Below are 144,179 nucleotides of genomic sequence, written 5' to 3' on the forward strand. Positions count from 1 at the left end.
CAGTTGAAAATATCTTCAACTCATCAAAAACTGAGATAGGCCATTATAGAGGAGTCTCACGCGACCCCACGAGTTCAAACGGATTGACCATATGTGTCCTGGATTTGAAGAAACAGTATGTCAAATTTTGACAATTTTTTGGGCTCAAGGCACTTGAGAGATCGCATCGGTATGGTATGACTCTCAACGTTCTGGCACTTTGGGATGCACGACAGGGGCATGCCTAATATAAACCTTCCCACTTGAATGCACTCACGATGTCGGTTTGTGCACTTCATGAACAAAATTTAACCATTGTGAGCATGAGGGTGCTCTCACACCAAACACATATTGTTGTTTATATTCATATTGTCGATTTTTGTTGTTTATATTCATATTGTTGATTACATATGCAAATATTCATTTAAATTTATAAAAGGGAAGCCACCAAATACAACGAATACACAATAATGAACTGAATACAAGGAGCTTACTAGGGTTAATTTAACATTTTAGAAATTTTATCAAATCATATTCCACAATTGCAATGTTTTATATCATATATTTGTGTTGTTTATATTCATATTGTTGATTACATATGCAAATATTCATTTAAATTTATAAAATGACAACCACAAAATACAACGAATACAAAATAATGAACTCAATACACATTTATTGGATCGAATATCGATATTTATATATATATATATAAATGCATGTCTTCCAAGTCAATACAAGTATTACAAAAATGTGGCATATGCCATGTCCAAATTGATATGCAATAAAAATGTAGAATATATCTACATGTATTGGTCATTCTATGACCAAACTAACACTATATGATCCTAAACTTGTGGTGGATCATCAAAATCAAGCCTCTTCGATGCAGTACGCGGCTCTGTAGATGGCTGCAAAACCACAATTCAAAAGCCAAGTTAGAATTCTTTTGTAGAAAATAGTTCACAATTAACAACATAACTATTCATTTAACTTTAATTCCTTTGCAATTGAAATGTAGATTGCCTCATTGGCTGATCTAGGAGCTAATATCTTTGCTCTCCTCTCCTTGTCACTCTTAGGAGTTTTCTTGAAGACATACTTAAATGGATCCACGTTATGGCTGTACCGCGAAAGGGGTCTATCGTAGATTAAATGTACAATTAATACAATGTACTAACATAAATATATCTAGAACACTTAAAAGCTATAATATAGAGAACAATGACGTACCTGTGCTTGAGATGCTTCTCCAATGGACTGAGGATGGCTCACCATTGATGTAGAAACTGTCGCTATTACCTATACAAAAAATGTTCAAAGATTAAATACAATTAATATAATGATAAGTATTTAAGGTTAAAAACAATTAATTTTACATATCAAACAAAAGTGTACCGGATCCTGAGATGCTTCTCCAGTGCAAGGAGGAGAGTTCGCCATTGATGAAATAGGTATGGATATTTCCTATATGAAAAAATTATAAGATTATAATATATCACAAGTTCACATGTACGCGTGCATATAATCATGAAATCAATAAAATAAAGTAGAGATACATACCTCTGCCCTCTCTTGATCCATGGGCGAATCAAGTGCATTCAACAAATCCACATAGCTCAATGGTCATTATACATGTAAAATAGACAAAAAACACTAATCAGTCTACAAACCCCAACTAATACTTGATTTCAACATTTTCAAACAATTGTACAACTAAAAATGTGTTCAATTACCTTCTTCCTATGTTTTGGCGTCTTCGAGGAATCTTTTTTCTTAGGACGAGCCCTAGATGCAGAGGGGTACCCTAAAAAAACAAAATTAACATGAGATATTTGTACAGATAATAAACTAAACATAATTTTAAAAATCTAAAATGAAATGACTTGCATATTCCATCAAAACAATACATAAAAAGGGTTGTACAAAATATGACACCGTATAGCCTTGTAGGCCAAAATCGATCGCTAAGAGCGTGATGTCATCAATCTGGGATATTTCATCCCCTGTCAACACCTACAAACTAGAAATTGGACCAAGCATTAAAGATAGCTAGTATATATTGTATTTTTTGGAATTCAAAGTGTATTATTCTATTTTAACATGTTACAAAATTTATACCTTAGGCATCGAAGTTGCAGCTATGGTAACTGGGGGAGGAGTATGGGATACCGCTGTTGCATCCTGAAATGCATATTATTTGTCTCAATTTAAATCAATGTATAAATAAAAATTCATTTATGTAATTACAAATTTAAAGTGACTGATAAATAAAATGTTATGAATTCAAATCAACACACCTGTGTCTGTGGCTCATGGGAAAACACCATGTCCATCAACTCATCTATCAACATGAAATCCTCAACCGTGTGGGCTCGACATCTACTCTCACAAATCGTGCATAGATGAGATGAGGATCCATCTGCACCATCTACATCATCTATCCCCGAGCAACTGACACACATATGTTGGATGGGCTCTCTATCGCCACCTAATGGTTCATCATCCAATACAATAGGGTTTGCTAATGATGTCCTATGCTAGATGATGGCACCAATCAATGTTGTGGAAGCCTGAAGAGTCTGTAGCTCCATTGACTCTTTCAGCTCTACTGGGACAACCTGATGCACCTTGAGTTTGGGTGCTAGGGGGCGATGAATCTCCATGGGTAATCACCTATGGGCTCCAGGTCTATCTTGGGCAGAGCCACCACCTCTACCATGGAACTCTCTCATGTCAAAATAGTTTGGGCGCACATTGAGCACAAACTCACAATATACTTTTCTCAAAAAATATAATGGCACCTCATAATTATTACAAGGTGGATCGTCAAAGACCATCCACCACCTTTGCCAAAAAAGATTCTTCATTTGCACATTGGTACACCAATGTATGGGAAATCTCTTTGCATTAAGAGGTAATGACTTACCAGTTTTGGGATCAACGAAAAGGGCACATATTTGTTGTTTAGTAATATTTTTGTTTTTTACTCCATCGTATGATATCCCCTCAACATAGAATTGATGATACCTATCCCTAAAGCTTCCCCATTTGGTAATTTGTGTGGAAATAGCTATGGCACCACTAGCTAATGTTTCTAGGCTAGTGGCGAGGGATTGATGATGCTCAAGTTTAGAAGTTTTCAATTTAACAATCAGTCTATTGATTTTAGATGTATTTTGTCCTAACTGATTAATTAATTGCTCCTTTGTTTCGGGTGTGCGGTCAAAAGGAGGAATTGGGGGTTGTTATTGTGTGTTTTTAGGAGGTACATTTGGGTTGTTCTTGTGGGTTTTCAGGAGGTGCATTTGGTTGTTCTTGTTCTAGATTAGAAGAATCTAGTTTTTGAAACAAAAAATTAAAAAACCTAATCCAAATTAATGAAATTAAATTCAAAATGTAAAACAAATTGAACAAACAGGAAAGAAAGAAAAAAATAAACAAAAACTAACCTTGATCCATAGCTTGGAGCACAAATCTAGCACCCCGTTCACGGTTTAGGAAAAGAAATGGGTAAAAAACGAAGTAAAAAATGCACTATTCATGAGTAAATGAGACCCAGTTTTTTTTTAAAAACTTTTTTTACCAGGCACCACGTATGCGGTTATATTTGGATTATTAGCACGTACAAACTCATTTTCCTAGGAGTAGTGCATACGCATTCATTTTCCTAAAAGTAGCACCTACACGCTATCTTCTCTAGGCTTGGGAAGAACAAACCTAAGCACATATGCGGGAATTTCAAATTTTAAAATTGCATACGCACTACTTGTTTTTCCATGTTTTTTTTGGGTGGTGTCCACTTTTCTGACCACCATCTTTGTCCACATACCCTTGTCAATGTGATTAAATTTTGTAAAATTTCACACACTATGTCAAGTGAATGTATTGCCATTTAGAAATGACAATATCTACCATCGTCTTTAACCATGCAGAGAATGCAGTGAGAAATGTAGTGAGAAGGGCTTTAATCAACATGCCTCTTTCTTGAAAGTTATGCTTGTAGAATTTGCAGAGAAATTGGTAAGTTTCATAATTATACAATCTTGTACGTCTTAAAAATGTTTCAAATGATCTATTTATAATTTGACAAAATAATTTGTATTAAGTGTTATTATTTTTTTCTTGTAGCACATTCATTCTGCATAGAAAGGTTGCTTATATGGGTCTTTATTTATATGCAGGCATTACTCTACGTAAGATTTTGTCTTAGGACATGAGGATGTCTGATGCATATGAAGTGGGATGTTGTATTTGTATATGGATGTAAATTGATGTAACTTTGTTATGATGATATACGTTGTCCATGAGAAAACTGGTTTAGTTATATTGATTATATACAATGTATCTGTACGAGTACATTGGTGTAGTTGTATTGATAATGATGAAAAATCATGTTTGCATAGTCGTTCATGGATGTCACATGCAAGTGTAATGGTAATTATGTGTATACAATAAATATAAATATTGATGATAATTATGTGTCTACAGTGTAATGCTTGTTTATCTTTATTTTTTCATCTACTGAAAAATGCTTCCATAATAAAATTATAGGGAATATTGAAAAACCGGGATAGGTTTTTGTAGGACCCCTCTCATGGCCTCGTAGGTTCAAACAGATCGTTCATAGGTACCATAGATTCCAAGTTAGGACTCGTCAAATTTTGACAATTTTTAGCACTTAGGGCGCTCAAGGGATGACATCGGTAGGGTATGACCCTGATTATTTGACTAAGTGGGGGGGGGGGGGGAATAGGAGCATGTATAGGGTAAGAATACCTAATTGAACATGTTGGAACTGACGATTCATGATCACGATGAGCAAAATGAGAAATTGGCCACACAACAACATTTGATTGAATGAGACTGATGATTTTTTCACCAACTAAAAAAATGGTGCCCTAATAAAACCGTAGGGAATATTGAGAGATAGGATTTTTTAGGGACCCCTCTCATGGCCCCATAGATTCAAATGGAATGTTCGCAGGTGCCACAGATTTTGAGTTAGGACCCGTCAAAGATTGACATTTTTTAGCACTTAGGGCCCTCAAGGGACGATGCTAGTAGGGTATGACCCCGAGTGTTCGACCGAGTGGGGTGGAAAAATAGGAGCATGTTGGCATTGTGTTGTCATTTGTTTCAACTGGTACAGGATGTTACTGGTATCACTAACATTGATGTCAATTAGTGAACAAGAAGCTGTCGATATGATGTTGCATACAACCGAGGTGAAGACAGAATACTACTTGGTACACCGGAGGAGAAGTAGGAGTATGAGATCAGAAATACACACCGGACATGCTAGGTATGCTACTAGGACAATGAAGGATGAATGAGAAGTTGAGATGATGTGTTTGTCATCTTGACAAACCAAATGAGAGTAGAATCAAGTTGATGAAGAAGAATGATGAAGAGTCTGCAGGAATATACATGGGATACCAGAATACTGAAGAGAGGTTGATGCAGAATAGTTGGAGTGTGATGACTTGGTGTCATCAATATGTCTCATTGACAAGAAGGAAAGCATGTTTCCCTCTGGCAGACACATTAACTAGAATCTGCATTGGTGAGAGTTGATATGTTATGTCAACCGGTGAAACATCAGAGAAGAGACAACGAAGATAAGGTTCTCACCTGATAAAGATGGAGCTCGTTGAATGTTGATGACATGATGTCATCAAGAGTGGTAACTGGTATGAAAGCCCACCGGTAATATTGACAAGGTGCAGATGCATAAGACTTCTACTTGATGAGAATGTGCGTGTACTAGATTGACATGTCTGAAGATCGGTTTGAGGGTTACACCGGCAGATCAAGAAAGGTCATGACAAGAAGGACAACTAGAAAGGTGTCATAAGCTAGTAGGGTTTTCTTACCGGTAAATGAAACCAATTATGTAGGTGTTCGATGACTAGGCATGAACTGATAGAATAGTGTGATGAACTGGATACCGACAGTGATGCCACATAAGGATGAAATAGCAAACCTGCATAAAGTGGCAGATGAAACATGCATAGGTCAGTGAAGTAAGGTTGGTGAGGTAGTTGTGATTGGTCCGACATTAATGGTGACTACAAAGATCAAGGTAGAGTTGTAGAGTTGTGTGGCTCGAGATCTGGCCTGAGATCTAGGACAAATTGGTTGTGTGGATCGAAGTAGATGAAGGAGACAGCTGGGCTATTTATGGTGATTGCCTGAGCAAAGCCGATAGAATGGTTGCACATTGCTGAAGAAAGGAGGCATGTTCTAGAAGGCACGTAAATGGTAGATATGTACAGATAGACATCTCTGAGTTGTGATCTAATCATATTTGATTGGATTCAGTGTGTCTCATGATCAATGGAGAAAACCCAAAGGCGCCAAGTTTGAATTGGTTTTTGGCAGGAAGTCTGGGTTATAAATACGTGAGCCTAAGAGATCGATTGGGCTATTGAAGTGAAGTAGATTATGTTGTTTCCAAGTGACTAAGTGTTACTACTGCAAGTGAGAGAAAAAGAGCCAAGCACTCAACAAATATTTGAGAAGAGAGTAAGAGTGAGGGAGAATCAGGTTGGAGTGTTCAACCGGTAGAAGAGAAAAGTAGGCAGGCACAAAACTGACTAAGTATAGTACTGGTGGAGAGCAACAGAGTGCTAAAGGAAGTGAGAACCGGCAAAGAGAAAGGTGAAATGGTAAGCAACAACAGTGAGGAGAGAGAGTAGTGAGTAACAAGAGAAGAACCAACATGATAGTGACTGAGTTGGTGAAGATTCAATCAAAGTGTGCAGAGAACTGGTAAGGCTGAGGAGATACCTTACTGGCAGCGAAGATTGTATTGAGTTGTTACAAGATTCACTTGTAACTAGATTACTACCTTGTGTTTGATGTTTTATATTGTGAACACTAAGTTGTAGCTCGGTGCAGCGGTTGTAGCTCCTTGGGTTGGTACCCTAAAGTCAAGGGTTGGTGCTCCTTTGGGTTGTAGCCCATAAATCAAGTAGGGGTTGGTTCTCCTTGGGTTGGTGCCCTAAACTTTGTAACTGTGTTTTATTGTGAGGCTATATTGGAGTAGTAGACTCCAACAACATTGCTCATCGAGGTTTTTCCCCTCTTGGGTTTTCCTTGTATATGCTGGTGTTATGTGATTTCCCCTTGTGAGTTTAATTACAATTAATTTAGTCTCCTCCATAACCGGTAAGTTTGCATTGAGTTAAATCTATCAATCGGTATGCTCACATAAGATTCCCAAAGGGAAAGAGTTTTGAGAACCACTGATTCACCCCCTCCCCCTCTTAGTGGTGCATTGTGTCTAACAGAGAATGCATAGGGTAAGAATGCCTAATTGGATATGTTGGAACCAACGGTTTGTGATCACGACAAGCAGAATGAGAAATTGGCCACACGACAACATTTGATTGAATGAGACTGACAATTTTTTCACCAACTGAAAAAATGCTGCCCTAATTAAACCATAGGGAATCTTGAAAAACTGAGATGAATCATTTCAACACATGAATCCCCCATTGACAATTTTTTACAACTTTTGAGTAATTTTGCCAATATGAGTAACCTATGACTAGACATAACAAATATTGGTCTAGATGACCTTATTACATAAAAAATTATTATATTTCACGTTATTTGCATTGAGAATCCATCAAAACACTTGTCTTCCAAATTTGACCTCATGGAGGCCTGATGAGCAAGGAGGTCATTAAATTTGGTGAAGTTACCAAAGGCAACCAAATTTAACACTTACAATTTAGATGAAATGAATTATATATAATCTGAAGATTATACAAACAACACTTACAATGAAATGAAATGAATTGTATTTCTTCATTAAATAACCATTATTAGCCATTGTTAATTATTTGATTGAAGATTAAAGTTTAAAATGATAACACCATGCACACATGAGAAACAATTTATATGATCAAATATCAACTTCTATATATATAAAAATGTCAAATGATTACAAGTGTATGTCCATACACAAATATGGCATAAACACCAACTCAAACAAAATGCATGTCTATATACGTGAATGTATGTCCATATACAAAATATACATGCCAAATAGACATGTAAGCATCCCAAAACTATCTATAACATCCTAAGCTACTAATGGATCATCAAAATCTATCTTCTTCGCCACACTGCTCGGCTCTGAAGGATCCTGCACAAGAAAAAATAAACCACAATTAAGATTAGTTATATTATATAACTCACATTCGAAAAATTAACATAAAAATGAACTATAATTGAACTATTATTGTTTACCTCATCTCCACATTTTCTCTTCAGCTTTGGAGGACTCTTGATGTATGTCTTCGGTAGAGGAGGTATGTTTTCAATAATTTCATACACAACCTACATATGTTCACAAACATGACATTGATACAAGTTAGCATATAATTGTCACTGATAATAACGAATTATATCTACTAAACACAAGATAAAATAAACACATGTACCTGATGCATCTCTTCTTCTTCTTCTTCTTCTTCATCATCTTCATCTTCAGGTATAGTGGGTGTAGTCAACAAGGATGTGAAGCCAAGAATTTTTTGTACATATACAAAACAAGTATGTGAAACTATCAATCTATGTGTAGACGTGTATAATCATTATAAGTTATTTAAACTATTCATTCAATCATATTTTAATTCAATTACCTTTCCCTTATCTCCAACTGCACTACCAGATCTGGAATTGCATAGCCCCGCACTCGCACTACTTGTGCCCTACAAGAGTAAAATAAGATATACATGCAATTTATTACATAATCTAATTAATGCCAATATAAATGATGAGCATGTACGTACAATAAAATACAATTGACTAAGTGCAATAATATATGTACTATAAAGATATCAAGGCCAAATGAAATGGTCGTCAAGGTCCCCTGTTGGATCTGTATCAACTCCTCTATCATCAACTGTTAAATAGACCATGTAAATAAACATTAGTACTTACTATTATCTAGATTATAAATATTCATTTAAAATATAGAATGAACTATGAAAATACAAATCTTACCACTATATCATCAACATATGATGAAGGTGCCCCCTCGCCTCTAGCATGTGAGTACTCTCCAGGGTATCCTCCAGTACCTATCATAACATCTAGTGCATTGTGCATCTCATGCACCTCATAATCTGTAGTGTGCACAGGAGTATCAACGAGATGTCCAACTAGACCCAAGCATAGTTTCCCACACATGACACAACTATGGGGCACACAAATGTGTGGAGCCGAGGAGGACGTGTCAGTGCTACCAAATGCACCGCTACCATCAAAAGAAGGTTGAGCTACTACCCCAGCCTGAGAAACCAAAAGGCTACTCAAAGAGTGAATAGCTAGTATGGTTTGTGATGCTGCCTCATAGATGATATCTGGATGTTGCACTAGAGGTGGGGGATCAACAAGAGGAGGGGGGGCATATGAGCCTTGGACTACTTTGACTTCCCCAGGTCTATCTTGGGGCATACCTAAACCCACACCCTGGAAAGGCTGGATGTCAAAGTAGTTCACATGTTTTCCTAAAACAAACTCAGCATACAACTTTTTGATGAAGTAGAAGGGGACATCAATATTGTTGTTGGGTGGTTTATCGAAAACCATCCACCAATGATCCCAAAAAAATTTCACAATATCATCATTTGTGCACCATTTAATAGAAAGTTTTGTTTTTTGGGGCTCTACGGGTTGACTAGTATGGGGATCCACAAATAATGTGGCGATATCATCTTTGGATATCTCAAGATCCTTGATCTACTTATAGGACAAACCATCCGCATATTTTCCCTCATAGAATCTCGCCACAAAAGAGCGGCATTTTGCTACTCAATGACAGTTTCTATACTCTTTATGATGGACGTGAGGGGATCAAAAATGGGTCTAGGCAAGGGATCCTACGATAGACATCTGCAATCCCCCTCAATTGGTTCAAATTTTGTGCAATTACATCTTGAATTAAGGGGGGGTTTGACAAAGGAGGGTTTTGCGCAAGAGGGTTTGGTTGTTGCGGTTGTGGTTGATCAATGTTTTCACTATTATCCCCCATTTTTAACCTAATTGAAAGTAAACAATTGAATTTAGTTAACAAATTTGAAACATTTTGTCTTTGATTTAAAAAAACCTAGTTTTCATGAAAAAAACATATTTTGAATGAAAAAACAAATAAACATTAAAAAAATGCAAAAATTTGAATGAAAATAATGAAAAACAATAAAAATCCTACCATTTATTGAAAAACAAAATCGGATATATGTAATGGTCACCAAAATTGGTGAGTGAAAAATGTGTGAATGAAAGATAACCCACGGGCTGTCATGGTCCTCTTTTATTGTCTCAGAGAAATCAAATATCTGATTTTAATAGTTAAATTATTTTAAAATAACAATATATTATATAATATATTATTATATTATATAATATAATAATATATTATATAATATAATAATATATTATATATAATATATGTAATGGTCACCAAAATGTAATGGTGGGTGAAAAATGTGTGAATGAAAGATCAAGAGGAAAGCTACCATTTTCCTCCAAGGAGAGATGAGAGTTTCACTATGGATTTCCCTTCAAACACTTTTAACGCATTACATTGGAAGAGGGGGAAGAAAATTCACTAGATTCAACCTCCAAAGAAGAAGATAGAATTTGAATGAAATGGGAATGATAAGTAAATCCCCTCTTCTATTTGAAATGGAAAAGAATTGATTGAATTATGTATAGAGACTAAGTGCAAAAAGTGACAAAAAACTGATTATAAATTGAGATTGGAGTATGGGATGAATTTGTGCACCTGGATCTAGCAGTAATATGTTAAGATGAAGTTGCTCTACGAATTCGAGGAAAAGTTGCTTGGACCGTGGCGGGAATGTACACGGTCCTCCGAAAAATCCATGAAATGAAAAGGGTTTTTCCACCTCTACAAATGGAATCCAAATCCAAAAGTATAGCTACGCACTTGCAACCTACACACAGAAAAGAGAAGAAAAGGGGTTGGGATTGGGGGTTTGCCTTCAGGTCAAAACCTAGTTTTGGAATTAACCAAGTAATGAAATAAAGTACTTGCAAGTAAGTAAATGAAAGACTAAAATGTAAATCACCTCAAGGGAGGTTGTGATAGCAATGTTGATAGAAATGCTTGTGTGGAATTGAATGTTGGAATCAATCTCCTCTTCAATGGTTGAATCCTTGAATGCAACACCTAGCCTTGAAGGGAGACTTGAGATGCTCAATGCTTGAAAGAGATGCTTGAATGCTTGAATGCTCTTGAACGCTTGATTGCAAATTTTCACCTTATTGAACTTATGCAAATGAGAGGGAAAATGCAACTTAAATACATGTCAGTTAGGGTTAATGAAACTGATTTTCGTCATAGGCTAACATCAGGGAAGTTTTCCCACTCACTGCATAACCTAAAATGCAAGCTCAGGAAAGGGTCCCACCCCAAAATAGGGCATGGACAAGGGTGCCACACCCCTATACTAGGAGGATAGGGGTGCCATGTCCCTGTCCTAGGAGGGACAGTGGAACCACGCTGTTGTCCTGCCCCTTTCTTTAGGGCAGAGTGCAGACAGGGTGGTGTGGAGGGCAAGGGAGAAGTAGATTTTGAGGGCCATTATTTTTTCCCTCAAGTTCAAATGTAAATTAAAAATGTGCTCTATAGTGATGATTGAGAATTGAATGGTAATGTGGCCAAAAATTACTAAGGTCACAATTTTATGACACTACATTTAGCCTCCACTTTAGTGGGAGTATGAGCATACACCAATACTATCAGTAAAGTACAAGGAAACAAGACTGAAAGACTTTTACCACGTCAAGGAGGCAAGATGCACCAAGCCCCCAATGGACTTAGGATCTTATGACTTCGATTGACAAAGTAAAAGGGAAGATCGAGAAGGGGAAAATCATGACTGCAAGTAGCAAAGTTCCCCTCACTATGAGTCATGAAAGCAAAGATACCAAAGATTACAAAGCAACAAAGTTCACTAAGTAATTCTAAGTATCAAGTGTATGCCCCCATGTTAAAGAGATCATGTGCGCCTTATCGGGAGTGATTTCTTTAAGGTAGGATACACCCAAGAGAGAGAGAAGAGAGGGAGCACATTATTGCAATGATTTAGCCCCCAATCGAGGAATAAACCCAAGGATAATGATGAGAAAATATGAGGTAGTTTCTCTTTCCTTAGGGTCAGTATGTTGTATGATAACTCATGTATATGATGTATGTATATGTGCATATAATAATCGTCATTCCCCAAAGAAGGACACTGCCTTAGAAGAAAGGGAAGAGAGGATGTCTTTTGAGTCAACATGAAAGAGACCAAGAAAATATTTCAATGCTTTGCATCATCCCCAATTAGACATTAAGGGGATAATAGAAGAATAGGGACACACATAGAAGAATAGCCACAAAAGAGCAAGAGAGGAGAGAGAGAGAGAAGATCTACAGTGCTAATATTGCTAATCTAGCATGACATCCACCTCCCGATCTTGCTGATCACTATTTTGGGAAGGTGAGCAACACACTAGAGGAGCGACATCGAGTACAACAGATGGAGCTATCACAAGATCCAAACAAGGACTATGCTCATGTTCTAAGTCACTTTGTTTGATTCTAGAAGCTAGGATTAGAGTTTGTGAAAATTCAATTGATAAATTATTGTCCACATCAATATATTCATACTCACTATCAGAAGCATTAGGAGTTGTATTGCCATCATAAATAACATTTTCACCCATTTCTTCATCAAATTTTAGAGAAAGAGAAGAAAGAACACAAATAGGAGTAAAACCATCACATGTTTTGTGCAACTTATAATTTGGAGATGTAGGTTGAACACCTTTCTTAGGAGAAAAGGGAATCATGTTAACTGTTGGAGCTTGAGGAGATTGAGTATTTTGAGGGATAGCTTCATGAAATTGAACATGACGTCTTCGTCGGCATTCTCTCGCACAACTATTCTGTCGAGTCTTAGTGGAAGCCTGAGAAGGAGGAGGAACACTTGAAAAAGTAGGAATGTTTCTCTCCTTGATAGTTGAAGGTTTAGGTTGAGGTCTTTTAGGTTGAGCAAGAGGAGAAGCAAGCCTCTTCTCTTGCTAAGAGGAAGGAGGTGGAACTGCACTATACAAAAGAGGAATATTAGGTTTAGGAAGGAGACCAGGTACATCATGAGGAGGAGGTATAGGTCTAACCTTAGGAAGAATATTGTTGTTCTTCTTAGGAGAAGGTATAGTCACATCCATAGGGATAGGTTGATGATCTTCCTTAGGAGGGAGATTAGTTCTATCCATGAGGGGAAGAACCTCATCTTTAAGAATAATAGGAATTCCATGTGTTGGGGATCTAGGTTGACTTAAGGATAAGATCATATCTTTCTTCCATTTTTTATAAGACTGAAAAAGAGCATCGCTCCTTGATGGAAGAGATTGAAATTGTTTAGGCCAAAAGAAATCAATAGGAACATCGGGGCTTCTTTCGGATGGATGAAATAAGCTATGGTTCATGGTTATGATTTCTCCATTGTGAGGAAATTTTAGACACTTGTGGATTGGAGAAGCAATAGCCTTCATGGAAGATAGCCAAGGAAAGCCCAACTTCACACATAATTGCTCAGAAGAGGGTATGATAACAAAGTCAACATCCATGGATTTAGTATGAACTTCAACATGAAGGGTGATAGAGCCAATGGTAGGAAAAGACAATCCATAAAATAACATTACAACCACATTATAAGCATCATATATTGGTTTATACAATCATAAAGTGAAAAGATACTCCTCAGTGATGACATTAACCATGCAAGAGGGATCAATAAGGGAACCATGGAAAGGGATATCCTTAACCTTTGCAAGTATGTATAAAGGGCCATTCGGTGCTCTAATGATCTCACTAGGGTCAAATGTAATACAAGGATCCTTAGGCATGTCTTGTTTTTCTACCATATTTACCAAGTTCGGAGCCATAGAGGTGAATTCCTCAAAAGAGAAAGAATTAGGCACAATCTCAATAACGTTAGAGGTATGAGAAGGCAAGGGATCAGTGAAAATATTACAATTTTGATTAGGAGGAGCTACTGATTTATTCCCTTTATCATTCACACCTACCACAAATATAGTATTGTTATCAATTAAATCTTGAATCTTATTTTTCAATGCAAAACATTTCTCAGTATCATGACCAGGCTGACGATGAAATTGAAAAAATGAATTGTTAGCAAAATAAGGGGATGCAAGTTTAGAAGGATCAACTGCTTTTATAGGAGGAAGTTTGATAACATTCTTTTGCAACAACTAAGACATAATACTATGTAAAGATTCATTCAAATAAGTAAATTGTCTTTCTCTTTGGAAAAATTTAGAAATAGAAGGCCCACTTGTTGTAGCATTCACATTGTTGTTGTTGATTGTATTATTGAACTTGATGAAGCTTTTTGTTGGTTTGAACTTTGCAAATGGTTGTTGAACACTCTCCCCCTTATCACTCGAAGCCATAGGAGTGGATTGCTCCATTTGACTCACAATCAGTTGATAATTGTGGAGTGTTGCGCACAACTGCGGAAAGGAAGTAAACTCAGACAAAAGAAGATTTTCCCTAATATCTTTTTGCAAATTAGAAATGAAAATTCTTTGAACATCATTATCAGGTACATGACAAGAAATTTGAGAACACAAATGCTTATATATACCAATGAAATCGATCACTTTTTCTTTAATACCTTATTTACAATGCATTAAATCAGTCAAAGTGATTTTAGGACCAATTTTGTTTTGATATTATTGGATGAAAGCATTTGCCAGTTGTTGAACGGAAGTGATAGAATAAGAAGGCAAAGAGCAATACCATTGTAAAGCCTTATCTCTTAGTGTTCTTGTAAATAATTTTGCAAGCAATCTTTGATCATAAGCAAAATCAGTACACAAGGTTTGAAATGTTTTTACATATGTAAGAGGATCACCTTTTCCATTATAGAGTTCTAATTGAGGGACCTCAACATGTTTAGGTGGCACGACTTTAACAATATCAAGAGAAAGCGGGCTTGCAACATCAAAGGTGGGCACATTAAACTTAGATTGACTCATAGAAGCAATTTGTTGTTGTAAGGAAGACACAATTTGAGCAAGATTGTTAATTGTCACTTTGGTAGAAGAATTCATGTTAGACATTGTTGATTGAGAAGGTGGTGTGATGCTATTGAAGGAAGGCATGGATTAAGAATAAGGTGGTGGGATATTATGATAAGTAGGCATAGGTGATGACTGGGTAGGAAAAGGGACACTTAAAGGAGGAACAAAGTTGTTGAAGGAATTTCCCCCTTGTGTCACTTTGATTGGTTGAGGAATAATAGGAATACTTACGGAAGACATAGGTAAAGATAGAGGATTAAATGAAGAGGAGGGATTATCCCAATTACCAATGGTTGTAGGAATGACATTTTGAGTTGATGTAGTCATGATGTTGGAGGTAAAAGGAGGAATACTAGTCATAAGAGTAGTCAAAGGAATTGAAGGATAGACTTGTGTTGAAGGTTGTGAATAACCTAGGGTTTCGGTACAACTCTTGATAGGCATGACATCAGAATCAACAATATGTGCAATGCTACATAATATATCAATTCCATTCTTATCACTTTGAATAATGAACTTGAGGCCTTCAATTAATGGAAGAGCTTCACTATTAGGGTATTCTTGGGACATCCATTGTTTAAAGTTATCAAATTGATTGTCCAATGTGGAAAGTTGATCTATACAAACCCTAGTTAAAGCTTCTTCTTCATCATGGGATTCATCAATGGGGTGAATAGGCACATGATTAGGATGGGAAGAATTAGCATGATCCTCATTAAAGAAGTCATCCAAATTAGGCTCCATCTCCTCAGTAATTAAACCTTGGGAGCCCTTAATTCTAATGCTTCATCTAATGGGGATAGTATAGGTAGGACTAATAGTGGTGAAACTCATGCACTAGAGGGAAAATTTGAATTTTGAATTTTGGAACAAAGCTTACAAAATTGATTAATGCAAAATGTAAGAAAATACTAATTAAACAATTTAAACTTTGTTGGAAGAAGAGGATGACAAAATTTTTGAAAATGAAAGGAAATTGGAATTTTAAAATTAGGGCCAAGGGAATACACTTAATTTTAAAATCATAATTTTTAAAATCAGGGCAGACTATAATTAACCTCTTAATTTAAAAATTTTTCTTGAAATTTGAAATGTTGAATTTTGGAGGTATTTTTGATTCTAGAGGGATCAAAAATCGACAAAATCAGCCAATCTTCTAGATGTAGGCTATTAAATACAATCATAACAGTCTCCCGAAATTTCAGGAAAAAAGCCAAGGACCATGGCGGGAATGCACATGGTCCAACCAACTTTTTTCAAAAAATTTTAGGGATGAAAATTATGATGATTTCAAAGCCAACCCCCCAAAATTGGTGAATTTTACGATGTCTAGATGGGTGAAATTAAGGTTCAAATGTAAAAATAGGACCCTATTAGGGTTTTGAAGAAAAAGAGGAATTGAATAGCAAATTTGAAAAATGTCAAACCTAATGGATAGGGACACCTTGGAAAATGTTTAGAGATCTAAATTGGAATGAAATTGATTGAAATTTGTACAAAATCCAATTAAATTTGAAAATTAGGGTTTTATGACCTAACCACTTAATTTTGAAATTTGAATTTTGGGGAAAATGAGGGAAATCAAAAATTTGAATTGTAGAAATGAAAAAAAGTCTAAGAACTATCAAAAATCTGAAAATTAAATAGAAATCCAATTTTTGCACAAGTTCAAGATGATTTTTTAAAATTAGGGTTTTAACAAGTAACCGCTTAATTTTGTAAATTTGATTTGCAAATTGAACAAGACAATGAAGAAATTGAATTTGACAAACAAAACAATTTTCAGATCTAAGATAACCACAAGCAATTTTTACAAATCACAAGCTCAATTTTAATTTTAAAAACTAGGGTTTTTAATGATTTAACCACTAAGTTTGCAGAAATTTGAAACTTGCAAATGAAAAACATGCAAGACGTCGGGTTCACCAAAATGTAATGGTGGGTGAAAAATGTGTGAATGAAAGATCAAGAGGAAAGCTACCCATTCCCTCCAAGGAGAGATGAGAGTTTCACTACGGATTTCCCTTCAAACACTTTTCATGCATTGCATTGGAAGAGGGCGAAGAAAATTCACTAGATTCAACCTCCAAATAAGAAGATAGAATTTTGAATGAAATGGGAATGATAAGTTAATCCCCTTTTCTATTTGAAATGGAAAAGAATTGATTGAATTATGTATAGAGACTAAGTGCAAAAATTGACAAAGAACTGATTATAACTTGAGATCCGAGTATGGGATGAAGTTGTGCACCTGGATCTGACAGTAATATGTCGAGACGAAGTCGCCCTGCGAATTTCAAGAAAATTTGCCCGAATCGGGGCGGGAATATACACGGTCCTCCGAAAAATCTACGAAACGAAAAGGGTTTTTTTGTCTCTTCAAATGGAGTTCAAATCTAAAAGTACAACTGTGCACTTGCAACCTACACACATAAAAGAGAGGAAAGGGGGTTGGGATTGGGGGTTTGCCTTTAGCTCAAACCCCAATTTTGGAATTAACCAAGTAATGAAAGAAAGTACTTGCAAGTAAATGTAAATGAAAGACTGAAATGTAAATCACCTCAAGGGAGGTTGTGATAGCAATGTTGATAGAAACGCTTGTGTGGAATTGAATGTTGGAATCAATCTCCTCTTCAATGGTTGAGTCCTTAACTTGAATGCAATACCTAGCCTTGAAGGGAGACTTGAGATGTTTAATGCTTGAAAGGGATGCTTGAATGCTTGAATGCTCTTGAATTCTTGATTGCAAATTTTCACCTTATTGAACTTATGCAAATGAGACTTAAATACATGTCAATTAGGGTTAATGAAACTTATTTTCGTCACTAGCCAACATCGAGGAAGTTTTCCCGCTCATTGCACAACCTACAATGCAAGCTCAGGAAAGGGTCCTACCCCAAAATAGGGTAGGGACAAGGGCACCACGCCCTTTTCCTAGGAGGAAAGGGGCGCCACACCCCTTTTTTGCCTCTTTCTCTAGGGCATAGTGTAGACAGGGTGGTGCGGAGGGTAAGGGAGAAGCAGATTTTGAGGGTTGAGCAGTCTCTAGTCTTCGATCAAGTTAGGGGATTCGATTTCGCATGCACAAGGACCCTAATGCGGTCAAAAATTGCTAGGGTCACAATTTTATGACACTAAAATATAATATTATATAATATATAATATAATATAATAATATTATATTATATATTATATAATACATAATATATAATATAATACAATAATATATTATATAATACGTATCATAATGTAATATTATATTATATAATATATAATATTGTATAATAATATATTATATATTACATATTATATAATATATAATATATTATATAGTTTATTTTTTAATTTAAAATTACCTATAAAAATCAGATATCCAATTTTCCCAGGTGTTTACCATGACAAGGTGTACTAACACCTAGGTCAAGCAAAAAGTCAACACAAATTTTCGCATTTTTAGGTGAGTGGAAAAGGCTATTTTTTCACATCGCCACTTTTTGACCCCCCATGATCCTGCACTAACCCTGACCATACTTCTTACAATTTAAACACTGACCAGGAACTGAATTATTATTCTGATTTTCTTTATTTCTGCATTGACTTTCTCTATGACCAAATTTATTGCAAACAAAGAATCTACCATTAAATTTATGTGCATTGAGTTGCCTTACCGATGATTTATGGTTCTAGTTGATAGGTGTATTCTCCTTCTGACTGGTTGCATTAACTTCATTTGCAGTACCAGAGCTTTCTCCATGCTCAAATCCAAGACCTCTAGTGTCTCCCTTGTGCCTTTGATCCTTCAATAGCTCATCAAGATTTGCAGAACTGGCCTTAAAATTGTCTTTGTATTCATTAGTAGTATCCAAATCTCCCCTTAGGATTGTTAATAATATTTCTAACTCTTTCTCATTATTCTAGGATTGCACCAATTTAGTTCTCAACATATCATTCTCATGTGCCAACCTAATGCATTCTTCAGATCTGTCTTACAAAGATTTGCCAAGATTTTCTTCATTCTTCTTCCGGTCTTCAATCTCCTTAGACATCCTCATAGTTAAGGCTTGCATTTCATTCTTCATGACACCATTCTCTTGACTCAGCTTCCGACATTGTTCTTTAAGGGCATTCTTCTCTTCATCATCCTGATTTTGTAAAAGTTCCTTCCTTCTAGTTTGAACAGATGACAACCACTCCTGTAGGATAAGAATGAATTCCTTTGCAGAGTTCAATTCATCTTGTAACTTCAAGTTCTTCATCCTTTCAGCATCATAGTCTTCAAGTGCTACTTCAAGTTGTTTCTTTATACTCATCTCCATGGATTTCGGATCCAAGATCTTCCTTAAGTTGTTAAACATATTCCAAGGCACCAGGCTCTGATACTAGTTGTTGGAATCCAAGAACACTGAGAGGGGGGGTTGAATCAGTGTTCTACCAGTTGGATCAATTTTAACCTTATTAACAAATTACTTCAGTAATCAGTAACCACAAAAGAATATAACAACAAGTAGAAATGATGCAACCACAAGAACATACACCATAACATAGGAGTTTATACGTGAAAAACCTCAAAGAGGAAAAACCACGATGGGATTAGTGACCCACAATATCTATCCACTGGCCAAATGAATAAATATTACAATAGGGGCTTGCACATGTAGGAAGGCACACTTCTCATCACAAAAGGAGCCTCACTGACTACATACACCAAAATGGAGTTACAAATAAAATTCTGAACTCAGAGAATGCATCTACTATGTTGGATGAGTTCTGGTTCAAGCACTATTTGTACTGGTTTTCACTGTGTCCTCCCTTACCAGTAACTTACTTCGCTTCCCAAACCTCTAAACCAATAACCAAGTCTAACTATAGAATATTACATTCGCATTCAGTCGATCAACATCGCTCGCTTAAAATCACATCACTATATATTCCATACATGTTCAAAATAACCTAACCAGACTAACTTAAATACCCTTCCCAATCATAAACATAAATTCCTTATATCGGCTTACAATGATATTACAAGTTATTTACATGTCGGCCTAGACAAAAATAAATGCATTAAACTTCATGACCAATGTCGATGATCGCTGCCGTGTAAACCTGTCGGATCAATCTCCTATGTTGGCCTCTATACCAGTTCCTAGTTTGTTGGTTTCCCTTGTCTGTCGGTTGTCGGTTCCTTTGTATTCCAGATGACTTAAATGTTGGTTGCTAAACAATGAATACCGGTGAGTACCGGTTAAGTGTCCAACCCCAAATGGTGTGTGTTGCCATCAATGGCAACACTACTAAACCGGATGAGTGTCAATTGCCAACATGTACAACTATTGAGAGTGAAGGAATAGAGAAGGAGGGTACATATAGAGGACTGAGATTCATAAAAAGAAGAAAGAAAGGAAGAGGGTAAAAAAAATGGAAGGAAAAGAAGGAAGAAGCAACATATATTGCAACTCTAGAACTTCAAATATTTTTTTGGTGGTCTCACTGCTTGTGAGTTCCTCCCACTTGTTTCCCTGTTGGGTTGTTATGTGATGGTTCGAGCCTCTCTTGGTTTAATCTTTTTAGAACTATCCAATTTCAATTCTTGATCTATAGGTAATTAATGAAGATAAAGTTTTGTTCAATTTTTTTTTTAAATGTACAAGATATTCCTACAAGTTGCAAACACTCATGTCTCAAACCAATTTCTTTTTTGCTAAATAGAGTGTCCTTATTTTAATACAATTTGAGACACTAGATGTATTTTGAGATTGTCAACAAAGGAATTTTAATAAAGCAATAGAAGAAAAATTTATCAATGAAAAGATGTCCATATGGAAGAATGAAACTCAAGAAAAGAGTCATTGACAATCACCCAACTGCCAAACTTAAGCTGAGAAGTATTCTTTCTAATATTTCTCTTAATTTGAAGATGTTAGCTAGCATTTAGATTTGGTTGTTAAACAAATTCATAATTTGGGTGCTTCTTTGGATGCTATTACTTTCACTCATATTCCTAGAGAATGGAACGAAGTTGCAGATTGTTTGGCCAAATGGGCCTCTAATCATGTGCAAAATTGGAACATTGAGGATAGGGGTCAATTACCTCTGGATTTCTTTCAAAAGTTGGACCACTTAGTGGAGATTGATAGGGTTGTGTAAAGCCCTTGCTTTGTATTTCTTCTGGTTTGAATAAATTTTTACCCCTCTTTTAGTATATATTTTATAGTTTAATATTTCAAAAATGTTACTCAAATTACTTGTACTATATTTTTAAAATATTTAAATTTCTCATAATAGCCTAACAATTATTGAATGGAGATTATATATATGAGGGACAATGTCATCGAAAGGGCATTGAATCTTCGAAGAAATTCATAATATGGAGAGCACAAGACTTGTTGTTTTTTGCAAATTTTAAAAAATAATAAACATTCTAACTATATCTTTTAGTCTCCATCTATTGTTTAAGTATTGTTAGATTATGATAATGTTGTTAAAAATTCTTGATGATAAGCGAGTATGAATCTAAATTTATTCATTTGCCTTCAAATTAATATTATGAATTTTTTTTGTCAAGATCTCAATGCTATTTTCCATTCCATATTATTATTTACTAAAACCTAAACAAACAAAAACATTTTGTCTAATTTTTAATTTTTTATAATTTTTAAATTTTGATAAAAGCACTGTCTAATTATTGGAATTTTGACATAACAAATATATTCACCCACAAGATTAAAATCAAATGGAAAGAAAATATTTGGATTGCTTAGCTAAAGACTATTTCCTTCCTCACTGAACAGAAAACAGACATCAGTAAACAGCTGCACACAACATTATATGATTTTCCTTGTTAATATTTATTACAGTGCGTGCATATTATTGGCAAGTCAAATTATCATTCTCCTTGGCAAAATAAACATTCTTAATGTCAGTCAGTCTGTAAGAAAGACTCCAATGGTGGGTTGGTGGAGAATACTTTTTATATTGAAATGGACTATCAATGGAATCAGATTTGGTTTCTTTTCTTGTGTAATCAACTTTAAGTCAACATAAAAATGTATATATCATACAGCCAACTAAACTAAGGGCCCATAAAATTTATTTATGATACAAGAAACACAGAATCTGATTCTATGTACAAATAGTTAATAAAAGAAAGATTGTCAATGGTGGAAGTGAGTAAAGGAGGACTGAATTGACTTCTAATGATAGACAAAGACATTGCTGAATGAGTCATCCATCTCATCCTCATTCATTCTAATGGTTCTCTTCACATGCAAATTAATACTTGGTGAATGTAAGATATAAAAATAATGAGCAAAAATTGATCAACATTTGAATTTAGCTTTTAAATAGTCAATGATTATTTCCACAACTTCATGGAAATGATCTTGGATATGCAAACTATCTAATCTAGATGGATAGCATTTATGTTAAGGTGGATGTATATAGAAATTCAATAAATACAAGTTTCTAATGATTTTATTAGAGTATATGTATAAGAATAAAGTAGGAGCTTAATGATAGAGTTCAACTTTATACAAGATTGTGTCATTTTATAACATATACATGTATTAAGACATTCTCTAAAAATAACCAAAAAAATATAAAAAATGACATAAATATACAAACTTCGCAATTATAATATCTTTTCAATTAAAAAATTAAATATTTAATATAATAAAATTTTAAATTTGCATCATTGATATAATTGAAAATAAACAACATGCACATATCCTTTTTTGCTCATAATTTCAAATGTTTCATAAATAATGTCACAATATTTTACACATTATAAAGATCACAATCAAAACTTTATTTCATCTCCTCACAATATACTATCCACTACAAAATATAATACATGGACATTATTATTATCTAGTTGGCTAGTAAACAAAACAACAATATTTACATAGACCTAGGAAGTAGATGTCAATGAATCTTCATTGTTCCCTACACCAGACACATTTATACCTCTTGTATTGTCAAGAAAAGGTGAGGAGATGTCTATTGGTAATTGAGGGGTTATAGGGGTACCAAGAAACACACCTCTGATCGTATTTAATCTATCAACTATATCGGTCATATTAGGTCGCTCTTGAGGTGACTCCCTTGTGCAAAAGAGACCAATTTGTATAAGCTGAGTAAGGCATTCTGTCACAATTGATGTCTCTAATTCATAAGCATCTAGAAGAAAACAATTATCCACCACATCGAAGATTCTATCTGGAAAATGCATTTCTATCCATTTTTGTAGATTGATTCCTTCAGTGAACATATCATCTGTTGGTCTCTTCCTTGTCAACAACTCTAGAATTAAAATTCCATAGCTGTATACATCTCCTTTTGTAGTAAGCTTTCCACCTATTCCATATTCTATAAAAACACATAAACAAGGATCAAAGACTCTTAAATCATTTGAAGCATTTGATGGTTTATAAGATAAAGAAAACGAGCAAAATGCATAATGAAATAATGAGAAATCTATACCTGGTGCAATGTAGCCAATAGATCCTTTAAGTGCATCTATAGAAGTCAAAGAATCCATAGAATTGCCAAAAATAATATTGGAAAGGCCAAAATCTGCTATATATGAAGTCATGTCATCTCCTAACAAAACATTATTGGGCTTGAGGTCACAGTGAATCACTTGAACAAAGCAATAATGGTGAAGATATGTCATTCCTTCTGCTATCTCTATCGCTATCCTTATTCGATCACTCAAATTTAATCTGCATCTACCATCTTCCGGGTGATACAACCATCTGTCTAAACTTCCATTTGACATGAATGGAAGAATCAAAGCTTTAAAATCAAGTTTGGAGCATGCTGAAATGATTCTAATTACATTGCGGTGTCGAACTGTCTTTAAAACATTGCATTCTCTACTGAAGCTTTGATGAACATGTTCATCTTGTAACTTGAGAACTTTAACAGCAATATTTGTACCATTCTTTAGAATCCCTTATAAACTGAACCAAAACTACCAATTCCTAAAATATTTTCATCACTAAACCCACCAGTTGCATCTACAAGTTCTTCATATGAAATTTTTGGAGGCCATACTTTGAGGGCAGAAGTATTGGAACGTCTATATGATCTATAGGAAAATGCAACCAATAGAAGAGACATGATCAAAATTGCAATGCCTACTACGATAGGAATAATCACCTTTTTGGAGACCGATGCTTGTTTGTGATTGGAATGAGAGCATGGTGGCAAGTTTATCCATCCACCACAGAGGCCAAGATTTCCCATAATTTCTGAGGCATCGAGTGTTGCAAAAGCTCCTTCCTTCGGGACCTCACCCGTTAGCCTGTTTGAAGAGAGATTGAGATGCCGTAGCATTTTCATCTTTTTTGAAAGTCGTTGGTATCATACCTGACAAATTATTGTGAGAAAGATCCATGTATTGCAGATTTGGCAAATCTACCAGAGATGTGGGGATTGGCCCCTCAAATGCATTCCAAGAAAGATTTAGATATTCTAAGCCCTTGCAGCTTGCCAGTGCACTAGGAATGGCACCTGAAAAATTGTTTTGAGAAACATCTATAGCTAAAACCATAACCATTTTGCTCATCTCCAAAATAGAACCTTGCAAGAAGTTGTTGGAAATATTCAAATAAGCCTGGAGATTTTGAAGACCTGCAACTTCAGGAGGTATATTTCCTGTTAGTTTGTTGTGGGCAAAATCCACCATCTCCAATGTCTGACATCTCCCTAAACTGGCAGGCATTTCCCCTGTCAGGTGATTGTGATGAAGGTCAAGCATTCTTAATTGCGGAAGGTTGTCAAGACCATCTGGAATTTTCCCTGAAAGCATGTTCTCACTAAGTGACAACAATCCAAGCCTTTTTGATTGGCCAAAACTTTCTGGAATTCTTCCCTGTAAATTGTTTGCCTCCAGATATAATCTTTCCAGATTTGAAAGTTTACCCAGTGCAGATGGAATTGTCCCATTGATTCTGTTTTCCTCCAAGCTTAACAACGACAAATTTGTGAGATTACCAATCTCATCTGGTATGTTTCCCCCAATTTTATTTGATGCCAAACCTAAATATGAGAGTGAATTTGGAAGGCGACCAACTGAAGTAGGCAAGATGCCAATGAGATAATTTAGTTACAAATCAAGTAGTTCCAAGCTCGAGCAATTAGTTAACACTGTTAAAATGGGCAAATAACTGCTTCGACTCACAAATTGATTTTCCCACAAGCTAAACCGTCTCAGCCCTTTCATTTTACCAAATTCCAGAGGCACTGTGCCGCTGAGTTGGTTGAGCTCCAAATCCAGCACTTCCAGCTGAGTCCAATTCCCCACTGAGCGGGGTATTTCTCCAGTAAGTTGATTTTGCCACAAAAGCACTTGTTGCAACTCTGACAGCCTTCCAAACTCCAATGGAATTGGGCCGTTTAAGTTGTTACCACAGAGCTCCAAAGTTTGGAGACGAGTGCAATTTGAAAGGGCAATGGGGATCGAACCTATCAAGTTGTTGATGCCAAGATTAAGCCAGTTTAGCTGACTAAGCATACCCAACTGAGCAGGAATATCACCTTCGAGTTTATTCACGGACAAATCAAGGATCTTTAGAAAGGACACGTTTCCTAAGAAAGGTGGGATAATACCTGTCAATTTGTTTCCTGTTAATCCTATGGCTTCTAAATTTGAAAGAAGACTAAATTCAGGTGGAATGCTTCCACTTAATTGGTTACCAGACAACCGAAGCCTTTTCAAGCGAAATAGCCTTCCAAGCTGATATGGAATATGGCCCTGGAAGCTATTATTTTGGAGATCGAGTACTCTAAGGAAGGAAAGATTTCCCAGAAAGGGAGAGATGGGGCCAAATAATCCCATAGAAGTGAGATTCAAGGAAACGACACGCTGTCGACGAGAAGAGCAGGTAATGGCAGTCCAATTACAGAAGGTATGATTGGGAGACCAATGGAGGAAGAAAAATTATATGGATCGACAGAGATAGCAGCCTTAAAAGCCATGAGAGCTTCTTCATCAGAATGATAAGAAGACTCTGCCATATGAGGAGGCAGCACAGAGAGACAGAAAAATAATAGCAGAAGAGGAAGAAGTGGCATCATCATCTTCATTCTTAGCTTGCCCATGTAAACACCCCCCAAAAATGAAATAGATTAAAGATTAAATAACATTATGGCACTGAACAGCAAACAAACATCAGCAAACAGCTGCACACAACACTATCTCTGTAAGACTCCATTGGTGGGTTGGTGAAGAATACTTTTTATATTGAAATGGGTTGGTGGAGAATACTTTTTTATATAGAAATGGATTGGTGGAGAATCCACTGGAAATGTAGTTATTCTTGGTAGCCTATAGGACCATCTATGCTTGTGCAAAATGATTACTGCAGCGAATTAGTGCACTTCACTCGCAGTCAACCGTAGAGATACGCTTGTAGTGCGTGTTGGATTATTATATTATTTTTTAATCGTTGGTGTGTTCATCATGGTTCATGCACCGTTGAGTGATCAAAGATTAGTGATCATGAAAAAGATGAGGGACCACTGGGATAGGAAATACTTCAATAATGGGTCAACTAGATTTGGTAGTAAGGCTCAAAGGATGAAAGATGGATAATAAATTGATGGATATGACAATAGCTAAAGATCAAGAGAAGATGATGGAAAGAATCTAGAGGTATGATAACCAATTCTATGCTTATCCTATGCTTATGAATAAGGGGGACTTCATCCTAATTTCCCGAAGTGTTGTTCAAGGATGAGTCATTATGATATTGAAAGATAGATCAATAAGAGTCTAGTATATAAGCAAATAGTATTAACATCTATTGGTAAAGGCTCAAATGATAGACAAGGTAAAGTCCAAGATAGATGTCATGGGATCATAGGAAACGGTCATTATGGAGAGGCAAGGATAAAAGCATGAAAAAGTGTGATAAGAAGAAAACACAAGGAATGAATTAAATCTCATTATCTATGTTATAGTTAATATTGATAGTAGCATGCTATAGTAGTGAACAAATAATGGATCAACATTCTTCTAAAGTAGATAGTGGGATATGTCTCAAACACATGAAAAAATGCATAATGAATAAATGGATTGGAATAAATGATTATGAAAAAGGAAACATAGGTAAAAAGGTAGAAAGTATAAGAATACAAATAAAATACAACAAAGGTGTTCCTTTCAAAAAATTCATTGTCAAGGGTTCTAGATCAGTAAATTTTGAAGAAATTTTAAATTTTTAATACTTCACAATGATCATAGATTTTTATTGGCTCAATGTTTTTGATATTAAAAAGAAGCAAAACAAGAGTGTTGACCCTTTAGACAAAACAACTCAAAGGCAACTTCAACAAACTATTGACATGCATTAACAACCTAATAACAATAGTCTAGATAGTCTTTAATATCAAAAAACAGTTTAGAGTGATAATACCAACAATAAGGAGATTTATATACAAATTAGATGGTTAGTGTGTATGGAAGTTGCAAAAAGTGTTTGGTGGGTTGGTTCCCATGAGAAAGAAGATGAGGAAAAAAAATATTTTTGGTGGAGGAGGTCGGGCTATGGTGAGTTTAATCCCACAAAGAGAATAAGAGTTGAGAGAGATGAGAAGAGGAAGAGAGTTGTGAGGAGTAGCAATGTAGGAGGTGACAAATGTCATCTCCAAGGACAAGAGTCGATGTATGTTATGACAAGTGGAAGAGAGACCACATGTCAATTTGGGAGTGAAACATCCATATATATGATTCTTTTCTAATTTTATTAAATAAGGAATGTGCACATTGTTTGGATTGAGTTGGTTATGAAGATAAGGTTAGTTAGTAACCAAAGTTAGTCAATAGGTTAGGTTTAGAAGATGGGTTAAAGGAGAGTTAGAGTTTGGAGGACATGGCTCATGAGTTAGAGCACATGGGTCATGGTTAAATGATTTTTCCAAGCCCTAACAAGTTTAGAAGAGTTTGAGCTTTTGAGCATACTCATAACCCCAATGCCATAGAATAAAGGGGCATGGGATCTCAAAGAACCACAATACCCCAATAGGTGAGGGTGTCTAACATGGCATCAAGACATTATTGCTTCCTGTGATTGATGAAAAGTTTGTGATTGTATAATCAATCATAACTTCGACAAATATTAAGGAGTTTAGAGTACTAGACAAATCATAAATCCAATGCGATAAATGGAAAGAAGTTAGATATTATTGGTGAACCTCGACACCCAAAAGATAAGTAGATCATCAAATTTTTGAGACAACAGCTACCCGATAATGAACAAGAATAAATATATTGATCAATGATTAGAACCTAATAAACTTAAAACTTCTTTAGAATGGAACTTTTGATGAAGTTTAAAATCTCAATGGTCAAATGATAAATATACAAGCTGCATGCAAAGCCTGAACCCTTACAATAATGAACCAAAAATTTAACGAAGTTGAAAAAATGGAACCCAATTAAATCTCGAAACCTTGATAAGGGTATTTTACAACCCCCAAAAGAGTAAAGAAATCTTCAAAGTGCATGGTGTTGATATGAAACCCAACACCGGATAAACTATCAAGCTTTTGGTAAAGCTACTATGCTAATAGTAATGACTAAGACGAAAAGCGAGTAAGGGTTCCTTGTGAGCTTAAAAGTTCTGATAAAAGGAAAAAGATCTGAAATATTACGAATAAAAAATGAAAGAATATGTATTGACTCATATAGCTGGGGACGATTCAACTTCCTATTGACGGTTGTACTTTCCCTACGTGAAAGATCTAAGGAAGAAAATCGGTTTGTTCATTGTTCACCTTTGGGAAGAAGAAAAGGCTGAACCAAGAAGAGAAGTCGTGAATGAGAAAGGATGGCCTTTGGCCATGATAGAAGGCTGATATGTGATGTAAATTTTGAATATGAATGTAATTTTTTAAGAAAACATAAAGAAAAAATTGAAATATTTTAATTTTGTTTTTTTGGTGTTTATGGTTGGTTGGTTGGTTTCTGTTGCGTGTATGTGGGTTGCAAGGTTGGGAAGTCTGATAAGATACCTATCTAGGTTCTATTTAGGTTGCTTTCAACATAACTGATGTCATATGGGTGCATGGTTGGTGCAAGCAGAATATCCAGTTTGAAATGAAAGAAAATTGAAAGTAACTAAAAGCATCTAATCATAAGTAATTTTAGATTGAATACGTCACTTTTTATAAAATTATCCTTACAGAGACCTGCATTTTGTCATTAGAGGAAACTTGTATGATTATTTTATTATGCTACTTGAAAAGATAGAAAACATTGAGATTGGTAGATGGACTCAACCTACAAAAATATGAAAAGATACATCAAAAGAAAATGTTGGTGCAACAAAATAATAAAAGGACGAGTAACTAGAACATTAAGATAAATGCATTCTCAAATCTTAACAAATACATGAAAATATATATGAATCTAATGTTTAGAGAAATGATGTGGAGGGAAAAAAAAGTAGTAAATGATGATACTATATTACATAGTTCGATCAACATACAAGAATTAAGAAAAAAGATATATAATCAAATTTGTTTTCCTACCTTTGTGATTTTCTATCGTACCCAAAGTTTGGGAATTTACCATAATACTTTTTTCTATATATGTATTTTGATACCAATTTGACTTCTTTTTTAATTTGGTTCTCAACCAATCATTATTAAATATAAGTTGGAAGATGAATCAAGTTATAGAATAGTTTAAGAAAAAAATTGATTTTAGAGAAATTTAATGTCAAGTATTTATAGTTTTCTTTAGATTTCATATAATGTAGGATTTTCTTACAATCTTACAAATATTGCATATTTTCTCACTAACCATACAAGTTCACAAGTCTATGAAATATTATCTTGAAAACCTCCTCTCCAACATAAGTTTCCCAAAGCTTCTAAACTGTTCTTTAGCTCTTGTGTCTCCCTATAACTCCATAAATCTAGTGTAAATGTTGGAATCATAGAGTTATGATGCATACACGCATATCTTGCAAAGTTTACTTTATCCTCCTACTTATTTTCCTCAAAATGATTTACATTTTGTACATTTATGGACTTTGTATGCATATTAGAAAACTTGTACATCTATTTCCATGCTCTAGTTTCTTAAAAAAAATGGAAAGCTTCAAAGAACTTCACTTTGTGGGGTTTGATTCCTATTGTACATAATGCTAGCCTAGAATACTCTTATGCTCTAAAATCCCATAAATGCTAAACTAAAATATCACATAATATTTACATATTTGTGCATATATAACCAAAATTGATATATGCAATGCTTTTTCCATATTATTTAATGCTACAAATCTATATATATTTGTGGAACTTGGACCACCATTTTCCAATCTTGCAAACTTGATGTCAACCTCTATGAAAGACAATTGGTGCAAGAAACATATGCATATATACTCACTCCTATTTAAAACTATATTATATGAGGCCATTTCCCCCTCATTTACATCTATCCACACTTGAAAAGCACTCTTTGTAGTAGAAAAATAGATTCTTTACCCTATGCAAACGGTTATTATAGATTTGCATCATATGTATGAAATAATGGCTTCATCATAACAAATATATTCATGCTCATATCGACTAGGGAGCTACAAGTTTCATATTCAAAGATTGATTACCTGGGTGTTTAACTTATTGTTATGCACATTAAAATGTTATTTTACTCCCTATGTTCCTAATCAATGAAAATGCACCCTTTTTCAAATTTTCGTGAATTAACACTATGGTATAAAATATTTCATTGGATGTGACAAATGTAAATAATTGTCATTACCTTTGAGAAAAATTAAAGATTTTCAAAATCACAATATTATTAGGGTTTATGATTTCTTTACCTACACCCTTCTTTGTATATAGTTTTGTTTTAAAATTTAATTTTCTTGTATTCTTTTCACGATTCTTGATGAACCCCATTTTATGATCTTTTATTTAAAATGTTTTAAGTTGTTTTGGGACTTTATCTTATATTTTGAAGACATGACCCTTGTGTTAATACCCCTTTTAAAGTCATAATGTTGAAGAACTTTTATGTTCCTATTCCTTTGTGATACTATTATGAATGTCATATGAATGCAATATAAATATGTTTTTATCTATGTAAAGTGGAAAATTGAACCTTAGTGACTCACCACCTAGGAGAGAGAAAGGAACCCACTAGGATGATTTTCACTTGGGAGAACTTTACATTCAAAAGAGGGGCTTAAATCCACTAGATCTAAATCCAAGGGAAACAAGGATGTGAATTCCAAGTGGATTGCAAGGGTTGAAGTGTGATTTACCCTCTTTTGTAAATGAGAAAGTTGACTTGTTGACTATGTGGAAAAGAGAGAGAAACTGAATGAAATGAGGAGCTACCAGTTTAAGATCGCGTTGTAACTTCGGATCTAAGCTAATTAGACTGATACGGATCTGCCTTGCAAATTTGGAGAAAATTCGTCGGGACCATGGCGGGAATGTACATGGTCCTCCACAAAATCCGAGAAATGAGAAGGGTTCTTCTGTCTCTGCAAATGAATTCCAAATTTGCAATTATAGTTGTGCACCTGCAACCTACACACATAAAAGAGAGGAAAAGAGGTTGTGGATAGGGGTTTGTCTCAGTCAAACCTCGGTTGAGGAATCAACCTTGAAACAAAGTAATTGTAAATTCTTGAATGTAAACAATAGAAATGTATACCTTGTAGATCTGCAACTTGTTGATGATGATTGCTTTGCTTCTTGAATGTAATCACAAGTGTTGCATGAAATGGCATGTAATATGATAAAACCCTAACACATACACATGCTTGCAAATGAATGTTGAAATATTGCTCCAATTGATGAATGAAGAAGACTTAAATGCTTGAATGCTTGATAGAGTATATATTCGCCTATGCTTGCTTATTATCCCTTCACTTGAAATTTGCCTCCCATTATTGCTTATGAAAATGAGAAAACCAACTCCCTTTTATACATGCCTCTTGAAGATTAATTCATCTCATAAAAGGCTGACATCGGGGAGATTTAGGATCCCGAAGTGTAGATGGGGCCGGGGGGACCTATCTTGGGGTCACCCTAAGAGGGTGGGACAGGGGTGCCATGCCCCTGTCCAAGGGGGACAGGGGCACCATGCCCCTATCCTGTCCCATCTTGGGGCCCGGACAGGGTCCTAAGGCTATCTCGGGGCTCAAACATGAAGGGGGCAAGGGGTGAAAATGCCAAAAGAGGTCTTGGATAGGAAGGAGAATGTCATCACCAAGGTGAGGACCTCAAATGTGGTTAAAATTGCTGGCGGTGCAATTTTATGACACTACATTTAACCCCCACTTTAGCGGGAGTATGGCTTACGCCACTACTGTCGGTAAAGTAGAAGAAATGGAGAGATGAAGATGAGAGATGCAGAGAAATACCACAAGGAGTATAAGACGTCACTAATCTTGAGGAAAAAAATCCCGCAATCCTAGGATCTTAACTCACTCAAACATATGCAAGAGCACACAAAATAAAAAGGAACAAGATGCACAAAACAAAACAAAAAGCGCAAAAGACACACGACAAGAACGAGACACAAGATGACAAACCAACTAGCCGAAGAGACCTCGATACTCAAATATCACAACAACTAATCAAGATACAAAGACCAATGCCACCACATAAACACAAGTGATCACATAAAAGAGAAATGATGACATCATCCATGAACCATAAATAGTAAAACTATGGGTTCATGAGAGGAAGAAGAGAGAGAACATGAATACACCGTTTTGTGATCCATGAGAAGAAAATTGAAAAAGAGAAAAACCATGGACATCTCGCCCCTAAAACTAGGTGATCCATGGAGAGAAGGACATGGAAATATAGCCCTCAGAGCCTATCTGGGTTATCCATGCAAGGGAGGAGAATGGGAACACCGTTAGTTCCACCCAACCTCAAGCACGTGTGTGTGCAAGTGAGGTTTGAAGCGCCTCATAGGAGTCTATGCCCGAGTATGCTACAACCTATATAAATCTATAGTACATGTGTCAAGAAAGGCGTGATATCTCTCTCTAAGATTTTGTGCTCTGGTTCCGAGAATAATCACCCTGCAAAAAGTGGCGTCATCTCACTCTAAAAGGCTGTGATTTAGTTTTGAGAATGACCCACTTTACAAGAGAAAAGTGATGACATCTTTCTCTAAGAGGCTTCCCTCTAGTTCCAAGAATATCCCACTATACAATAAAAGTGATGACACCTTTCTCTAAGAGGTTGCCCTCTGGTTCTAAGAATGTCCCACTGTACAATGCATAAGAGAAGTATATTACAAAGGAGTAGTGTGGGTGCCCCCCCTTAAGATGTCAACATAGACTAATGTTGATATCTTAAGGAAAATAAGAACAAGGATACCAAACTTCATCACAAAGAACATATCCGTTATGCAACAATGCCATAAATCCAAGCAAGAGAGTGAATACTCTTCAAGAAAGGATAAGATAGTTGAAAAGAGATATCTTGTTGTAAGTGTAAAGGTGATCCTTGGAGAAGAAGAAATCTTTGTTCAAAAGACATCTACCTCCAAGAGGAGTTATCTTAGACAAATATAAAATCTTCTAGAATGAAGCACAGAAGAGAACAAGAATGAAAATCCTTCCTCCAATTGCTAGGTGAAAGGGATTCTTGATGAAGGAATATGACTCACGTTTATCCCCAAGAGGGATGGGTGAATTTATCATAGATTTACATTACCAAGTGTGAAAGAGGTTGTAATCAAAGATTTACACCTCTTGTATAAGAGAGAACCCTTGAGAAAACAACCAACTATTTCACACAAGGAATGACATCAAGTAATGAAGCTCACACCATCCACACAATAGGGAAAAATGGATCCTTAGAGAAAGAGAGAGGGAGAGAGATCATTGCCCCCCAAGTGTAGGACAATGAGAATAATTACACAACTTCTAGAGAGATATTACTCATAAAAGACGCATCATTTCGAGCAAGGAATGCATCCTAACCAAGGAATAGACATGCACTCACATGAAGAATAATTCCATTCAAGAAAGGACATCAAGTTATGAATAACACAATAGAAGAGCTAATTTTCAAAGAGAGAAAGAAGAAGGTTCACAAAGGTTCTCTAAATAGAGATTATTCATAATAGACGTACCGTTTCAAGCAAAGAGAAGATCTCACTCACACAATAGACATGTTCTCACATGAATGAAAACTCCTATACAAGAAAGGACATCAAATTTATGAATAATGAAATATAAGAGGTAATTGTCAAAGAGAGAGAAAGAAGAAGAAGGTTCACAAAGGTTCTCTAAATAGAGATTATTCATAATAGACGTACCATTTCAAGCAAGGAGAAGATCCCACTCATTGAACAAACATGTGCTTGCATGAAGGAATACTCCATGCAAGAAAGGACATAAAGTTTATGAATAATGTACTCCATGAAGAAAACAGTGAAACCTTAGAAAGAGGAAAAGGAATATTCTTACCCCCAAGCATAGAGGCAAAAATAAATAGACTATTATGTTTCTCAGTAAGTATGATTGTACTTGAAATTGTACCACCATGAATGACAAGGAGCCCCCAATAAGTAGGCTAACTATGTCACATAGTGAGGAGCAACATAATTTAAATGATCATGATGAATATGCCATTCATTGTCAGTTGTTATTGTTAACATGCCTGAATCAATGTAATATTGTATTTGTGTTTTCAAAGCTTGACACTCATTAGTAGAATGGCCATGGGTTTGATGATATTTACAAAAATAAGAATTTTGAGAATGTTGTTTATGTTTTCTTCTTCATTTAGGACAAAGAGGAGATATTAATTTGAAATTTAGAAAAGTGGTCAACAAATTTTCTTGTTGTAACTCAAAATTAGAATGAGAAGGTGTGGATTTACAAGGCAATGGAGAAGAAGATGTTGACAAAGGAAATTGTGATTTCTCATGACTTTGTTGCTCACATTCAAGCATTAGTCCATTGCATCCATGTGTATGTCCAAAGAAGGTTCACTCTTAGGGGGAATTGGATTGAAGTTTAAAGTGGCCCAATCAATTTCAAGATTTGTGTTAAGAGAAAAATTTGGAATGTAAAATTCAGGCATCTTAGACTTTCTAGAAAAGGTAGGAGTGAAATATAAGGACCCCCATTCATCCTCTAAGAGTCCTTTAGGAAACTCTTTGGTAGGAAATGGTGTATTTGAGTGAATTGAAGAGAGGATTGTATGAATTAAGAAAGCATATGATACTTCACTTATGTTCTCATCAACTACCTCATTAGTATATGTGTGAGGCACAACATGATAATCAAGAAGAATTTTTGGTTTCGTAGGAACATGAATGGAGTTGATTTGATTTTTGGTAGGCTTTTGATTTCTGGGAGAGAGAGCATTATTATCAGAAATAATATCATCCTCTTGTTCTAAGGTATCTTTATGTTAAGACACTCATTAGAAAAAGGACTATCATATGTAATTAATGCTTCATCTTTAGAGGGAAGATCATGAAAAGAAGGTATGGTATCACTAGGATAAGTAGCCATAATATCATCCTCTTGCACCAAATAATCCTTATGAGGGAGATACCTTTTAGGAGAAGAAGGAACACAATTCTCCAAAGATTCATCTATAGAAGGGAGATATTTTAAAGAAGTGTCCATATTCTCTTTTTGCACCATTGGGCCCTCATTAATGAGATTAATGTTGGGAGAGGGGAAATCATAGCTATGAATGAAAGGGAGAACTAAATTATCATCATATACATGAAAGGGAACATCACGAACATCTTTAATGTAACTTGAAATTGAATTAGCAAAATGAGATAAGAACTCCATATTCATTGATGATCAAACAAGAATAATGTTCACCCCATACATGCATAGAAAATTTAATAAAGGAGGGAAAATGGAATTTGAACTGCAAATTTGAAATTTGAATTTGAATTTGAATTTGTGTTCGACCTTAGAGGGTGTTAAAATTGATAAAGTATGCCAATTTTCTGGATTTAAGCAGAAAAACACAATCAATTTCGTCTCCTAAAATTTCAAGAAAAAAAGCCAAGGACCATGGCGAAAGTGCACACGATCTGACCAACTTTTTTCAAAATTTTCAAGGATGATAGGTATTATGATATTATTGCAGAATCCAAAAAACAACTGATTTGGAGATGTCTAGATCGGTCAAATTCATAGTCAAAGGTCGAAAATAAAAAGATCTTAAAAATTAGGGTTTTTATGCAATTAACCTCTAAAATTTGCAAATACATCAAACTTGGAAATGAAAATTTGAAATCCAAATTGCAATTAATAAGATCTAATAATGAGAAATCATAATTAATGTGTAATATGTCGGGTTCACCAAAATGTAAAGTGGAAAATTGAACCCTAGTGACTCCCCACCTAGGAGAGAGAAAGGACTAGGAACATAAAGGTTCACCAAAATTTAATTTGCTTGTATTCTTTTCATGATTATTGATGAACCCCATTTTATGATCTTTTATTTAAAATGTTTTAAGTTGTTTTGGGACTTTATCTTATATTTTGAAAACATGACCCTTGTGTTAATACCCCTTTTAAAGTCATAATGTTGAAGAACCTTTACGTTCCTAGTCCTTTGTGATACTATTATGGATGTCATATGAATGCAATATAAATATGTTTTTATCTATGTAAAGTGGAAAATTGAACCCTAATGACTCACCACCTAGGAGAGAGAAAGGAAGCCACTAGGATGATTTTCACTTGGGAGAAATTTACATTCAAAAGAGGGGCTTGAATCCACTAGATCCAAATCCAAGGGAAACAAGGATGTGAATTCCAAGTGGATTACAATGGTTGAAGTGTGATTTACCCTCACTTGTAAAATGAGAAAGTTGAGTACTTGTTGACTATGTGGAAAAGAGAGAGAAACTGATTGAAATGAGGAGCTACCAGTTCGAAATCACACTGTAACTTTGGATCTAAGCTAATTAGTCTGATACAGATCTGCCCTGCAAATTTGGAGAAAAGTCGTCGGGATCGTGGCGGGAATGTACATGGTCCTCCACAAAATCTGTGAAACGAAAAGGGTTCTTCTGTCTCTGCAAATGAAGCCCAAACCTACAATTATAGTTGCGCACCTGCAACCTACACATAGAAGAGAGAGGAAAAGGGGTTGTGGATAGGGGTTTTCCTTAGTCAAACCCCAGTTGAGAAATCAACCTTGAAAGAAAGTAATTGCAAATGCTTGAATGTAAACAATAGAAATATATACCTTGTAGATCTGCAACTTGTTGATGATGATTGCTTTGCTTCTTGAATGTAATCACAAGTGTTGCATGAAATGGCATGTAACATGACAAAACCCTAACACATACACATGCTTGCAACTGAATGTTGAAATATTTCTCCAATGGATGAATGAAGAATACTTGAATGCTTGAATGCTTGATAGAGTATATCTTCGCCTATGCTTGCTTATTATCCCTTCGCTTGAAATTTGCCTCCCATTCTTGCTTATGCAAATGAGAAAACCAACTTCCTTTTATACATGCCTCTTGAAGATTAATTCATCTCATAAAAGGCCAACATCGGGGAGATTTAGGATCCCAAAGTGCAGATGGGGTTGGAGGGACATCTTGGGGCCACCCTAAGAGGGTGGGACAGGGGCGCCACACCCCTATCCTACCCTATCTTGGGGCTCGGACAAGGTCTTGAGGCTATCTCAGGGCTCAAGCATGAAGGGGACAAGGGGTGAAAATGCAGAAAGAGGTCTTGGCTAGGAAGGAGGATGTCATTGCCAAGGTGAGGACCTCAAATGTGGTTAAAATTGTAGGAGGTGCAATTTTATGACACTACAATATATAAATGGTATTAAATGTTGTATTTTAAGTAATCGTGAATATGTTAGGGTCTTTGTATGTTAACCTCGGTGGATGCAATGTTGGAATCCAAGAACATTGAGAGGGGGGATGAATTAGTGTTCTACTGAAATGATCAATTTTAACCTTATTAAAACATGCATACACCAACCAATATACCAATATATATATAGAATTGAAAGAAGTAAAGCAACCAATAAGCCAATCACATAAATGGATACCATAACACACAAAATTATACGTGGAAAACCTCAAAGAGGAAAAACCATGGTGGGATTTGTGACCCACAATATCAATTCACTGGCCATCTGAAGAGATATTACAAAACATAGGGGCTTGCACTTGCAAGAAGGCTTACAGCCTAGAGCACACTGCTCAATCACAAAAGGAGCCTCACTAGCTACAAATAAATCCATACTACAATTCGAAGAAATGATTGAACTACAAAGATAGCATCTTTTATGCCTGAATACAGTTCTAGTTAAGCTCTGTCTATTCCAGGCTGAAACCCTAAACCCTTTACCGGAATACCCCTTACATAAATATCTTCACATACATGATCTCTCTGATATATTTCACATCTCCTATCCATCCATACCATATTCCAAAATGATCTAACCAACTAACCTATATACCCTTTACAATTTATCATGCCTTATGTCGTCTTACAAAGATAATTACAATGTCAATATACATGTCAGCTAGATAACATAAATACATGAATATCAAAAACAATTGCCAATGTCGGATCCAAAAGATGTCAGCCTCCAATACTGATAAATTTATTCTAAACCATGTCAGCCTGCATTGCTGATGACCAAAGAATTTGTTCCTCCCTGTCGGTGTTGGTGCTAGTGTCGTTGAAGTGTCTGTGAAGTGCCTGCCGGTACACAACTAACCCAAAATATGAAGCTGGAAAGAATTGCCATGTTTCCATCAATGACAACATAGTGAAACCAACCAATTGAGTGTCAATTGCCAAAGATATCCCCCTTTGGCATTGATGGCAACACTCATGTGAAAAATGATCATGGTTTCATCTCTCAGTTTCATCCTGAACTTGCTCCCCTTGAGTTGAATATTCATCTATGATAAACAAATACTCCATATCTCCATATCTCCCCCTAATTTTTTGCATCTATATCACTCCCCCTTTGACATCAATGCCATCAAAATTTTTAAAAAGAATACCAAAAATCCAAAACTGGGATGAAGAATGAAAGATACTGTACAATTAATATCCCAAAAATATCTTACTAGAGCTTAATATATTTGAAAACTTCCGGATAGGCCTTCTCCAAAAGCTCTAGATAAGTATCCCAACTAGATTTGAAAGTGTCGGAAATAGATACAAGTCCATTTAGCATATGTGCAAATGACTCTTTCTCATTTAACTCTGTCATTGTGGGCTTACCAACCATATCTATACACTCCTTCTTATGTACACTAAGTGAATCCAACCGGGGACTCACCTAACCTCTAAGATTTCTGGCTCTTCTTATGATTTTGTCTTTTTCTTTCTCAAGAGCAGAAAATTGGTTATACCTACAATTTTCTCCTGAGTTTCCTTAATCCTCTTATCCAAATTAATTGTAAGAAATTTGTGTTACAACATACTCTGTAAATATTTGTACACTGCTTTAAATAATTATCTATCAATTTCAACTCATCATTAATTTCCTTCCTTTCAAACTCAATCATTTGATCAATTGTACCTCTCTTTTCCTGTGTGAACCTCTCTAGTGCTTGCTGGTTTGAAATCTATTGCAAGTTCTAGAAATCCTTTGAAATGTGTTCATTGATTATCTTAAGCTTGTTGGATGGGCTCGTTTCATTGCCAAACTTGTACTCCAGAACTAGTCTATGCAAAACAGTGATAGACTGATCTATAATACCCTTATCCATAGATCCCCCCTTCATCATTTTTTGTGCAACCATCATCATGAGTTCAGTAGAACTCATCTCGGTTATACTTTTCTTTTCAACCTGTGAGGTGTTAATTGACAACAATGATGGACTCACTATCGATTCCCTATTGGATTCCTCCTTCTTCTCCTCTCATGATTTAACCTTTATAGCTTCCTCACTTGCATCGGTAGCTTCGCCACTTGGTGCAGTCTCAGTAACTGTTAGTTCCTCCCTAGGAACTGTAACCTTATCTTGTACATCTGTATCTGAAGGAATGTTGTGGGTATGTGCACAAAAATGGTGGTCATAAAAGTGGACACCACCCTAAAAACATGAAAAAACAAGCAGCACGTACGCAGTTATTAAATTTGAAATCATCCCATACATGCTTAGGTTTGTTGTTCCCGGGCCTAAAAAAATGTAGCACGTATGCTCTACTTTTAGGAAAGTGAGTGCGTACGTGCTCATAATCCCAAAAGAAACGCGTACGTGGTACCTATCAAAAAAAGTTTTTTAAGAAAAACTAGGTCTTATTTTCTCGTGACCATGACATTTTTTCCCCCATTTCCTCCACGAAACCGCGAATGGGGTGCCTCATTTCTCCTCCAGACATTTTGAATTTAATTTTGTTAATTTTGATTAGGTTTTTTTATTTTTTGTTTCAAAAACTAGATTCTAATAATCCACAACAAGAACAACAAAATGCACCTCCTGAAAACTCACAAGATACACCCCCAGTTACTCCTTTTGACTACACACGTAAAACACAGGAGCAATTGATTAATCAGTTATGGAAAAAAATGTCTAAAACAAATAGACTGATTAATAAATTGAAAACATTTGAACTTGAGCATCATAAATCCCTCACCACTAGCCTAGAAACATTAGCTAGTGGTGCCACAGTCATTTCCACACAAATTACAAAATGGGGAAACTTTAGGGATAGGTGTCGCCAATACTATGCTGATGGGTTATCAAACGAAGGAGTGAAAAACAAAAATATTAGTAAACAACAAATATGTGCCCAATTTGTTGATCCTAAAACTAGTGAGTCGTTGCCTCTTAATGCAAAGAGGTTTCCCATACATTGGTGTACCAATGTGCAGATGAAGAATCTTTTTTGACAGAGGTGGTGGATGGTCTTTGATGATGCACCTTGTAATAATTATGAGGTGCCATTGTATTTTTTGAGAAAATTATATTGTGATTTTGTCCTCAATGTGCAACCAAACTATTTTGACATGAGAGAGTTTCATGGTAGAGGTGGCGACTCTGCCCAAGATAGACCTGGAGCCCGTGGGCGAGTAGCCCCGGAGAGTCGTCGCCCCCTAGCACCCAAACCCAAGGTGCATCAGGTTGTCCCAGTAGAGATGAAAGATTTGATGGAGCTACAGACTCTTTAGGCAACCACAACATTTATTGGTGCCATCATCTAGCATGGGACGTCGTTAGCACACCCTATTGTACTGGATGATGAGCCATTAGTTTCTCCAGGTAGTGACAAAGAGCCCATTCAACATATGTGTGTTAGTTTCTCAGGGATATGCTCGGGGATAGATGACGCGGCCATTGCAGATGGATCCACATCTCATTCATGCATAATTTGCGGGAGTAGATGTCAAGCCCGCACGGCTAAGGATTTGGTGCTAACAGAGGATTTGATAGACATGGTGTTTTCCCATCAGCAATAGACACAAGTGTGTTGATTTGAATTCATAGCATTTAATTTATCAGTCACTTTAAATTTTTAATTACATAAATGAATTTTCATTTATACATTGATTTAAATTGAGACAAATAATATGCATTTCAGGATGCAGCAGCAATGTCCCATACTCCTCCCACGGTTACTACAGCTGCAACTTCAATGCCTGAGATATAAATTTTGTAACATGTTAAAATAGAATAGTACACTTTGAATACAAAAAAATAAAATATATACTAACTATATTTAATGCTTGGTCCAATTTTTGGTTTGTAGGTGTTGACAGGGGACCAAATGTTCCAGATTGATGACATCATGCTCTCAGCGATCAATTTTGGCCTACAAGGCTATACAGTATCATATTTTGTACAACCTTTTTTATGTATTGTTTTGATGGAATATGGAAGTCATTTCATTTTAGATTTTTTCAATTATGTTTAATATATTATCTGTACTGATATCTCATGTTAATTTTATTTTTTTAGGGTACCCCCTCCGTGTCTAGGCCTCATCCTAAGAAAAAGAATTCCTTGAAGATGCCAAAACATGGGAAGAAGGTAATTGAACACATTTTTAGTTGTACAATTGTTTGAAAATTTTGAAATCAAGTCTTAGTTGGGGTTTGTAGATTAATTAGTGTTTTTTGTCTATTTTACATGTACAGTGACCATTGAGCTATGTGGATTTGTTGAATGCACCTGATTCACTCGTGGATCAAGAGAGGGTGAAGATATGTATCTCTACTTTATTTTCTTGATTTCACGATTATATGCACGTGTAAATGTAAACTTGTGATAAATTATAATCTTATAATTTTTTCATACAAAAGATATCCATAGCTACTTCATCAATGGCGAGATCTCCTCCGTGCATTGGAGAAGCATCTCAGGATCCGGTACACTTTTGTTTGATATATTACATTAATTGTTTTTAACCTACAATACTTATCTTTATATTAATTGTATTTAATCTTTGATCATTTTTTGTATAGGTAATAGCGACAGTTTCTCCATTGATGGTGAGTCATCCTCAGTCCATTGGAGAAGCATCTCAAGCATCGGTACGTCATTGTTCTCTATATTATATCTTTTAAGTGTATTTGATGTATTTATGTTAGTACATTGTATTAATTGTGCATTTAATCTATAATAGACCCCTTCACGGTTTGGCCATAACATTGATCCTTTTAAGTTTGTCTTCAAGAAAACTCCTAAGAGTGACAAGGAGAGGAGAGCGAAGACATTAGCTCCAAGATCAGCCGATGAGGTAATCTACATTACAATTGCAAAGGAATTATAGTTAAAAGCATAGTTATGTTGTTAATTGTGAACTATTTTCTACAAAAGAATTCTAACTTGGCTTTTGAATTGTGGTTTTGCAGCCATCTACAGAGTCATGTACTGCATTGAAAACGTTCAATTTTGATGATCCACCACAAGTTTAGGATCATATAGTGTTAGTTGTGGTCATAGAATGACCAATACATGTAGATATATTTTACATTTTTATTGTATATCGATTTGGACATGGCATATGCCACATTTTTGTAATACTTGTATTGACTTGGTAGACATGCCTTTTTTGATATATATAAATGTTGATATTAGATCCAATAAATATGTACTGAGTTCATTATTGTGTATTCATTGTACTTTGTGGTTGTCCTTTTATAAAGTTAATTGATCATTTGCCTATGTAATCAAAAAATATGAATATAAACAACAAAAATCTATGATATAAAACATTGCAATCATGGAATATGATTTGATAAAATTTCTAAAATGTCCAATTAACCCTACAAAACTCCTTGTATTCAATTCATTATTGTGTATTCATTGTATTTGGTGGCTACCCTTTTATAAATTTAAATGAATATTTGCCTATATAATCAACAATATGAATATAAACAACAAAAATTGACAATATGAATATAAACAACAACATGCATGTGGTGCGGGAGCACCCTCACGCTCACAAAGGTCAAATTTGGGTTCTCGTCTGAACAAACCAACATCACGAGTGCATCTAGGTGGGTAGGTTTATGCTAGGAATGATCCTCTTATGCATCCCAAAGCGTCGGAACGTCAAGAGTCATACCCTACCAGCGCGATCTCTCAAGTGCCCTGAGTCCAAAAAATTGTCAAACTTTGACGGACTGTTTCTTCCAATCCAGGACACATATGATCAATCCATTTGAACCTATTGTGTCATGTGAGGCTCCTATACAATATTTTATCTTGATTTTTTATGGCTCGGAGCCATTTTCAATTGGTAGCATTTTTTGCCTGTTGCAAAAATCGTCAGTTGCATGCAATGCAAACTTGCAAGATAGGCTAGAATTGATTCTGTTCATCGTGTGCACAAACCGACATCATGAGTGCATCTAGGTGGAAATTTTTATGATAGGCATTCTCCACTTGTGCATCCCAAAGCGCTGGAACGTTGAGAGTTATACCCCACCGGCGCGATCTCTCAAGTGCCCTGAGTCCAAAAAATTGTCAAACTTTGACAAACTATTTCTTCCAATCTAGGACACATATGATCAATTAGTTTGAACTTGTGGGCTCATGTGAGGCTCCTCTACAATGGTCTATCTCATTTTTTTATGACCCAGAGCCATTTTCAATTGGTAGCATTTTTTCGCCTGTTGCGAAAATCGTTAGTTGCATGCAATGCAAAGTTGCAAGATAGGCTAGAATTGATTCGATTCGTCATGTGCACAAACTAACATCATGAGCGTGTTTGGGTGGGCATTTTTATGATAGGTATGATCCTCTCATGCATCCCAAAGTGCCAGAACATCGAGAGTCATACCCTACCAGTGCCCTTGAGTCCAAAAAATTATCAAACTGTGACAGAATGTTTCTTCCAATCCAGGACACATATGATCAATCCGTTTGAACCTGTGGGGTCGTGTGAGGCTCCTCTACAATATGCTATCTATGTTTTTGATGACTTAGAGCTATTTTCAATTAGTAGCATTTTTTGCCTGCTGCAAAAACCATCAATTACATGCAATGCAAAGTTGCAAGATAGGATAGAATTGATTTAGTTCTTCGTGTGCACAAACCGACTTCACAAGCATGTCTAGGTGGGTAGGTTTACGCTAGGCATTCTCCTCTCATGCATCCCAAATCACCGAGTCATACCCTACCAGCGCGATCTCTCAAGTGCCCTGAGTCCAAAAAATTGTCAAACTTTGATGAATTGTTTCTTCCAATCTAGGACACATATGATAGATCCATTTAAATCTATGGGGTCGCATGAGGCTCCTCTACAATTTACTATCTCGATTTTTTACGACTCGGAGCCATTTTCAATTTCTAGCATTTTTTTGCTTGTTGCAAAAACTGTCAGTTGCATGCAATGCAAAGTTGTGAGATAGGCTAGAATTGATTCGGTTCGTCATGTGCACAAACCGACTTCACGAGAGCATCTAGGTGGGCAGTTTTACACTAGGCATTCTCCTCTCGTGCATCCCAAAGCATTAGAACATTAAGAGTCATACCCTACCGATGTGATCTCTCAAGTGCCCTGAGTCCAAAAAATTGTAAAACTTTGACGAACTATTTCTTCCAATCAAAGACACATATGATCAAAGCATTTGAACCTGGGGGGTTGTGTTAGACTCCTCTACAATGACCTATCTTGGTTTTTTATGACTCAGAGCCATTTTCAATTGGTAGCATTTTTTCGCCTACAACAAAAACTGTTAGTTGCATGCAATGCAAAGTTGCAAGATAGGTTAGAATTGATTCGGTTCATCATGTGCACAAACCGATGTCATGAGTGCATCTGGGTGGGAATTTTAATGCTAGGCATGCTCCTCTCATGCATCCCAAAGTGCCAAAACGTTAAGAGTCATACCCTAGTGGTGCAATGTACAAGTTGCTTGACAACTTTTTGACAATTTTTTTGACAATAATGACAATTTTTGCTTAAATTGTATCTAGACTCAATCTATGACTCCTATGACCCGATAATGACCCAAATAATTCTCCATGATTATACAAGAATCAAGAATACTCATGATTGACCTTATCACATCACCTAAACTCAAAACATAGTCACAAAACATAGACACAAAAAATAGTCACAAAACGTTGTCACATATTATTCAAAAATTTGCCTCTAAATATGGTCAAATCAACTCTTGACTATTTGAATATACAAAAAAATGTCTTACAAATCATCTCATGGGCTTTTATACAAAATTTGGCATTACAATATGTGTGATTCAGCTCATCGCCATTTTAATATACAAAATTTGGCATCTAAATATGTACAAATTAGCTCATTGCCATTTAAATATACAAAATTATGCCCCTAAACATGTAAAAATCAGCTCATGGGCATTTATATATACTAAAAACAAATATAGAACAATTCATCAATGATATATACAAAATTCTCAAAATCATTCTACTCTGAACAGTAGAATCAATCAAGTGAGCCTTCGGGATTAGCTCTAACTCGTATTGTGTCAAGTATTGCCTCATGATCAGATTCATGAACTTTCCATAAAATCTTGTTATAAGGTCTACCACGATACTTCATCAAATGAATATTTGTTGCAACAATAAGGTTAGAGAAATGAAGAATATGTCTATGTGTTTCAAATTCCTCGAACAACCAAACATTAGAATTCTTGATAGGGTATCTCCTAAGCCATGTTCCTGTCATGACAACAAACCCTATTGGGTACTTAATACCCTCTCCATCAATGATTGTGGTTGTCAATTTTCTTTTAGGCTCAACACAGCGACACAAATAGTAATTTGTTCCTTCTTCATTGTTCGCTTCTACAACAACTGCATACACATGACCTGCATTTTATAAATTGATAATTAATACCAAAAATAAAGTGTGATGTACAAAAAAATGAACCAAAAAGAATACTTGCAAAAAAATTAACTCAAAAAATCACCCAAATCCACTAGGTCAAATACATGGTCAAAATCTACTGATGTCTCCATCTGGCTCAATTGTAGTGCTTTGGAAATTTGATATGTATCAATGGGAACCAAAGGTCTACAAGACCATTTGTCAACCCACTCTTGTGATTCACATTCTTCCCACAAACAATACATGCATGAAGAGAAAAAACATACCATCTGTCTTGTATAAATTACTAGTGAACTTGCATTTGAACTCATAAATGAGTGCATGTCACTCGATCCTGCAACTATACAACAATCTAGATAGTTTTCAATGTTAGATTCATTGATCAACCAAAAATATCTATGAACCATTGACGAACCTGGATTACCTGGACCCATCATAGACTTACACCATCACACAATTTTTTTTGCATGTATCAACTCAACACCACCTTCATACTTCAGTTCTTCTCTAGCTAGGGCTCTTTTTACACATGCTCCTACACCATTGTGCTCTCCCTTGCCATGTCCAGCCTTAGTGAAATTCCAAAAATGTTGTACACCACTTGTCATATGTATCCTTGTCAACCAATAAAACATCCTTGCATTCTTGAATTGTGTGGTGCAAGTATCTAACCATATTAAGTGTCGATTGTATTGTAAGTCTCTTTCCTTTAAATTATCATAGAAAACTTTAAAGAATCCTTGTACAAACTTTGATGAATGAGTAGGATCATCACTTATGTAGAAGTGATACTCTCTTAGAACCTTTCTATCCTCCTCTATGCTATCATCAACATGCATGAATGTTATGTGTACAAAAATAGAAATGTGTGTAGAATGATAATACATAGATTGCACTTGATTTTGAGGTTGTAGTGTAAAATTTACAAAAAATCAATGATAGAGACAATGGTGCCAAGAGGAAATGTGTCCTTACATAACTTGAATTGTTCATCTAACCATCGAGCTCTCTGTGTATGCATTATGTACTCATAAACTATTTTCTCTTGAAATATTTTCATAAATTCAACTACACATATATCATTTTTCACTAGCTTACATCTCTTCAAATCTTTTCCATCTTTAACTCCATATGTGACTGTCTTGTATTTTCCAAAAGAAACTGGTTTCCTACCAATTTCATGTGTGCTCTCCAAATGTATACATCTTGGTAAATGTTGCAAACCACCACATATAGCACAAAAACCTTCCAAGCAAGGCATCTTATAATAAATGCAACTATCATGTCTATTACATAGCACACTTGAAATAAATTCTCTTACCGACTTAGGAGGTGCTTGTATAGTGCATTCCTGCAAAACATCGTTAGTGTGCAAAGTAGAACAAATATGACAAAAAATATCATAGTGCATGGAAAATTCAATATGCATCCTACAACAACACGTGGTGCATACATGATTAATCTTAATATAAAAAGGTTTTGCCATTTCAAAAAATCTTTAAGAAATTCTTATTTGAGGAAACTTTTGAAGGAATCTTTCATAAAATTTTGTTTGAGTCACATACAAATAGTGTTTTTCATATGGCTCATGATTTTTATACATGATTAGCCTTCTAACAACATCTATTTGGTTAGGCAAAACTCTTGTGTTGTCATGCCAAAAATTTTCAATTAATGTTCTTAGTGCATCAACAACAACCTTGTATTTGCGTGGTAGTCTACCCGAGAATGCCCAAAGAGAATAATTGTTAGGTTCCTCTATTTTTTCTCTCCTCTGTAATTATTTACTTAATATTGTTCTACTAACATTTAATGACTTACTAGTTTTTCTTATCAAACAATCTTTTTTATTTTCTTGCTCATTATGGTTGATGTAATGACACATCAAGTAGCACTAGAATCTTTAGTACATGATTTTGAACCAATAGCTTGATATGTATCAAATAGATTTCTCACAATAGTTCTTTCACTGTTACTTTCAGATGATCTTAGGCCTAGAATTTTCATTGTCTCTCTAAAATTCAAATTTTTAATGATTTGAACAATTAATTGACATCTTGCAGTTTGATTTAAGTTTTCAAAATAGTTTTGCCATATTCTTTTAACCATTATCCTACAAGTTCATTCATTCATTTTATAGAGCATTGGCTTCAATATATTCTCATCAATGTCAATTAGATACTTTGGTTTCCTATGAATGATTATAGGGGGTGTTAACATCGGTGCCTTGTGTACATTCAATTCATCAAAAAGAGAAGGTGTATGTTCATCATTTAATTGATTATTCAATGTGGTACCTTCTTCAATTGCATTAGGTTCATACGGTAAATAAAATGTCTCTTCTTCAATTGCATTAGGTGCATTACGTTCATTTGGTAAATCGAATTGAGATGTTGAGGATGACATACCTTCTTCTTCGATTGTTCTTATATCATGTAATTTCTTCATACATTACCTTTGTCTTTCCTTTTCAACCTCTCGTTGTTCCATCATTCCTTACTTTTTCTTTCCCATGGTTGATATCGGTTGTCCTATATAGAATCATATTACATATATATGTAAACAAAAGTTCATAAATAAACAAATAACCATAAATATGCATCTTATCATTATTTTTTTGAATCAAAACTATTAAAAAATCATAATAATATTAACAAAACTAATAAGAACAACAATTCAATAATTTGCAACAAACTGAAAGATTTTGGTAGCAAAATTGACAAGTTGGAGCACAATGTCAAGTAGCTTGCTAATCAAAATTTCCAAATCCTTAAATCTTCGGTGGACAACATGAACATCTTTATCAATAGGTACGAGAATAATGCAGAGAAGGATGGTGATAAAGAGCAGGTGAACAAGAAGGGTCATGAAAGGAGGACCAGAGCCAACACAAAGAATAAGGTCGACATCGAAGCTCGTGAGCTAGAGGATATGAAGACCTCAGTGAACAACATGAAACAAATGGTTGTTCACGCTGAGGAGATCTTGAATAGTAATTTAGTTCCAATTGCTTTCCTTGGTTCTATCTCTTTGTTGTCTTTTGCTTTCCTTTTGTTGTCTGTTCCAAGTTTTATGTAATGATGTTTTAAGTTGTGCCCTTCTGGTGGGTTCATTTTGACTTTTTGAAGTGATTAGACACTTTTTAAAGCTTTTCTATTCTCCTAGCTTGTAAAAGGTTTGAGTACCTTTCAAATAGCTATTTTTACTTAATCAAAACAATTCAATAGTTGAAATCATGCAAAAACAAAAAATTCACTTACTTGTATGTATAAAATAGTGATAGAAGTGCAGACACAGTTGCAATGGGGCCTTCAACGACCTCAAAAACTTCTTTTGAGGTCATTGAGGCTCTTGGGAAAATAAAAATATGTCCAAGTACCCCGTACAAACTATATTAATAACCGTGCGCGCGCTGTTAGTCCCTAAAATGTTGGCAAGGCCAGCAGTATTTTTTTCACCTTGTACTAATAATTAGCGCATATGCACTCATACGCCTTAAAAATATTATGGAAGGGCAACGAGCTAATAGGCTCAGTACCCTGTATGCACTTACAAGTAATAAGTAGTGTGTACATGCTCCTATGCCTTAAAAATGTTATGGCAGGGCAATGAACTAATATACTCAGTACCCCATACGCACTAATTGTAATAAAGAAAATGTGAAGGAAAAGGGAGGGAGGGAGAGAAGGAGAGAGAGGGAGAGGGAGAGGGAGAGGGGAGAAAGAAGGAGGGTGGGGAGGGAGGGAGGGAAAGAATAAGGTAGAGGGAGGGAGAGAGAGAGGGAAAGAAGAAGGTAGAGGGAGGGAGGGAGGTAGAGGGAGGGAGGGAGGGAGAGAGAGAGAGAGAGAGAGAAAAGAGGGAGGGAGGGAGGGAGGGAGGGGTATGGAGGAAGGGAGAAGGGGAGAGAGGGAGAGAGAAGTAGAGGGAGGGAGAGAGAGAGAGAGAGAGAGAGAGAGAGAGAGAGAGAGAGAGAGAGAGAGAGAGAGAGAGAGAGAGAGAGAGGAGAGGGGGAAGGGAGGGATGGAGGGGGGAGGGAGAGAATAAGGGGTATGGAGGAAGAGAGAAGGGGAGAGAGGGAGGTAGAGAGAGAGAGAGGGATGGGGTATGGAGGAAGGGAGAATGGGAGAAAATTAAGTCTCTACTTTTCACTTAATTATCTCTCTCTCTCCCCCATTCTTTATCTCTGAAGTATTTCCCTCTCATCCTCTATATCTCTATCTCACTCTCCCCTTCTCCCAGGTATATATCTCTCTCATTCTCTCCCTCTCCTCCCCCTCCCTCTCTCCCTTTCTCATTACCTCTCTTTCTCACTCTCTCCCTCTCTCCCTCTCTTCACACCTCTCTCTTTAGTCTCTTTTACTCTCCTTCCATCCCTTCCTCCCTCTCACTCAAACTCTCTCTATCTCTCACCCTCTCTTTCTCTCTCTCTCACCTTCCCTCCCTCCACCTCTTAGGTCTCTCTTTCTCTCCCAATCCCTCTATCCACCTCTCTCTCTCTCTAAGTCCCCTTCTCTCTCTCTCTCTCTCTCTCTCTCTCTCTCTCTCTCTCTCTCTCTCTCTCTCTCTCTCTCTCTCTCTCTCTCTCTCTCTCTCTCTCTCTCTCTCTCTCTCTCAGTCTCTATGTATCTATCTCACTCTCCTCCTCTCTTAGGTGTATCTCTCTCCCATTCCCTCCCTCTCCTTCCCCTCTCTCCCTCTCTAGGGTTTTATGGTATTCTTAGGGGTCATATGGTATCCTAGGGATCCACGCATGTGTCCTATGGGGTCATAGGACACCATATGACACATAAGAGGTCATATGGAGTCCTAAGGGATCATAGGACACCATATGACCCCTTAGCACACCATACGACCCATAATGACACCAAATGGTTTCCTAAGGGGTCATAGAACACTATATGACCTCTTAGGACACTATATGAAGTCCTAAGGGGTCGAAGGAGACCATATGACCCCTTAGGACACATATGACCCCTTATGACACCATATGGTGTCCTAAGGGGTCATAAGGTGTCCTAGGGGTCATAGGACACCATAAGACACATAACGACACCATATGGTGTCCTAAGGGGTCATAGGACACCATATGACTCTTAGAACACAATATGACCCCTAACAACATCTAAGGGGTTATAGGGTGTCCTAAGGGGTCATATGACACTATATGATCCCTTAGCACACCATAGGACCTATAACAACACCAAATAGTGTCGTAAGGGGTCATAGAACACCATATGACCTTTAGGACACCATATGGTGTTGTTATGGGTCATATGGTGTCTTGAGGGGTCATATGGCATCCTATGACCCCTTAGGATAGCATACAATGTTGTTATGGGCCGTATGGTATCTTAAGGGGTCATATGGTGTCCTAAGGGGTCATAGGACACTATATGACCTCTTAGGAAATGATATGACCTCTAATGACACCTAAGGGGTCATATGGTGTCCTAAGGGGTCGTAGAACACCATACAACCCATAACGACACCATATGACCCATAACAACACCATATGGAGTCCTAAGGGGTCATATGGTGTCCTAAGGGATCATAGAACATCATATGAGACCTTAGGACACCATATGACCCATAACGACACCTAAGGGGTCATATTTTGTCCTAAGGGGTCATAAGACACCATATGACCCCTTAGTACACCATACAACCCATAAATATTATCCAACCAATACATCCACATGATCCAAAGAAACCAATACATTCATCTTCTTCAAACGTTCTACTTTATATCTTATCTTCTTTATAAAAAAAAGAAAACCAACCACCTTGTCAATCTTCTTATCACCTCATCTATATGCAAACAAAAAGAAGATATATTGGAGGAGCCTCCCTATAACAATTTATAAATTATGTCATAGCTAATAAAATGATATATTATTTAAAGTTATGAATAGAACATCATACAATAGAACATTGGTAGTTTAGTTTTGATATAGCTAAGTTAGACCATTGTCAGCATAAGAGAGACTCCAGGCAAACAAACAATGAGGCTTTGCTAAAAATAAAGTGTAAGAGCTTGACCTAACCCTAAGAGTAATGCCATTCTAAAATATATGATGCTCTTAAATTTGCAAGGCTATAGGACTGATCTCGATTGTGACTATAGGAGTTACACACTTGATTTATTTCATTGGTATGTACCCTTCCAGGCCTTTTGACAAGTGATGATCATCATATACTACCATTGCCATGATTACAACAAAATTCAATTTCTTTAGATGACAGGCATTGTGTAACAGCATGGGAACTCTCGCATACCCACCACTATCATTCTTTGTGACATCATCTGTGTTACTCTCCCTCTTTCTCTTCCTAGTAGTTGTTTCCTTCTGAAAAACATATTAGGTAGTCTGACTCATTATTTTTCTTTGTTGAAACTATTTTCCACATCTACTCTACTCATTAAAAACACATTTGAGAAGCATATTTTTGTAGGTTTCCTTGTTTGTCACGGTAATGCACCCATGGTTCAATTTCAGACCCTTCTTCCTCCTATTCAATATACACACACAAATCCATCAGTCAATTTTCTTAGGAGAGCATACATGATAAAAATCAAAGAGGAAGTTGCAGACAAGAAATAAATTCACTTACTTCTATAGAAGTGCAGACATAGTTGCAGTGGGGTTTGGAGGGAGGGATGGAGAGAAGAAGAGAGAGAGGGATGGGGTATGGAGAGAGAGAGAGAGAGAGGGAGACAACACATATATGTGTGTGTATATATACTTAATATATTATATATTATTATATACATATATAAAAATATTAAATATTATATATTTATATATAATATATTAAAATTATATATTATATTTATATACATATTATATATGTTAGACACAATGCACCACTGAGAGGGGGGTGAATCAGTGGTTCTGAAACTTTTTACCTTTAACTATCCTTGTGAAAGTATACTAATTAATAGGTCTAGTTGAATGCAGACTTACCAGTTAGTGAGGAGACTAAACACAAATGCATTCACACAAAAGGACATCACATAACACTAATATATACGAGGAAAACCCAAGATGGGAAAAACCTCGGTGAGCAATGTTTCTAGAGTCTATTGCTCCAATCCAGCCTCACAATGAAATCTATTATAATGTTTAGGGCACCAACCCAAGGAGCTACAACCCTTGACTTGTTTATGGGATATAACCCAAATGAGCTACAACCCCTGATTTAGGGCACCAGCTCAAGGAGCAACCAGCCCTGATTTAGGGCACCAACCCTTAACTTGTTTATGGGCTACAACCCAAAGGAGCTACAACCCCTGCACCGAGCTACAACTCAGTGATCACAATAAACATTCAAATACACAAGTAATATCCTGGTTACAAAAGAGTTTTGGAACCTCTGAACACAACATCCTTCTGTTGGTGAGACACCTTCCCTGCTACACAGGTTCACTCTTCTGCTGCTCTCATCTGCTGCTACATATCTGGTAAAATCTACCAGTTCACCTTTACTCTTCTTTTACTCTCTTGGATCTCCTCCTCACTGCTCTATTCTTTAGTCCTCTCAACTATCTTCCTACCGCTACAAGCTCCTACCGGTTTTATCCTCAGATACACTCTAGCTGCTATACCAATTGCTCAAACCATACCGATTAACCCTCTGTTAAACCCTATCATTGGTTTAACCTTCACTCACTCATTCACTATTCTCTTCTTCTATTTTCACTCTGATTGATCTAACTCTCTCATGCAACACACAATCACTTCGCAACAGCCCTATCTTCTTCTATTCAGTAACACTCTTCAATGATTTTGGCTTCCTTACTTATAACCAAGTTTTCCTGCCAAAAGCCAATTCAAAAACATGGGTGGTTAGGTTTTCCTCATCAACCTTGAGGTAAACCAAATCCAATTAGATCTTATCTGATTTGATCACTTAGACAGCTATCTGCACATCACCGCCATTTTCGTGCCTTCAAATACATGTTTTCCAAATATAGAAAACACGACCCTATATCTTGACCTGCATTTGTCAAAATGCCATTAATATCTCTACTATTTCCTTCTCGAGGTCTTCTCATAATCTGATTTCCTTGCTTCGATCCAAGCACCAACAACTCCCTAATTTTTCTCTGTCGTTCGTTCTTTCTCAAGCCACACTCCTCTAATTCAATCCACAAATCATGGGATCCACATTAAATGCACACTTGTAGAAACACCTATCCCTACATGGCACTTCATCGACCTCTACCAGCTTGCCACATCATCTCTACGTGGCATCCACATAGACCAACTGCTAGCTTGGATCTTCATGTCGGTCCAGATAGGATCACCGACCAAACACTTTACCGGTTCTTCTTATCTGCCAATTTACTAACCCTGCTGGTATCTTACACTGTACCGATTATTCTTCATGTCTTCTCTTTTGTTGAACTACCGGTGGAACTTCTCAACTAGTCACCAAACATGTCTACCAATAGCATGCTCATTCTCATCACATAGATTCACTTCCTTACCAGTTCTCATGCTTATCAGTAGCCATCCCGATGACAACATGTCATCATCCTTTAGTGGTTTCCAACTAAGGCATTTGCATGTCAGTTTCATTCACTATTTTTAGCTGCACCACTTTTCCTCCTTCTTCATCATCTTGAATAACACCTCTGCCAATTTGTCAGGGTGATAAAGTCACCAAACTTCATCTGTTCTGGCATCCCAACATGCCTTTTCTATTGGTCCAGTGCATAACCTTGATTTCATGCACTAGATTCATTCCTTTGATTCACCAGTAGATTAGGTGTGAGCCTTCAAACACTTGCCTTTGCCTCATCTACCTTATGTCATGGAATTGTGATGCACATTATGCATAATAGGAGATAAGCTCCACATACTGGTGGAGTGACACCTTGTTATCAGTATCCTGCAATGAACTCATGTGACTTCCCTATTTGTGTAGCACATCTTCAAACATGTACATGTGATCCAGTGTGGGTACATTCACTGTCAGTCATCCCTTCATATGGTTTCTATATCTTCATCCAGTGGGAGTCTTGCTATTTTGTAAACTCACAACATGCCAGTGACCTATTCATTCTTCTCCTCTAGTGTTGATGTGATTAAGGTAATATTCTTCCTCTTCATCACAAACAACAACTCAAGCACCTTGCCCATTGTCAACACTTCACTTGCCAGTTGACATACTCACCTTACTAGTGATATACAATTTTGGTACCGGTAACCTTACCATTTCATTCACACAAGTCAGACACTAACTTGTGTACTGGTGACACCAGTCGTCATTACTTTGAATGACATTCTCTTCTTTACCTTACCGGTGTTATGCAACACAAGGTGATATCAAAGATATCTCATTGTGTACTAATTCATGATAGTGTTGCACATACATCTCTCATACCGGTTGACATCAATGACAACCCAATGCCAACAATCTCTCCCTTTGGCATTGATGTCAACTCATGTAGTATGCGACATACTACATAATGTCTCTCCCCATTTGTATCATCCAATGGATTCTCACTCATGTAGTATGTAGTATACTACAAAATCTTTCTCCCCCTTTGACAACAATGGCAAAGGGAAGTGTCAGGATATCATTCCTCCTTGTATATACCGGTCACTAACAAAATTCTTTCTCCCCTTTTATCTTCATTGGATGCATCTCCTCCTTTGATACCACTTGTTACAATTTCTCAAGTCACAACACTTGAGATGGAGGACTCAACCATCAACTGACACCAATTGAGTATGCAAATTTGATAACATTTGTTAAAACACTCAACTATAGAAGAATGTGTCAGTGAATACTACTCACCTACCAGCCAACCTGCATCACCCCCATTTGATCCCAAATTTCTTTAGAATCAAATGTGATTGTACTATGAATACAACCAACCAAATGATAGGCAAATACCCATAACCATGAAATTATCCTGGGTATACCTACTACAATTTCCATCACCTGCAGTTTGGGCAATCAATATCCTTACAAGTTCAAGCATGCCGACTCTGGATTATGAGCACTTGAATTCCCTCTGAGTCATACATCTCAGGTTCTCATTTCTGGTCAGGTCTAATACCATGATTCTAGTCACCTCCATATACTGGTTTAGTTGTGCGTATGTGATCATCTGATGATCTTTATCTCCATCATATCCACCACAGCCTATGAGATGATCCTGCATCCACATAATGCCATACAATGACATCACCATGCCATAAATTAAACCGGTTTGCCCAAAAATATGCATGCCTACATGATCAACCTCTGGGCCAACATATGTCATTCAGGTCTTTTCCAATACCACCTGAGACATAAACCCCACATTCCATGCTACTGGGGCTAATGCAATGATCTCCAACCTCATTGTCTTACATAATCTACAAGTACCTATTAGCATTCATGCAGGTAAAATCTTGCACATACTAGTTCCTTGTATCGGTCCACTATCACTACTAGAGCACCTTCATGTGACTCCTGACATTTTGTGTCACCTTGTATCTGATTCCAATTGTTAATCTCCATCCATTGAAACATATAGTAGTGATCCAACTTTCATTTCTAGTTTTGTAGTCAAGGCAACCTCTACACGCTTTTGTTGGCATTATGTGAACTGGTATGAGGACATCATGACATTGTGTGTTGTCATTTATGTCAATATGATGAAGAGAAGAGAATCGGTATAACACTGTGAACCGGCATTTGTGCCAAAGTGAAGCGGTGTGTTTGTTCAAGGTGAACCGACATATGGTTATGGGAACTGGCACATGGAAGCTTCGTATGACTACCAGTTAGTAGTCTCAACTTCAGGGTTTCCGGTTTAAGTGCTTCAAGCCTGTGTGGCTCAACCGGTGACTTTGTGTGATGAATTAGCATTGTAACAAAGAATGGATCGTGTTGCCACACCAACCTTGTGCGCGTGAAGGATCTTGCATGAAGGAGATTGTTCCCATCTACCTCGGGAATGTGTGAATCTTGTAAATGGTGATAACGCGTGATGGGTTATCAGCCACCATGAAATCGGTGGAAAACAAATGATGGAGAACGTCTTGAGATTGGATCAAGACTATTGCATTTAATACAATGTGCTCAATGGTCAAGATGGAACCGTTTGAATTCCTTAACCTAACAAGTTTAGGGTTTTGGGTTTATGCTACCGACCTATTTGTTTTCCTATAAGGTTGATGTTGTGTTTCTTTCTAAGGTTGTTGGCAAAATTTTTGTGTGTATCCAAGAGAAGAGAGACATGATTCTTGTCAGACCAGAGGAGAGAAGTGATACCTGTAGAGTGTAAGTGCAGAAGTTGAAGAGGAGCTAAAGTGGATTTGCATTGGCATTGAGTGTTGCTACCAAATCATTGTAATACCTGTTGATCTCTAACCACCTCAATAGTTGGAAAATCCCTTAACAGGGTAGCTTTAACCGGCTTGCTATAAATCCTTTAACAGGGTGACTCAAAACCATTGAGTTCTTGAAATCCTCTAACAAGGTAACCTTTAACAGGGTTTAACCCTTAACCAGGTATTCTAGCTATCCCTTAACCGGGTGATCCCTAACAGGATCGATTCCTAACAGAACCTATTGTATCAGTCTTTAACCGAACAAGGCTCCTGACAGAGTGGACTTCTAAAGAGTTCAATAACAAGCTTGTGGGTATTCATCCCCACCGTGGTTATTCCCAATTGGGTTTCCACATGAAAAATATGTGTGTCATATGTGATGTCTTCTTCATGTGATGCTATGTTGTTTTCTGTTAAGCGGTCAATCATGTTGATCTAGTTGTTATACGTATATCTTTGATGGTAGTGTAGCGTCGTAAATTGTATGCACTTGCTAGGGTGGTACAATTTCACACCTAGTTTAGCACCCACCTTGGCGCATTTTGCATTTTGCTTTCCATTTCCCCTTTAGCACTTAATTAATCAAATTAATTAGGTCTAAGGTTCTATTTCATCATCTTCCACATCATAAAGTTGGGCTCTTTCGTTGAAGTGTGCCCCTTTCCATTTTATTCCTCCAATACATCATTTAATCTAAAACCCTAATTAGGTCCTATTTTGAACTTTAAGGCCTGATTTCGAGGGTCAAAACATCTCGAAATCACTTGTAACTTCGGGATTCTCTCTAAAATCATCATATCTAACAGCCCTGAAAATTTGGTGAAAAGTTGTCGGGACCATGGCACCCGGAGTGCACATGGTCCTGGACATTTCTCCTGAAATTTTAGGAGTGTGATCCAATCATAAAATAAATCTTAACCCCAAGAAATTGGCGAGAGATTCAATCTCTAGGTCGGCTAAAAGTTGAAATTTAGACCTAGGGTTTCATATATAAGAGCTCTCTTTCTTCATTTGAAAGGACCAGGATTTTTGGTTTCAAGGACCTTCTATGCAGTGAAAGAGCAGATCTTTGAAGACTTCAACAACATTCAACATCCATCCATCAAGCATTCATCCATTTAGGGCTTTGAAGGCATCGAAGAGCAATAAGGGATCACCGACTGAAGATTGGCTTGTACCCCTCCCTTGGGGTTGGGTATGATTTCATGTTGTTTTCATGTCTTTGCATAAGCCTCATTATATCATTTGTATTCATGCTTTAGATCACTTTGCATCTTGATTTGGAGCATTTACATTATCATTTACAAGCAATTAGGGTTTACTTTCTAGGTTGCTCTAGTTTGCTTACTTGCATTTTAGGATCTTGCACACACACAAGGTCTGCACACACATTACTTTTACAATACAAATTGGCTATTCGTGGAGGTGGAAATCACCAAAGCGGGGGTTTGACTAAGGCAAAACCCTATATAGCCGCCCACCATACGTTTTCAGATATAAGTGCAGATTTCAGGATTCGGACGACGCTGCAAGTTACAGATCTGATGGAAGCAGACTGAGATAGAATTTCACACCAAGTTGCAGAGCAAAAGACCAGGACAGGGGTGCTAGGCACCCTAGTCCCTCTGTCAGACAGAAGTTTCAACATTTTCGACCGCTTTTCAGGTTGCAAAATAGCAATTTCCGGAGCAGTTTCAGGGGCAGAATCAGAACAGTGGCACCCGCGCCCCCATCCCGAACATTTTCACTCAGATTTTAACACTGGGTATGCATTTACATTCTTGTCTTGTCCTTGTGTTTACAGCTTTCCATTGTTTAAGTTCAATTCTGTAATCTCGTTATTGGTTCATACTTGCACTTTGGGGTTAGGGATTGAACTTGCATCATGTTATCTTTCAATTACAACAAAAGAATAGAAATCCTAATAGGTAGCCCGTGGCTCTCTCTTCCACAAAAGGAAGTAGCCAATTGTGTCATACCTCTAGGCTCTTTCGTATTCCACAAATGTGTGATTGAAAGTGAGATTAGGGCATGTTTGCTTAGTTTCACTTTTTCTCCTACACATTTTGGTGAACCTAATGTGAACTCCAATCTTCTCTAATTCTGATTTATGTTTTCAAATTTGAGTGTTTATGCTATTTCAAATTCAAATTTGTATTTACAAGTCTTAATTTCTTGTAAGATTCAAAAATTTAGAGGAAATTTTTGCTAAAACACTAAAGTTGAACTTGTGGATAGCTTAATTGGGATCAATAATTTCAAATCTGATTTAGGAACTCATTTGAATCATAAACTTCATTTTCTAAATCTACATTCTAAGTGCTTGCATTGGTTAAAATTAAACATTTCCTTTTATTTTGCATGTGTTATCATTTGAAAGAGGAAGATTGTTATCATGATGCATTCATTTCATAGATGTGATAGTGGGTTAGCTTCCCTTGTTTCAATTTTTCCTCCTCCTAAAGAAATTCCCCCCATCTATAACAATGTTTTAGTGCCTAAAAGAGTTGTCACCAATCCCTTTGAGACTCTCCCATGATCTAAGGATGAAGACTTTAAGAGTGATCTTGACAATTCTCCTAAAATGTGCCCTTCCTATTTAGCTATCCTAAAGGAAGAGAATGATATCATAAACACCTTTCTTAATGTTACTTCACCTTCCCTATAGGATGCCTCTCTAAGTGAAAAGGTATTGATGGACATTGACTTATTTTCTCCTAAAGTTGGTCCTTCCAATGGGGGCATGTTAGTGCAACAAGAGGTTATGAACACTTCTTTCAAAGATCTCCTTCCTAAGCATGAATCTTTGGAGAAATATGTTCATGTTCCTCCTAAAAAACACTCCCTTCATGAGGATCCTTTTGTGCAAGAAGATGACATTATCCCTACATTTCCTAGTGATGGCATTTCCTTTTCCAACAAAATTCCCACTAGAGATGATGAATTAATGATAAATTCTTACCCTTCTCCTAAAGTTTGTCTTACCCATAAGCATCCCTTAGAGAAAGAAGATGAAATAATAAGCAATTTCCTTAATTCTCTCTCCCCTAAAGATCATATTGAACATATTTTGAGGAAAGAGGATGAGTTTAACACATCTATTGATGCTCTCCCTCCTAAGGATGAGGAATTAATAAACAATGTTATCTCCTCTCCCGAAATTGACAATACTTCAAACATTCCTTTCAACAACCTCACTATTTGGGATGAACAATTAGAAGAAGGTGTAGATTATTCTCTATCCCATGAGAGAACCCTAGCCAAGGGGGATGAAATCAAGATTGAAAACTCCCTTGATAGTTTCTCACCTTCCTTGAATCTCAATTATTCTCCCTTTAAAAATAAAGCATCTCCCTCTCCTCAACTTGGTTCTACTCATAAGGATACCCTAGTTCAAAGCAAGATGGTTAACATCTCTTTCAAATATCTCCCTCTCAAAAGTGACACTTTAGAGAGTAATGTTGATCCTTCTCCTAGAGAGTTTATTCCCCATGTAGATCCTTTCATGATAGAGGATGATATGACCTTTCCTAGTATTACTTTTCCTACTAGAACATCAATGCCTACCCCTTGTCTCTCTCCTAAAATTGATTTAACCCGTGATAAGATTTTAGTGCAAGAGAAGACTATCAATAATTCTTCCAACACTTTTGTTCATTCCTCTAAACCATCCTCAATCAATTTGATACATGTGAATGAAACACCTAACAAACCTCTCTTCACTGTCCAAGGTGCTTGTCCTTCTCAAAATTCTCAACCTTTAAATAAGCCTATCTTAGTGGTTCATGGTGGTTATGCTAATGATTCTTTTTTCACTCCTAAGAAACCTATTATTACTGTGCAAGGAGGTTATTCTTCTAAGAGCCCTTATGAGTATGCTAAGCAGTTAACTAGAGAGAGTTATCATGCGGTTGCCCATACTTATCATACTAGAAACAATAGGCAACCTAATCCTCCTCCAGTTAGCCCAACTTCACTTCCTCCTTCTCAACCAATACTTCTGCAAGCTCCACATATTTCACAAGTTCTCAGTAAGGACTATGATCTCATAGAACAACTTAAAGCTACCCCTGCTAAGATATCCCTTTGGGATTTGATCCAAACTTCTTCCGCTCATCATGGAATGTTACAAGATGCCTTGAAAGATTTGAATGTTCCTCCACCTAATACATCTAGTAATATAGTGTCTTTGGTTAACTCCGTGATGAATCCTAAAGCTCAAATTGTGTTTACTCAAGATGAATTGCCTACTAGTGAAATTCAACATCAATATGATCCCTTGATGATTGTGGTTATCATAAATGACACTGCTATAAGACGAACACTAGTAGATAATGGCTCTGGCCTTAATGTATGTAGCATTAATCTATTGCATAAGATGAATGTGGATACATCCCTTATTGAGCCTGACTCTCGTCCCATTCGAGGCTTTGATAATGTGGCTAAGTCTTCATTAGGTATTATCACCTTACCCATCATAGTGGGACCTGTTACTTTGCCTACTCCTATCCATGTTATGTCGGGAAATCTAACATACAACTTGTTATTAGGGAGACCTTGGATTCACAGTATGCAAGTTGTCCCCTCTACATTGCATAGACAAGTTAAATTTATTTATAACAATAAGACATATACCTTGATAGGTGATACTAATTTTCAAGCTTGTTTGCAAACATCTACTTCCAAAGGGAGTTCTTCTAAGCCTTCCTCTTCTAGTGATGACTTGTTAAACAAGATACCTATGGATGAATCATCACCCTCTGATAATCAAAATTCTTTGGATGAGTCTGAAGTTCCTGAAGAAGATTCTTCTCAACTTGAATCTACACATGAAAAGGATTTTGATCTTGAGAAGGTTCTTGCAGAAGACGATTGGGGATCTCTTGATTTCAATCCCACCTTTGTAGGTGAGTATAGGGTTCCTCCTAGAGCGCTTAAAGTTAAAGAGAAGGAAGAAACTAAAGAAAAGCCCACTTTGTCTAAGCAATTCAGTAACAACTTTGTGGCTACCTCTAATTCAAATAACTCTTTAACATCTTCCTCTAATACAAATGGCACTGAGACCTATGGGGCATCACCATCTCTCTCTGATTTAGCATCCCTTTATGGTCGTGGTTTTCACATTTTGGCTAAGAGTGGCTATAGTGGAAATGGTTGTGGCACAAATGAACAAGGAATTAAAGTTCCTTTAGAACATAACATGCATGAATATTCATTTGGACTTGGATATAATCTTTCTAAGCCCACCAAAGCATCTAATAGACCATCTCTCAATGTGAATGCTATATTTAGCAGTGATGATGATCTCACTTCAACTAAATCATCTTCTACTTCTATCAACTCTCATTCCCCTCATAAGGAAATCTTGGCGATGAACAAATCCCTTTATGACTCCCCTCAAATTTCTAAATCCACTTATGAATCTTTATCTCCTATTCATCATAAAGTCCTTTCCTCTAGGGATAAGGCTCTAATAAATTACACTCATCCCTCTTCTAAGATTTCTTGTGACTTTTCTTCTTCAATTTTTATCGTTTTATACATGTTTTTGATCTCACTTATAGTTGAGCATTTAGCATGTCATATTCAAATACCTCATTCAGTCTATCATGTCTTTAAATAACATTAATGGCTATTATGTTGCTCATCATTATGTGACATTGGTAGCTCATTTACTGGGGGCTCATTGTCATTCATGATGGTACAATTTCAAGTGCAATCATATTTTTGAAGCAACAAAATAGCCTAATTTTCTATGTTATCTCTTGTTCCTATAGGGACAAGAGTGATTTCATACGTCTCTTCTTTTTATGGTTAAAATTTCCCTTTGGGGTAATAGTGTGAAAATATTGATCATCTTTTCTTTAGCATCCTCTTTTCCTAGATATGGGAGAAGATGTGTATTCTCTTTCTTATCCTACCCACTTCTTGTGAGGAGAATTTTACATACACTAATGTCTTGCTTGCATAAACTCATGTGAGTATGTAGTACATTTTTCTTATGTCTAAATCTCTCCCTAGAAGATTGTGTAAGTCCTTCTCATTGTCCTTATCCTTGGGAGGCATTGATCTTTCCTTATTTTTATCTAAGGATCCACTTTTTCCTATTTCGTGGATGGTGTGAACTTTATTACTTGATGTTATTCCTTGTATGCATTTGTTGTTGTTTGTTCAAGGATTCTCTCTTACAAGAGGTGTAAGTCCTTGACTACAACCTCTTTTGCACTTGGTAAAATACATCCATAATGAATTCACTCTCCCAATGGGGTTAAAAAGAGCGTCATCCTTCATTAAGAATCACTTTCACCTCGCAAAAGAAGGAAGTATTGCATTCTTATTCTCTTCTTTGTCTTATTCTAGAAGATGTTATATTTGTCTAAGACAATTCCTCTAGGGGATAGGTGTCTTTTGTACAAAGATCTCTTCTTCTCTAAGGATCTCCTTTACACATACTACAAGATATCCCTTTTCAACTATCTTATCCTTGCTTAAAGAGTGCAAAACTCTCTTGCTTGGATCTATGACATTGTTGCATTTTTGGGGTATCTTCTTCTGTGATGAAGGTAGGTATCCTTGTTCTACTTTGCTTATGACATAAACATTACACTTTTTGAGCAATGGGTCATTCTCAGAACCAGAGCACAGACTCTTAGAGTGAGATGTCTCCATTTTTCTTTTATGCAAGGTGATTATTCTCAGAACCAGAGCATAGACTCTTAGAGCGAGATGTCACGCTTCTATACTATACATATACAGGTTGTAGCATACTCAGGCATAGACTCCTATGAGGTTCTTTTAACCTCCCTTACACACACATGCACGAGGTTGAGTGGAACTAGCGGCATAAGGCTAGACTTTCTCACTCTCCTCCCTTACATGGATCACCTAGACAGACTCTAGGGGCTAGTTTTCCATGTCCTCTTTCCCATGGATCACCTAGACAAGATCTAGGGGCAAGAAGTCCATGTTTTCTCTCTCACTATTCTTCTCATGGATCACCAACGTGTGTATTCATGCTTTTTTTCCTTTCTTTTCTTCTCTTTGCATTTTGTTTCCATTTACATCCTTCATCTTGTGTTAGAGAACTCTCGAATCCTCACACTCTTTGTTGTGTTGGAATTGAGATTTAGTCCTCTTTCTTACCAAATGATTCTCCATTAGTTTTTGATCTCATATCAAATCTTCTTGTGAGCATTTGTCATCAATATTCTTTAACAATTCGAAGTGGTAAACATGATACCCTGTTTCAACTCACTAAAATTAGCAAGCCGAAACAGGGGGGGCATATATCTACCCTCGAATTTTCATCACCTTCCTTAGTAAGCATTAGGTGATTTTGTGATCTAATGTGTGTTTTGTAGGGTGCGGTTCCTAATTGTGTACTGTAGATACCGCTGGTTGCTTCGTTCGACAGACTTATGGATATATCCTTTTTCAAATAATGTTTACTTTTTTGTACTTTAGCTTGCTTATGCACATAGTGTTCATATGACCGCTAAAGTGGGGGCTAAATGTAGCGTCATAAATTGTATGCACTTGCTAGTGTGGTACAATTTCACACCTAGTTTAGCACCCGCCTTGGCGCATTTTGCATTTTGCATTTCATTTCCCCTTTAGCACTTAATTAATCAAATTAATTAGGTCTAAGGTTCTATTTCATCATCTTCCACATCATAAAGTTGAGCTCTTTCGTTGAAGTGTGCCCCTTTCCATTTTATTCCTCCAATACATCATTTAATCTAAAACCCTAATTAGGTCCTATTTTGAACTTTAAGGCCTGATTTTGGGGGTCAAAACATCTCGAAATCACTTGTAACTTTGGGATTCTCTCTAAAATCATCATATCCAACAGCCCTGAAAATTTGGTGAAAAGTTCTCGGGACCATGGCGCCCGGAGTGCACATGGTCTCGGACATTTTTCCTGAAATTTTAGGAGCGCGATACAATCATAAAATAAATCTTAACCCCAAGAAATTGGCGGGAGATTCAATCTCTAGGTCGGCTAAAAGTTGAAATTAAGACCTAGGGTTTCATATATAAGAGCTCTCTTTCTTCATTTGAAAGGACCAGGATTTTTGGTTTCAAGGACCTTCTATGCAGCGAAAGAGTAGATCTTTGAAGACTTCAACAACATTCAACATCCATCCATCAAGCATTCATCCATTTAGGGCTTTGAAGGCATTGAAGAGCAATAAGGGATCACCGACTGAAGATTGGCTTGTACCCCTCCCTTGGGGTTGGGTATGATTTCATGTTGTTTTCATGTCTTTGCATAAGCCTCATTATATCATTCGTATTCATGCTTTAGATCACTTTGCATCTTGATTTGGAGCATTTACATTATCATTTACAAGCAATTAGGGTTTACTTTCTAGGTTGCTCTAGTTTGCTTACTTGCATTTTAGGATCTTGCACACACACAAGGTCTGCACACACATTACTTTTACAATACAACTTGGCTATTCGTGGAGGTGGAAATCACCAAAGCGGGGGTTTGACTAAGGCAAAACCCTATATAGCCGCCCACCATACCTTTTCAGATATAAGTGCAGATTTCAGGATTCGGATGACACCGCAAGTTATAGATCCGATGGAAGTAGACCGAGACAGAATTTCACACCAAGTTGCAGAGCAAAAGACTAGGACAGGGGCACTGGGTGCCCTGGTCCCTCTGTCAGACAGCAGTTTCAGCATTTCCGACAGCTTTTTAGGTTGCAAAACAGCAGTTTCCGTAGCAGTTTCAGGGGCAGAATCAGGACAGTGGTGCCCGAGCCCCCATCTCGAACATTTTCACTCAGATTTTAACATCGGGTATGCATTTACATTCTTGTCTTGTCCTTGTGTTTACAGCTTTCCATTGTTTAAGTTCAATTCTGTAATCTCGTTATTGGTTCATACTTGCACTTTGGGGTTAGGGATTGAACTTGCATCATTTTATCTTTCAATTACAACAAAGAAATCCTAATAGGTAGGCCATGGCTCTCTCTTCCACAAAAAGAAGTAGCCAATTGTGTCATACCTCTAGGCTCTTTCGTATTCCACAAATGTGTGATTGAAAGTGAGATTAGGCCATGTTTGCTTAGTTTCACTTTTTCTCCTACACAGGTAGATTACCTGTTCATGCACTAAGGTGAAATGGAAATGAAGTGTTAGATTGTATGAGAAGATAAGTGTCAACTGGTTTATGCTTGTCTCAATTATCCTGGATTTTTCTGGTTGTACTCTGTTTAAAGACCGGTGCTATTGTTTGTCTATCAATGCACAGTGTCTGCTGACAAACCAATTTAAGATTGTGTTTTTATCTGTATTGATTCACACCCCCCCCCCCCCTCTCAGTACTGGTTGGGTACTATCCGTTCATCATTGTGTTATCAATTGGTATCAAAGCATCCTCCTGGCCCTCTATGTTATAATCTTAACCACTTGAGGTAAAGATCCTAGTCTAATGATGAAGAGGGAAGGTCCAAAGTTTAATAGAGAAAATTTTCAGTATATGGAAAGACATAATGAAGATATACATTAGAAGCATGGATGCTCAACATTGGAGCTATGTTGAGAATGCCTATGTTGCTCCTACTGGTACTCCCACCGATGACCAAAAGAGAGAGATGCAGGAGAATGGGCAAGTCATGGAAGCCCTAATTAGTAGTTTATCTGACATTGAGTTTATTGATGTCCAAGATAATGTAAATCCCAAAGAGGTATGGGATACTCTTGAAAATATCTATGGTGGTGATGAGCATGTAAAACAAGATAAGGAAGAAAGCCTTAGAGGGAAGTTTGAAGACATGTGAATGGTTGAAGGTGAGACCATTCAATAGTATGGAATAAGAATCAAAACCGTTGTTGGAAATATCAAGGGTGCATGTGGTAAAATGGAAGATTCCACTGTGGTAAGCAAAGTCCTGAGATCCTTGTTACTGGTCTATGCAATAAGGGTTGCTACTATTAAGGAGTTGAGATCAATAGACAAGACTAAGGTATCCCTAGACTCCATCATTGCAAAGTTGACAGCCTATGAGCTAAATAGTTTTGATGGCAGTGTTCAAAAGACTAAATCAGCTTTTAAAGCTTCTGTTGTACCATACAGAAAAGGAAAAGAAGCTAGCACTAGTGGTGAACCAAGATAGAGCAGAGAAATGGATGATGAGGAGATTCTGATGGCATTTGAAGCTCTTCTTGCTAGGAAACTTCCTAAGGGAACCGGAAAATATAGAGGTAAGCTCCCTTTGAAATGCTTTTTTTGTAACCGGATAGGACATATTGCTGTAAATTGTCCTAATAGCGACAACAAGGACAAACCGGAAAGGTTCAAGAAATTCAAAGGAGGAAACCGAAGAAATTGTTTTGTGGCAGTTGATGAAGGTGTCATAGATGAAGAATCAAAAGATGAAGAAAATGAAGATATTGTGTTTGTCGCTGTCAAGGAAGATGTGTTAGACAAGAAGGTTCTTGTCTCCTAGTTTGATAATTCCAATGAGTAGATTATTGACATTGGTTGTTCTCACCATATGACTGGTGACTGGAGCAAGTTTCTATCCTTGGAAGAGTATGATGGTGGTGTGGTTCACTTTAGTAATGATGCACCATACATGGTCAAAGGAAGAGGGTCCATGTCTCTAAAAGTGCTGACAATGTGTATTGGGTTGATGGTCTTAGACACAACCTTCTGAGTGTTGCACAGCTGAATGACAGTGGTCTCACTCTAGAATTCAAGAATGGAGTGTGCAGAATCAAAGGAAAGAATGGTGAATTGGTGGCCACCAGCATGTAGACCAAAGGTAACCTATTTTAGTTGAATGCAAATATAAGTACATGTCTTATGGCTAAATTTGATGATAGCTGGATATGGCATAGGAGACTCTATCATGTAAACTTTGATAACATTGTGAAGGCTAGTAAGATCAAGGCAGTTAGAGGGTTGTCAGTGCTAAGCAAATTGGATAATACCTTGTATAGAGAGTGTCAATTGGGGAAAATGTCTTCCTCAACCTTTAAAGGTAAACCTTTCACTGCTGACAATTTGCTTGATCTTGTGCATACTGATTTGTGTGGTCCCATGAAAACTAGGACTATGTAGGGTGATGGGTACTTCATGATTCTCACTGATGACTGGTCAAGAATGATGTGGGTCACATTCTTGAAAGATAAGTCTGAAGCTTTTATAAAGTTCAAAGCTTTCAGAGCATTAGTAGAGAAGGAAAGTGATAAAAGAATCAAGTGCCTGAGAACTGATCAAGGAGGGGAATTCACTTTCGGTGAATTCAACAAGTACTGTGAAGAACATGGCATCAAGAGACAACTGTCTACCCCTTGGACTCCACAGCAGAATGGCCTAGTAGAGAGGAATAACTGGACTATGGTTGAAGCAGCTAGAGATATGTTGATTCAAGGAAAGCTAGCCCACACCTTTTGGAGAGAAGTAGTGAGCACTGCAATCTACACAATGAACCATGTACTCATCAAGAAAGGTAAGGATAAAACTCCTTATGAGTATTGGACCGGTAAGACACCTCTGTTTAGCTACTTTAGAGTGATTGGTAACAAATATTACATCAAGAGGAGCAAACACCAGAGCAAATTTGATGCGAAATGTGATGAGGAAATATTCTCAGGATATTCCACCAAGAGCAAAGCTCTCAAGTGTTTCAATAATAGGACTCAAAGAATTATGGAAAGCATCAATGTAAGAGTTGATGAAACCTCTGAGAAAACTGAGGAAACCAGCAATGAGCAAGCGGTAAATGAACTGGTTGTAACCTTCTAGGAACCAGTTGTCAGTCAACCGAGTACCAGTAATAGAGTTCCTACACTGGTAGATGTAGATGCTGATACTGATGGAGATGAGGATGAAGAAGAAAAGCAAGAGGAATCTATCAAGACCATTCCTTGGTATGTCAAGCTGAATCATGATCCTAAGTAGATCATATGAGATAAGGATGCAGGAATCTTTACAAGAAAGGTTAGAGAAAACTCATGTATGATCTCTGAATTTGAGCCTAAATCATTCAAAGAGGCACATAAAGATGAAGACTGGATCAAGGCAATGGAAGAGGAACTTGACCAGATAGAGAAAAATGGTACATGGTCTTTGGTACCCAGACTGGAGCGTAAAAATGTCATTGGTACCAAATGGGTTTTCAGAAATAAGTTGAATGAGGATGGCACAGTGATTAGGAACAAAGCTAGACTGGTGTGCAAAGGATATGCCCAAGAAGAAGGAGAAGACTATGGAGAAACCTTTTCTCCTATAGCCAGATTGGAAGGAGTTTGTATGCTTCTTGCATATGCAGCTTTTAAAGTTTTCAAAGTATATCAAATGATGTAAAATCTACATTCCTAAATGGCGTACTTGAAGAGGAGGTGTACATAGAGCAACCAGATGGGTTTTGCCCTATCTGAAGATAGTGACATGGTGTGTAGGCTACATAAAGCCCTATATGGTCTAAAGAAGACACTTAGAGCATGGTATGAACACCTGCATTCCCGTCTTGTGAAGATTGGATTTGAGAGAACAAGTGAAGATAGCAATATCTACTTGAAGTCTAAAGGAGATCAGATCCTGATCTGTGAGGTATTTATTGATGACATTATCTTTGGTGGAGATGACAAGATGAGTCATGAGTTTGCAGATGAGATGAAGAAAGAGTTTGAGATGTCACTTATAGGGAAGATTAAGTTCTTCATTGGAATGCAGATCCAGTAGATGAAAGATGGAATCTTTATCACTTAGTCCAAGTATGTCAAAGAGGTGTTGAAGACCTTTGGCATGGAAGATAGCAAACTAGTTGGTACACCGATGGTGACTAGTTGCAAACTATCCAAATAGGATGACTCAGCATTGGTTGATGAGAAGGAATATCGATCAATGATTGGTAAGTTGCATTATGTAGTGCATAGCAGGCTAGATATTGCACATGCAGTTGGCATTACTAAAAGGCTCCAGAAAAGCCCAAGAGAATCCCACTTGGTTGCAGTCAAGCGGATTCTTAGGTATCTGAAGGGAACTATTGATTATGGATTGTGGTATCCATATAGCAAGGATTTCAACTTGAAAGTATACACGGATGCTGATTGGGCAGGTAATGTAGATGATCGGAAAAGCACAACCAGTGGTGCACTCTTTCTCGGTGGTAGACTAGTCTCATGGATGAGTAAGAAGCAGAGTTGTATCTCTCAGTCTACAATGGAAGCAGAGTATGTTGCAGCTTTCATGAATTGCACTCAGACAATTTGGATGAAGCATGTATTAAATGGCTTCAAAGTTCTTGTATTTGAACCAATAAGTATATTTTATGACAATACTAGTGCAATTAACATCTCCAAGAATCCGGTTTTACATTCTAGAACCAAGCACTTTGAGCTTAAGTATCATTTCTTGAGGGAAAAGGTTCAGAACAAAGAGATTGCACTGGAACATGTTTCCAGTAAGGAGCAGTTAGCAGACATATTCACCAAACCTCTCCAAAAGGCTACATTTATGTACTTAAGAGGTGAATTAGGGGTGTTGCCCCTTCAGGAGGTAAACTAAAAGCATATGCTCCACATCATTTCGGTATTGCATAGTCAAAATTTGTTTGGATTGATGTGTTGAAGGATGCTAATCCTCAGGGGGAGCAGCATAATGGAACAGGGAAGCTTGTGCCTCTACTTTTGCATTGTTGTCAAAGGGTGAGAAGATGTGAAGCGAAGAAGATATCTGCAGAAATTAGGGGAGAAGATGTGAAGCAGAGAGATATCTTTGTATATTGCCATCAATGCCAAAGGGGGAGATTGTTGGCATTATGTGAACCGGTATGAAGACATAATAACATTGTGTGTTGTCATTTATGTCAACATGATGAAGAGAAGAGAACCGGCATTTGTGCCAAAGTGAAGCGGTGTGTTTGTTCAAGGTGAACTAGCATATGGTTATGTGAACCAGCACATGAAAGCTTTGTATGACTACCGGTTGGTAGTCTCATCTTCAGGGTTTCCAGTTTAAGTGCTTCAAGCCTGTGTGGCTCAACTGGTGACTTTGTGTGATGAATTAGCATTGTAACGAAGAACGGATCATGTTTCCATGTCAGCCTTGTGCACGTGAAGGATCTTGCATGAAGGAGATTGTTCCCATCTACCTCGAGAATGTGCTAAGCCTGTAAATAGTGATAACACGTGATGGGTTAGCTGCCATGAAATCGGTGGAAAATGAATGATGGAGAACATCTTGAGATTGGATCAAGACTATTGCATTTAATGCAATGTGCTCAATGGTCAGGATGGAACCGTTTGAATTCCTTAACCTACCAAGTTTAGGGTTTAGGGTTTACACTACTGACCTATCTATTTTCCTATAAGGTCGATGTTGTGTTTCTTTTTGTGGTTGTTGGCAAAAGTTGTGTGTGTGTATCCAAGAGAAGAGATACATGATTCTTGCCAAAACAGAGGAGAGAAGTGATACCTACAAAGTGTAAGTGCAGAAGGTGAAGAGGAGCTAAAGTGGATCTGCATTGGCATTGAGTGCTATTACCAGATCAATGTAATACCTGTTGATCTCTAACCACCTCAACAATTCAAAAATCCCTTAACAGGGTAGCTTTAACTGGCTTGCTATAAATCCTTTAACAGGGTGACTCAAAGCCATCGAGTTCTTGAAATCCTCTAACAAGGTAACCTTTGTTGGCATTATGTGAACCGACATGAAGATGTAATGACATTGTATGATTGTCATTGATGTCAATATGTGACATAATGTGAATCGGTACATGTGATAGGCGAGTGATAGGTGATAAGAGAGAACCCACATATGTATGAACCGGTTTATATGCCAAACTGAAGTAGCATATTTTGTTCAAGATGAACCCACATGTAGTTATGGGAACCAGCACATGGAAGCATTGTGTGACTACCGGTTGGTAGGTAGTTTCCACTTCAGGATTTTCGGTTGGAGTACCTCAAGCGTGTGTCACTCAATCAGTGTTCTTTGTGTGATGAGTTAGCAGTATAATGGAGAACAGATCATGTTGCCATGTAAGCTCTGTGCGCGTGAAGGATCTTGCATGAGGAAGACTATTCCTATCTACCTCAGGAACGTGCAAAGTTTGTCAAACGGTGATAACATATGATGGGTTATCAGCCACCATGAAATCGGTGGATAATGGATATGGAGAGTGTCTTGAGATCGATTCAAGATTGTTGCATTTAATGCAGTATGATTCAACGGTTAGGATTGAACCACTTGAATTGCTTAACCTAACAGGTTTAGGGTTTAGCTTTTTTTGCTACCGACCTATCTGTTTCCTATAAGGTCGATGTTGTGTTTCCTTCTAAAGTTGTTGGCAAAAGTTGTGAGTGTGTATCCAAGGGAAGTGATACGTGATACTTTCCAGACCAAAGGAGAGAAGAGATACCTGCAAAGTGAATGAGCAGAAGGAGAAGAGGAGCCAAAATGGACCTGCATTAGCATTGAGTGCTGTTACCAAATCATTGTAATTCCTATTGATCTTTAACCACTTCAATAGTTGTGAAATCCCTTAATAGGGTAGCCCTAACTGGGATTGATGCAAAATCCGTTAACAAGGTAGTCTTAACCAGCTTGATTCAAATCCCTTAACAGGGTAACTCGAGGTTAATGAGTTCTGAGAAGCTATAGAGCTCTGGAGATCCTTTAGCTATTGAGTTCTTGAAATCCTCTAACAAGGTAACCCTAACCAAGTTTAACCCTTAACCGGGTATTATAGCCATCCTTTAACTGGGTGATCCCTAACAGGATTGGTTCCTAGCAGAACCTATTGTAATGTCTTTAATCGGACAAGGCTCCTAATAGAGCGGACTTCAAAAGAGTTCAAAAGCAACTTGTGGGTAATCATCCCCACCGTGGCTTTTCCCAGTTGGGTTTCCACATGAAAAATATGTGTGTCATGTGTAATTCTTTTATCTTGTGGTACTTTGTTATTACCTTTTGAGCATATGATGGTTCTATGTTTTATGCCCGTCTATAAAACATATTGAACTTACTATTATGAAGTTCTTATGTTAATTTACCTGTTCATGCATGAGAGTGTAATGGTACTATAGTATTGAGCTAAGAGGAAATCTTAGTGAGTGACCGGTTTATGATTTTTTGAGCTATTCTGGGCGTTACCGGTTGCACTTTGTTTTAACCAGTATCCCTATTTCCCAATCACTTGGAGTATTTGTTGTCAAACCAGTTTTGGACTGTATTTGTGCTTGTACCGATTCACCCCCCCCACTCAGTACCGGTTTGATACTAGTGGTTCATCATTGAGTTATCAATTGGTATCAGAGCACTCCAGGTCCTCTATGGTGTAAGCTTAACCACTTGAGGTAAAGATCCTAGTCAAATGGTGAAGAGGGAAGGTCCAAAGTTTAACAAGGAAAATTTCAGTATATGGAAAGATAGGATGAAGATATTCATCATAAGAATGGGTGTTCAACACTGGAGTTATGTTGAGAATGTATATGTTGTCCCTACTGGTACTCTCACTGATGACCAAAAGAGAGAAATACATGAAAATGGGGAAGTCATGGAAGCCCTCATCAATAGTCTATCTGACATTGAGTTTATTGGTGTTCAGGACAAGGCAAATCCCAAAGAGGTATGGGATGCTCTTGAAAATATCTATGGTGGTGATGAACATGTAAAATAGGCTAAGGAAGAAAGCCTGAGAGGGAAGTTTGAAGATATGCAGATGGTTGAAGGAGAGACCATACAGCAGTATGGAATAAGAATCAAAATGGTTGTTGGAGAAATCAATAGTGCAAGTGGTAAAATAGAAGATTCCACTATGGTAAGAAAAGTCCTGAGATCCCTGTTGCTGGTCTATGCAATAAGGGTTGCTACTATTCAGGAGTTGAGATCAATAGACAAGTCTAAAGTATCCTTGGACTCCATCATAGCCAAGTTAACAGCATATGAGCTAGATAGTTTTGATGGCAGTGTTCAAAAGACTGAATCAGCATTTAAAGCCTCTGCTATACCATCCATAAAAGGAAAAGAGGCTAGCACTAGTGGGGAACCTAGACAGAGTAGAGAAATCAATGATGAGGAGATTCTGATGGCATTTGAAGCTCTCCTTGCTAGGAAGCTTCCTAAAGGAACCGATGAATACAAAGGTAAGCTACCTTTGAAATGTTTTTCTTGTAACTGGATAGGACATATTGCTATAAATTGTCCTAATGGTGATAAAAAGGACAAAATAGAAAGGTTCAGGAAATTCAAAGGAGGAAACCGGAGAAATTATTTTGTGGCAATTGATGAAGGTGTCACAGATGAGGAATCAGAAGATGAAGAGAATGAAGACTTTGTGTTTGTTGTTGTAAAGGAAGATGTGGCAGACAAGAAGGCTCTTATCTCCTGGTTTGATAATTCAAATGAGTGGATCATTGACAGTGGCTATTCTCACCATATGACTGGTGACCGAAGCAAGTTTCTATCCTTGGAGGAGTATGATGGTGGTGTGGTTCGCTTTGGCAATGATGCACCATCCATGGTCAAAGGCAGAGGGTCCATCTCTCTGATTGGAAAGAGCAGTGCTGACAATGTGTATTGGGTTGATGGTCTCAGACACAATCTTCTAAGTGTTGCCCAGCTAAATGATAGTGGCCTCACTCTGGAATTCAAGAATGGAGTTTGCAGAATCAAAGGAAAAGATGGTAAATTGGTGGCCACCGACATGCAGACCAAAGGTAACCTATTTCATCTGAATGCTAATATAAGTACATGTCTTATCGCTAAGCTTGGTGATAGTTGGATATGGCATAGGAGACTCTATCATGTAAACTTTGATAACATTGTGAAGGCTAGTAAGATCAAGGCAGTTAGAGAGTTGTCAGTGCTAAGCAAACCGGATAATACCTTGTGTAGAGAGTGTCAATTGGGGAAAATGTCTTCCTCGACCTTTAAAGGTAAATCTTTCACTACTGACAACTTTCTTGATCTTGTGCATACTGATTTATGTGGTCCTATGAAAACTAGAAGTGTGCAGGCTGATAGGTACTTCATGATTCTCACTAATGACTCCTCAAGAATGATGTGGGTCACATTCTTGAAAGACCAATCTGAAGCTTTTGGTAAATTCAAATCTTTCAGAGCATTAGTGGAAAAGGAAAGCAGTAAAAGGATCAGGTGTCTCAAAATTGATCAAGGAGGGCAATTCACTTCTAGTGAATTCAACAAGTATTGTGAAGAATTTGGCATCAAGAGACAGTTGTTTGCCCCCCGAAATCCATAGCAGAATGGCCTAGCAAAAAGGAGAACCGAACTATGGTTGAAGCAGCTAGAACCATGTTGATTTAGGGAAAGGTAGCTCACACCTTTTGGAGAGAAGCAGTGAGCACTGCAGTCTACACAATGAACTGGGTACTCATCAAGAAAGGTAAGGATAAAACTCCTTATGAGTACTAGACTGGTAAGACACCTATGGTTAGCTACTTTAGAGTGTTTGGTAGCAAATGCTACATCAAGATGTGAACACCAGAGAAAATTTGATGCAAAAGGTGATGAGGAAATATTTCTAGGATATTCCACCAAGAGTAAAGCTTTCAAGTGTTACAACAATAGGACTCAGAGAATTATGGAAAGTATCAATTTAAGAGTTGATGAATCCTCTGAGAAAACTGAGGAAACCGATAGTGAGCAAGCTGTAAATGAATTGGTTGCAACCTTCTGGGAATCGGTTGTTAGTCAACCAAGTACCAGTAATAGTGTTCCTAAACCGGTGAATGCTGATATTGATGAAGATGAGGATGAAGAGGAAAAGCAAGAAGAACCTGTTAAGACCATTCCTCGGTATGTCAAGCTGAATCATGATCCCAAGAAAATCATAGGAGATAAGGATGTAGGAATCCTTGCAAGAAGAAAGATTAGAAAAAACTCATGTATGATCTCTGAATTTGAGCCTAAATCATTCAAAGAGGCTCATAAAGATGAAGACTGGATCAAGGCAATGGAATAGGAACTTGATCAGATAGAGAAAAATGGTACATGGTCCTTGGTACCCAGACCAGAGCATAAAAATGTCATTGGCACCAAATGGGTGTTCAGAAACAAGTTGAATGAGGATGGCACAATGATTTGGAATAAAACTAGATTGGTGTGCAAAAGATATGCTCAAGAAGAAGGAGAAGACTATGGAGAAACCTTTGCTCCTATAGCTAGATTGGAAGGAGTTTGTATGCTTCTTGCATATGCACATTTTAAAAGTTCAAAGTATATCAAATGGATGTAAAATCTGCATTCATAAATGGTGTACTTGATGAGGAGGTATATATAGAGCAACTAGATGGGTTTTCCCTATCTGAAGACAGTGATATGGTGTGCAGGCTATGTAAAGCCTTATATGGTTTAAAGCAAACACCTAGGGCATGGTATGATTGCTTACATTCCCATCTTGTGAAGATTGGATTTGAGAGAACAAGTGAAGATAGCAATATCTACTTGAAGTCTGAAGGAGATCAGATCCTGATCTGTGAGGTTTTTGTTGATGACATTATCTTTGAAGGAGATGACAAGATGAGTCATGAGTTTGCTGACGAGATGAAGAAAGAGTTTGAGATGTCACTCATAAGGGAGATTAAGTTCTTCATTGGACTGCAGATCCAGCAGATGAAAGATGGAATCTTTATCACGCAGTCCAAATATGTCAAAGAGGTGTTGAAGACTTTTGGCATGGAAGATAGCAAACCGGTTGGTACACCGATGGTGACCGGTTGCAAATTAATAAAAGAGGATGATTCCACACTGGTTGATGAGAAGGAATACCGATCAATGATTGGTAAGTTGCATTATGTAGTGCATAGTAGATTAGATATTGCACATGCAGTCTGCATTATTGAAAGGTTCCAGAAAAGTCCCAGAGAATCCCACTTGAATGCAGTCAAGCGGATTCTTAGGTATCTGAAGGGAATAGTTGATTATGCATTGTGGTACCCATACAATAATGATTTCAATCTGAAAGAGTTTACAAATGCTGATTGGGCAGGTAATGTGGATGACCAGAAAAGCAAAACTACAGGTGCATTCTTTCTCGGTGGTAGACTGGTCTTATGGATGAGTAAAAAGCAAAGTTGTATCTCTCATTCTACAGTGGAAGTGGAGTATGTTGCAGCTTTCATGAACTGCACTTAGACAATTTGGATGAAGCATGTACTAAAAGGCTTCAAGATCCTTGTATCTAAATCGGTAAGCATATTGTGTGATAATGCAAGTGCTATCAATATTTCAAAGAATCTGGTTTTACATTCTAGAACCAAGCATTTTGAGCTTGCGTATCATTTCTTGAGGGAAAAGGTTCAGAATAAAGAGATTGCACTGGAACATGTTTCCAGTAAGGAGCAGTTTAGTAGACATATTCACCAAGCCTCTCCCAAAGACTACATTAGTGAACTTAAGAGGTGAATTAGGGGTATTGCCCCTTCAGGAGGTGAACTAAAAGTAATTGTTCCACATCAATCAGGTATTGCAAAGTCAATTTTTTGTTGATTGATGTGTTGAAGGATGCTACTCCTCAGGGGGAGCAGCATAATGGAACAAAGATACTTGTGCCTCCACTTTGGCATTGTTGTCAAAGGGGGAGAAGATGTGAAGCGGAAAAGATAATTGCAACAAATGGGGGAGAAGATGTGAAGCGGAGAAGATATCTTCGTAGATTGCCATCAATGCTAAAGGGGGAGATTGATGGCATTATGTAAACCGGCATGAAGACATAATGACATTGTATGATTGTCATTCATGTCAATATGTGACATAATGTGAACCGACACATGTGATAGGCAAGTGATAGGTGAGAAGAGAGAACCAACATATGTATGAACCGGTTTATATTCCAAAGTGAAGTGACATATTTTGTTCAAGATGAACTGGCATGTAGTTATAGGAACCGACACATGGAAGCATTGTGTGACTACCGATTGGTAGGTAGTTTCCATTTTAGGATTTCTGGTTGGAGTACCTCAAGCCTGTGTGACTCAATCGATGATCTTTGTGTGATGAGTTAGCAGTATAATGGAGAACAGATCATGTTGCCACATAAGCTCTGTGCGTGTGAAGGATCTTGCATGAGGAAGACTATTCCTATCTACCTCAGGAATGTGCAAAGTTTGTCAAACGGTGATAATGCATGATGGGTTATCAGCCACCATGAAATCGGTGGATAATGGATGATGGAGAATGTCTTGAGATTGATTCAAGATTGTTGCATTTAATGCAGTATGATTCAACGGTCAAGATTGAACCACTTGAATTGCTTAACCTAACAGGTTTAGGGTTTAGTTTTTTTTGCTACCGACCTGTTTCTTTCCTATATGGTCGATGTTCTATTTCTTTCTAAAGTTGTGAGTGTGTATCCAAGGGAAGTGATACGCGATACTTGCCAAACCAAAGGAGAGAAGAGATACCTGCAAAGTGAATGAGCAGAAGGAGAAGAGGAGCCAAAATGGAATTGCATTAGCATTGAGTGTTGTTACCAGATCATTGTAATTACTGTTGATCTTTACCCACTTCAACAGTTGTGAAATCCCTTAATAGGGTAGCCTTAACTAGGCTTGATGCAAAATCCCTTAACAGGGTAGTCTTAACCAGCTTGATTCAAATCCCTTAATAGGGTAACTCGAGGTTAATGAGTTCTGAGAAGCTATAGAGCTCTGGAGATCCTTTAGCTATTGAGTTCATGAAATCCTCTAACAAGGTAACCCTAACTGGGTTTAACCCTTAACCAGGTATTATAGCCATCCCTTAACCGCATGATCCCTAATAGGATCAGTTCCTAGTAGAACCTATTGTAATGTCTTTAACCGAACAAGGCTCCTAACAAAGCGGACTTCAAAAGAGTTCAAAAGCAACTTGTGGGTAATCATCCCCACCATGGCTTTTCCCAGTTGGGTTTCCACGTGAAAAATATGTGTGTCATGTGTAATGCTTTTATCTTGTGGTGCTTTGTTATTACCTGTTGAGCATATGATGGTTCTATGTTTTATGCCTATCTATAAAACATATTGAACTTACTGTTATGAAGTTCTGATGTTAGTTTACCTATTCATGCATGACAGTGTAATGGTACTATAGTAGTGAGCTAAGAGGAAAGCTTAGTGAGTGACCGGTTTATGATTGTTTGAGCTGTTCTGGGCGTTACCGGTTGCACTTTGTTTTAACTGGTATCCATGTTTGCCAGTCATTTGGATTATTTGTTGCCAAACCAGTTTTGGACTGTATTTGTGCTTGTACTGATTCACCGCCCCCTCTCAGTATCGGTTTGGTACTAGTGGTTCATCATTGAGTTATCAATTGGTATCAAATCACTCCAGGTCCTCTATGGTGTAAGCTTAACTGCTTGAGGTAAAGATCCTAGTCAAATGATGAAGAGGGAAGGTCCAAAGTTTAATAGGGAAAATTTTGGTATATGGAAAGATAGGATGAAGATATTCATCAGAAGCATAGGTGTTCAACACTGGAGTTATGTTGAGAATGTATATGTTCTCCCTACCGGTACTCTCACCGATGACCAAAAGAGAGAAATACAAGAAAATGGGGAAGTCATGGAAGCCCTCATCAGTAGTCTATCTGACATTGAGTTTATTGATGTTCAGGACAAGGCAAATCCCAAAGAGGTATGGGATGCTCTTGAAAATATCTATGGTGGTATGAACATGTAAAACAGGCTAAGGAAGAAAGCGTGAGAGGGAAGTTTGAAGATATGTGCATGGTTGAAGGAGAGACCATACAGCAGTATGGAATAAGAATCAAAATAGTTTTTGGACAAATCAAGAGTGCAGGTGGTAAAATAGAAGATTCCACTGTGGTAAGTAAAGTCCTGAGATCCCTATTGCTGGTCTATGCAATAAGGGTTGTTGCTATTCAAAAGCTGAGATCAATAGACAAGTCTAAAGTATCCTTGGACTCCATCATAGCCAAGTTAACAGCCTATGAGCTAAATAGTTTTGATGGCAATGTTCAAAAGACTGAATCAGCATTTAAAGCCTCTGCTATACCATCCAGAAAAGGAAAGGAGGCTAGCACTAGTGGGGAACATAGTCATAGCAGAGAAATGAATGATGAGGAGATTTTGATGGCATTTGAAGCTCTCCTTGCCAAGAAGCTTCCTAAAGGAACCAGTAAATACAAAGGTAAGCTACCTTTGAAATGTTTTTCTTGTAACCGGATAGGACATATTGCTATAAACTATCCTAATGGTGATAACAAGGACAAACCAAAAAGGTTCAGGGAATTCAAAGGAGGAAATCGGAGAAACTATTTTGTGGTAGTTGATGAAGGTGTCACAGATGAGGAATCAGAAGATGAAGAGAATGAAGATATTGTGTTTGTTGCTATAAAGGAAGATGTGGTAGACAAGAAGCCTCTTGTCTCCCGGTTTGATAATTCAAATGAGTGGATCATTGACAGTGGTTGTTCTCACCATATGACTGGTGAGCGAAGCAAGTTTCTATCCTTGGAGGAGTATGATGGTGGTGTGGTTCGCTTTGGCAATGATGCACCATGCATGGTCAAAGGTAGAGGGTCCATCTCTTTGAATGGAAAGAGCAATGCTAACAATGTGTACTGGGTTGATGGTCTTAGACACAATCTTCTAAGTGTTGCCCAGCTAAATGACTATGGCCTCACTCTGGAATTCAAGAATGGAGTTTGCAGAATCAAAGGAAAAGATGGTAAATTGGTGGCCACTAACATGCAGACCAAAGGTAACCTATTTCATCTGAATGATAATATAAGTACATGTCTTATGGCTAAGCTTGATGATAGTTGGATATGGCATAGGAGACTCTATCATGTAAACTTTGATAACATTGTGAAGGCTAGTAAGATCAAGGCAATTAGAGGGTTGTCAGTGCTAAGAAAACTGGATAATACCTTGTGTAGAGAGTGTCAATTGGGGAAAATGTCTTCCTCAACCTTTAAAGGTAAATCTTTCACTACTAACAACTTGCTTGATCTTGTGCATACTAATTTATGTGGTCCTATGAAAACTAGAAGTGTGCAGGGTGATAGGTACTTCATGATTCTCACTGATGACTGCTCAAGAATGATTTGGGTCACATTCTTGAAAGACAAATCAGAAGCTTTCAGGAAATTCAAAGCTTTCAGAGCATTAGTGGAGAAGGAAAGTAGTAAAAGGATCAAGTGTCTCAGAACTGATCAAGGAGGGGAATTCACTTTCGGTGAATTCAACAAGTATTGTGAAAAATTTGGCATCAAGAGACAGTTGTCTGCCCCCCAGACTCCAAAGCAGAATGGCCTAGCAGAAAAGAATAACCAAACTGTGGTTCAAGCAGCTAGAACCATGTTGATTCAGGGAAAGGTAGCTCACACCTTTTGGAGAGAAGCAGTGAGCACTGCAGTCTACAAAATGAACCGGGTACTTATCAAGAAAGGTAAGGATAAAACTCCTTATGAGTACTGGATCGGTAAGACACCTGTGGTTAGCTACTTTAGAGCGTTTGGTAGCAAATTCTACATCAAGAGGTGTGAACACCAGAGCAAATTTGATGCAAAATGTGATGAGGGAATATTCCTAGGATATTCTACCAAGAGTAAAGCTTTCAAGTGTTACAACAATAGGACTCAGAGAATTATGGAAAGTATCAATTTAAGAATTGATGAATCCTCTGAGAAAAATGAGGAAACTGGTAGTGAGAAAGCTATAAATGAACCGGTTGCAACCTTCTGGGAACTAGTTGTTAGTCAACCAAGTACCAATAATAGTGTTCCTGAACCGGTGAATGTTGATACTGATGAAGATGAGAATGAAGAGGAAAAGTAAGAAGAACCAGTTAATACCTTTCCTCGGTATGTCAAGCTAAATCATGATCCCAAGCAGATCATAGGAGATAAGGATGCATGAATCCTTACAAGAAGAAAGATTAGAGAAAACTCATCTATGATCTCTGAATTTGAGCCTAAATCATTCAAAGAGGCTCATAAAGATGAAGACTAGATCAAGGCAATGGAAGAGGAACTTGACGAGATAGAGAAAAATGGTACATGGTCCTTGGTACCCAAACTAGAGCAAAAAAATGTCATTGGCACCGAATGGGTGTTCAGAAACAAGTTGAATGAGGATGGCACAGTGATTAGGAATATAGCCAGATTGGTGTGCAAAGGATATGCTCAAGAAGAAGGAGAAGACTATGGTGAAACCTTTGCTCCTGTAGCCAGATTGGAAGAAGTTTGTATGCTTCTTGCATATGTAGCTTTTAAAAGGTTCAAAGTATATCAAACGGATGTAAAATCTGCATTCTTAAATGATGTACTTGATGAGGAGGTATATATAGAGCAACCAGATGGGTTTTCCCTATCTGAAGACAATGATATGGTGTGCAGGCTACATAAAGCCTTATATGGTCTAAAGAAAACACCTAGGGCATGGTATGAGCGCCTACATTCCCATCTTGTGAAGATTGGATTTGAGAGAACAAGTGAAGATAGCAATATCTACTTGAAGTCTGAAGGAGATCAGATCCTGATCTGTGAGGTTTTTGTTGATGACATTATCTTTGGAGGAGATGACAAGATGAGTCATGAGTTTGCTGATGAGATGATGAAAGAGTTTGAGATGTCACTCATAGGGGAGATTAAGTTCTTCATTGGACTGTAGATCTAGCAGATGAAAGATGGAATCTTTATCACTCAGTCCAAATATGTGAAAGAGGTGTTGAAGACTTTTGGCATGGAAGATAGCAAACTGGTTGGTACACTGATGGTGACCAGTTGCAAATTGACAAAAGAGGATTATTCCGCACTGGTTGATGAGAAGGAATACCAATCAATGAATGGTAAGTTGCGTAATGTAGTGCATAGCAGACCGGATATTGCACATGCAGTTGGCATTACTGCAAGGTTCCAGAAAAGTCCTAGAGAATCCCACTTGATTGCAGTCAAGCGGATTCTTAGGTATTTGAAGGGAATAGTTGACTATGCATTATGGTACCCATACAGCAATGATTTCAATCTGAAAGTGTTTACAGATGCTGATTGGGCAGGTAATGTGGATGACTGGAAAAGCACAACCGGAGGTGCATTCTTTCTCGGTGGTAGACTAGTCTCATGGATGAGTAAAAAGCAGATTTGTATCTCTCAGTCTATAGCGGAAGCAGAGTATGTTGTAGCTTTCATGAACTGCACTCAGACAATTTGGATGAAGCATGTACTGTAAGGCTTCAAGATCCCTGTATCTAAAATGGTAAGCATATTGTGTGATAATACAAGTGCTATCAATATTTCAAAGAATCTCGTTTTACATTCTAGAACCAAGCATTTTGAGCTTAAGTATCATTTCTTGATGGAAAAGGTTTAGAATAAAGAGATTGCACTAGAACATGTTTCTAGTAAGGAGCAGTTAGCAAACATATTCACCAAGCCTCTCCCAAAGACTACATTTGTGCACTTAAGAGGTAAATTAGGGGTATTGCCCCTTTAGGAGGTGAATTAAAAGTAATTGTTCCACATTAGTCAGGTATTGCAAAGTCAAATTTTTGTTGATTGATGTGTTGAAGGATTCTACTCCTTAGGGGGAGCAGCATAATGGAATAGAGATTCTTGTGCCTCCACTTTGGCATTGTTGTCAAAGGGGGAGAAGATGTGAAGTAGAAAAGATATCTGCAGCAAATGGGGGAGAAGATGTGAAGTGGAGAAGATATCTTTGTATATTGCCATCAATACCAAAGGGGGAGATTGTTGGCATTATGTGAACCGACATGAAGACATAATGACATTATATGATTGTTATTGATATCAATATGTGACATAATGTGAATGGCACATGTGATAGGCGAGTGATAGGTGAGAAGAGAGGATCGGCATATGTATGAACCAGTTTATATGCCAAAGTGAAGCAGCATATTTTGTTCAAGATGAAGCGGCATGTAGTTATGGGAACCGACACATGGAAGCATTGTGTGACTACCGATTGGTAGGTAGTTTCCACTTCAGGATTTCCAATTGGACTACCTGAAGCTTGTGTGACTCAATCGGTGATCTTTGTGTAATGAGTTAGTAGTATAATGGAGAATAGATCATGTTGCCACGTAAGCTCTGTGCGTGTGAAGGATCTTGCATGAGGAAGACTATTTCTATCTACCTTAGGAATGTGCGAAGTTTGTCAAACAGTGATAATGCGTGATGGGTTATCAGCCACCGTGAAATCAATGGATAATGGATGATGGAGAATGTCTTGAGATCGATTCAAGATTGTTGCATTTAATGCAGTATGATTCAACAGTCAAGATTGAACCGCTTGAATTGCTTAACCTAACAGGTTTAGGGTTTAGTTTTTTTTGCTACTGACCTATTTGTTTCCTATAAGGTCGATGTTGTGTTTCTTTCTAAAGTTGTTGGTAAAAGTTGTGAGTGTGTATCCAAGGGAAGTGATATGTGATACTTGCAAGACCAAAGGAGAGAAGAGATACCTGCAAAGTGAATGAGCAGAAGGAGAAGAGGAGCCAAAATGGATCTGTATTAGCATTGAGTGTTGTTACCAGATCATTGTAATTCTTGTTGATCTTTAACCACTTCAACAGTTGTGAAATCCCTTAACAGGGTAGCCTTAACTAGGATTGATGCAAAATCCCTTAACAGGGTAGTCTTAACCGGCTTGATTCAAATCCCTTAATAGGGTAACTCGAGATTAATGAGTTCTAAGAAGCTATAGAGCTTTGGAGATCCTTTAGCTATTTAGTTCTTGAAATCCTCTAACAAGGTAACCCTAACTGGGTTTAACCCTTAACCGGGTATTATAGCCATCCCTTAACTAGGTGATCCCTAACAAGATCGGTTCCTAGCATAACCTATTGTAATGTCTTTAATCGGACAAGGCTCCTAACAGAGTGGACTTCAAAAGAGTTCAAAAGCAACTTGTGGGTAATCATCCCCACCGTGGTTTTTCCCAGTTGGGTTTCCACATGAAAAATATGTGTGTCATGTGTAATGCTTTTATCTTGTGGTGCTTTGTTATTACTGTTGAGCATATGATGGTTCTATTGTTTTATGCCTATCTATAAAACATATTGAACTTACTGTTATGAAGTTCTGATGTTATTTTACCTGTTCATGCATGAGAGTGTAATGGTACTATAGTATTGAGCTAAGAGGAAAGCATAGTGAGTGATTGGTTTATGATTGTTTGAGCTATTTTGGGCGTTACCGGTTGCACTCTGTTTTAACCGGTATGCTTGTTTGCCAGTCATTTGGAGTATTTGCTGTCAAATCAATTTTGGACTATATTTGTGCTTGGACTAATTCACCCCCCCTCTCAGTACTGGTTTGGTACTAGTGGTTCATCATTGAGTTATCAACCTTTAACAGGGTTTAACCCTTAACCGGGTATTCTAGCCATCCCTTAACCGGGTGATCCCTAACAAAATCAGTTCCTAACAGAACCTATTGTATCAGTCTTTAACCGGACAAGGCTCCTAACAGAGCAGACTTCTAAAGAGTTCAATAATAAGCTTGTGGGTATTCATCCCCACCGTGGGTTTTCCTAGTTGGTTTCCACGTGATAAATATTTGTGTCATATGTGATGTCTTCTTCATGTGATGCTATGTTGTTTTCTGTTAAGCGGTGAATCATGTTGATCTAGTTGTTATATGTATATCTTTGATGGTAGATTACCTGTTCATGCACTAGGGTGAAATGGAAATGAAGTGTTAGATTGTATGAGAAGATAAGTGTCAACCGGTTTATGCTTGTCTCAGTTATCCTGGGTTTTGCCGGTTGTACTCTGTTTAAAGACCAGTGTTACTATTTGTCTGTCAATGCACAGTGTTTGTTGACAAACCGGTTTAAGATTGTGTTTTTGTCTGTACTGATTCACCCCCCTCTCAGTACTGGTTTGGTACTATCCGTTCATCATTGTGTTATTAGCTTTATCATCCCATTTTTCATTTTTCATACCGGCAGCACCTTGTTCTTCCAAGTGTCCTTCTTCACTAAGGGGGTGAATGAAATAGTTCAATATACTACTCCCCCTTAGGTCTTGCATATCCTTTAGGCCTTAGGAGATATCACATGTGCATTGAATGCACAATGCCGGTCCAAGGTCTTCTTCCTTCATACCTTCTTGGTCTCAATCTTCTTCCCATTTTTCAGGCTTGGGAGCAGGTATTTTCTTATTTTGCTAATGGGTCCTTCCATTTCCTGATTCTACTTCATAGCCAGAAGTAGTGCTATAGTAGCACACAACATCCATCCGAACTTCATGATTGGGGAATCTCTCGACACACTAGTTTGACCATCTTCTCCTGGTCATGTTGCTATGTCTAGCAACTGAAACCAATGGACCTCTTGCTCTTGTAGGGAAATTTCTCCTTTGGTTCCATGCAGGTCTCTGACTTCCATATGTTCTGTATCCACTTTTTTACAGAGAAAAGTTTCTATACTGACCTCCATGTGACTGCAGGTTCCTCTTCCTGCATTCAAACTTTTTATGGCAAAATCCATTTTAGTAATAACATACGACATTTGCATTATTAGGGACAACAAAAGGATTCATTCTAGCATAACTGGGAGAGGGGAAATGCATGTATCTACTCCTAGATACATGTTTCTCATATGCATGATGTCTATGAGATCCTATATTATTCTTTCTAGGTCTCTTTCTATATTCCTCTGCCCTATGGCCATAAGCATTACATGTAAAGCAATAATCAGTAAAGGATGGCATATGACTTACAAATTTATTCTGCCATGCATGGGGAGATTTTTTCGGTCTAGCATCTCCATTTCTCCTTCTCTAAGGATGGATCTTGGGTTGTCCATTCTTTGCATTTCCTCCATCTGATCTCTTCTTCTCCCACACCTATCTTGTCCTATGGGAGGCAACATTCCTTTGACCTCTGCCAGTAGGAGGTCCTCTTTGTTGTCTTCTCATGTTCCTACTTCTAGGGAAGTTGTCTTCTCCCACCTTCCTTATACCTTTGGGATCTACATTGTTCCTCCTTCTTGCAGCACTGGTCTCTATTCTTATCTGCAAGTCTTCACCGGTTGTAGTTAGGTCAACGTTCTTTCAAGGGGCATTTTTAACTGTGAAGGTTTGTCCCTCATTCTCTCCATTTGAGGAGACAAACAAAATGTCATTGTTGGAGACATTCTTGCTGGTGGAGAATTCACCCACACCACTGCCTAAACCTTCAGTGTCCTTGGCATGATTTTTCTTCTTCAACATTTTGTACAAGGCATCACTAATGCCATCAAACCGGATTCTTACCTTGAGCTCATCTTGAAAATTCTCAAGGTCATTTCGGAGAGCCTCTATTTCTCCAAGCAGTTGTTGATAATCTTCATTTTTAACTTCTAGCCTAGATGCTAGATCTTCACACCAACACTCCTTGGTGCCTTCTTCTTGAGTCTTCAACTCTGAGATACATTTCTCAGATTCTTCAAGGCATTTTACCAACTGGTTCTTCTCCATTAAGGCAACATTCTTGAATAGCTTGTATTCATTCCTTACTCTATTGAGTTCTTCAAGTGCATTTACAAGCTCTCCTTCAAGGTCAACTTCTACTTCATTTTCATCTTCACCTTCACCATCATATAGATCTTGCTGGCTAGATCTATCTGCCTTTTTTGGTTCTTCCTCATCATCACTGCCAAACACATCATTTTGATGGGATTCATTTGCCTTATCACTTTCAGATGTGTTCACCTCATCTTCAGATTCTTGTATAATGAAGAGATGAGTCCCTTCTTCATCATTCCTATTGCAACAATCAGATCTACCTTTGTCATCCCTGCATGTGTCTATTGCATTATTCTTCTCACTCTCACAAACTGATCCAGTGGTTCAGGGTTCATTTCCATAAAGCTTCTTTAGTATATCCCATAGACTCTTTGTTGATCTACACTTATCCACCTGTGATGAGACATCATCGGTGAGCCCACTGAATATAGCCTTCATGGCTTCTTCATTACATATGCCTCTTATTTCTTCTTCAGAGCCAGTGGGAGAACAAACATTCCTAGGGATACCATTAACAACCGACATCCATACATTAAACCCTAGAGAGGTCAAGTAAACTTCCATTCTACAACTCCAAATAGAATAGTTTGAGCCATCAAAAATTGGAGTAGGTATTGACACTAAGAAAACCATTCTATCCTTAAGCCAGAATCTACCCAAGCAAGAGAAATCTTGATAGATAGGGTACCTACACTCTGATACCAATTGTTAGACACAATGCACCACTGAGAGGGGGTTAATCAGTGGTTCTCAAACTTTTTACCTTTAACTATCCTTGTGAAAGTATATTGATTAACAGATCTAGTTGAATGCAGACTTACCAATTAGTGAGGAGACTAAACACAAATGCATTCACACAAAAGGACATCAGATAACACCAATATATAGGAGGAAAACCCAAGATGGGAAAAACCTCACAATGAAATCTACTGGAGTCTACTGCTCCAATCCAACCTCACAATGAAATCTGTTACAATGTTTAGGGCACCAACCCAAGGAGCTACAACCGCTGACTTGTTTATGGGCTACAACCCAAAGGAGCTACAACCCCTAATTTAGGGCACCGACCCAAGGAGCATCAACCCCTGATTTAGGGCACCAACCCAAGGAGCACCAACCCATAACTTTTTTATGGGTACAACCCAAAGGAGCTACAACCCCTAAATCGAGCTACAACTAAGTGATCACAATAAACATTCAAATACACAAGTAATAACCTGGTTACAAAAGAGTTTTGTAACCTCTGCACACAACTTCCTTCTATCGGTGAGACACCTTCCCTGCTACACTGGTTCACTCTCCTGCTGCTCTCATCTAATGCGGCATTTCTAGAAACTTTATTGGTTCACCTTCACTCTTCTTCTGCTCTCCTGGATCTCCTCCTCACTCCTTTGTTCTTTAGTCATCTCAACTGTCTTCTTGTCGGTACAAGCTCCAATGAGTTTTCTCCTCTGATGCAGTCTAGCTGCTATACTGGTTGCTCAAACCATACCGGTTAACCCTTTGTTAAACCCTATCACCAGTTTAACTTTCACTCACTCAGTCACTATTCTCTTCTACTATTTTCACTCTGATTGATCTAACTCTCTCATGCAACACTCGATCACTTTGCAAAAGCCCTATCTTCTTCTATTCAGCAACACTCTTCAATGATTTTGGCTTCCTTACTTATAACCTGGTTTTCCCGCCAAAAGCCAATTCAAAAACATGGGCAGTTAGGGTTTCCTCATCAACCTCGAGGTAAACCAAATCTAATCAAATCTTATCTGATCTAATCGCCCAGACACCTATCTGCACATCACCACCATTTTCGTGCCTTCCAATACACATTTTCCAAATATAGAAAACATGGCCCTATATCTCGACCTGCATTTGTCAAAATGCCATTAATATCTTTATTTTTTCCTTCTTGAGGTATTCTCATAATTCAATTCCCTTTCTTCAATTCAGGTACCAACAACTCTTTGATTTTTCTCTGTCGTTCATTCTTCCTCGAGCCACACTCCTTTGATTTGAACCATAAATCACGGGATCCACATTAAATGCACACCTGTAGAAACACCTATTGCTACACGATTTCACCAACCTCTGTGAGCTTGCCACATCATCTCTATGTGGCATCCACATCGACCAATTGCCAGCTTGGATCTTCATGTCGGTCCATGCAGGATCACTGACCAAACACTCTATCGGTTCTTCTTATCTGCTAGTTTACTAACCCTGTCAGTATCTTACACTGTACCAGTTATTATTCATGTCTTCTCTTTTGCTGAACTGCTGGTGGAACTTCTTAACCGGTCACCAGACATGTCTACCCATAGCATGCTCATTCTCATCAGGTAGAGTCACATCTCTTAGCCTCTTCACTTCCTTACCGGTTATCATTCTTACTGGTAGCCATCGTGATGACAATATGTCATCATCCTTCAATGGTTTCCAACTAAGGCATCTGCATGCTAGTTTCATTCTCTATTTTTAGCTACACCACTTTGTGTCCTTCTTCATCAGCCTGAATAACATCTCTGTCGGTTTGTCAGGGTGACAAACTCATCACACTTCATCTGTTCCAGCATCCCAACTGTAGACACCTAAAAATGTCTCATTGATCATGTACTAATTATTCCTCTAATTGATTAAATAATTATTTAATTATTTAATTAAGTTAATTATTCATATTCTTCTAATTTCATATTTCCTCATAATTTTACTAATTATTCTATTTCTTATTCTTTCATCATTTAATCATTTTAAACATTTTCTAAATATTAATTAAATATTTATTATTTAATTAATTCTGATTAATTCCCCAATTTAAATAATCTTTATTATTTAAATAAATAAATTCTAATTTCTCAATTTCTATCTCAATCCTATCATCATCTAAATCATTAACCCTCTTCTAAAAATTAATTAAATATTTATTATTTAATTAATTATGATTTAATCCTTTAATTTAAATAATCTTTATTATTTAATTAAATTCCATTTCTAAATAATTAAATAGTTTCTTTAAATTATTTAATTAACTAATTAATTCTTCAGTTCCAAATCCTCAAATTCTAATTTCATTTAATTAATTCTTCTAAATTCAATTACATGTGCATGATTTCAAAAATCAAATTGAAAATCAAAATCAAGTTCTAAATATATTCAAATGCTAAATTGAATTAAAATAAATTCAATTATTTGATTAAATCTCATGCAAAGATTAAATTGAAAATCTAAGATAAAGTGCAAGCACATGCTAAATTAATTAATTCAATCAATTAATTAATTAAATCATTATCTCTCCAATCTCTATTTCCATCTTTTAGTTATCTTTTTCTAAATTAAGGTTTCTTTGTCATCAATTAATTATCCTCCAATCATTCTTTTTCTTCCTTCAGTTAGCTTTTTCTCAATCAGTTAACTCCATTAATCTATTCAATCTATTCTATTTTTACCTCCAAGTCAACAGTTCAACTATCAATTTTCATGTGAGCTCACCTGAGTTCCACCTCTTGATCAATTTGTTCCACCTTTCAATCAATCTTCTCCAATAATCTATAAATTGAGCATCCAATCTGCATTTTCAATCCTCCTCCTCAAACTTGGATAATTACTCTAAATCATGAACTTCGAATCTTTGTGTCACTTGCAGGTTACCAGCGCAATATCTAAGAGCCATCATACCACAAAGAAGAGAAGATCAATGGAAGCTATATGCGATCTTGGAATAGGGAGTTCTATTGAATGATTTTTCCTATTTTGCTTGATTGTGTTATTTCATTGTTTGTTTGTTAGAATTCTTTGATTAGATAGGGATTCATGATTTCCCTTTTATTCTAATTGATATATTGAATAAATATGAATTTTACATGCACACATTTTGGTGAGCCCGATGTGAACAACAGCTAATTTACCTTCTCCGTTCTTTGCGTATTTTTTGCAGGTCGTACGGATCTTTTTTTTTTAACAGATTTTGCACAAATTTTGAGAATAGATTTTCCATCATGCAATCGCACTTATATCGTCATGCAATCGAATAGATAGCACTATGCATTTGACCCCTTAGGGTCACACAATCAATCTGACAGGGTCACGCAATCACCCTTTTTAGATTACGTAATTGCCCTTTCCAGATCACGCATTCTCAGGGAAAATTGTTGTTTATTTTTTTATTTTGTCTGTTATATGATCTATCTAATTTTGTCTAAAATTGGATTAATCTAGAAACAAATTATTGTATTTCATGATTTGATTATAACAGTTTATGGCAAGAAAGGTATAGTTCAGGATTTTAGGTGCAAGAAGGACAAAGGAACAAAGAAGACAGGCCAAACGCTATCAAAAGGTTCTCCAAGAAGAAAAGCAGATACAAGAATCAGAAGATTAACTAGCCTTTGATAGATATAACAGCTTCGTTCTTTCTTATCCAGTTAAATATGATCTAATCAATATTGAATGGATGATGAGAGATTTGGCTAGGGCCTCACGGTTGGTTTTACAGGTTTCAGATCGGGTTTAATTTTCTTTTAATTTTTTCTATCTACTTGTCTGTCATGTAATCACCCTATTATTATTATGCAATCAATATGTTATCATCACGCATTCAGTCTGTCAAAATTACACATATTCTCTGGTAGGTTCACGCATTCGATCTGTTAGTATCACGCAATCACACAAGTATTGTCACGCATTCATTTTTGTCAAATTTTGAGTTTCTATTTTCTATTGGTTTGATTTTACTACTAATCTCCTGTTTACAACCTGTGGCGAATTTACAGAAAGGATCGGATTAGTATTAGATCAGTTGCATGCATCATCTAACACTTCATCTTTTGGTGCTTAAAATCAACAACAGTTAAAATGGACATACATGGATAATCTCACACTTCGTTGTTTGGTGCTTAAAATAAACGGGCTAAAATTGACGTGCATTTATCTCACACTTTTTCTTTTGGTGCTTAAAATCAACAAATGGTTAAAATTGACATGTATGCCTTCATATCTTGATTTGGTGTTTAAAATGGACATGCACATGCATATTCAACACCTAAATTTGGGTCATAAAACGAACGTGAATCAGGTTGCATTAGATTAAATCATATTTGTTTTTCTTAAGGTAAAGAATTTTTGTGTTTGGGGTGGACCTACTGTTGCATTAACTGACTTTCCACCTGCCTTCGGGGTCATGGGAGAAAGGAAGGAGGTGACAACGACATCCAATTTTATTTTATTCCACGTAGAGAGGGGTATCTTTGACTGGGGATTTCATCACCCCACATAGGTACTTCGAATTGAGATATGTTGGGGATATCATCTCTCCTAGCATACTCTCGAGTGAATTCTTTTGAGCCACTATATAAATATACTGGTTAGGCGGCTAGAGTGTTGAGTGAATTCGACGTATGTGGGGGCCTTCCCTGCACCAATAAGCTCAACTAAAGTCTTAAGTGGCTTTCTCTGATAATCCATCATTGGATCAGGATCCCTCAAAACATTTTACTACGAACCAATTTAGTTGCCAAAAACCCTACATTTAGTGATTTCGGGAGTGTGGATCGTATCCCATAGATACCCTTCATGTACCTTGCATTATGATACAAAAATCCCTCGGTTATAAGATCTTTGGATCTTCGGGGTAAGAGAGACTGGCATGCTCGAGAAGTGTGTATCGTGGAGTGGAGCCAGTGCTGCCAAACTCTCTATCTGTTCATTTTGTTTCGATGTTTTATTGTAAGGGCCTCATTTGAATGGTTTCCAATTTCCAACCTAAGATTGTATTATGTGCTTTTTTATGTATCATTGTGTTAGACTAGTATTGAGTCAGTCCTTTGGGCTATTTTAGGCCCTATCTTATGTATCTCTAAATTTTCTGAGATTGTATGAAAATTGAGTCAGTCAACTATACCTACCTCCAAGCAATTGTTCTTAGATTTGGAAAACTACAAAACTTGTCCCACACACGGAGTTACTGAAACCAAGGTCCATTTTTTAAAACAAAAACTCAAAGTTTTACAAACTTGTGACCCTAGGAAGTCCTTGCATAGTCCCCAGTTATGTCCTTATTATCATCCTAAGTCTTTGCATATAGTCCTGATTCACATCTTCATTGTCACCCATAGTTGTTACATAGTCCTAATTTTGAGTCTTCATTATCATCCTCATATACGTCCTTGTCTAGACTTCATATACGTTTGTCTTAGTCCATCATAATTTGCATAATCATCCTAGAAAGTCATACCCCAAACGTCCAAAACACTATCAAAGGATCAATAAAACTCAACCTCAACTCAAACAAGTTGGTCAAGTTCAATCAAACATTGTCACATTCAAAGAAATGGAGAAAATATCTTACATGTTGTGATCCTAGGTCCAAACCAAACAAGCAAACATCATGGATTGGAGTTATACATTTTGTAGGGAAGGTGGAGGATTCATCCCTTCCATTCCTATTTTGTCACCATCCATAGAAATATTAGTTCAACAAATCAAGACTTTGCAACAACAAGTGACTGACATGACTAGTCCTGACAACCATAGGGGTTGGCTAGAAAAAATGATGACAGAAGTGATGGCCACAAGGGGATCAGTATCAGACCAACCTTCTTCTTCTTGTGAGACCATTCAAACATGCCAACCTTCATTCGTCAACAAAATCATTCCTTCCTCAGTTCAACCAACATTAGAGTCATGTAAACCTTCTTTTTCTTTCAACCCACTATATCAATCATACCAACCACATCAACCCAAGATTCAAAATTCATTCAACCAAAATCACACCCCTTTCAACCAAAGTCCAAATCAAAATTCACATCAATCCAACATTCAAACCTCTTTCAACCAAAATCACACCCCTTTCAACCAAAGTCCAAATCAAAATTCATTCAACCAAAATCAAACCTCTTTCACCCAAAATTATACTCCTTTTAACCAAAATCAATCCCCTTTCAACCAAATCCCAAATCAACCACATCTATCCATCATTTCATCATCCTCTGAAGTCACACAAGACCAATCCATGTCATCTCTATTCAATAACATAATCTTTGAAGGGCTATCCATAACACAAATCCAATCTAATCCAAGTCATAATTTAGAGGATCTCATTCAAAATCCTTTCTCATCAGGCCAAAATGTTAAAACATTCCAACAATCTCCCATGCATTTCCAAACTTCTTCCCCATGTCAAGAGGATGATCCAAAATCAGAAGAAATGAGTCTTGAAACAAATAAACATCAAGAACAACCACTTCCATCCTACCCAATTTTTGATAAAGATCCCACCGACCAAGAATTTTATGATGATCCCCTTGCTCTTTTCTATTCCATTCATAATGATACCCTTCCATTTCAAGAAAAACGTGTCCTTTCAAGTCCCATCCAACATCCACCTCCTAAACAAGATCGAGACATCCCTTCCATATTTCCTAATAATCCCTTTCCAAGTCAAGATCAAAGCATACCTTTACCTTCATGTCCTAAACAAGATCCCATTATTTCTCCAAATCCTGATCAAGGTCCCTCCATTCCTTCATCTCCATGTCATAATCCTCCATGTTCTTGACAATATTCCCTCTCAAATGAACTTACCATTTCTCCTAGTGATCTCAATCCCTCTCCACAAGTTGTTCATGAACCCCTTATCAATGAAACCACCAATCCAGATCATACTACATAGAACAACTTATCAATGATTGTATGTGTGCCATCATCAAATGCTAATGTAGTGACAAAAACAAGCATAACACCAACTAATGAGATCAACACCTAGTTGACTTCATCATCCTCTTCAAGTGCATCAATAAAAACAGGCATAACACCCACCCATGTCATAACTTTGAAACTAAAATTAATTTGTCTCATACACCCACACTTGATAGACTGCAGGCAAGAGGACCTACCACAGTTGGATTTAGTTGAAAATGATAAGGTTATAGCTGAATTTAGGGGTTCCAAAGCTATATTTCCCTACGATGATCCACAAAATCCAAAAACTAATAAAATCAACATTGGAGATGTTGAACATGTACACTTAGTCGAGTCCTTATATCCTATTGGAACAAACATCTTTATTTGACTCTTCAAATAAATACCAATGAACTACCTACACAAAAATCCTTGATCCTATGAACATCATGCACCTTAAATGATATTATATCTAAGGGTTGGGTTAGTTTAGGATTTACTTTCCACATTGCATATCATTTTATCCAAAGCACTACAATACATATAGTTTCTTTCGAAAGCACATAATATTCAGAAGTCACATTCACAAATTTCATGGCATATAGCTTATGTATTTTCATATAGTAGCATTAATAAAACAAGGAAACTGTCCAAGTTGGTCATCTATTTGCATTCACGAGAAACAAGGGTCATCTCCTTTTTTAGATATTCAAACATGAAGTCTCTGAGGTCCTATGGTCATTCATTTTCAACATCACCCTATGACAACGCTTTATTTATGGTTGGGTAGTGATTTCACTATTTGAGACTTGTTAACCCAAAATCTATCAATTGCTATATCTCAAACATATTAAGACAATCTCTAATTCATTCTAGACACCTAGTTGATCATATGACTAGTGAAAAATCTAAAATTCTACTTCAGCGCCACTGTAATTGCCACACCCAAGTAGGTTTCATTACTTACAAGTCAAGGCAAGAAAATAAAAAGAAAAAGAGCTAGGCCAAATATTCATCTCAAGGCAAAAGAGAAATGATATATAACTGAAATATCATGCATACAAAATACGACAAAAAGCTTGACTATGGGAACATGCAAGTAACTCCATCGGGGCTATGAATGCCTACTAGCAATGGACCAATATTTGAGAAATTACAGTCTATAACCTCTTCAGAGCTCTAAAAGATTGATAGCAGTGAGGCTCTATTCGGGATTCTTTTGAAGTTAGGATAATCCATGTAGCTAGTCATATAGGATGTTAAGGATCTTTAGTGAACACAAGAGCGGGAATTAAGTCATCTGCACACACATGGGAAAAAGAAGATCAAAGTTTCAAGAATCAATGGGGAAGTTTTCCGCATCTCCATTTGTAAATCCTATTCACTAAGTGTGTTGAGTTGAATGTTTCAAAGGACCTTAAGAATCGATTGACTGCTTATCTATGAAATGTTTTGTGCCTCCATTTCAATTGGTGTATTACAAAAGGCTAAAAAAACACAGTTAACTTTGTTCAAATAGGAAATGCATCTTCATCATGCATATTGCATTAACGTAGGTCATGTCAAAAATTCATTGTCTCCACATGCATTCCGCAGATCATCATGCCATACAGGTCTACACACTAGGGGCATAACTGAAAAAATCCTAAAAATCATATAAAATCTTTCAAAAATCCAAACAAAATCAAATACAATCCTTAAAAAATCCTAAAAATCAGATAAAATGTCCTGAAAAAAGCCTTAAAAATCGAAAAATCAAAGCAAGAAAGCATAGACCATCCATCAAATCAAATCAACAACAGACAAACTCTCAAATTCTACATTCAAACTGATCACATGTATTGTTAATCAATTTATCGATCAAACTCTATCAAACATCAACATGTCTTATACAGGGAAGGGTACACTCAAAACCAGATAGATCGGTCTTACACGGGGTACTCACTCTTTGAAACCAGACATTCCTATCAATGATCACACAAATCAAAAACAACGACATAGATCAGTATGACTGCTCAAGCTAGTCTTTTCTTTATCAATTAATGGCTGGTCATGCTTCAAAACATCTGCAAAAAGTCCTAAAAAAATCAACCAAAAACATTTGCATAATGTCCTAAAAAAATCAACCAAAAACATTTGCATAATGTCCTAAAAAAATCAACCAAAAACATTCAAATATCGATCTACATAATCCAAAACATCGAAAAAGCTCTTGAAAAAAACTAAACATAAAAAAAAATCAATCAATCAAAAAACTTGCAATAAAATGTCTTGTGAGAAACAAATACCTTAACAAATATCCAGCAAACGCTTCGCACAAAGTTAACAAAGGGTACAACTATCTAGTCAAACATCTGCAATCAACTTATCAAACTATCTTATCAATCGTACCATATCCATATCAAAGTGATCATTATCTTGTCTTAAACAGAAGAGGACACACTTGAAATCAGACAGGTCAGTCTTAAACGGGGTCCACAACTTTTTGAGATCAGACATTATCAACCATCACATCAAGCAACTGAGAATGAAGGCACAAGGTCAGTATAGCTGCTGAATTTTGTCTAAGTCAGTCTTTATCTTTTATCATTTGGCGACAGATTATGTTCCTATGCAACTCAGGGATGTCCATAAGTGACTAGAGGAGCAATGATGGACATTATCTTTTTCTTTGTTTGTTGCTTGTCTGCTATGTGTTTTTTTCTTCAATGAGATATCTTTACATCTTAGTTCCTTATACCCTGATGTGCTGAGCTTCGTTGTTCAATAATAAGGGTTAGTGATAAATATATATTGTGCAATAAATATGTGACACAAGTTCGTGATTCGTTCAATTTCATTCTCATCTCATCTATTTATTGATAGCTTGTTGATTTCCCATCTTCTTTCTAAATCATATTCTTTTCTACACATTCTTCTCTCATCATCTCTTTCTAAATCAGTTTCTAATTCTCGTCATCTCTTTCTAAATCATTTTCTATCATCTAACATTGGTGTATTTCATCAATCTATTCTTTCATATTCTATTTCAATATCATCTTCACATGGCTTATCTCTATCTCTAATCAACTAACCATTCTTCAATCTTTCATCTCACGTTCTTCTTTTTTTCGAGAGATCATTCATGTCTTTAATGCACAAACAATCTCTCGAGGGGGCATTACACCCTAAGTATCACTGGGGCAGAAATTTTTTGTTTTCTTTGAAACAATGTCATTCCGACTTTGTCTCAAAGAGGGGCAAATGTAGACACCTAAAAATGTCTCATTGACCATGTACTAATTATTCCTCTAATTGATTAAATAATTATTTAATTATTTAATTAAGTTAATTATTCATATTCTTCTAATTTCATATTTCCTCATAATTTTACTAATTATTCTATTTCTTATTCTTTCATCATTTAATCATTTTAAACATTTTCTAAATATTAATTAAATATTTATTATTTAATTAATTCTGATTAATTCCCCAACTTAAATAATCTTTATTATTTAAATAAATAAATTCTAATTTCTCAATTTCTATCTCAATCTTATCATCATCTAAATCATTAACCCTCTTCTAAATATTAATTAAATATTTATTATTTAATTAGTTATGATTTAATCTTTTAATTTAAATAATCTTTATTATTTAATTAAATTCCATTTCTAAATAATTAAATAGTTTCTTTAAATTATTTAATTAATTAATTAATTCTTCATTTCCAAATCCCCAAGTTCTAATTTCATTTAATTAATTCTTCTAAATTCAATTACATGTGCATGATTTCAAAAATCGAATTGAAAATCAAAGTCAAATTCTAAATATATTCAAATGCTAAATTGAATTAAAATAAATTCAATTATTTGATTAAATCTCATGCAAAGATTAAATTGAAAATCTAAGTTAAAGTGCAAGCACATGCTAAATTAATTAATTCAATCAATTAATTAATTAAATCATTATCTCTCCAATCTCTATTTCCATCTTTTAGTTATCTTTTTCTAAATTAAGGTTTCTTTGTCATCAATTAATTATCCTCCAATCATTCTTTTTCTTCCTTCAGTTAGCTTTTTCTCAATCAGTTAACTCCATTAATCTATTCAATCTATTCTATTTTTACCTCCAAGTCAGCAGTTCAACTATCAATTTTCATGTGAGCTCACCTGAGTTCCACCTCTTGATCAATATGTTCCACCTTTCAATCAATCTTCTCCAACAATCTATAAATTGAGCATTCAATCTCCATTTTCAATCCTCCTCCTCAATCTTGGACAATTACTCTGAATCATGAACTTTGAATCTTTGTGTCACTTGCAGGTTACTAGCGCAATATCTGAGAGCCATCATACCATAGAGAAGAGAAGAGCAATGGAAGCTATATGCGATCTTGGAATAGGGAGTTCTATTGAATGATTTTAATTCCTGTTTTGTTTGATTGTGTTATTTCATTGTCTGTCTGTTAGAATTCTTTGATTAGATAGGGATTCATGATTTCCCTTTGATTCTAATTGATATATTGAATAAAGATGAATTTTAGATGCACACACCAACATGTCTTCTTTGTTGGTCCAGTGCATAACCCTGATTTCATGAACTAGAGGCATTCCTTCGATTCACTGGTAGATCAGGTGTGAGCCTTCAAACACCTGCCTTTGCCTCATCTACCTTATGTCATGGAACTATGATGCAAACTATGCATAATAGGATATAAGCTCCACATACCGGTGGAGTGACACCTTGTTATCAGCATCCTACAAATGCACTCATGTGACTTCCCTGTTTGTGCAACACATCTTCAAATAGGCACATGTGATCCGGTGTGGGTACTTTCACTGTCAATCATCCCTTCATATGGTGATTGCATCTTCATGTGATGGGAGTCCTATTATTCTGCAACCTCACAACATACCAGTGACCTATTCATTCTTCTCCTTCGGTGTTGATGTGATTAAGGGAATATTCTTCATCTTCATCACAAACAACAACTCAAGCACCTTGCCCATTGTCAACACTTCACTTGCCAGTTGACATACTCACCTTACTAGTGATATACAATTCTAGTACCAATAACCTTACCATTTCATTCACACAAGTCAGACACTAACTTGTATACTGGTGACACCAGTGGTCATTACTTTGAATGACATTCTCTTCTTTACCTTATCGGTGTTCTACAACACAAGGTGATATAAAAGATATCTCATTTTGTACTCCTTCATGACAGTGTTGCACATACATCTCTCATACCGGTAGACATCCCATACCGGTTGACATCAATGACAACCCAATACCAACAACATATATACAATATCATATTATACATACTCCCAAAATTTAAACAAACGTGGCGCATACGCGCTGTTTATAGTTAAGATAGAGCATACGTGCTTCTTACACCATAAGTACCCCGTACGTGCTTCTTATACCATAGGTACCCCGTACGCGCTTTTGATTGTTTAGGCTTGGAAATAGGCCTGGATGACAAAGCTACGGTTTGAAAGTTTGGTTTCCCTCCATTTCCCTCATTTTTGATGTGTTTTATTTTATCAACTTGGTTTCTCGACTTTGTTATCATCAGGTTTACACTTCATCAAGTGGGTATTTATAAAATTGCCACCATATTTTCACCCGTCTTCTGAGCTTTCTAACCATATAATTTTTTTAAAATTTGAACAACAATAACATATTATTATTGAATTTCTTTTACCAGTGTCTCCATAGTTCTTAGAGACATAGGTGCACCATTTTTTTAATAACTTTTGATATACTTATCCAAATTTAAAAAAACTTTATAAATTATTGTAGTGCACTTGAGTCTTTAAAAAAAAATTTAAAAATGTATTTTCGATTTTTTTAGTGCAACTTATGCTTTGCACACGAACAGGTACCTAATTTTCAGGATGTGCTCGATTGGAAAAATCATAAAAAAAAAATACTCAACAAAAAATTACAAAAAAATACACATCTTCTAGTGCTCACTCTTAACTATCTTTCTACCAAAAAATTTGTCAAAATAATAAATCTAACTATGACTTTTTTGATGCGCACGTCAGACACTATGTTATGTTTTTTTTTTAAAATCAAGGTCTAGTTTTTTGTGCGCGAATGATTTCACCCCTTGAATCTTATCCAATTTTGAAAATGTTTAGTAGTTTAGAAACTAGATTTAGAGTAATACAATATTTCTTGTCTAATTATCTTCATATCTTGAGTGGACGACTTTCAAATTTTGCCTCCAAGTTCAGGTTCACCTAATTTCAAAAAAAAGTTGTCCACTTATACCCCCCTTTTTGACCACCATCTTTGTTCACTTACCCTTGTCCTCAACATTAGTATCCTGTACATTATCAACCTTTACACTCTCTGTATTTGCCAGTATCTCAACATTTGTCTGTATATCTATATCTACAAGGGGATTAATTTCCATTATCTTAATGCTTTTTAAAATTGAGGGTGAAGTAACCATAATACCCTTTCCTTTTCCTTCAATCGAGATGTCTGCAGTATCTGTCTTAGATTCTGGTGAAGTTTAAAAACCACGGTTCTCTTCAAAGAACTTAACCCATGCCTTGTCGGTTTCCTTGATTATCTCATTTACTCTTCCTAACATAAGACTAATTATTCTATGTTTGTTGTTAAATATTCTCCTATCTGTCACCTCAAGTTTCTTATCCATTTCCTCTAGAGAAATATAAACACAAATAGATAACAACTCTTATATCTTTATATGCTTGTCTTCTTGCATTATTGATTGTATTCTAGCATCTAACATATCATACAATTGTGTCAGTATTTGGTTTTCAATTTCTATCAAGGCTTTCTTATAAATATCCAAATACAACAAAATTACTTCCTCTACTTCTCTTTGTTCAACATTATCTAAATGTTCATAATAAAACTATACATTCTTTAACATACCATCTTTAGTGATTTCATCAACTAATTCTACACAAGTATTTGGTGGAATGATAGTTACATTACTAGATTCAATTGCTAGATCAATGTCATCCTTCTTCTTCCTTCTTCCAGTATCGGATGGGGTTGAAGGTGTTTCTTTTGGTGCTTTCTTCTGTGCCGGTACCCTGATAGTAACTTTTCTAATTGGTTACTTCTTAGCCTCTACCTTAGTTTCTTCAATTTTCTTCCTTATTACCCTTTTAAATGCCAGGGGTGTGTCATCTTTAGATGTAGACTCTGCTACAATAGGCTCGATGAATATTTGTTGTTCTTTTCTCTTCCCGCCTTTCTCTGGGACAACATCAATCAATGCTTTGATGTCTAGTGAAACTTTTTCAACAAACTTACTTGCCTTACCTTCCTGATTCTCTCTCTTCTTTCGGTTGAGCTAATTTTCAACCTCTTGTGTCTTCTGCTTAGTAGTGCCAAAGGTTTTTATAGTTTCATCTATTGGTGCATCAATTAACATATGTGCATAAGAATCAAGAATCTAAGCATCAACTTTATAACCCATCTCCTCAATCCATATCTTCTAGGGTTTGACCGCTTCCATGAGTGTTTCATCTTTCTTAACCATGAAGCACATATCAATTGAACATTTCTCAACAATGTGCTTTGGAACCCTCATCCTAGAATTCATAGCCTTTTGAAATGCTTTAAAATATCCCCATACTTTGTCATCTCTTTGACTTCCCAATGTAGCAATAGACTGTTTCAGTTGCCTCCCTACCGGGATGTCAAATACCCATTGTCTCTTCCCAAAACTGAGAGTCTCATTGATGAAAAATAGCATTAAACAGACAATTAGGTTTCTATACTGGAAATTTCCTTTCTTTTCTCCTTTAATCTTTCCTAGGTTAATCAATAGTTCATCTAACATCCAACCACATAGATCTATCTTCTCATACTCCCTCATCATTTTATAAGTTGCATAAATGCAGGAGCTAGAAATAAAATTTAGTCGGTTTGATTGTGTTACCTTGTAACTAATGACCATGGTTCTGAATTTGATGTCTATATCGATGATAGTACTGATTCTCATTGATCGCTTGTCTGATGTTGCACCAGTAATCTTGTTAACCTGATCATTTGAGATTTTATTCTCTCGACGTTGTCTAGTCTGTGGTAAACTAGTGATTTACCTAATGGCCTCCTTTGTAATCTTATATGGTCTATCCAACTAGATAAACTCTCCATGCACTTTGCTCAAAACATACCTAACAATTTCATCTTCAAATTCTGGAATATCTAGAATGCTGGTAAACCCTAGATCAACAATATGCTGGTATTCAGGTTTAATCTTTTCAGAGTCTCCAATTAACTCTTTCAGGTACATGCTCTTGATATCAGTCGTTCCCAAATCCTCAATATGACAGTGGATGTAGGATCTTACATCTTCAACATATATGACTCCTTCTGGGACACTAGAAAAAGCTCCAATTGAATCATCTAGGGTAGCCACATGCGGATATTGCTTGAAAATCGGCCTAGGATGGTCCTTGACCTCAACTAGAGTCAGATTTGCGATAAAGATACGTGCAGATGATGATCTCTCTTCCATGATTCAAGATAAATACTTGTGAATCGCTGCAAGTGAAAAACTCTAAAGACCTCTTCCAATCATTGGTGAAATCGCTCAAAAAGATATCTGATCGCTTTGAGTTGCCCTTAATCACTCTGAATTGCTCTGAATGCAAGGTGATAAAAAATGAAGTAGATTCAAGAAAACCCTTAATCTTTTATTAACATCAATGAATTCCGGTGAAAGATACTGGATCTAAGTTAAAAATCTCCATGTCGGATAAGCATCTCCAATATCTGGAACTGCTTGACTTGCACTGATTAGCCATATGTCCAAATTTTCCACATGCATAACACTTAACATTCATTCTGCAATATTTTATCTTATGCCCATACTTATTACATTTAGAACATTGACCAGGAGCAAAATCAGGGTTATGATTTTCTCTATTTCTAAATTGCCTAGCCATGTCACCAAATCTATTACAAAAAAAACATCTAACATTAAATTCATAAGCATTAAACTTCCTTACTGGTGCCTTATGGTTTTGATCTTCATTTGCAGTACCAGAACTTTGTCCTTGTTCAAATCCAAGTCCATTGGAATCTCCATTCTGCCTTTGTCTCTTCAATAACTCATCTACTTGTGTTGAACTAATCTTGAATTTTTTTTTATACTCACGTGAAATAGTCGGATCATCTCTTAGAATTATCATTTGTCTCTCAAGCTCTTGTTCATTACTCTGGGATTGTACTAAATCAGTTCTCAACATATCATTTTCATGAACCAACCTACCACATTCTTCAAATTTGTTCTTTAGAGATACAACAAGATTTTCTTCCTTTTTCTTCTGGTCTTCAATCTCCTTAGACATTCTCATAGTTATAGCTTGCATTTCATTTCTCATGACCATGTTCTCTTGACTCAGCTTCTGACACTGTTCCTTAAGAGCATCTTTCTCTTCATCATCTTGATTTTGCAAAAGTTCCTTCCTCCTAGCTTGAATAGATGACAACCTCTCCTATAGGACAAGAATGAATTCCCTAGCAGAATTCAATTCATCTTGTAACTTCAAGTTCTTCATCCTTTCAACATCATAATCTTCAAGTGCCATCTCAAGTTGCTTTTCCAAACCCATATGGATTCAAGGTCTTCCTCAAGCTGTTAAACTTCCTTTGAGGCACATGGCTCTGATACCAATTGTCAGAATTCAAGAACACTAAGAGGGGGGGGGGGGGGGTGAATCAGTGTTCTATCATAATGATCAATTTTAACCTTATTAAAACATGCATACACCAACTGGTATACTAGTACATATAGAATTGAAAGAAGTAAAGCAACCAATAAGCCAATCATATAAATGGATACCATAACACACAAAATTATGCATGGAAAACCTCAAAGAGGAAAAACCATGGTGGGATTTGTGACCCACAATATCAATTCACTGTTCATATGAAGAGATATTACAAAACATAGGGGCTTGCACTTGTAGGAAGGCTTATAGTCTAGAGCACACTGCTCAATCACAAAAGGAGCCTCACTGTCTACATATAAATCCAAACAAAAATCTGGAGAAATGATTGAACTGCAAAGATAGCATCTTCTATGCCTGAATACAGTTCTGGTTAAGCTCTGTCTATTCCAGTCTGAAACCCTAAACCCTTTACCGAAATACCCCTTACATAAATATCTTCACATACATGATCTCTCTGATATATTTCACATCTCCTATCCATCCATATTCGCATCCATACCATATTCCAAAATGATCTAACCAACTGACCTATATACCCTTTACAATTTATCATGCCTTATGTCAGATTACAAAGATAATTACAATGTCAATATACATGTCGGCTAGATAACATAAATACATGAATATAAAAAACAATTGCCAATGTCGGATCCAAAAGATGTTGGCCTCTAATACCGATAACTTTACTCTAAACCATGTCGGCCTGCATTACCTATGACCAAAGAATTCCTTCCTCCTTGCTAGTGTTGGTGCCGGTGCCAGTGAAGCATCTGTAAAGTGCCGGTCGGTACACGACTAACCCAAAATATGAAGCCAGAAATAATTTCCATGTTGCCATCAATGACAACATAGTGAAACCAACCAATTGAGTGTCAATTGCCAACATGGATCTAATGAAAGAAGAAATCTAAGTTGTTGAGATGGAGTAAATGCAATCACCAAGATGTGGTAGAACATTGAAGGGGCCATGGACAATGAAATAAGAGGTCAAAACCATCATGTGTGGTCAGCCAACTATTTTCACTATTTAGAGACTCCTCAGATCAGTTATAAGGCATTTATCCTTTCATTAATTTGTCATGTCTGCTGGTAGAGAAGATATAGGAGAAAGATGTAGATGAAATAATGCAGAAACAAAGTCCTACTATGTTTCAACCTTCTAGTTCCTAGTTATTCTACGTTTTCAATAAAATCCCTCCTCCTAAATGTTAGGAGTGGGGTGATTGTAGTGGTTAGGTAGTTGAGTAATTGAGATCTATAAATTCTTCTAGTCTTTCTTAAAGAGCTGGTTGGAGAAAGCATGTAATTTTTCTACTTACTGTTCTAGCATTTGAATAAAGATTACTTTTAGCTCTAATTGTTATCAACATGAAGGGTGATGTGATTATGTGTGTGTATCATTTGAGATTAACCTTAACAATTGAGAAGATTCATCCAAGGGGGCCCAGTTGGAGAGGATTCTATGTATTTGTTTTTTGCGCATTTACTTTCTAGTTACTTTCATTCTGTTTCTGGTAGTTTTAGTAGTTGACTACTACTACAGCCATAGGACTGTAGCTTTGTGACTATTCATGCGATTGAAGAAGAGAAGAGTACTTGTATTAGTTAGTTAGAAGGATTGTTATTTCAGAATTAGTTTTAGTTGAGTCCTTTTGTAATTGTTTGACATCAAAGTACATTAGGAGTGCTTTCCTTATAATGTTCATTTAAGCATTTTAGTTGTTTGAAGTTAGGATAGCATAATTTTTAAAACTTTCTACTGCACAAATAGTGCTATAACATTTCAAGTCACATGTCCTTGGGTCTGATAAGATAAATGAGCTTTAATGATGGAATATGATGGCTACTTGGTAAAGATATCATGTCTCTGAGTTGAGGTGTCATGCCCAATTATCTATCCATTGTTTGAGTCCAATAATTGTCCTTCATTTTTTCATGTTTTTGCCTTATTGAGCTTGTAAAATTATATTCTCTAATGCATTCAAGAATAATATATTGTCATTACTAAGTGCTTCTACATATGAAAGATCTGATATGCTAATCTCTCATGAGATTGTAGAACTCACATGTACATTTATAAAACTTTCATGTTTCCACCTTTTCCAAGTACTAAATAACTCTATGACGTTATGCACATTATAGGAATTCAAATCTTCTAAGAATCCTAGCAATTTTATCTCTTGCCTACTTGCTCCCACATTTGGATCTTTATGATGTATGCATGTTATAAACTGTAAAGGTATAATCTTTAAACATTTAATGAGGCTAGTTATTGTCTACCTACTATCATGAACCATAGTCTCACAAGATCACTACATGAAAACTAACTCCAATACAAACCCTTGTATAAGAATTCACCCAAATTGTAAGAGATGAATTATGAATTTAAGGGAGTGTCCACTCCATCTAACATCATATCTTCGTTTAGAGAAATATATCAAATATAGATGATCTTGGATATATAAATATGGAACACTTCTTGTAAATGATATATTTAGATAATATAAAAACTCATGCAAGTTGTATTATTTATAGTGGGGTACTCTAGAAGTTGTTTCTTTCCCTACATCTATCTATTCCCTTAAATTAGTTATTACTTATATAAAGAATTATGATCCCAATCTCAAACAAAAACTATTTGCCTTTCTAATCAACTATTCCTAGATATCATGCAAGAGGGAATTGAGGAGACATTTCCAATTTCTCATCATGCAAAATATACTCCAATAACTATTATTGAGGTCACTTAGACTTAACTTGGATCCTAACCTATGATTAAAGGTCCTAAATGAAAGTTAGTTGGCAAAAAGAAGGTTCTTTTCCTCAAGATTGCCTAAGGTGCCAATACAAAGTAATTTCTAAACATAAATAAAAAAAATTATCACACTTTTAAATCTAGTGGTAGGAAATCAATTTCTAGGGAATTTTGACCTTGGATGTTTGATTCATGACTATCATCTTTGAAAATAAAGAAAAAAATTATTGGGAAAACCATATCAGTGAAACCTTACATAAGCAATTATTACAAGTTCAAGATGCCAAAATTTCTATATAAATTCATATCTATTTTATCAGATAGCAAGGAAAGCTACTTACGCTGGAGTCATTAAAGATGGAATTATTTTCCTAGGGAAAATAAGGTTTATGTGTTGGCATTTTTGATGATGTTGTTGTGATTGTCATTGATGGACACACACTTGCTTTGAGATCACTTTTTGCATGTATGAGTTATGCTCAACCGGTATTTGTCCCAACCGGTATTATGTATTATAGTCTTTAGACTATTGGTGTTTTGCAGAAAGTGTTTACCGATCCCAAGCGGTTCGAGGATCTCAAGCGGTACAAAGGAACTGAAGTGGCAGTTATCATTTTCCCAGTCTTCTTTTTTGTCAACCGGTAATCGGTAATAGATGTGAACCGGTAATAGGTAAATGTATGAACCGGTATTACTCTGTGATGAGTTACCAACCGGTATTATTTTTGTGATGAGTTATCATCCACCGGCACTTTGGCGGTGATTTTGTGTCGTGTTTCCAAATGTGTCTTGATGCACTAAACCTAGGAACTTGCAATGTAATCCTATTGGACCGACATGAAATTAGATTCCTTTATAAGTACATCATGTCTAGGGTTTTAGATGTTGTTAGGGTTTTGTGTGGTTGATGAATTTTTTGCATGTGCGATCACAGAAGAAGATTAGGTCTATGTGAAGAAACAGAGTGTGAAGATATTGAAGACTGAAGTAATGCTGAAATGCATTAACAATGAGTGATCAAGGATCTAACCAAGCATACTGTGCTAGTATTTAGATCACTCACTTGTTGATTACTTACATCTTCGACAAGTCTATAACCCTTAACCGGGTAGGCCTGGCAAAGCCTTTGTAAATCCTCTAAAAAGGTGGTTCACAACTGTGGATCTGAAATCCTCTCACAAGGTAGTCTTTAATTAGACTTATCTCCTAACAGAGATTGAGATTCCTAACAGGATCTGTTCTAGTAAAGAACATTGTATGACCTTAACTGGTCTGGTTATTATTCTGCAGATAGTTACTTGTGAGTTTCATCTCACCGTGGTTTTTCCCATTTGGGTTTCCACGTCAAAATCTCTTGTGTTATGGTGATTGTGCTTTTGTGGGTGAATTCCTTATTTGCTATTTGGTTTGCATTTGTGTTAACTGATTTGTTAGTAAAACTGTTATACCAGTTTACTGCTAAACTGTTTAAGTGTTTAAGTTCAGTATTTTTTGGTATACCAATTCACCCCCCCCCCCCCCCTCTTAGCATTCATCATTATGACTCATATCCTTAATTAGATTCAAGGAAAGACAAAAATATTTTAAAAGAGAATAAAAATGTTATGTTCTATTTGATCAAATTGATAGAGAAAATATAGAGAAATGCCTATCTCTAGAGGATACAACTACAATTTCCAAATTAGGAAATTTACCTTCATCTAATTTCTAACTTTTACATTGAATTTCTCCTCCCTTGCAAACTTATGTGCAATATGTTCAAGATGCCAAGAATAGGGGAAAGAGTTCAAAGAGTTCATTCATCTCTTGTTGAAGTTTTAACATGGCCTAATATCACTACCAAGAAAAGAAAGAGGGTTTCTAAAAATCTAGTAATGGATTTGTAGACAATTCCAACAATGTTAGACAAACCACCTCAAGGAAAGAAAACTATAGTTATTTATTGATTTATATCAATATATCAAAGTTGAGAATAAAAAATTGGTACTTTGGTGCTAGACAAAGATGAAGAGATCTCCAACCATTTGATTATCAAGTGTTGAAGGTTAATTTTGGAGTATAGGTAAGAAAATTATAAATTGATAAAATTCAATCTATCATTACTTCCATCACTTGTAAAATGAATAAGTTATTAGAAAAAGAAAAATCTAAATTAAAAGGTGACTCAATTGACCTCTTATGTTAAACACCTAGTTATACCTCTTCAATATTCTCTTGAGTGTCATGAGCATCTCTTAACAATTGATGAGATGAAATGTATTTCTAATGCAACAAAGCAATGACTTAATATATTACTAGCTCATGGGTCCAAGGCTATTAAAGATTCCACAACCATACATTAAAGAGTTAACAAAGATATTGAGCTACTCAAAGTGTTGGTGATCAAGTTTCATGAATAATTAAAAAATAGAAGTAACCTCATCAAATCAAAGATATGTTCAAATTTGATTTTAAATTTTTTATGCCTAAAGACATTCTAGATAGAGAAGATTAAACTTTGTTAATAGAATAGATATAAATAATAAAGAAAATAGTTGATTTTACAAGGGAAGAAATATTAATCTGTAAGGTATGATGGAATTGGTTTAAGGTGGTCATATCTAAATGTAGATATTGTCTTCTCACATTTCTTGTATGATTTAATTGTATAAATATATTATATGTGGCTAGATAGATCATTACACACATTTCACATGTTTAATTTATATTCTTCATTGAACAACAAAATGACATCAGTAAATAGCAGCACACATTATTTTATATTTTCTTATTAATTAAAATTTATTTAAAAAGTGCTTGCATATTATTGGCAAGTCAAACTATCATTTTGTATTGGTCGGTTTCTTTCTTGTGTAATCAGATCTAAGTTAATATAAAAATGTATATAATGTAGGTAATCAGATGTAAGTCAATAAAAGAAAGGTTGGCAATAGTGGGAGTGAGTGATTGTGAGTAAAGGACTGAATTGATTTTCATTCCTATAGTTTAAAAATAATTCAGTTAAATCCTTGATTTCTTAGGACCTAGATAAGCATAATTTTAAATGAAAAATGTTATCATGAAGTTTTCCTATTATTAATAAGCAAAATTTTATATGTAAGATGAAGATTTGGATAAGACTATCTTATTTATATTTATTTATATGTAAGTTTAAATCATAATTAAAGTTAATAAAAGTTAGAAAACAATATATTTAAAGGTTAATTTTAGAAGTCAAATATAACTTAATATGAAATTTAGATTGAGGATATCAATGAGGACTAATGTATAGTTCAAGTACATAATTTATTCATTAATGATCAAAAGTATAATCTTCTTATTATCATAAAATTTGAATAGATTTTGAATAAATTTCAATTAGCATGAATTTGTTCTTTGATATGATATAACTTAGTACAAAGTGTATGCAAAATATTGTAACTCGTCTTTTCTTTCTATCTCTAAGCCTATTTGTAAAGACATTATTTATAAATATCTTAGTAAAGTTGTTGGGTCACTAAGATTGAGTTCTTTTGGGTCAATAATATGTCTCATGTGTTGGTTATGTGTGTGTGTGTTGGTTTTATACATACATACATACATGTACATGAATCTATGTATGTATAAACATATGTGTGTGTGCACACACACACACACACATGCACATACATAGATACATAAATACATATATATTATACTTTTCAAAAATCTTACTCCAAGGGCTATGATCCTATGAAATATCCTATCATGGTGACTGCATTTGATGGTCCAACCATTATTTCCAAAAAATAGAGAAAATGTTGAAATCTAAATGATCAAAAATAGGGAAACATAAAGGGATTTGAATGAAGAATCTTTATTCCTAGAGGTGTTTTGAACAGTGAGCTCCATCTTATCAATTATGCTACCCAGATTGTTCATAGAAGTGTCCATTTCTTTCCCCTCCTTATTTTCTTCCATCTCTTTAACCTTTTTTTTAGTGGCAATAATTTTACCACCATGCTTTCAATGGCTTCTGCATTATTAATAGCAACAACCAATTCTTCAACATTTTCCATCAGGGGTTTCTTTCCCACCGTAGCTCTTTTGACAAACATAATATCTTTCTTCAAGCTACCAATATCCTTCACCGTCATTCCAATAGTCTCATAGAAGCCCTTTATAGTCGCATTATCACCAACACAGTCACTAATCTTGCCACTTTTGTCTTCTTGCTCCTCTTTCTGCATGTCTTGGGCATTCAAACCCTCCATGTTGTCTGTGGCATGATTCTCCTCCCCCTCCTTATCTTGTCCCTCATCTTTTTATTCTCATCTACTTCTTCTTTAGAATCAATCAGGATTTGGTTGATTTCTTTATTGCTTTCCTTACTAGTCTTCTTCCTCTACATTTTCTTTCCAGTGACTTTCCCTTTCTTTTTTTTGATAAATTTCCCTTCAAAGGATTCAGCTTCAGAGTCTGAAATTTCTGAATCCACCACAATCATTTTCCTCTTAGCCTTATTCCTGCTTTTTTTGCTATTCTCCTCTGAGTCTCCCTTAGTCTTTGAATCAAAGTTGAAGTTGCTGGCTTCACTCTCTGTGTCCTCATTTCTAGCATATTTTCCTTTTATGGGTTTTTCAATACTCTTCCCTTTAAGCACTTTATAGACCAGAGCCATAAGACCCTGGTGCAAGGCATGGTCACCTTTAGGATCTTTCTAAATCTCCTTGATAGTGTGGTCCATAGAGCAGGCCAGGTAATACGGCAAACTCACCTTTTCCTTATGGTAAAAATGGTTTAGGAAAACAAAATGGTGACCATATGCTCTAGTAAACCTCACATCCAACATAATATAAGTAATAGTGGAAAATAAAACAAACCTCCATGGCCTACATATTCATTTCGGGGAATGATAGGAATTGTCAACTTTAACCATTTTCTTCCCCTCATCATCTATTACAGGGAAATTGTTTGCATCTTCATCAGATATGCTACAATCCCTATAAAAGTTCATACCCTCCGTGATCATCCCCATAGCTTCAACAATTATATCCTCATCTAAAGTCATCATCTGGGACCCGACCAAGATTTTACCATTCCTCCAGTTCTTGATAAAGTGTTTAGTGACCGCAAGATCTTTCCCACTAAGCCTCTCCATAAACACACTTAAACCCCCCTCTTGAAGGATATCCCACACTTTCCTATTCTTCCTCCAATCCGAGCAGGAGGTAGGTTCAAACCTTTTTTTATTACCTCCCATTTTTCCTTCACTGTCTTTGAATTTACTTCTCTCAACTACTAATTTTCTTCTCTGGTTTCTGTGGATGCCCTAAAAAATACCTAGAATCCGTGCCAAACAATATTTGATGGTGTCACGTAGCCCCATCTAGATACTGTCTAGATCGAGTAGAGATTTGATATCACATGCGAGCTCACTCTCTCCATAACTAGTGATAATATCTTTCATTTGGCAAGCCAGGTTGGCTGTCCAATCTACACGTGAGTTTGCTTCCCTATACACATGTGTAAAAACACACATTTCAAATTCCTCACTAATTTTGTTTTCCACCTTAATAGCATTGCTAATAGTCCAAGAAGGGGGGAACTTCTTATTCAAACAATTTATTATATTTAGTGAATCTCCTTCACACCAGACTTTAGTGCATTTGGCTTCCTTAGCCAGGACCATACCATGATAGGCAACCATAGCTTTAGCTACATGATTTGTCTGATTACCAATGGGTATACTTTTCACAATTCTACATCTTCCCCATTCGTCGCTAAGGGCCACCCCACATCCTACTTTCCCAAGATTGCCCTTTGATGCACCATAAAAGTTTATTTTCATTCAAACATTGGGCGGGCTCTCCCATATCACTCCCTCTCTAGGATCATTCTGAAGGTGTTCACAAACTTTTAGTCTCCACTTTTTGAAAATAGCTTGATCATCCTTGTCTTGAGGTTTTGCAATACCACCTATTATATTCATATTTTCCACTATATTTCTTTTAATTTTCTCAAACGCAATTTGAGCCTTAGACACCTTCTCTCTAAAGACTCTTTCATTCCTCTCTTTCCATATACCCCAACACATATGGGGCAGAGCAATTTTCCACAACAAAGTAGTAAATTTGTTCTTTGAAGGATGGAACCAGGAATTAAAAACCTCTTGAATTGACTCTGGGAAACTCCAACTAATTTTGAATTGATCCAGACATCTTCCCCAAACCTCAGTAGAAAAAGGAGAGTGAAAGAGAAAATGGTCGGTGGTCTCCTCATTCTGCAAGCAAAGAAAATAGACACTTGGCATACACATACCTCTTTTTCTAAGGTTATCAATAGTTAGAATTTTATCTTGAAGGGCTATCTAGAAAAAAATATTGATCTTAAGGATAAGGCCTTTCACCCAGGCCTTGGCCCAGCAAGGACTGTCCATATTAGAATACTTATGATAGTAGAGAGAAGCCACATTGAATTTACCATTTGCAGTGAGTTTCCATATTAATTGATCTTCTTCTTCCACCACCACTATGGAGTTCATAGTTATGTTCAAACTTCCCAAGGTTGCATCCACTTGAGATAAATCCTTCCACTATCCATCTTGCCAATAATCGCCCACCATTGATCCATATATTTCCTTGCACTGGTTCTGGAATCTGCTCCACTCTAGGATTTTAGTCAAAGGGGACTCGAGCAACAAGGAATCTTCCCAAAATTTGATGAGATTCCCATTCCCCATCTTCCATTTTGCTCTGCTGACAATTAAGTCTCTTGTTCTAGTGATATTTTTCCAAATATTGGACCCGATTGGGATATCTGCAACTTTGAGGAAACTTTGAAGAGTGGGACATTGCCTTTTATACTTATTGTCCCAAATCTGTTTCCATCCTCCCTGATTTTTATACCCTCTCTAGATCTGCTTTGCCATGAGATATTCATTCATGTCTCTAATCCTTCTAAGACCCAGACCTCCTTTTCTTATTGGCTTATAGACCTTGTCCCATGCAATTAGGTTCATTCTCTTTTTCTCCTCAACCCCTGTCCACAAAAAGGTTCTTTGGATCTTTTCAATAACCTCCGCATACTTGGCAAGAATTCTGAAAAGGCTAATGGCATAAAGAGGGATGCTTTGAAGAGTTGACTTCAACAATTGAACCTTACCAGCTTGACTAAGAAGAAAGCCCTTCCAGCCAGCAAGATTTTTATGGAATTTATCAACCAAAGTTCCCCAAAAAGCATCAGGGGGATCTTGGCCTAAGGGAAGCCCCAAATAAGATGTAGGAAGACTCCCCAATTCACATGCCAAGATATTACTTATCTTGATCATTCTTCTCTCCAGAGTGTTGATAAAATAAACAAAACTTTTAGACCAATTAATTATTTGCTTAGAAGCAGAACCATACTATTCAGAGCTTTCTTTAAACTTCTATCATCTTGCACAATAGCCTTCCCCATTATTATAGAGTCAACCACAAACTTCTAGTGGGAACAAACCTGATCCGCTAAAGAAGGCTTCAACCCACAAAACTCCCCCTTCTCAAGCAACTTCCCTATACCTCTCCCCAAACATTCTACCATAATAATAAAAATAACCGGAGAAAGAGGATCTCCCTGCCTGATTCCCCTTGAGGACTTGAAAAAACGGGAGGGAGAGCCATTAATTAAAATAGAGAAAGAAGCTGAAGACACTAATTGCCTTATAAGACTGATACTTCTACCACAAAAGCCAAAAGCAGAGAGAACTTCCATCATGAAATCCCAGTCCACTTTGTCGCAGGCCTTAGATAAGTCTAGCTTCAGAAGAAAGCCTTCCTTTTTAGAGTTAGATAAAGAATGAATGTTTTCATGGTCTAAGATTATCAAATCCAAGATTTGTCTTTTAGGAACAAAACCACTTTGCTGAGGCAAAATGATAGAAGGGAGCAGCTTTAGGATTCTCGTGGTGAGAACCTTTGATATGATCTTGTAAAGAGAATTGAAAAGACTTATAGGTCTGAAATGATCCATGGAATTAGCTCTTACTTTTTTAGGAATGAGACCAATAAAATTTCCATTTATCTCTTTTAATATTCTTCTTGCTCCAAAAAATTCTTTCATAGCTCTAGACACATCATCACCAATAATGTGCCAATACATTTGAAAAAATAACATGGGGAAACCATTCGGGCCTGGCGCCTTGTTGCCTTCAAAGGAATTAACTACTTGCAGAATCTCAATATTGGTAGGGATAGCAATCAAGTGAGAATTTTGGTTAGCCCCCAGAATTGTAGGGATGCAATCCAACAGGTTCTTCTGGGCCTGCTTGTCTAAATTTTGATCCTTAGCTAGAAGATTTGAGAAAAACTCCATAGCAACCCTACTCATAGAATCTTCCTCATCAACTCTTCTACCATTCACTTTAATCAGTGATATTCTGTTGATGGCTTTATGTTTTAGGGTGGACATATGGAAGTATTTAGTGTTTCTATCCCCTTCCTTCAACCATACATTTCTTGACCTTTGTTTCTAGAATGCTTTTTCCTTAGCAATTATGTCATTATATTTCATAAGGGTAACATCTTCAACCTCTCTTGAAGTATTAGTGTATCCATTATTCTGAATCTTATCCTGAATATTTTTTAGCTCTAAGATAATAGTTAGTTTCGAGGCAAAGATATTTCCAAAGCACTCCTTATTCCACCTCTTAACATTTTCTTTAACAAACTTCAACTTTCTGACCACTTTATACATGGCATTCCCTTCAATACTGACTTGCCACCACTCCTTGATCTTTCTCTCCATATCCGGTTGTTTAGTCCACATTCTTTGAAATCTATAAGTGAAATGACTCCTTTTCTTAGCCTCTTCCGTAAAGGAAATAGGATAGTGGTCCGATCCAACCCTTATATGAGCAGATAAAGAACATAAGTAAATATTAAACCAATCTAGGGAGATGAGAGCTCTATCAAGTCTGACCTGGATCAAATCCTTTCCGCTCCTTCTATTAGTCTAGGTAAACTTGACACCTTGCAAGTCTAGATCATGGAGAGCATTATTATTGATAAAGTCCATTAAGTCCACTCTACTATCCAGATTGATTTGGCTCCGTCGCTTTTTCTCATTTCTCTCAAAGGGGTGTTGAAATCCCCCATAATCACCCAGCTATCTTTAGTAAGCCTTCTTCTTAATATAGAGAGTTTATTCCAAAAATCACTTATGTCTATCCTAGTATTAGGAGCATATAAATTAATTAAGACCCATGAAGTACTATCCTTCAAATGCTTAAATCTAATACTGGCCAAATTGTTGTCTTGAATCAAAACTTCTCCTTCAACTTTATTTTTGTTCCAGAAAGTAACAATTCCTTCCGAGGAACCTTCTGAACTACCACCACTAACTCCTCCATTATTGAACATATTCAGACCTTCAACCTTATCTTTAGACATCTTGGTTTCTTGAAAAAAAATCTGGATTTTTATCTCTAATCATACTTTTTATTAAATCTTGTTTGTGAGGATTATTCAACCCTCAAATATTCTAAGAGATGATCTTCATAGTTTTTTAGAAATACCCGCCTCAAAGATGGTTCTTTGAGTCCCAACTGCAATATTCTTGCTTGTTTCCATTGTCCTCTTCTTTGCATTTGAATATCTTCCTGGAGAGGTATGTTGTGCTCCTACGTCCCCAAGCCTGCTTCTGGTGTTTCTGGTAGATGTGTTGTTATTGTTATTGTTGTTGTTATTATTCTTTTTTTTTTGCTTGATCTTACTTTTATCCTCCACTATTTTTGCTCCCTCCTGATTAGACTCACTCTTTCCCAGAGTTTTCTTAATATCTTCCTCATCTCCCCATTTTGGCTCTTTCTCCTTCGAAAAAGTCATCTTCACCTTAGCTGGAGTGGCTAATGAGATCTCCAACAGCCCTTGATCCAGAATATTATCAAGTTGAGCATCTTGGATCCAGTCTATTTCTTTTTCTAACTAAGTCAAATTAGAAACTAAGTTGAGATTGTCTCCTACCTCTTTATTGACTTTGAATTTATGTCCATTATTCTCATCATTATCTGAGTTTTTCTCAGTCTTATCCTCTTTTGTTTCCTCATTTGGACTGCTACCTTGTGCTTTTCCTTCTCCCTGATCTGAATTCTTGCCATTCTGCTCCTTCTCCTGATGATCTATTTTTTCATTGTCTTCTTTGTTCAATTCATTTCCCAACTCATTAACATTCTCTTCCCCTATCTTACCAACTTGGGACTGATTTTCCTGATCCTGATTGTTAGCTTTTTGAAAACTATCCACTTTTTTCCACACTTTAGGTTGAGCTTGAGGTCTGGCCACATTGCTAGGACATTTTTTGGCCTAGTTCCCAACTTTCTTACAATGAAAGCAAGCAAAAGGTATTGTTTCATAGACAATATTCTGCTTCCATTTGCCAAGTTTAGATTCAATCTCTATCTCCTCTGACATGTCTATTTCGAGCCCAACTCCAACACACATCCTGGCATAAATAAGCCTTCTTCTGGATGTCATAACTGGATCAATAGCAATAATCTCCCCAAAGGAATTGGCTATTCTTGCAAGCACATTTTCCTCCTAATATTCCATTGGGAACCCAGGTAATTTTATCCAGACAAGAACTTGGACCAAAAAAAAAATTTCTCTGCCTGCATTAGGCTACCACTTTTGAGTGTACATGATATATTTTCCAATTGCCCATGACCCAGAGCTGAGAATTTTTCTGCAATCCTCCTCACAAGAGAAAGAGAAGGACAAACATCCTTTGTTCATTGCTACCATGTCTACCTGACCTTTCAAGCTGCACTTCCTCTTAACAAACCCACGCACAATCTCAATATTTGGTCTCGTTCCATAAAATTTACCAATCAGAGTATTTTCCATTCTAGCAATATTATGGTCTATGATTTGGTCTGGCACAGAAATGGAAAACTTGTTGTGAGACGCATTTGAAGTGTTTTTAACCAGAGGCAAAGATGACTTACCTTTAGGTTTGACCCCAAACAGAGAAGACCACTTGCCAATGTGTCCAATCATTCTGGGTCCCCCCTTAATATCCTCTGATCTTAATGGGTTCTCGAGATCCTTCTCAGAAGAATCTATTCCTTCCACTATTTCCTCTGAACCACTTTCCATTTGCTGACCTCATTCCACTTCCGGTACTCTGCCTCCCAAAGATGAAGATTGAGCCTGTTCGTTCCCACTTCCGCTTCCTTCTACTAGCTACTCCTCACATGGTCTCAAACCTCCCCCTAGGTCCCCCGAATCTAAAGGAGCATCGAGATCTTTTCCACCTGAACTCCCTCCTTCCACCAAACTCTCTGAATCTCCTACATCATTCTATCCTAGCACTAAACCAGAACTCCCACACAAAAAATTTGAATTTTGGGCCCGCACGCTCCCCTTCTGCATCATTGTGTGTTGGTAATCAATACTTTATAATATTTTACTACATTTCTCTTGTTACTTGGTAAGTAATATTTTATATAATTTTATCTATTTATCTTGTTACAAGAGTGAATGAGTTTATTATATTTCCTACCAACCATTAATTACTACTAGCTCGATTATTTATGTGATTATATTTAATTAATAACCTATAGTTTATTTTATACGGGCTTGATTCTATTTATACATCGGTAAATAATATTTACAATATTCTATTTATAAATGTGAATAAGTTTTATATTATTGCCTACCTACCATTTATTCTTATTGGCTGTGAATGTATTGGGGAAATAAAATATAATATATGGTGGGTTGGTAAAATATATTCTGAAATAGAATATTTTGATTGGTTCTTGTGGAGGCAAGGGTTTTGGCATTTTTAAATCGCTTTTTATTTTGATTGTCGAGTTGTTTTCGGGTTGCTTTTGCTATAAAAGATTTTTCTTGCAAGTTTTCTTTGGCTCTTGGTTTTGATTTGGAGTTGTTGGAGCTTTGTGGTTTTGGATCTTGGATTTGGATTGGAAGCTCTTCTTCAACTTCATTCCATAACACGAGTTGTAGGTTTGAGCTCTATTTTCTTTGCATTTTTGTTTTACTAATTCAGTATTATTCGTATTTGCATATTGTCTTCTAGGAGGGGTTTAATAATTTATATTCCATAGTTTGTATAGTTTGGAAATAAATAATTGGGAATACTATGTTGTATGTAGATTTTAATATATAGTTTTGGTTGAAAATATTGTTATGATTTCCCTGTGTGATGTTGTTCATGACATTGCCTATGTGTTGGCAATGTTTCTTTGGGATTGGTTTGTGGCAGAGGTTTGGTATTACTGTGCTTGTGTTTCATTATTGTGTAAATGAGATCATTGCATTGCTACTGGGGGTGTTTGTGTTGTTTGTCGAGTTTCTGAGCATTTTTTGTGTTGTAAAGCCGTAAGCCATATCTGGCCATATCTTTGTCTACAAATTGTTATTAATTATTTTGTTTATACCTACTTATTCCTTTGTTCTGGGCGACTTCATGAATCCTTGTTTCAAGCCTTTTTATTAAGTGTTTGATTTAATATTCATGTCATAAGATTTCTAGTTTTTCCGTCTGATTTGTACAAATGCGCTAAATAAGTGTATTCACTATTTCATGTTGTGAATGCGCTATTTATTATGGCATATGTGTTGTTTTACGTTGAGAATGCATTGCCTATTGAGGTGTATGCATTGTTTCCCTATAAATGCATTGTTAAAAATTGTTAAAAGCATTATTTATAATGTTAAATGCACCGTTTGATTTAATATATGTGCTTCAGAGTTTTGTAAAAGTGTTGTACTACTAAAAAAAAAGTGCTATTTTTGCCCAGATTTGGTGTTTTGGTCCTTTTGAGTCAATCTATCATGTTTTTCCGATTTGATTTTGTACCAAAGGCTTGGTTTGGGTCTGTTGATGATTTATGGATTTATACCTAATCTGTTTTGATGTATTTCATTGGTTTTATGCATATTTACCTTCTTATGATATTGTGGATGTATTGGTTCTCCCTCCCATGTTGATGAGCCATGGTTGAAGAGGTGATGTCTTGTTGTTTTGGACCAGAAAGTGAGTTGGCTTTGATGTGGTTTTATTTTCATATTGATGGAAAATTTGATGGCTTTGTTATGGCCTTTGTATTTGTTGGCCAAGAAGCTCATTTTGTTATACTTGTTGTTGTAGCCATGTGTACGTTGTAATAAGTATGAATGGATGTTGTTGGGTGCAAATGAATGTTATGTTTTAGATTTTTGTTATGATTAGAACATATTGTGATTTATTGTTTGGGCCATGTTAGGGGGAGTAGGCTTCCTTGTGATGACCGGGGTCACAAGAGATAGACTTTCATGAGGTTCCTTGTAGGGATGCATGAAGTCTAAAACGCCAGGGCACATTGGGAGTTTACCATGATGTTAAATAAGTAATAACTTAATAATTAATGGGTTTGGGTATTTAGATTCATTAATAAAGATAAAATTTATGTGAGTCTCATCACTTGATCCTACGTAGGATGTTTTAAGATAAGCATGAGAAGGCCATTGCGATGGCAAGTCAATCTCTCTTGATCTCTCATAGGTTGAGATGGCTCCACATGTCCATCAGGCTAGTGTCTTATGTTGTTATACTTGTTATGTTTTGAGGATGGCATGTGATGACACTCCACCCCTACATGTGTTCCCTTGATGATTTATGTTTATGCCTTGATGAATTGTAACCCTCTAGGTATTTACTATTGTTATGTTGTGATTGGTCCTTGCATGAAAGTCCTTGCATGGCTCAATCTCTTTGGTTATAGGTGTCAGCTTAGGTTTAGAGTGTCTATTAGGACCTTGCATCATCTCCAAGGATGGGGGGTGGATCCTTTGGTTCCACATGGTCGAGTGGCTGGTGCTTTTTAGCCATTGGGATGTTCTCTTGGATTCTTCATGTGTGGATGTGGATTCTTCTTTATGATGGATTATGGTTGTACCTTGTAGCAGATGGATGTAACTGATATTATGGTTCATGTAATGTAGTTATCTTGTATAGTTGTAGATGAAATTATGTGTCAAATAATTATGCTCTTCATATAATAGGAATATGTATGTATTGGTAGATTTTATACTTAGGACTTGATTAGGATTTACGAAAGAAAATATTGAGATGTATTGTAATGTATCTTGTAGTTTGTGGGACTAGTAGTAGATTTAAGTCATGTTGTAATACTTTTGTTGTAAATAAATATTCAATATGTAGGTAATGTTGATGATGACATTAAGTGAATGTTCTTAATAGATGGTTGTTATTCATGATCTCGAATGGAATGGGTAATTGATAGGATGGATGGTTAACCTTAAGGAAATAATTTAGCTTGCATTAGCTGATGTAGGATAAGTCAATGACTCTAGTAAGAGAATAATTATGGATGTATCTTATTGTGTCATGTAATTGGATTTGAAAAGGAAACTATTGTTATTGGAATTATGGATTTTCTTTTGGTTCTATGTGTATTCTATGATGTTAAGAAGGAATTATAAATGTGAATGGATCGTATTTTTAATAGTCAAACCATGATAGAGGATAACATATATGTTCATGTGGGAATTTGAATGTAAAAGAAATTAAGAATATTAGGTATTCGTGCTCTAGAATGAAGCTAATAGGAAATGATTAGATTTGTAAAATAATGGAATCGATATCATGCTAGATAGATAGTAAATGACTTGTATATGATGTATGTCATGAACTTGTATTGAAAAGAAATGGGTTTATATTGTTAGGTGTTTGTAAATTAATAAAAGAATTTATGATCAAAGGATTATTGGGATGTTGTGTATGCTCATGCTTAAGTAAAAAAATAAGGAAATTAGTTTATCATGTTGGTTAAAGAATGAATTATAGTTTATACATCATGGGTAGATAATAATGATAGATGGAATGAGATCATGTTAGTATAGGGAATGGTTAAGGAGTTTAGAAACATTTGGATTTGGTTGATAAATGGACTAAAGTAATGGACTGGGTTGCATTGGAAGAATAACATATCATGACTGGCATAGAAGAAAGTGAGATGCATATCATGGAAGTTAGCAAATAGTGTCTTTTGCATAGGTAATGGAATTCTTAAAAGTTGCAATGATCATGAGTAGTGGTGTCACTTAAGTTGGTAGTAAGTAATGACGATGAGATACCCTTGGAAAAGATTAGTGATGTTATGTTTAATTCCATTTGTGTAATTGATTATGAATGTATGTGATATGTTTTCATGTTCATAGAGATTAAATGTTAATGGATGTACTTCTCAAATAATGTTATGTGTTGCATTAGAGGTCATTTTATTTTATTTTTTGTCTCCATTAGTATGTTAGATGTTTAATTTCTCTAGGGTATTTTGGTGGGCATTACATTTCATAAATAATGTCACAATATTCTATACATTATAAATATCATAATCAAAATATTATCTGATCTCCTCACAATATACTATCTACTACAAAATATAATACGTGGACATTATTATTATCCAGTTGGCTAGAAAACAAAACAACAATGTATATGTAGACCTAGGAAGTAGATGTAAATGAACCTTCATCGTTCCCTGATCCATCCACATTTATACCTCTTGTATTGTCAAGAAAAGGTGAGAAGTCTATTGGTAGTTGAGTTATAGGGGTACCAAGAAACACACCTCTGATTATATTTAATCTATCAACTATGCCAGTCATATCAGGTCTCTCTTGAGGTGACTCCCTTGTGCAAAAGAGCCCAATCTCTATAATCTGAGTAAGGCATTCTATTATCATTGATTTCTCTGATTCATGAGCATCTATAAGCACGAAATTATCCACCACATCTGAGATTCTATTTGGAAAATGCATTTTTGTCCATTTTTGTAAATTGATTCCTTCAATGAACATATCATCTGTTGGTCTCCTCCTTGTCAACAACTCTAGAATAAAAACTCCATAACTATATACATCTCCTTTTGTAGTAAGCTTTCCACCTATTCCATATTCTATAATAACAAATAAACAAGAATCAATCATATGAAACATTTGATCTTTCATAAGATAAAGAAAACTAGTAAAATGCATAATGAAATAATGAGAACTCTATACCTGGTGCAACGTAGCCAACAGATCCTTTAAGTGCTTTTGTAGAAGCCAAAGAATCAATAGAATTGTCAAAAATGATATTGGAAATGCCAAAATCTATTATATATGAAGTCATGTCATCTCCTAATAAGACATTGTTGGGGTTGAGGTCACAGTGAATCACTTGAACAAAGCAATAATGGTGAAGATATTCCATTCCTTCTACTATCTCTATTTCTATCCTTATTCGATCATTTAGATTTAATCTACATCTACCACCTTGTGGATGGTACAACCAACTCTCTAAACTTCCATTTGACATTATTGGAAGAATTAAGGCTTTAAAATCAAGGCTGGGGCATGCTGAAATGATTCTAATTACATTGTGGTGTCGAACTCTCTTTAATGCATTTCATTCTCTATTGAAACTTTGGTGGACATGTTCATCTTGTAACTTGAGAACTTTAACAACAATATCTGTACCATTCTCTAGAATCCCTTTATAAACTAAACCAAAACTACCAATTCCTAAAAAAATTTCATCACTGAACCCACCAGTTGCTTCTACAAGTTCTTCACATGAAACTTTTAGAGGCCATACTTTGAGAGCAGGGGTACTAGAACATCCTATGATCTATAGGAAAATGCTTCCAATACAAAAGACATGATCAAAATGGCAATGCCTACTATGATAGGAATAATCACCTTTTTGGAGACTGATGGTTGTTTGTGATCGGAATGAGAGCATGGTGGCAAGTTTATCCATCCACCACAGAGGCCCAATATTTCCCATAATCTCTGAGGCATCAAGTGTTGTGAAAACTCCTCCCTTTGGGACCTCTCCAGTTAACCTGTTTGAAGAGAGATTAAGATGTCGAAGCATTTTCATCTTTGTAAAAGTCACTGGTATCATACCTGACAAATTATTGCGAGAAAGATCCATGAACTGCAAATTTGACAGATCTGCCAGAGATGTAAGGATTGGCCCCTCAAATGCATTTGAAGGAAGATTTAGATATTCTAAGCCCTTGCAACTTGCCAGTGCACTAGGAATGGCACCTAATAAATTGTTTTGAGAAACATCTATAGCTAAAACCATAACCATTGTGCTCATCTCCAAAATATTACCTTGCAAGAGGTTGTTGGAAATGTTAAAATAAATCTAGAGATTCTTAAGATTTGCCACTTCAGGAGGTATATTTCCAATTAGTTTATTGTAGGCAAAGTACACCATCTCCAATGTATGACATCTTCCTAAACTGGTAGGTATTTCCCCTATCAGCTGATTATGATGAAGTTCAAGCACTCTTAATTGTGGAAGGTTGCCAAGACTATCTAGAATTTGCCCTAAAAGCATGTTCTCACTAAGTGACAACAATCTGAGCCTTTTTGATTGGCCAAAACTTTCTAGAATTCTTCCTTGTAAATTGTTTGCCTCTAGATATAATCTTTCCAGATTTGGAAGTTTACTGAGTGCGGATGGAATGGTCCCATTGAATTGGTTTGTGTACAGGCTTAAAAACACCAAGTTTGTGAGGTTACCAATCTTATCTGGTATGTTTCCCCCACATTCATTTGAGTTCAATCCTAAATATGAGAGTGAATTTGAAAGACGGCCAATTGGAGTGGGCAAGATGCCAGTGAGATAATTTGACAACAACTGAAGCTCTTCCAAGCTAGAGCAATTAGTTAACACTGTTAGAATAGGCAAACCACTACTTCCACTCAAAAATTGATTTCTCCACAAACTAAGCCGACTGAGCTACTGCATTTGACCAAATTCCAAGGGCATTGTCCCGCTTGGTTGGTTGATCTCCAAATCCAACAGTTCCAGATGAGTCCAATTCCCCACTTAGCGGGATATTTTTTTACTGAGTTCATTTCCCCACAAATACAATTGTTGCAACTCTGACAACCTTCCAAACTCCCATGGAATTGGGTCGTTTAAGTTGTTATTATGGAGCCCTAAAACTTGGAGATGAGTGAAATTTAAAAGGGCAAGGGAGATTGACCCTATTAAGTTGTGGAGGCCAAGACTAACCCACTTCAAGTGAATAAGCATACCCAACTCATCAGGAATACCACCTTGGAGTGTATTGTGGGACAAATTAAGGATATTTAAAAAGGACATGTTTCCTGAGAAAGGTGGGATAAAACCTATCAAGTTGTTTGCTCGTAATTTTATGGCTTCTAAATTTTAAAGGAGACTAAATTCAAGGGGGATGCTTCCACTTAAATTGTTATAAGACAACCTAAGCCATCTTAAGTGAAATAGCCTTCCAAACTAATATGGAATGTGGCCCTGGAAGCTATTATTTTGGAGATTAAGACTCTAAGGAAGGAAAGATTTCCCAAAAAGGGAGAGATGGGGCCAATAATCCCATATCAGTTAGATTCAAGGAAACCACACGTTGTTGACGAGAAGAGCAGGTAATGGCAGGCCAATTACAGAAGGTGTGATTGGGAGACCAATTTTGGAAGAAATTAAATGGATCGACATAGATAGCAGCCTTTTTAGCCATGAGAGCAGGCAACAAAGGGAGACATAAAAAGAATAGCAGAGGAAGAAGAATAATCATCATGATCTTCATTCTTAGCTTGCCCATGCAAAACAACCCCAAAATATGAAATTTTATGATGGTTGGGTTCACTTTTAATTTTGTCATAAGTAGTTCTCATAGTGAGGGCTGAACAGGAGCTACACATCATAGAGTCGTAACTGCATGCAAGAAGACTCATTAGTTTGACCAATTTCATCGGCAGAAGATGAGGTTGTCGTTCCTTGAATAAGATGAGTGTGATGTGAATAAGTGAAAGCTGAAGATGACCTGCATATCATTCTGTATAGATGCGTCTATTCTGGCTCCAAAAGTGACCTGTCGTACCAACGACATGCATCAACATACATGTTCAAGACATGCATAGCCCATGCATACCATGCCAATTTAGAGCAGGCGCCGAACCTAGGGAAAATGACATGGAGTTGTCTTAGACTCAGTTGTTTCAAATGTCAGGGCCCACACGAAACTATGTGGACATGCCAGAGGACGGCGGATCGTGGGCTGCAGCTCGTGTCGATGTGTTGTGCCTAACATGCACATTAAAAGCCATAGAAAACAAACATCCAGTGGCAAGTGTTGATGACCGCGTTCAGATGCCAAAACGGTGGGAAAAAGAGGGCACAGGCTTCCAAACTGCGGTGGCTCCCTCCAAAACCTCTCGTACGTGCTACTGACAGGTGGGTCCTTACTCAGTCAATCCGTCAATCACAACCGTTCGGTTAACATGCGTGTTATGAAAACCATGGTACGTCGTGTACCATTTCAGCAGAAAACCGACAGTTAGTCAATCGCAATCGTTAACTACAAAATCGATGGTGTAAAACGCGAGACTAACACACGTGTTAGTCAATCTGTACTATCTTTTTGGAGCCAGAATAGATGTGTCCTGCCATTTTTTGTGGCCTCATGTGGAAAAAATCACAGCCACTCATTGAAAAATGGATGATGTAGAACCCACGCATGTTAGGTGAACCGTACAACGCGTCCTCCTACCATTTTCTACGTGTTGTGGAAAAAAGGAAGAATAAAGGGGACTAATGCATGATTAGAGAAAGTCCAAATCCCTCATTGTTGAAGTGTTATGCTATTTTTGGAGGCAAAGAAGGGTTTCAAGGAGGCAGCGAGGACTTACTTTTTAAGGGCAGCCTGCATTCATTTCAAATTTGAGTAGCCATTTTTTCAAGGAGGCAGCGAGGACTTACTTTTCAAGGGCAAGCAGCATTAACAGGTATGTTGAGTAGCCATTTTTTCTGGTTGTATATAGTTGGAAAATTTGAATGTTTTATTGTTTAGTTGAGTAGCCGTTCTTTCAAATTTGTATACGTAGTGCAAAAATTATACTGTTTTGTTTTGTTGTAGCTTGAAATTATTCTCGTTAGGGTTAGATATAGGGTTGGAGGTGTGTTTGCTGGCTCCAAAAAGCCATTGTAAAACGCATGTTAGTATCTTTGTACTGTCATTTTGCTGGGTGTTTGGTGTTTGTTAGTATCTTTGTACTGTCATTTTGGTCTGTCATTTCTATTGCGCTTTTCGGTTATTGGCAAGACAATATTATGCTTTTGTCGGTTCTCCGATATAACCACCATTGTCTTATTAATTTAATTGGCGAGAATAATGCCGATAGGTCCGACCTTGGATTTCCATGCATTGTTATCAATTTTGTCACTTCTCCGATGGATTTCCATGCGTTGTTAGTCGCGCAATAGTCACAGCCTTGCCGACTCTGATTTACGCACTGAGTAACATGCGATTACGCATGTTACTCCTTGGGCGATTAACAATTAACAGTAATATTGAAATTATCTTCAAATGATTCAAATGAATATGTAGAAATACCCATATAAATTTGGGATAAATTTGTACTTAATTTTACACAAGATTTTTTGTTTCCTTTTTTTTATATGATTTACTATGTATTGCATAAAATAGTCTAAAATAACCAAAAAAATGTCTATTTTGGAGCTGTGGCTGAACGCGTAACCTATTTTGCAATTAACGGCTGCAATTGAGTAACTTATCACTAACACACTATTTTTGGCCCCTATTTCCCTCTTGATAGCCGAAACATAGTCCGATATGTCCCATCGGATATTGGCATAGTTCAATTTATGTCCCTCCAATGCCCCGATGATCTCAATATACCAGTTTGCATTGTGACCAAGTCCCCCGCGTTATCAGTATAAATCACCCCGAAGAACTCCTAACAACTCTCCATCCACCTTAATAGTCCTATTGGGACTCGGCATAGAATAAAATTGCTTCTTCCAATGTCCCGATGAGTCCTAATGCATGTTTACTTTATCAGTATAATTTACACCAATATCTCCACAGGTTCTTTTATCTTCATCGGGGGTCGGAATAGCCTTTTTCTATTCCTCTCGAAGTCTCGATCAGTCTCCGATGCACTTTTATGCTTTATGCTTCCGAGTTTGTTTTATTGGTATAGGTAATACTGATGGTTCCGCCTTCTCGATTCTCCATGTCATCGGGGATCGATATAACTATTTTTGCACTATCCCGATATCGTCTTTTTCTTCGATATGGTCATTTTTTTTAAAAAGCAGGACTAGTCTAATTTGTCGAGCCCACCATCCTTTCGCTGCTTCGTGAAAGATAAACTCCATGCTATTTTGCCCAATGAAATAATGTAGACCATCAGATCCTTTTGAAGATGCATCTTCTTTACTTTCCACATCATCCTCATGCTGGACCCACTTCCCTTTCGCTGCTTCGTGACAGGTTAGTCAATTGCAACCACTAACTACAGAATCGATGGTGTAAAACATGCGACTAACACACATGTTACTCATTACTGACCGGGTATTGGTATAGCAGACCGAGACCACTACCAATAGCCGAAACATAGTCTGATATGTCCCATCGGGTATTGGTATAGTTCAATTTATGTTCCTCCAATGCCTTGATGATCTCAATATACCAGTCCGCCTTGTGAGTAAGTCTCCCGCGTTATCGGCATAAATCACCCCAAAGAACTCCTAGCAACTCTCCATCCACCTTGATAGTCCTATCGGGACTCGGCATAGCATAAAATTGCTTCTTCTGATGTCCCAATGAGTTCTAATACATGTTTACTTTATTGGTATAATTTACACCGATATCCCCGCATGTGATTTTATCTTCATCGGGGGTCGGAATAGCCTTTTTCTATTCCTCCCGAAGTCCCGATCAGTCTCTGATGTACTTTTATGCTTTATGCTTCCGAGTTTTTTTTATCGGTATAGGTAATACCGATGGTTTCGCCTTCCTGATTCTCCATGTCATCAGGGATCGATATAACTATTTTTGCACTATCCCGATTTGGTTTTTTTCTCTGATATGGCCATTTTTTAAAAAAAGCAGGACTAGTCTAATCTGTCGAGCCCACTATCCTTTCGCTGCTTTGCAAAAGATAAACTCCACGCTATTTTGCCAACCGAAATAACGTAGATCGTCGGATCCTTTTCAAGATGCACCTTCTTTACTTTCCACGTCATCCTCACACTGGGCCCACTTCCCTTTTGCTACTTTGCGACAGGTTAGTCAATTGCAACCACTAACTGCATAATTGATGGTGTAAAATGCGCAACTAACACATGTGTTACTCATTACTGACCGAGTATTGGTATAGTAGACCAAGACCGCTCTCGATAGCCGAAACATAGTCTGATATGTCCCATCAGGTATTGACATAGTTCAATTTATGTCCCTCTAATGCCTCGATGATCTCAATATACCAGTTCACATTGTAAGTCCCCCATGTTATCGGCATAAATCACCCCAAAGAACTCCTAGCAACTCTCCATCCGCCTTAATAGTCCTATCGAGACTCGGCATAGCATAAAATTGCTTCTTCCGATGTCCTGATGAGTCCTAATGCATGTTTACTTTATCAGTACAATTTACACTGATATCCCCACATGTGATTTTATCTTCATCGGGGGTCAGAATAGCCTTTTTCTATTCCTCCCGGAGTCCTGATCAGTCTCCAATGCACTTTTATGCTTTATGCTTCCGAGTTTGTTTTATCGATGTAGGTAATATCAATGGTTTCACCTTCCTGATTCTCCTTTTGATACAACATCTTAATTGTCCTATTGGGACTCGGCATAGCATAAATTGCTTCTTTCGATGTCCCGATGAGTCCTAATGCATGTTTACTTTATCGATATAATTTACACCGATATCCCTGTTGGTGCTTTTATCTTCATTGGGGCTCGGAATAGCCTTTTTCTATTCCTCCTGAAGTCCCGATCAGTCTTCGATGCACTTTTATGCTTTATGCTTCCGAGTTTGTTTTATTGGTATAGGTAATACCAATGGTCCGCCTTCCGATTCTCCTTTTTATGCAGTGTCTAAGTGATAGGTTAGTCAATAGCAACCTCACGTTACCGACAGGTTAGTCAATCCCAAGCGTGCATTACCGACAGGTTAGACAATCGTAGAATGTTGGTCGCAATATGGACGGTGTAAAACGGACTACTAACATGCCTTAATAGTCCCATTGGGACTCGGCATAGCATAAAATTGCTTCTTCCGATGTCCCGATGAGTCCTAATGCAAGTTTACTTTATCGGTATAATTTACATCGATATCCCTGCAGGTGCTTTTATCTTCATCGGGGGTCGGAATAGCCTTTTTCTATTCCTCCCGAAGTCCCGATCAGTCTCTGATGCACTTTTATGCTTTATGCTTCCAAGTTTGTTTTATCGGTATAGGTAATACCGATGGTTCCGCCTTCCGATTCTCCATGTCAAGGACATCGATATAACTATTTTTGCACTATCCCGATATGGTAAATTTCAAAAACCCTAAACCTTCAAACAGATAGTATGGATTGATTGACACGCATGTTAGTCTCACATTTTATACCATCGATTTTGTAGTTAACGGTTGCGATTGTCTAACCTCTCAATAACATGTTGTATGACAGGTCTATTTTGCAGCTAGAATAGCCATACGTCCCTTCTAGAGGCAAGATGGCTGAAGCTATTCTGGCTCCAAAACAGACCTTTTGGACAACGTGTTAGTGACAGGTTAGTTAATCACAAACCGTTTATTACAAAATCAATGGTGTAACACGCGCGACTAACATGACTATTAGTCAATCTGTAGTCCGCTTTGTAGCGGGAGCCCCTATTGTACATCTTGTTAGCATTGTGTTAGTCAATCACTGCTCGTTCATTGCAAAATCAATGATGTAAAACGTGCGACTAACAGGCCTGTTAGTCATTGTGTACTAACGTTTTGGAGTGGTCATGGGTGAAAGCGCATAACGTGCCTTGTTAATCGAAGAAACTTTTGATTAGCTCTATGCATCATATGGAAATGTGTAAGTCTACAAAAACATCCACAGACTATTGTGCAAAAACTTAGATTGTAGAATAACATGGAACATGTGGTGGATGAACTTAGTTATTAGAAAGCACTAAAAAATTAAGGCATAGGTTGATAAAAATTGAAATAATTCATAGACATTGTTTTTAGTCTGACATATTTGCATGTCCATTTTGGAATAACAAGTATCTTGATTTGAAATATGGAGGCCAGATTTTCTTTAGAAACAAGCAAAACATAGGTCGCATTTTGGGGACGAATAAGCGATAATAGGTTGATGAACCTGTTTATCTATGAAGACACCACATTCCTATCCATGGTGAAGTTGATCCTTGGGCCTGAGTACGTAGAAGGTGGATGGAAGTACATAATGAATGTGGACATAGTGTCTATGTTTATGGCATGGTGTCTAGAGCTTTGACTTGTTCTAAAAGTCAGAGAAATTGTGAACAGGTGTGTGAAGAAGGAATGGCTAGGCGAAATGAAAGCTTTATTAGGATTGGCATGAGACATGGACGGCTTTGAAAGTGTGGCCGGAGCATGGATTAACATGAGTGAATTCAGTCCTCCATTGCGACTGTTTTTGCTCTGGAGTGCAACATTCGAGAAAGAGGCCAGAAGAAGTGTAGCACAGGCTGGGATGTATGGTATTGTGCAATACCTTGAGACGGTCGATGTCTGGGAAGCGAGTGTGGATATGGAAAAATGGGGACCTTGGTCAGAATATAGAGTACTTGTGCAACGAATGGTTCCTGCACGCACAAAATGACGGGGTCGACCTTGTGGAAGAACAACTAAGAAGGGTCGTGTTTTGCAGTTTAGTGAAGGCTCCAGCAGGGAGACAAAAAATAACCAAGTTAGGAACATGGAAGTGCTGGACATGGAAGAGGGCACAATCATTGTTCATGTGGTGTAGCGAGATGGCACATACAACCTTTTTTGAAGCAAGGATTGTGTTTTTTTTTAAATGTTTTTGAATGTGTTATGTATGGACTGTTATGTATACTGTCCACTGACTTCGATGGTCTAGTCAGCTAGCCATCGAGGTTTATCTTGCAGAATGTAAACATCTTCAGAATTAATATAAAATATAGCTTTACCGGACAAATAAAAACTTTGTTGACACCAACTGGTACTCTTATCTTCTCTGTTTTGAAATTGTTGTTAACATTTTATTATATATGGTGGAAAAACAAATGTTTTTTATTGTATGTGCATGAAATTGTTGTATAAGATCAAAGTCAAGCATTTCAATATATATGACTACAAATAAAATTAAATTCTTGTAGCACAATTGAGTTTCTATTCTGGTCATTTTGGTCATTCTCAGAGCATTGTATATGCCATTTTGGTCATAACCAATACTTCATTGGTTTCCCAAACACCGATTTGCTAAAAAAATGCAAAGTTTCTCAAAAAGTTGCAAAAAGTTGTCAAGCAACAATGACAACTTTTGGTCAAATGTGCATTTTTGCCTTTTATGCATTTTTACTTATACTGAACCTCCTAGCATGACTTCCTAACATTAAACCGATATGCCTAAATGCCTAATGAGGCTTTAGAAGTCATTTTAGATCATAATGAAAATTTATGCTATTTTGGGCTTACAAGGGCTCATAGGCCAGATCTGACAAAAGTAACAACCTAGGGGACAATCATCCTTGAAATGACTGTCAAACACACATGTGGAGCTCTGAGTATTCCATTATTCAAACACCTAATCCAAAATAGGGATCATCAGCTCAAAATGTGGAAAATGCATAAAAAATGGTAAATAGTTTCCTAACACCTCACTTGGTATGATGAATCTCCTTAGCATGGTCTTAATTTCCCTATCTCTTCCATTTGGTCAAGCAAGTTGTTGTTGCCCAAAACCACAGATTGGAAAACAAAAAGACTCGCCAAACCCTGAAGTAGTGTGATCGGCCTTGGGCAACGAACAGGAATGGTCGAAGACCAATTCCCTCTGCACTTTAGACTCCACTAAACCCAGGTGGGTGTGCCTCTTCCTGTCAAGCACAAAAGAGGTTATTTGTAGTGGATTTAAACTTTACTAAGATAGTTCTTCGCAAGATAATCTTCTGTTGCTGCTGACTACTTTTATTTGAATGCTATTAAAAATTGAAAACTAAATGAAAAGATAATTGTGTACAAAGATTGTTATATTTTGGAAGTAAAATAGTTTCATGATATTCGAGATATGTGCAATGGAATAATTCAAAAGGTTTCAGAATAATACTTCTCTGTCAAGGACCTAATGCATATTAAATCAGGATCTCAAAGAATTAACAACAGAGCAGTGCCTCTATCTCAGAATATAATGATACTTTGTGGACAGATAACATTATCAACTCAAGAGACAATATGAATAATCAATACAATGGTTCAGTATGTCTCACATAAACAATAAGAACCCAATCTCACATTTAATGTAACAGAATGTGATTCACATTACAACAAATTCTTAAACAGATTTATGAAGAGGACAAAGCATGTTTCATCAACAAAGAAAGTAATCAGTACATTTGAAGTAGAAACAGTGAATCTTGTATATTAATGTCTGAGAAATGACAGTACATAGAAGCTACACTTGGAGATACTTCATTGCAATTTTCTTACACAAAATGACACTTCTTCTTCCTATCAAATTTCATAATACATATGACTTTCAGTCCTTACAGCAATGATGTTCCAAAACCCCCCCCCTAAAAAAACTCCCTTTCTTACGCAAGATGACTCAATACAAATACAAATGCTGAAAGACACGAATGAAAGGACACACCCTTTCATTATCTTAACAACTAAGTGAATAGAAATTAAAACACCTAACCAAGATATCAATTACATTGCATAAAGTAAAACACCACACTAGGACTTTTGATCCAGCCGCCGTCCACATTTTTTAATATGCCCCAAGTAGGCCGGATCCTTATATGTTGTAGTGTTGAAGATGGCATCCTTGGCTGCATTCTCAATCGCATAAAATTTTTCCAATTGATCGGTCGTGCGATTCATGTCAAGGACATCTGCTCTGGCGATGGCTTGGGCTGCATTAAGCATAGACTTGCACTTAGTGATCCATACGGTTTTGTCTTTGATCACACCTACATCATCTACCAGACTGGGAACCCCATGCTCAACATCCTGTTGGCATTCATCAAATTCAGACTTCAATGCCTATGTAACTTTGTCATGTGTAACAAGCAAACCCTGTAGCTTCTTTTTTTCTTTCTCTTTGGTCGTTGCATCCTGTAACATCATGTCGAGTCTATCTTGAATTCTAGTGTGTGAAATCATATTGTCCATGTTATTCTGATATTCACCCTAGAATTCGTTCAATGCTTTCTCCATATTCTCATACCTCCTACTTAGCAACACGCAAGCGGTATCGACCCTAATGCTCTTCATATGTTTTTTCAACTTGTTATGTTCATAAGATAGCTTTTCAAAAAAATTCTTCCATTCGCCTCCTGAATCTGTAATTTGGGGAATAGGGTACCCACTCCTCTTAAGGGTCTCTTCATACAAAGCCTTATACTTATTCTTCTCTACTATCTCATGTTTCATTTGGGCCTTATTAAATTTTGAAATATTGATACCCATGTCAGCTGTGACTATAGGATCTACTTCTCCAACCTTCAAGGTCATCATGTGACCAAAAGCTTTATCTACATCAATGATTTTTGGCCTCTTATTAGGAGGATATAAGGCCCACAATAACATTTCTTCCTCCTTTGGATCATATCTTTATCCAATAAAAATATCTTGCACTCCTTGGATGTTTAACTTCATATCCTTATTATCTGAATGTAACAAATAATCAAAAATAAATGAAACACTCAGGTCCCATCCCGGAAACACAATTATTCTTGCGTCTACTAGCAATTGCCTGCCCCTTTGCGAGGTCATAGTCTCAACTTCTCTGTCAATGTCTTCCTTCAAACTCATCATCATTTCTGCTTCATTATCAGGGGTCACATTTGGCACTACTTCCCTCAATTTCTTACCCTTGAAGTGGTACATGAATGATTTGAATTCCTTAGACTTAATGAAGTGATCATCAGATACAAAAGAAACGTGTTCTGCCATTCTTTCATCTGTCTCTGCATTTAGAGAAACAATAAGCCTATCCTCTACCTCTGAATCCTTCTCCTTCTCAAGGGCACGAAGCTTGGAGACTAATTTATTTTCCCCTAAATCACTTTGGGCTGGTTCTCCCTCCATGTTTTCTAGTCTCTGCCTTCTTTCCTCTAGCTTCTTCTCCAAGGTCTCCATAACTCCTGCAAGCTCTTCCACCTCCTTATTCCTGCACATGTCTTCAAATTCATCCTCCTCATGGAGGTAGTCTCCCAAATCATGTCTTTTCCTACTTGAATGGATGTAACCCTCAGGATCATAGCATGCTCTAGATACGTGCCAAAACAAATTGTATTCATCCACTAGCTTCCTTTCAATGGCCTCATATGCCCTAGTTGATACAATTTTAAAATCATGAAAGTAAAGTGTTCCAGGGAGGAAAGCTTGCTTGTGTGCTCCTCCGAAATGATTGGCATTAGACACACTTAACTGCCTTACAATTTCCAAGAAGGCAATCCTGTCTGGTGCAGGCTTAGGGAGAACATATGGATAACCCTCAAATCCATAGCATCGAACAAAAGTGAAGTTTTGGCATGAGTACCAATCACCCCAGTTGTGATTGACCTTTGGATTTTGGTGCTCGTGAGGCCTAAGAAACTTCTTAACCTCCTCCGAAAATGATCCTTGCCGAGGCTCACCAAAGAGCAAGAAAACTGGTTTGACAAAGAACTCCTCAAATTTGAGGTAATGAGAACTCACAAACCTGTAATCCTAAAGGGAAACCCATAATTGCACTGGTTTCTCCTTTCCATCTTTCCCAATTGTATTCACATTCAATTCTTCCGGCCATAACCCTCTAAGTCTCCCATAAAATAAAATGATGTGCATTAACAGTGAGTAGTGCTTCAAATATTTGTCTGGATTGTCTTTCAAGTTTAGGAAACCTTCATGCAATCTGTCTACCAGGTAAGAAGCGAAGTCAAATGCCCTAGGCTCTTGCCTCTGAACTTCTGCTACTAGAACAAGTGGTCCTATGTTTGCCACATCAGGAGCTTCAACTCCTCCCACCTGACCACAAGTCATATATGTATATTGCAGATACTTCTTAAAAATAGTCATGTCATATGGAGGACCTTCTTCCTCTGTTAGCCTCCCCTTCTCTGCTTTATGGACAGTGAGGTTCCAGCCCTGGTATGTAGTGTCCATCTTCCTGTACTCTTCTTCCAAATCTACAAAAGATAAAGGCAATTCTGCCTCCAAATCTACTGCAAAAACTTCCTGAATTGTAGCCTTTGCAAAATGCACTAGAGCAGTCCCATCAAGCAACATAATGCATCGCTTGTTTGCATTATAATTTCTTACTCAAAGCTTCAACAAATCAATATTCACAAACACATTGAGTACTACAAGTTTACCGAGACCCATTTTCCATGGGTTCGAAATTGGCGTGGGGTTATCCTTGCGGAAGTAATGGAAAAGGAACAACTCGTGCCCTCGCACTATGGTCAAGATATCCCCAATCCCTCTATATCTGTCCTCTAACTGCTCGCAGGTTGGCAAATTTGTCTTAGCTTTGCGTGACCTAGCTCTTGGAGATCCCATTTGGTCTATCATGTCCTGATTTAGCTTTCTACCCGATTTCTTTGTTGTGGTACTCGATACTTCGACAACTTTTCGCTTCCCTTTTGAGCTTGACCCCTCCATTTCTGTAAATTATTTCACTCTATAGTCAATAACTCAAAAATTTTCTTAGTAAGCACTTAATATCTTTCTGCAATTACTTCATGAGAAATGCTACTCTGCAATACCGACTATTTGGGACAGATTTGCATGCAATCTTTGTAATTGATTATTGCAATCTTTGACAGATTTGCTTCGTGAGGCAACGAATGTACTCAATTTATGCATTTAATGGAAACTATGTTGTCATGGCCAGTTCTTCTCATTACGAAAACCAACGGCTAATCGGCGACACTCCTCCCGATGATTCAAATGTTTGCCGCCAGTTGTTATTACTTTACCACTTTTTGCTTTCTGATCGGAACAAACTACCCTGACCCACTTATCGAGTCTCAGAATACCTATTTTTTCTTTATCCTGATGGTTCATTTCATCACAATGGGCATCACTTAAGACTCCTCCTTTCCTTTTGTTTTAACGCTCCATCGACATAACTCTCTCCGATGCATTCACCTTTGGTTTCTTTTTACTCGAGTCATCTGGTGTGGACATAGTTTATTTGTTGTCCCTCCGATACTCTGATGATCTCAATATATAAATGACTAAGACCACCGCATTATCGGCACAACTTATCCTGACGAACTCCATGTTATTACTGTTTTGACTTTTGGGTGAATTTGTTCCATAGTCTGCTAAAATCTGCAAAATTATGCTTATCACTTCATCTTTCCTGGACGTGGCTATTCTCACTCCAAAACAAACCTATTGTACAGTGTGTTAGTGAGAGGTTTGTCAATCGCAATCGTTAACTGCAAATTCGACAGTGTAAAATGCACGACTAACACGCGTGTTAGTAAATCCATACGTTTAGGGTTTTTGAAATTTACCTTTTTATGTCTTGGAATCCCCGCATTCTATTTCTATGTTACTTTTCCACTTAAGTGGAAGGGTCGGTCCATCGTGAAGGAAGGAGTCCCCTATTTACTTTTCTTTTTGCCTTGGGCGGGTCTCTATTAATGTTTTATTTTGTGCCCTTTTCCTAAGTTTTTAGTTCTTTGTCGGGTCCCGTAAAAACCATGCAAGTTCTGGTAGATCTGACGGTGTGCGTAAATTCGCAAAGGAAAATAGCCTGAACTTTACCTTTCGCGAAGCCATGAAAAAAGAGTGGTGGGCCCGGCTGGTGGGTTAAAGAATGAAGGTTAACGGACGATATCTTCCAGTTGATCCAATGGCCCGCATTGTTTCGTAAAGGAAAGATGCTCGAAGTTTATCTTTCATGAAGCAGCGAAAGGGAAGTGGGCCCAGCGTGAGGATGACGTGGAAAGTAAAGAAGGTGCATCTTCAAAAGGATCCAATGGTCTGTGTAATTTCATTGGGTGAAATAGTGTCGAGTTTATCTTTCGCGAAGCAGGGAAAGGATGGTGGGCCCGGTAGATTAGACTAGTCCTGATTTTTTTTAAAAGCGACCATATCAATGAAAAAGACTAGTGCAAAAATAGTTATATCGATCCCTGGTGACATGGAGAATCGAGAAGGCAGAACCATCGGTATTACCTATACCAATAAAACAAACTCGGAAGCATAAAGCATAAAAGTGCATCGGAGACTGATCGAGACTTCGGGAGGAATAGAAAATGGCTATTCTGACCCCCGATAAAGATAAAAGCACCTGCGGGGATATCAGTGTAAATCATACTAATAAAGTAAACATGCATTAGGACTCATTGGGACATCGAAAGAAGCAATTTTATGCTATGTCGAGTCCCGATAGGACAATTAAGGCGTGTTAGTAGTCCGTTTTACACCATCCATATTGTGACCAACATTCTACGATTGTCTAACCTATTGGTAACGCATGCTTGCAATTGACCAACCTGTCGCTAAGACACTATATGACATGGAGAATCGGGAAGGTGGAACCATCGGTATTACCTATACCGATAAAACAAACTCGGAAGCATAAAGCATAAAAGTGCATCGGAGACTGATCAGGACTTCAGGTTGAATAGAAAATGGCTATTCTGACCCCTGATGAACATAAAATCACATGCGGGGATATCAGTGTAAATTATACCGATAAAGTAAACATGCATTAGGACTCAGCGGGACATCAGAAGAAGCAATTTTATGCTATGTCGAGTCCCGATAGGACAATTAAGGCATGTTAGTAGTCTATTTTACACCATCCATATTGCGACCAATATTCTGCGATTGTCTAACTTGTCGATAACGTGCGCTTCTGATTGACTAACCTATCGCTAAGACACTATATGACATGGAGAATCGGGAAGGTAGAACCATCGGTATTACCTATACTGATAAAACAAACTCAGAAGCATAAAGCATAAAAGTGCATCGGAGACTCATCAGGACTTCGGGAGGAATAGAAAATGGCTATTCTTACCCCCGATGAAGATAAAAGCACCTGTGGGGATATCGGTGTAAATTATATCGATAAAGTAAACATGCATTAGGACTCATTGTGACATTGGAAGAAGCAATTTTATGCTATGTCGAGTCCCGATTAAGATAAAACCGCCTGCGGGGATATCGGTGAAAGTTATACTGATAAAGTAATCCTTTAGGGCTACAGCTATTATGGCTCCAAAATAGACCTTTCCTGCAGTGTGGTAGCGATGGGTTAGTCAATCGCAGTCGTTTATTGCAAAATCGACGGTGTAAAATGCATGACTAACACGCGTGTTGGTCAATCTGTACAATGATTTTGCATAATAGTTTGAAGGTAACAGAGAGATTGAAGCAAGATTAAACTACAGAAAAGGCAAAACTAACAACTATAGATCAATACTTCATGTGACAAAATATTTGTATTTGAATACATCAATACTTAACAAACATTGTGTTAAAAAATTGGCAACAGTGTGTAAGAAGCATTGGTTCTTTACAAATTGTAATATCCACCAGTCATCCCTCATCAGTACATGTAGATGAAAATGACATCTTTAAACATAAAAATATTGGCTACAAAATGGCCATCGAAGGTGCTCCATGCACCTACAATGGTGATACTTTCTCCTATTTACCATGAGAAGATGTTTTATAACTTATCCGGTAACTACCTAAAATAGTGCTACTGCTAATTTTACAAAATTAATCCTATTGTCTACAATAGGGTCATAGAAGTGTAGCGAGTGACATATGCAAAATAGGAAATTGTAGATAAACAACAAAACTAACTCCCAATTTATTGGAGTATGACACCCATGTTCTCTCCAATCTCCATTACTTTGATAGCAGCTGGTGCGGAGACCCAGTTATCATCAAAGTTCAGTAGTCTGTGGAAGGAATCCAGATTCCCATTCCTCACCCCCACCCTATACACCTCTCATGCCTCCTGGATGAAGTTCTTCCTCCTTTCCCGTGTTGCCCTTTTTTGGGCAATTTCCTCATCTTCAGTGTCTGACTCCTCCGATTCAGAGGAGATGTAGTTGGTGTGGTTAAAATAGATGTGGAGGGTGCTTACTCAACAATGAGAATCCAACTCTAGAATGGAATTTCCCAGGGCCTGCCCATCAGACGGGAAGACAAAGTCATCAATCCTTTGTATGGTCACTTCCTTTGAATCAAATATGTCAAACATAGGGCAAATGACAGCCTCATAAACAAACCCATCACACCAGTGTCAATTAGCACCCAATATACCATTAGCCACCCACCATACAACATTCCATAGCACATCATTTTCTTGAAATAGCTGGCTACATTAGGCCTAGATCGATTCCTCTCTACACAGGCAATTGACACCAAAATGATGCACCATCGGTTCAGATTGAGACTTCCAAGCTTAAGACTACAATCTGAACCATTCCTTATATAAAGTTTTGAACTTTCTAGAGAAGTCTAGATACCGACCAGAAGAAGCCCGAATTCCAATCAAGGTTTGTTCGAACAGCATATCTTTACTATTATGAGAACTAGCCGTCAAGTTCCCTACTCCTACGTACTTTATCTAATCGGCCTGATGCGAATCAGCCAAAGCGCATGAAAAAACATAGAGGTCTCCAGTTTGTCCTTCCACTAAGGTATGGCTGGCCTATGTCTAGCTAAAATGAAGCTCCAGATGAAACCACATTAGCAAGCCAAAGGAGGATTATCGGCATCACTTATACCGATGAAACAGAGCGTGGACTCATTGGAGCACATTAAAAAATACTCAACTCGGTGCGCACTTTTTGAAAGATCGTGAAGGCGAGCCCATCGAAAAGAAGATTCATATCGGAGTAGTGCAAAAATTACTATATCGATCCCCGATGATATAGAGAATCGGAAGTCCGAGCCATCGATATTACCTATATCGATAAAAGAACTCTGAAGCATATAACACAAAAGTGCATCAGGAATTCATCAGGATTTTGGGAGGAATAAAAAAGGGCTATTCCGACCCCCGATGAAGATAGAAGCATTGGCTAGAGTATTGGTGTGAGTTGTACCGATAAAGAGCACATCAAATGAGGATTCATGGGGACGTCAGAAGAAGAACTTTTATGTTATGTGATAGACTAACTTGTCGCTAACATGTTGTACGAAAGGTCTATTTTAGAGCCAGAATAGCTTCAACCCTCTATTCCTCCCTGTAAGAAAATTTAATAACTCTGTTTGTTGCTAAAGAGGACACAAAGAAAATAGAATTCCAGATTAACATATAACAAGGTTTGAACAAAACATTCTACACTTCGAACTTATCCAAAGCTCAAGTGGGTATACCTTTTGTGAATACTTTCACACTTTTAAATTGAGATCCACAGTAAACCAATGGTAAAAACTTATGGACTTCATCACCTCAATAAAACTAAAACATTAAAGAAAACTTATGCTCATTTTCAATAATTGATCCCAAGAAAGAATGAATGCAAAGAACTAATGAATGCACACCAAAAGACAAAGAAGATTTAGGGTTGAAAATTTGATCTGTATATTTATATTCATTTTGAGAATTTTACATGACTCAATGTAATTCCAGAGAGAACCAGAAACACCGTAGATACATTTTAGCAGAGTTTCTTTACAAATTCTTGTGATGATTTTTTCTAAGTCCTGGTATCCATTTATAACAATATGGCTGCAATCATTTTATATCCTAACGGCCTTTTAAGTTTGTTGTTCTGCTGCAGCATCTTCTAACTATTGTGGGACTTCCTCTTCTTGTACAGCATATTTGTTTTTCCACTCTTTGAACACGCCATCACTTGGCCAGGAGAAGCTAACAGTCTTCTTTTTCATCTATTTAGCCTTTTCCATGTGATTCTCAATTTCCCAACCTTTGTCTGCAAAAAACCATAATGTGACTTTGCTTTCTCAATCTCCTCAATTGTTTTAATAAATAAAGACATGTCATCTGTATTAATGACCTCGTTTACCCTCTCCAACAAGTTATACCCCAACTCATCAAGCCATGCCTTTTCCTCTTTCAACTGATTTGGACCAACAAAACCACTGGGAAACAACTCATACTTGTGATCAAAACATTCTTTTCTATATATGTTAGCTTTTCTCTTCACACCTGCCCTTTCTTCTACTAATCCAGTCATCCCTTTTATTAACTCACAAGTGGATTTGATATTAGCATTACCCTCTGCCTCTACATGAGATGAACACATAAGTTCCAACTCCACTCCCCTAGGCATCCACTTATTCATAATTGGGTCTAAAGTGGCCATATCTTCTTTCAAATCAGTCAAAATATTCAAAATTCTTTTCATGTTAATGTATACAATAGAGGCTCTAACTGAGTCACCAATTTTCAAAATTGTACCTCTGACCTTTTCTTCATAGTTGCTTCTAATTAAGGCATGACCCTGTTTAAACTTTTCCATCTCATCTTCCAAGGTTTCAGTTGCTTCGAAACCAGAGGTCATAGGAGAAGGGGGAAATTCAATGATAGGACTGGTGGGTGGGGGTCTTGCTAGAGAAGATGCAATCATTAAAGTAGATGCCTCACCTTTCTGGTACTGCCCTACCAATTGAATTTGTAAACTAGCAATGATGCTATCTTGGTTGGCTATCTCTCCTTTGGCCTCATTATAAGCCTTTAAAATTGTTTCCAATTTTACCTGGAGATTAGCTCTCTCCTTAGCTTCTTTCTCAGCGACTGCCACACTAAATTTTGTAGTTTCTAGAACTGTGCTGGCAGCTTCCACCACTCTAGTGTCCTGA

At 36.9% G+C, this 144,179-nt stretch overlaps 2 protein-coding genes across 2 annotated transcripts; both read right to left on the reverse strand.

The window, feature by feature from the left end:
* Window positions 1-23,023: 23,023 nt before the first annotated feature.
* LOC131056584 (LRR receptor-like serine/threonine-protein kinase EFR) lies at window positions 23,024-112,584 on the reverse strand. The gene is made up of 6 exons (XM_057990889.2): window positions 112,327-112,584; window positions 25,288-25,984; window positions 24,414-25,191; window positions 24,126-24,205; window positions 23,596-24,033; window positions 23,024-23,481 (listed from the first exon to the last, which is right to left on the reverse strand). Exons 1-6 carry the CDS (start codon window positions 112,582-112,584, stop codon window positions 23,024-23,026), a joined length of 2,709 nt encoding a protein of 902 aa, XP_057846872.2.
* Window positions 112,585-123,822: 11,238 nt separating this feature from the next.
* Window positions 123,823-125,458, reverse strand: LOC131056582 (putative receptor-like protein kinase At3g47110). The gene is made up of 3 exons (XM_057990888.1): window positions 125,059-125,458; window positions 124,378-124,470; window positions 123,823-124,274 (listed from the first exon to the last, which is right to left on the reverse strand). The coding sequence occupies exons 1-3, from the start codon at window positions 125,456-125,458 to the stop codon at window positions 123,823-123,825; spliced, it is 945 nt and encodes a 314-aa protein (XP_057846871.1).
* Between the last annotated feature and the right edge of the window lie 18,721 nt (window positions 125,459-144,179).

The sequence above is a fragment of the Cryptomeria japonica genome, chromosome 8, assembly GCF_030272615.1.
Source record: "Cryptomeria japonica chromosome 8, Sugi_1.0, whole genome shotgun sequence".
NCBI lineage: Eukaryota > Viridiplantae > Streptophyta > Pinopsida > Cupressales > Cupressaceae > Cryptomeria > Cryptomeria japonica.

Bases quoted from the DNA above. Each gene is read 5' to 3' on its own strand.
- LOC131056584 (XM_057990889.2), bottom strand. From the start codon at position 112,584: ATGGAGGGTTTGAATGCCCAAGACATGCAGAAAGAGGAGCAAGAAGAC. The intron at 24,206-24,413 runs GTGAGGTCCCGA...ATTTTCCTATAG, and splicing joins CTCTTCAAACAGGCTAACGG to ATCATATAGACGTTCCAATA. The intron at 24,034-24,125 runs GTGGGTTTAGTG...TTGCTGTTAAAG, and splicing joins AGAACTTGTAGATGCAACTG to TTCTCAAGTTACAAGATGAA.
- LOC131056582 (XM_057990888.1), bottom strand. From the start codon at position 125,458: ATGGTTATGGTTTTAGCTATAGATGTTTCTCAAAACAATTTATTAGGT. The intron at 124,471-125,058 runs GTGATTATTCCT...CATATATAATAG, and splicing joins AACCATCAGTCTCCAAAAAG to ATTTTGGCATTTCCAATATC. The intron at 124,275-124,377 runs GTATAGAGTTCT...TTGTTATTATAG, and splicing joins TGTTGGCTACGTTGCACCAG to AATATGGAATAGGTGGAAAG.